Raw genomic sequence first — 121,896 nt, forward strand, 5'->3', positions numbered from 1 at the left:
CAGCTCAGTGTGTGAATTTATGCTACGTTTTGCTGTCATTTATGGTCGTGCTACTCTCCTCTGCTCTTAAGGGATGGGGAGCTGACGCTGTGGTGTTAGCAACTGTGGTCAAGCGAGATAGTGAGTGAATGAAGAGAGGGAGTTCTGGCAGCGAGAAAGCCGGTAAATCAGATCAATAAAACGTCATTTTCTGATTGTTTCACAGCGGTTACATTCAACAGCACAAATAAAAACATCCACACACCCCCACACACTTCCGCTCAGCTCTGCAGCACTTCTCTACGATTTGGTTTGAACACAGCCTCACACATCAAGCCTCTGAATCTGAAATGTCGCCGCACACCAATTATTTTTTCAATGAATTAAAATGTGCTATATAGGGTTAAGGTCAGGGTTAGGGTTAGGGCTACCCATAATCCATTGGTATTCAATTGCAAAGTAATGCTATTTCCTCTCACACCTTGATACTGCTTATTGTATCACTAGCCACTGCAACCAACTCCTCACTTTGAAAGCAGTGTGCGCTGGAAGCTCTGCAATCTCCTCCTATTTTGTTCCATTAAACAATCATTCCAGTGAGCCAGAAGATATTATTACAAGTTTATGAAGTAATGAACAAATCTAGAGACTTGAAAATCATAAGACCAGACGCACTTATGAAATAAATGTCTCACATCTCAAAACTCAGGCAGGGACAATTCTCAGCTGCTGCATTTGTGGAATTTGGACAATTATCAGTTTGTCATAATTGGAAATTAAATATCCATTGATGCTAATGTTTCATTTGGCATGTATCCTTTACTTCAAAACAACTGTTATTTTTTATATTTTTGTTCCACCAGAGTGAGTAGTTTCTTTTTTTTTTGTGTTACCATTACTACTTTCAATGACACATTCCCATGACTCCCTTTCTCCTTTACTTATCCTTGGTTTTCATATTTGTTTCCCGTCTCTCTGTCATATGCACACTTTCTCTGACTCCCCTTGTCTCACTGCCACTCTCTCTCTCTCTCTCTCTCTCTCTCTCTCACTCTCTCTTTCTATCAAGTCAAGCCAGCAACTGTGGGTTTTCTGGGATTCCTGTGGCTGAGTCATCATGCATGTATCGTCCATAATATCTTCCCAAAAGTCTCCCCAGAGTTGGACGCATAACTGGCTTAGCATGAAAGGAGTTTGTGCATTTCAATGTGTGTGTGTGTGTGTGTGTGTGTGTGTGTGTCAGAGAGAAAGTGTGAGAGAGAGGGAGAGAGAGAGAGGGGGTGGGGGGGGACACCTCCTACACATCTAGCCCTGACTGAATCCGGGAACAGCCAAAATAGCATCAAATGACCCTCATCCCCAACTTTCCCCTAACCCCCCAGACCAGCTTCCCAGCCGGAAAGCCAAGTCCGCTCTCACGTGTTCCAGCCCAAATTTCTTTTGTATTCCAACTTATCTGTAATCCATCTATCTATTCAGTCCAGCCTCAACTAAAGCTGATATTCTCTGCACCAGCCTCCCAATGTGGTCTCAAAAGGGGGAAAAAAAAAACCCTGCTTCCACAAAACCTAAATTCGTAGACCCTAAACCATCGTCAGAGTCAAGCCTCGCTTCAGTCGCCACATCACAGAGATGTGAGTCTTATTCCTTAGCCGACCTCCCCACCTAATTCATAGCCTCCCTTACACCAAAGCCCACACTATAAAAATATTGATTTAGCATTAAAGTAATTCATTGTATTGGTTTTTTAAAGTCCATTTACTGTATTGCCGGAGCCAGAAATAACCACTGCAGTTACAAGACTTTTTCATGTGTTCTTTTCTTTTCTTGTCGTTTTTTAAAGCAGTGCATTCTGTTGTAGTTTTAACAACACTCACTTGTCCCAATCTTAACCCCAGTTTCCCAGCCCCTGACCACACCCTTCCCATACCCATCCCCTCTCACCCTCAAATCCCTAAGTCCTCCACTCACCCAATCCCGAACTCTCGACTCAATTCCTCCTAAATTCCTAGCCTCCTCAGTAAATTTCCAAACCCCCACACCCTCACCCCTGCCTCACCCCATCCCATGTTCCCAAATCACTACCCCACGCCCCAGCCAACTCTCTGCGTCACCCCACCCCAGAACTTACATTCAGGAGCCTTAATCCCAGTCTATCTGTAGTCATTCATTCTCAGCCAAGACCACAGATGTTTCGGCGAGCCGCTCTCACTCTATCACGGTTTGGGTTACGATGGCCAGAATTTTGACAGGGTTGTTTCTTTATAAGACAGACAGACGCTGCCAGACAAAAACAAATGTGAAACCTTACTTTTAATATTTGCTTAAAAATGTCTACATATAATAAACTATGAATAAATATATCAGGCTGATATATAAGATGCTGAAATGATGTGAAATGTGAGTGTTTTATTGTGCTGAGGACTATTATTTTTACCTTGACCTGGCCAAGTTTCTATTCTCCATCCACACATTTAAGCCATACAACCTGCCAAAAAGCCAAGCAGCAACCCTTTACTAGTCAACAAGGAGAACAGGCTAGTGAGAACATCAGCCAGGAAAAAAATGGCAACATGCTATAGCCGGGCTGTCTGTGATCCATTCTGCCACCCACACTGCCAGTAAGCTAAGCAGAAAGCCAGTCGAAAAAAGGCCAGACATTCATTAAAACAACAGGTTTCCCTTTTCGTTTTTTTCCACAGAACCTGTCGCTGCATTCCTTTCTCTGTGAGGTGGCTCTTGACTCATGGAGAGGTCGGGTTATAGGAAGTTAGTCATAATAACGCCAGCAGACAGAGGACTTCAATTTGCTTCCTAATCGTAGCCCAGTCTCAGTACAGCTGCAGGCCTCTTACTTTACTGAAGCTGCTCTTTATAATCCTCCACTGAAGAGACTTAACTACAGGCTCCTTAAAGAGAATGCAGTTCTGTCGGAGAGCTTACTTACTTTCTTGAAAACCCCATCAGAAACTGAGAGAACTATCACCCTCACCTGTGACCTATTATCAGATTAAGAAATGGACATGGCAGATTCAATGGATTTACAAAATATTTGTTTGAACTTTAACATCTTAAGAGGTCTGCCATTACAGAGCCAGGGACTTTAAACCAAAGCTATTGTTGCATTAAAAGAACAGTGATTTTGTTTTTGTAAACTACCGTAAATTCTCGAATAGGTGTGCAATCTTGGGTTAAGTCTTGCTGTAGGATATCGGGATGTCGTGCTAGGTGTAAATATATGATGTTGCATAGATCATCGTCATCATGGAGAGATGCATACTATTTAGGGGTGGATTTGGCCAATGTCAGATAAACGGCAGAAAATGGATGGATGGATTTGGCCAATGTGTGACCAAAATCATCTCTCATTGGACCAATAGTAGTTCTGTTTGGTGTACATGCTTACACATTAGCATACATAAAGTGCATAATCCCACGAGAAAGGAATTGGATGAAAGGCTGCAGATTTATCAAAATATCTTTCCTGCTGGCTTCAGATGATGCAGGGATTTAATGAACTGAAGGAGAGGAATTTGATACAATATAAAACAGCTGTGGAAGCAGATACTCTAAGAATCATCTATATTCATTTATAGATCAATACAGAATGATTAACTGACTTTTCTCTTTTAACCATATCATATATTGTTTTCTAGGCCCATTTGGGTTGGAGAGTATTTAATTGAAATAACTTATTTAAATGTCAACCATTGTTCTGTTATCGCAGCTTGGCGTCTGAGACGTCTGTTTGCAGCTCAACGTCGTAGAACACATCTCAACCAAAATACAACAGCTGTCTTTGCACTGTTCATTTGAATGAACCTCTAACCTGTGTACAACATGCCCTGTGCTGGTCATCAAAATACAGCATAGTGAGTTTCAAGGTCAGAAACTGCTGGTTATTGCCCCTGTAGGTGCATTTTGTTTGGTTTAAATAGGACATGGGTAAAGTTTCTCAGATAATACTTTTGAGTAGTAGAGTAGATTTCACCAATGTTGAAGTTTTTAAAGAAATGATGGACTTACTGGCTATCAATTAATATTAATAACAGTCATTTAAAAAATAAAAGCTTAAGCCTGATACTTTGGATAATCTAACAGTGGAAAATAATTCCAATTGTAGAAATAGTGATATTAACCAAGTGCAAAAACTACTATTTGATTCCTATTTTTATTATAATTGTCTTGGCTAACATTAGCAAATCTCGCCCTTCTCACCTGGGCCTACCTGCAAGTGAAAACAAAATGCTTTTTTTTCACATCTGATGAACAATAAAGTTTTCTGACTTTGACTAAATCATAATCTTACGTTCAAGGTGCAAACATTAACCTCTAACGTTACAATATCAGAAATGGCAGTAATCGATGCATCCATGGAGATCATCAATCTTGTACATTTAAGAAGTCATGTGTGTTATGTTTTTGTATTTCTGTCAACAGAACAAATCTCGGTGATCAGTGCTACAGCCTGCAGTATGGCGTTTGGACACAGAGCTCCTATTCAAGCTATAATTTAGGCCTGCAGTACATCCCAACCCAAATATCAAATAACATATTGATGTCAACAAGCGCATGCTGATGTGTATTCATTTATATTTTAGTTAACGTGATTAAGTTTGTGGCTAAGATAAATTACAACTAGCAAAAAAGCCTTTTTATTGGTAATTTTGGAAAGCCCTCTAGTGGACAGAACGTGTAACAACCACATATTGATAGTGGCAGAAGCCTGCAAAGATAGTATAGCTACATAGTTGATATCAATAATAGGCCTGAGCTTTGAGGATTGACAGTACTTGTAGGCTTCAGTAGGGTGAACAGTGGGCTGAACTTCAAAAATGTAAATGAGTGCCACTTAATACAGTGAAAACTGACTGAGTACAAGTCTGACAAGAGTAGTCTGCATAACACATTTGACTCTATAAAGAATGTGTGATTGTAGTAGAAAAATTCTGTTCTAACATATTAACACAACAGATACTCTGCAAGTGCAAGAACAACATCTAAGCTGAAAGGTTCTTAATCTAATATATGAATCTTTTGCTTTTTTTTGACAGTGGGTTCCTGTTTCAAGACATATGCCAGTAATCTTCCTACTAGCACAACCCTCCTAACAGCACAGAGAGAAAATTGATCTTGTGTTTTACCAAATAATACTCAGCTCAACACTTGAGCTCTGTATCTAACTGGTTGATAAATAAATCATGAATGTTGTCAAGCCCACTTATCAGGATGAGTTAAACAGCTGAACAACATGATTCAGGACTTTACTCCGATCACACCAAAGCAAGCCCTCGCATTATAATGTTGCAGTATTTCTTTGCAACCGCCATGACAAAAAAAATAAATAAAAATAAGCTCCCCCCAAAAAAACACACTGGGGTGAAATTACAAGCCAAGAATAATTCTGTATTATGTTTAAAATAAAACTGAGGAGTTTTATAAATAACAACTTGCTGCTTTTAAATGAGAACTGACAGTGAAGAACAGGGAAAAAAAAGTAAGAGGCACAGAGATAGAGGGAGAGACCTGCTGAGAAGAAAGATATGGAACGAATGCGAATGTGAGAGGGAGGAGAAGTGAGGAGAAATGAAATCAATAATGAACGGCTCCATAACAGGAACTTAATCAGAACAGCAGGTCCCTATATTGCTCCTGACTAGCGCACGCATCACCGCCGTCGATTCAATTTACTCCCCAAACCCTGAAAAAATAAATAAAACATGGAAAATAAATTGAGACGCTCATTCAAATTCATTAGAACTCGTCCCTGTGTGCCTACAGTACATAATATTCCCTTGAAGAAGAAGGAATAAAACGGGGAAAAAAAATGAAAATATGCCAACAATTCTGTGCTGGTTTCTGTGAGAGAATAAAGGCATAGTCATAACAGCCTCCTCAAACCCCACATCTTCTCCCTTTCACATACATATTACATAGTATTCACATTTTAATATATGAGACTATGTACACATTAATTTGCAGAGAAATATCTTAACACCCACATATACATATATATGCACGGGCCTTTTCACATTAAGACACACACACACACACACACTCCACAGCCTTCTCATGCTATGACTAAGCCGCTCAGAATAAATTCATCAGACTCATAAGAAACAGTAACAACAATGAAGGAGAGAAAAATCAAATCAGTGAAAGGCAATGTTGCGTAAAAGTGCAAGCTGGGCTGGCGATGACGTGGGGAGCTAGACCGTGGGTGGTCGACCAGGCATGGTAGTGCTTTTCTGATGGCAGCGCAGGAGTGATGTTTTAATAGTTGGACCTTCTCTTTCCACCATTAAGTTTCTTCCACCCATACAATACTCTCTCCTACTTTCCTTACTCACCTCTTCTCTCACTCCGTCTTTCACAAACATCTTTCTATCTGTCTTTCACACTAATGCCATAACTCAATCTCACCTTTTCTTTTTCTTCTTCTTCTTCTTTTTCTTCTCTCCATCACTCCCTCACTCCCAGTCTTCCAGACAGCTTCATAATGGCTGGCACCTCCTCAACACTGGCTCTAATTGAAAGATGAACGAGTTTATTTGGGCTTAATCCATCACTCTGTCACCTGGGGAGAGGAAGAAAGTCCTAGAGGGAGGAAAGGAAGAGGAGAGTAGAGGAGAGGAGAAGTGAGGAGAGGAAAGGAGAGAAGAGGAGAGGAGAGTGCCCAGTGGAGGGTAGCAATGAGGGCAGAGGATGAGAGGAGACAGGAGCAAGGGAAGAACAAGATCACAGAGAGGCAGAGGGGCAGATAATGATGCAGCCAACATCCCATCTCTCAGGAGAACATCTCCTTTGTCATTCTCTATTTCTCTTGTTTCTCTTCCCTCTTATAATCAACATTATTGAATAACTGGTAGGTACATATAAATGCTACACACACCGACACACGTGAAACCATGGGAAAGACAAACTCATCAGCTGTTAATTATGTAGATTAAAATAATATGAACAACATCGTAAACACAATATAAAAGTGAGGTTAAAAGTAAAGTGCAAACACAATCCACCATTGAGCAAAGATGGCAAGATGATAGCACATACTAGTGGGCCAGTGTAACGAGCCATTTAGTGGATTACTTGAGTCAAACTGTGTTTTTGTGTTTAATGTGAGGGGCACCAACTGGGACATAATGTAACTCTGAATCTTGACAGCACCAGAGGCATTACTTTACTACTTAGTTACACCGGATAACAAATTGCTCCTTCATGCAAAAGCAAACACAGAATCTGCCTACTGTGCATACTTGCTGCACAGCTACTATAAAAGCCATTGTAGCTATTCTTTTATAAATGCTGTAAGTCAGTACTGAACAGGCATATTGCAGCATCTAGCCTGTGCCCCAGATGACTGTAAATATTCCTTGCACACCCTTGGAGATATTCATCCATTCTGGCATTTGAAGAGGAAATACAATTTGAATTACTTAACAGGTTAAACAACACGAATGATAGAATACAACAAATGGTCTGGCCACTCATTTGGTGCCAATACTGCCTATGTTTTTTCAAGTATATTTAAAAAGTGCTATATACTGCTGGTTATCTGAGAAGGTAGTATCTTACTGTATGAGCCACATGGGTGCAGCAACATGTCCATGAGTTGTTGAAGCGTAGTGGCTACCAATGCCAAAATAAACTAATAGAAATCTTGATATCTTGGAAATCATTGGTACAATTCACAGAAAATGGAAAATATTTCTTATTCGTTATGCTTTCTTGCCGAGTCCTAGCACATGAACAAATCTATAAATCACCATTTTCATTACTTTTGTTCTGACAAGCAGTGGGGGGTGGGAGGGAGGGGGGGGGCATCACTATCCCTGAGGGTGTGTCTGTGCAGTAGTGGTATGTACTCTCTGGCCTTTTGAGAAATGGTCATCACAAAGGGCACAGTCAGGCTTGGATGGTTTTGTAACTGTCAGTCATCAGTCTGAAATGATCTTTTTCATTCTCCATTTTCAACAGAGAGACAGGTATTACATTGCTTCATTGTAACTTTAAGGAGACTGATCTTGCCCAGGCGTATCTCATAAACAACATCCTTTATTTGTCACCTGACCATAAATGGCCCCTGACACCTGCTAGGTTATTTGGAGCTGAAAATACAGGGGGAAATACAAGCACTTTATCTCCTGGTGAAAAAACTGTCTTCACGACCATCTCTGTTACACGGACACTGTTGATGTTGCTTTGCCTGGAGCCAATAGTCCTGTGCAATTTGACCTGGTGCATGGAGCTTTGTGCGCATGGTCAGAATGTACTGAATTTCATTTTTATTGGTGTTTGGACAACCCTCCAAGCAAGCTGCGAGTAGATCGAACACACCCCTAGGTTTATGTCCATACAACAGGTCAAAGGAGAAAATTGTGTAGAGGCGTATTTTGTAGAGGAGTATTTCCTGCACACAAAAAAGCAGATGGCCCTGTCATTAGCAAGTATAAGAATATTCAATAATAGGGAACAAAGTGATGGTTTTGCTGCCTCACTTTTTAAAAATAAACATATTGTATAATCATACAGTCACCACAATCAAGTGATTATATTTAAGCAGCCTATATCAATAAACATTTAATATGTTCAGCAAATGACAAAAACAAGAAATAGAAAAAAAAGTCACATTTCTGAACAACCCTTTGTGTTGGTTCAGCTGAACTTGTCATTTGCGATCAACAATCAATCCACACAGAAGTCTGACTGTTTTCAAATGTGAGAAATATGTAATTTACATTAACTGCAATCAGTGATTGAAAATAGAACATAGGGAAAGATAGACTAGTGTATGTTGAATGAACCTGCTTGGCCCACTGATTACAGACACATTTTAAATAAGATAAAAGGGGGATTGTACTGTCACAGGAATGCTATACTGATTTGCGAGTCAATGTTAGTTAACTTTGCCAGGCCACCCCAGGCCCCAGGAAGTGCACTGGGCTTTGAAGCCAATTTGACATAGCTACTAAATGGTGGAATTACAACTTCCAGGTCCACCTTGGACCAAAAAGCATTGTTATCCACACGCAATCTTAGGAAAAGGAGCAGCTGTAAAACAGTGAGTACAATTATTTGGGCATTACAACCCCCGCAAAATGACTTGGGCGTATTACAGTATGCATTCATCTGGGTAGTGGGTAGCGGGAAATGGCTTTTTTGGTTTCATGTGCCACTGAGGAATTTTCATAGGAACAGGGTCCCGTCTCTAATGCTGTTCTCTTTTTGTTCTTTTTATCCAGTTCTCTTTATGCCTCCAGCATGATAGGCACCAAGAAGAGCAGATGAAGATAAAGATTGTGATGAATGCAAACAGCTCCAAAGATCCAAGCATTGGAACCAAATGATTTCAATGATGGTGAAGAGGTTTGAAGATAGATTTGATCATTTGGGCACCACAGTAAATGTGCCAATCTGGAGAATCTAATTGTCAGAACAATTCATAAAGAAAATTGCAATGAGGACCTAGAGGTTGTGCTCAAACACTATGCAGGTAACTGTGACCTACAACAGCTGAAACTTCAACTGAGCATGTTGCCCACTCTGATTAATATTGACCGAAAAAAACAAGCAATACTGAGGTAGTGAAAACAGCAATTGCTAAAATAAAAAATCTTAGGGGATGCTGGCAGGCTTTAGAGCGAGGTCAGGACACTGCTGAAAATACTGTCGGTCTTGCCAAGCTCATCAGCCTCAGCTGAGAGGGGCTTCTCAGTACTTAGGAGGCTGAAGACATATCTGAGAAGCACAACGTGACAAACAAGACTGAGTCTACTTGTCCTGCATACTCAAGAGTACGAAACTGACCATTTGGACCATAATTCTGTTGCTCAACAATTTGCTGCCAAGAATGTGAAGTGCCAAATGTGTTTGGAGAGATCAAGTAATAAATTGGAAGGAAATAATGTTGCATCCCTGCATGCTTCTCACTGAAGTGGTGAATGTGTTTGTGCTGAACAAATATTCAAACAAATATTTATGATACAAACATGTAACCTTGTTTATAGATGGTATATGAATTGAATTGTTCATACTTTCACACATTGTGTGATTGTTGCCATGGTGTGTATATTAATGCAGAAGCTGTTGTGGTGAAAGTTGTCTCATTGATGATGTTTCTGGTCATAAATAATAAATAATTAATAATATTCTTGTTCTTGTTTGTTTTTGTAATTCCTGCATCTTGTTGTATCCACTGATATGAAAATAAATTGAGCATTGCTATGATTATTCTCTCATTCTCTCATACAGGGTAAATGAAGGGCGCTTAGTTTACTCTAACAGGGGGTTTCACAGTAAGGTCTAGTCCTTGACTAAAACCGTGAGCAAAAAGTCACTGTCTGAGTTGTGCATTAAAATAGTCATTGATTTGAGATAATGTAGGTTAAAATGATCTGCTTTTGAAGTTATGGTTATTAATTCCTGTATAACATTACAACTACACCAGCTGGTGGTACTATTCAGAATAAAAATTTAATTCATCCAAATTGTTTGTACTTTGTTGCTATTGTTAGACATTAAGGATGGCCTTTTGAGTATTAAGAATAGCAACCCTCAGGCTTAACAAAGTTTAATTATCCAAATTGAATTGTGTTGAAATGTGTGGTAAGGCTATTACATTGAATTCAATCATTTATACTTGTTGTTTGACCTTGAAGATGACCTAGTTGACTACAATCCACTGCCATTTTATGTCACGTTTTTATAAATATAATTTCAAATATGAAATAGCCATTCTTCTAATAATCATTTCCTGTCCCGATGCCTGCAATTATAAACTGTTCTTGATGCATTCTTGTTTTTCATAGTCCCATTAGTCTAATTTATCTAGACTAGCGCAGGTGGCTGTTTCTAAACTTAATCCAAGAGGTTGGGTGGTGTAGAAATGTAGGACATTTATTTATTTAGTTTGGAGAGAGGACACCTAGACCTCTTCCAATTACTTTACTTTACAATTTGCTCCCTCATTTTAAAAGATAACCAGACACCGACATTAGCAAACGCACCCCAATCATGTGGGTCATTGACCTTATGGTAGATATGGATGAGTTTCCTCTAATTTAACATGTCAGTATGTTTCATCCAAAGTGCTGAAAGAATCTGAAACTCCCTTTACAACGTCAGCATTAGGAGGGCTGTAACTGATAAAAACCACATTTGGAATTTGAATTTCTCTCTGAAGCATATGCACAAGTAGATCCAACAGTGCAATACCTATGAGTGTCAAATACAATTATCCTCATATTTGAACAATTATCCTGTCTCACCCCTCCCTTACTTTTCATCCCGCCTTCAAATGTGGCTGTTTGGAACACCTATAAATACTTTTTCCTTTAGACATGGTCGGACAACACAAGTTAATTTCAAGCAGAAATTTTGTTTCTCAAACATCCTGGACCAATGAGGTATGGGAGTGAAGCATCAGCTGATGCGACAACACCAGTAAAAAGTCAGTGTTAACAGACCTTATCCAGAATAGTGTGTGCCCACCTGCTGATGGGTAAATGAACATATGTTTCTCCTTTTGTGCTATGACTGCAGCAAGAGTGGCGAGCCAGTGGCACTGGTCCCATTCAACTGACTTTAAAGAGGCAGATACAGAGCTTCTCCAGCACAAAAGGCTGAAAATCTGCAACTACAATCACCATCTGCCTGTGTCACAGAGGCAGAGGAGCCAGCATCCTTACAGGGGGTCCCCTGAAACCAACGGCCATCCAGGACTGGCTGCTTCAGTCCACGAGGATGCCAGTTATGCATCTCTGGTGACACAGAAAGGAATCAAAGCACCCATTCTCTCTTTTGCTGTCAAAATGCAGCAGCCAAGACTTCAAGGATTTCAAAGAGTGTCTGAGGAACATCTTCAAAAGTCATCCTCTTCAATGAAGACAAAATCAGAGATTTGTGGAGATGTTTTATTTCGGTAGAAAGGTAGTAAATGGCTGTGTACTCCTCAAAAGCCCAGTTTTCAGCCTTGACTTGACTGCAATTTTTTGTTGATGCTGCTCTTGAGCTTGAGTTCACTATCCCCCAGACAGTCCTCCCAGTGTGCTGGGAAGTTTTTGCTTCAGGTTTCATTATTTAGCCAAAAAAATTTCCATGGTGTTCTATAGATTTTCAACAAATTACTTTAGATTTCCTTACTTATGATTATTTGTCATGTGTTTTGCTGCTTTAGAATCATTATTTGTGTTGATAGATTAGATACAAACAGAATGGGTTTATTCAGAGGCATAGCCCTATAGAAGGCATTGTATCAAAACTTTTAGCTTCTGTTTTTATATATGTGTGTAATAAATGTGTGTAAATTACTGAGTCTGAGCTCATGCCCCATCTTTGTTCATGTCAAGTCAGTAGTTCAAATTCTTTGAGGCGCTCATGCCCCTACCTTGTGCAGGAACATTGTTGCCTATTTGTTTTGGCTGCAAGGTGATTTCTGAATAATTAATTCAAAAACATCAACTAAACTAACACAAATCCATATTCATGTAGCATTGAGTGCGCAGTCAGAAGTGGTTTATGTGAACTTCACTGAACTCCCTCCTATTGTGTATTCAGCAGCTCAACGGAAGAGTAAGTTGGAATCTCCTGTGTCTCAGTTAAATGCTTTATCTCATCCCTTGCCTAGCAACCAGTTATAAAAACACACACACACCCAAACAGCCATGCAAGCATAAACACACAAACTGAATCAGGCATGCATCTGCAGTCACACGCACACACACTCAGACACACACACACACACACACTCAGACACACACACACACGCACACACACACACACACACACACACACACACACACTATCAGGCACGTACTGTAGGCAAGCACATACACTCATGATGTGTAGGCACTGGCACATTAAAACACATACACACAAGCATCCCCCCCTTGTATTTAATTAAGCTCCCAGGCTTGGACCTTTATTTGATCAAACGTTGCTACGTTAATTGGATTAGTCAAGTCAGTCAAATGTAAGGGTGTCTGCTCCACTGGTGGTGTGCATAACTCTTTGAAAAGGATGGATGGACCCTGCTAATGTAGAGAGTAAGGTCAGCCGTATAGTCCAAGCAAAATCTCACTGGTGAAACAGTGCTTTTGTGCTCTAAACAGTATGTCGTATCTCCCAGGCTGATCAGCCAGGACGTGTTGAAATATACCCCACAGCCTCCCCCACTTCCCCCAATAAACAAAAATGATGAAAAATACATTGTTCTTGAGTCCTTTGTGTGACTCATTCCTTGTTTCGACTGAAGCCATAATGGGCACAACTGGCACACTGAAGGAGAGTGGTCTCCCACGCAGTTTCATTCACTAAACGGATCTGCAAATTTCCTGTGCAGGAAGCAACAGGACGGTAGAGGGGGCTGACAAAAGTTGAAATAACTTAATATTGCCCCTGAGAAAATGGAAAAGTGTGGTAGAGTAACCAACTGCAATTGACACACCATATTCTCCTCATATGTCAAATAAGGGTAGTTCCTAAATCTGCATGTTGTTATGCAAAAGAAAGCTACTGACCTGATGAACTACATACCCTTTCACAATTATGTATCGAGTGAGCATAAATGATGATTTCCACCTCTTCAGTTTTGCTGTTTGTTTTGCCAATGTCTTCTCATCTATTGTTTTAATAGTTTATAAACTCTCTGGTTAAACCTGTCTTATCTATTCACTGTAATTGTTGTTCAATTTAGATTAATGAGATTACTTCCCACACATTACGCTGTAACCGATGAAGAACAATGATTACAGTAAGACACACTGTGGAGCTTACACCAAGCTGAAGTACAAAAACAAGTTAAACAGCAAAAGCAAGACTGTGAATTAATTACCTTCCTAACAGAGGACTTAACTAAAATTTACATCAGCAAATAAATTTAAGAAATACAGTGAACAAATTCAATATTATATAAAGAGTAAGAGTTAATTTAATCCTATCATTTTACTGCAGAAATAAAAGTCAGACACAGATGCAGCCAACCATTCAAACCCAAAATAGGTTGAACACAAGAGAAAGCCCCAAGATAAATAGCTGCAGCAATCATGGTAAAAAAAAAAAAAAAAAAAAAAGTAGGAAACTTTGCAGTACTGCTGCAAGTGAACTATTCGAAGGTCTTTGCTTTCAGCAGTTTATTCAAGAGCGGTTTGACCACTCTTGCTAACAAGCTAAATTTAATTTTGTTTGGTGTATACTGTTAGCCTAAAGACAGAAAAACACAGACACAGAGTCTCTGGTGATGTCTATGTTACATTATTTTTATTAAATCAGGCCTGCCTCACAAACTTTTTGAAACAAAGTCATAGATTTTGGTCTCCTTTGTATGCCTACCCATGTGGCAGATTGAACTTACTGAAACCATCAAACGTAGATTAATGTACATTTTATAGTATTTCTCATTTCAGTTATACAGTTCTTATCCCCATTTTCTTGTTTTATAAAACTTTATCCAATTCGTCTGTGTGAAAAAATATAAGTCTACTTCAAAGACATTTCACCTTCTCCTTATGCAGCCGTGGGACTCTTTTACAGCCATGCAGAGCAATGTGTGATCGACCAACGTTCCATTACTTGTGTGTGTGTGAGTATGTGTCTGTGTGTTCGTACAAGTGATGGTCTTTATGTGCACATGAATGGATGTGTATAAACATTCAGTTTATGTGCACACTATGTGCTGGTTGCATCAGTATAGAAAAGGGAATAACAATGATATGAAGAAAATCTTTTGGAAAAAAAATATATATATATTGGAAATATGGACTACAGACAAAAATCAAAACTGTAAAAAGTCAAAAAATAGACAAAAACTATTTTCACCTATTTTTTTGTAGAAACTCTTTTGTTTTGTAGACTTTGTATGTTTGGTCTACTGTCCAGTTTTGCCAGATTCTAGCCAGTGTTACTGGCAAAGAGAGAAATGAGTTCCAGCAAATGGGATAATGTACAGCATAACGATCAATTGGCTCCAAATACTGTTTGTCTAAGCCCCTCATAAAAAAAAGAAAACTGTGTTGTTCACACACCATAAATCCACTGGTCCACAGTCTGTAGCTATGTGTGTGAGTAAACGAGAAGAGACAGTGTGTGTGCGAGTGTAGGCACCAAGGGGGCTTTTATGATGCTCATGGCAGCCACCATGACAGAAACCCCACAGTTGGCTCGGTTGCATCAGCCCTAATTCCTAGAACAAGGATCATAAAAATGACACTGCTGTCATAATTTCATGTTACGTGCCAGGCGACTAGCCATGCAGCGTGTGGAACATATGACTGTGGTTCGCCTGGAAAGTATGGGTCAGTGATGGCCTCGTTCCGGTCCATTTGTGCTTCGTCAACTGAGGACATGTGTTTGTCACCAAAGGGGACCGTTGCCAGATATGTATCACATGAGTCTCTAGGTTAGTGGAGTGTATACGTGCAAGTTAGATCAGTGACATTTCTTCTTTGTCCTGTTTAAGTTATATGTTATTCCAGTGTCTGAGGAAAAAGAAATATTAGGACTGCATAGTTTAAATGTCAGGCCAGTCCCAAGTCCTGCTATCATCATCGTGGAACACAGCATCACTGCAATGTTAATCACTTTTCACTAATGTGGTTCGGAGACAGTACTACAGCCAATTTAGTAGGTTGACTACTCATATTTCTTCATACTTTTGTCATATAATTACAGTCTAATATGAGCAATCCATTGCTTGCTATTTGAATGCACAATGGCAAGAAGCTGTTATATTTTATGCTTTACTGTATTGGATCAGTAGTGTCCTGTGCAGAGGGTAAATATACAGTGTTTATTTGCTAGACAACCCAGTTCATTCTCCTGCTATGATACACAGCTCTGGAGGGGGATGACATATCCCAACAGCTCTAAAAAACAGCACATTTAAAAGTTTTTAATACCCTGATAAATCTCACTGACAAGCTTTAAATGGAGTTTCGCCCACATGTCATCCGACATTTATACAGCTATGTAACTGCAGCACAATCATTTAATAAATGGAGGGGGGGCACCCCGGCTCACTTGAATGCCTCCTCTGGGTTCTAGAGACTGAGTAGTGCTTCAGGATGAGCTAAGTCTGCAATTTATCTAGTCAGGACTTCAACTAATGCAGTCTCCAACTGTAGCAGTACTTTTGTCTCACTTAAAATCTTTTCTTCCATGTTGGTTGTTTTTGCAGTGTTACTTTTCTGTTGATTATAGTTATTTGGGTTGATATGGTTTGGTCTGGTTAGGGGATTCAATAGTTGCAATGGTGGGAGTTAAAACTAGTTAAAAAACTAGTTTAGGGTTGCTGAAAAGAGGCACTGATGAAGGTGACAAAACCTTTTTCATACTTTGTGGCTATTTAGTTTCCCATTCAAACAACTATTGAAATCCATTTAACATCAAATGTTGAAATAATGTTTGGTCTTGACTAAGATTGTGCCAATTGACAATTAGATCATATATTGATGATTAAAGGGAGGATTGACGATATTAAGGCGATTTTAACTAACTTACCATCAGAACTAAAATGTTATAAAAGTACTCTCTAAAATCTGCACTCTACTGATGCATTTAAAGATGTTTCTGGTGGAGCAGCATGTCCGGCCTCTAAGCCCTGTTAATCAGCATGAGTGACGAGCTAATTTAGTTTAAAATGTAGTAAAGTAAATCTTCAAATTACAAAATCAGTCTGCCATCTCTCTTCCATGGATCTGGCACCCCACATCTCCTTTCTCCATATACCCGCCCATGGAAACTTGGCTTTACACTCCATAAGAGTAATTCACATTATGGATATGATTTGGATTGTGATATTAAAGGTAAGATAATAATGTTAAAGAAAACGTGATGCTGTCACATAACTTAGTAACCACAATTGGGCTAAAAAAAAAAAAGTTCACCCAACCCTACTCAAAAGACTCAGAGTCAATTTGCCAATGTTTCTGATCTATGCTGACTTTGTAGAAACTCATGACTGTCATGTGATATAGTAATTGTTTTATGTCATATTTATTGTATAATTAATGAATGCTAATGACCTAATGTTCTTTGGGAGGCTGAAACCTAAAGCATTAATGTACCCAGACTTGATTCCAAAGTGACATTTTGATTAGATTCCAGTGATGATTGATTATCCATCATTAATGTTGATCATGGTTATAATTATCACTCTGTATTTCATAAAATCCTGACTTGAATACAGTCAAATGTATTAAAATATTAGTACAAAATGCTGGCTGAGTAGTATTTCAGTTTGAAGATATTGCCATTTTATATCCATTCAATAACCCAATTTCAAATCCTAGTGACACTCACCCATCTGCCTTATATTCTGCTCAGCTTCTGAAGAGGCTTTCTGTGCTCTTACTCTGTATGTCCCATCTGTATCAAAATCAGCAACATCAAAGCAAAAAATAACACTATATTTAAAGCAGTGCTTAAACTAAGGGGACAACACATTTCTGGCATATGCTGCTACTCTTTGTAATTAAGCTTGTCTAGATCTTGAAGTGTCTTTAGTTGATGTTTAAATGAAGGAAAGTCTGTAATTTCAGTTAATTAGAGACAAAGCAAGCATTAAGAAGATCATTTATCTCTCTCTGTCTAATTCTCTTAAAATGACACGCCACAGTCAACAACCAAGATTAAGTACCGGCTCATCTTTATTATTTTTTTCTGTGCCTAATTCTTTCTCAATCGTGTCTGCTGGCATCACTGAGCATGGAGAAGGCTTTGGTGTTCATTATACTTGTCAGACCTTGGTACAATGTCTGACAGTTCTTTCTTTTCTTAACTTTTGTTTTCCTCGACAGTTTTTTAGGCAGTAGCCAGATCACATCTCTAATCTGGATGTCTATGTTTTCATTAGCTGACTGTTGCCTGCAGAATGTAATAATGACTACAACAAACAAGGCCAAATTATCGTTGTAATTAAGTTCTTGAACAGCAAGCAGAGAGAATGAGAGAAGAGGGCTGTGGATGATTTGGCCACAAATCTTGTCTGCTCTGCTGGAGGTTAGCTAGACGTTCATATTCCAAGAAAGAGTCAAAACTACACAGTCCAACATCCTCATTATTCTTCTGCTTTGATTTTGGCATTTCTTCATCATAATTTCTACCCTACTGTTTCTCTTCTCTCATTTACTGTCTTGTATACCTCCTGTATTTTTTCCACTGGCCTCCCATCCGCTGTCTTTCACTTCCTTCATCCTTAAGCTCACATTTCTCCCTTTTTGCAACTCGCTGTATTACTGTTGAATGCACTCTTTTACCCCTCTCCCATGTGTGTCAGTCCCTTTCCTCTGTTACCATCCAACAACTCTGTCCAGATTTCACTGAAGCACTAGCTTCCAAAATACAGTATTTACCAGGACAAACACAAAATCAATACCCAACCCAACGCAAACAAAGCACACAGGCAGTTCTGCAGATCTGCCAACGACGCTGGCCCATGCCCTGCAACTGAGTTCAGTGATTACAGAACTGAAACAGCGAGAGAGAAAAAAACATCCTTTGGTTGTATCAAAATCCATTAGAAACACTATCCAATGCAGTACTTCACAACAACACATCTCTTTCACTACAAGGTTACATGATATCTCCACACCTTTCATTTGGTTGATGTTTTATAGAACCAAATATAAATATGTGTACAAGCACTGGTTTTAAAAAAATCTATTTTTTAGCCATTAAGTGGCTCCAGAATCCAAAGAAATTTACAAAAAAAGTAATGGAAATTTAATGTAGGTGCATTTTTCAAATGTAGTCAAGGAAAAGACCCACAGGAAGTAAGGCTGACCACCCGCCAACTTTTTAATGCTACTCTTGGTTCTCGAGGCTGATAGATTTTGTAGTGGTGTACTTTAGCATGTCAAAAATAAAACAGGCCGAAAGAAGCATTCTCCATCCTGTCTGTATTTCTCTGTAAAGTAAAAAGAACTGGCACACAAATCTGAAACAGGATGCCGGAGCGAAGCAACAAAAGACGTAGATACTATTTACTGGAACACAAAGTCCAGCTTTCCCCCGTAAGTGCTAAGAGTTATGGTCAGGGCATTTACAGAATACTTTGTACATGAGAAATAAAAGAAAAGAATACAACAATACCATGAAAATGACTCACCTTTGAGTAACTACATTATACTTTATGTGTTGTGTCTGCAGGTGTCCACCCTCATGCAGTCATGTCTATTGTCTAACATTAAATGTGGCCACTATAATCTAAGATGACCACTTTTATGGGTTTTCTGTTTTTGCACTTGTACCAACAGGGAACAACAAACCGCTTCGACAGTCCAAACCAACCAGCCTCTTTGCTCCCTTCAACCAGCCCCTCTTTTCCTTTTTTTTTCTTGTAAAATTTAATTCCAGTCCCCTCGGTACCCTCTCTGTTCCTCTGAATGCAACAGTCAATACTTCGTTGATACTGCAGCTCAAGCATTGTGTATCCAGAACATCCGTGGGGGCCCGTAGCGAATAAAATGTGCCTGTTTAGTGTTTCTCCAGCTGGGCTGATCTGAAGCGACAGAAATTCAACCAACAGCCAGAGTGTCTCTCAGGAGACAAGAGGCTTCAGATGTCGGCAGCACCACCATCGCTGCAGCTGTTAAAATTATCTGGATGAGAATGGCGCTAATCTACAACCTTTCATGGGGACTTCACATCGAATTGGGGAAATAAAAGGAAATAACATGCGTTCCTCCTCTGACGGAAGGAGGAATGATGGAAGAGGACGACACAGAGGGGGAGGTGAAAAGGGTAAAAACTGAGGGAGGCAGACGAGGAAAGAGGACAAGCATAATAACATGATCTCGCCTGCCGTTCCCAAAAAGCCAATCTGATTTCCCCAATCACTATATTGTTAGCGTTCCACCTGATGTGCGCACACTCATGCTGGCAAATACAGCTGTACACACAAACGGGCGCGCGCACACACACACACACACACACACACACACACACACACACACACACACACACACACACACACATTGCATTAAGTAAGTGCAGTTTTTGGAGTTTTCAAACATTCTCTTCTGGGAATCCATATCAACCAAGTACTTTTTCTCATCACCTTAAAGTGATTTTTGCAGGCTTGTGTGCAGGCTGATGTAGAAGAAGCTCCACTGTACTTGAACTGTGTCCTACTGTTGTAAGGGGTGCACAAAGCTGAAGCCTCAACTCTTGGTGATCTGTAACCTTGCCAATTCATTTTGTCACAATTATGCAGGAGGTGCTGTATAAATCTTGTCATATCCGCTGTGACGCTTTACATTCTTTGGGCTAAACAATGTGGTTGTATAGCTGATTATACCTGCTTTTTGTCACGGTTCGTCGCTTTCCTCACAAATAAAACTCCAGCTGAAACAGAGAATGATTTGACAGCGAATCTACCCACAAACATCAATAAATGCCAGGCATCACATATTTATGAATAATGTTTCATCTCACTAAACTCTGGAGCTATATGGTGTATTATTGCAAAATGTCATCTCGCTTTTCAATAGCTCATCAGATTGAATGGGGGAAGTGTGTCATCATGTATGCTTTCAATGGCTTTCTCCCAGCAGACCACAGATCTCCTCTTCTCTTACTCTGTCTATCTCTGAGACTGGCTGACATTTAAACTCGAGTGAAGGCAGAGGGAAAAGAGGAACTTAAAGAAAGGATTCTCCCCTGAAAAGGGATAGAAAGAGCCTCCTCTACCCTCCAAGGGTGTGACCCAGTCAACCCCATCTAAAATCAAAATGGTTGAAGCTGCTCTGTCATCCATATTTAGGTTGTGTTTTTTTTTTTTTTTTTTCATTATGTAGGCAGGAAACATTCAAACTGGACTCCGTGGACTCAACTCTTTGTGTTATGGCTGTGATTTAAGCAAATGGTGACAGCAGTGTGTCCATCAACAGAGCTTAAAATGCTGATCACATTATTTGAAAACAGTCCATTTAAAGAAAATGTGTAATAGACATCCATTTTCCTTTCAATAATGTCAGCAAGAGGCAGGGAGCTTTTCAAGGCTGCATTTCAATTGCCAGGATTTTCTGTCCTCATTACTCTAAATCTTTTCATAGACATGTTGCATCCAACAAAAGTGTTAATAATCTAAGGCAGCTATATAAACAGATAACATTTTAAATTCTTTTCAAATGAGTTTATGGACCAGTTCATGCACTTGAAATACATCATGAATGCCCTTTGTAGGAGACCAAATGTGTGGCTGATTTTTTCTAAATGTAACCTCAATAGAAAAACCCAGCTGTGTACTGACAATCCATATTTACCCATTCATTAACTATATTTCTCTGTAGGAAAAGGTGAAACACAACCTGGAGATTAACAAACCAACAATATGCAGGGACATGTTGAGTAACTGACAAATGAAAAATAAAATCTTGAGATGTGCTTTTTAAATCTTTTAGATGTTTTTTTTTCAGAAAACAAACAATGGAGGGTGAGAATGGGTCAGGGTGAAAACAAGACACTTTCCTCCCACAGACTAAAATGTAGAAAAGACAGGAAAGCATACAGAGCTCTGAACATCCACAAATGTGATCGCTATACAAGCAGATATTTATCAGACAGAGAAAGACAGAGAAGAGGGACAGATTAAAAAAACAGACTCATGGATGCTGACGGGCCTTGAGGGAGAGACAACATAAACACCCAACTCGTACAATCTGAGGATAATTAATGTTAGCACGCCTGAGGACAGTAAAAATGTAATGCTGGCCAGCCGGCTTAAGCCCCAAACGTTTCATAAAAATGCAAATACAGCGAGCAGTGTTCTGGTTACACATCAAACATCCTCCCCTGATGGAGATGTAAAAGTTTAGACTAAGATAATATCTGAATTTCTACCACACTCATAAAGTCATTAAATCTCCTATTTACAGGACACACCACGCTGCATGGGAAGAGTGTGTGTGTGTGTGTGTGTGTGTGTGTGTGCTGTAGTACAAACCGAGCTACAGTATGTACTGCAGTAACAGGGTTTTGGGCTTGAAGGGGTTTCCAAAGGTGTTGGGTCTCTCTTCTCATAGTTCCCCCTCTCAGACTCTCTTTCCCTCCATCCATCTTTCTGCCTCACTGCATACCGCCTCCCTCCTTTCCTCTCATGCCTCTTTCTTCACCCTTCTATGCTTCATTCCCATCTTCCTCATCTCGTTGTGTCCTCCCTCAATCCCTCTCTCCACAGCCAAGAGGCATCCAGCTTCTCATAACTCTTCATTAGAGCCTTCCCAGGGACCCACGGCTGCATCGTGTAACAGAGCAAAGTCCAACTGCAACCCGAGAGAGAGAGAGAGAACTGAGCCCCAGAGACAATTAGCTCAGTCTGGAAAATAACATCATACTCCAGTCCATAGTCTCTGTGTGTGGGTGCCGACAGGACGGCTGAAGCTGGCTTTGATTAGGGCCCCATATAGAAAACATGCTCGAACATTGAAGCGCCTGAGGCAGTTAACGGAATAAAATCAGCACAAGAGTATATATGCCTAAACAGAGTTCTGTGTGTTTCTGAATTTCATGAACACAACAAAGTTATTACTCAACTGTACATGTACAACAAACTAGACAAAGCTGATGTGACAATTAAGGATACAAGCATGGTGAGGTTATTTGGTTGCCTTGTTAAAGTTGACATATTTACACCATTTTACCGATTTACATCAACAAATTCATGTATGTCAAAGGAATACAGGCTGATAAATAAAGCATTTTGAAAGGTCTGTTATCTAGGTGAATAACTATACAAATGAATGATGGTGATTTTTATAGATAAGAGACTGTAAAGGTTCTTACAAAGACACATGTTAACTGACAATGACCTCTCCTTTTTATATTCTCTCATATTAGTGTGATGTATCATTTAAGTCTGACATATGGGAGCATGTCTGTGACCCAACAACCATACTCTGACCAAAGACACAAGCAGACAAATAACGCTCTATCACTTTGATAAAGCTTGGTTTGTGTGTGTGTGTGTGTGAGTGAGTGCGTATGTTTGACGTGCTATGAAGCATCAGGTGTCCTGAGGGGTAATTCCACTGATAGAAATGAAAGGATTGGGGAAATTCCATTGCAATTCTTTACTCATTCATACACAACCCCCCAAACACACACTCACACACACACAAACACAAACACACACACATTAGTTTATCATTTTCCAAATGCAGAAAAAACCTTCAGTGGGTTTTCCCTCCCTGCAGTAATAAGGGCCTCTTTTGTCATCAAAGGTTATATGTGATCAAGTCTGTCATTAATACAACGCCAAGGTCATGGTTTCATTCTCATCCTTATCTGGTTACACACATCCTGTCATTCCACTGGTTTCATATGCCCTGGCATGTGTCTCTGCCAGCTGCTCTGTTGTATAGGTACCACTTGAACAGGTCGACCAAAGCTGTCCAGATGACATTTCAATTGGGAAGGCTATTATGCAAGAGCAGACAATGCAGCACTATGGAAATATATTCAGAGTTTAGCAGTGAAAGTCTGTAATTTCTCTGCAAACATATCTACTTAATATCATTCCTATTACTCTGCTTTCTTACCAAAGCCACGCAACATATTTTATTGTATTATGTTTCCATTAAAGCTGCATGACTGGTAACTTGAATGCCTACCTTCTTTGCCAGTATGATTGAAAATAAATGGATCTAACCTTTGTTTTGCTGTACTGTCTTGCTGTTATTTGTTCTGTTAGGTGTCAAAACAACCAATGCACAAATTCAAATATTTGAAATAGCTGAGCATAAACAAAGCACTGTGTAATATAAGGTGCAGCTGGCTCACTAATGAAAATAATAAACCTTAATAAAAAATGAGAGCAAGAAAGAACAGAGGATGGGACCACTGCTATTAGATTTACTACAGCTGTGTGCTGCCTGCTCTGTTCTGGTTTTATAAAGTTTCTACTGTCACATCCTTCTTATACAAAACAGAAAAGACTGTAGCTGCTTTGTCCCACCCTCTAACTGGTAAGTCAGCTGGCTGTTGTGAAGTCAAAAAATATTGCCCCACTAGATGTGAAGGTCATGAGCCACAAGTAACATTTGAAAAAGTCAAATGTCTTAAACACCTACAATATGTCACAGAATAAACAAATTAACGATATGCACATATACAACAACAGTGTACACTGCTGATGTCGTACCATGCAGTGCCGGTATGAGAGCTAAAAGGACAGCACAACTGGAGCAGCTTTTGTTAGCAGTCAAAAGTGAGACTACCACATCTGCATCAGTAGACAAGTTTATTCAGTCTGCTTACTGAGGTCTAGCCTCCAGGAAATCTACTGTACAACAATCGGCAGCAATGTGATTTTACAAACGAACAAAGTGCAAACAACGCTACCTATTTCCTCCAAATGAATTATTAATGTCTGCATAGGCTAAAAGGAGGGTCCAAGCAGTAAAGGATATAAAGGAGTTAGTACCTAGCGTTAGAAGGCATTTAGGAATAACAAGCTGTGTGGGAATGCTCTTAAGAAGGGCATTTAGCTTAAATCGTTGTTATTCCATCCCCTTTAGTGCTATTTCAGTTCTCCTGTCAGCTAGTTAAATTAATAGACTATACTAATCAAACACTTATTATAAAATGTGATGCTTTTCTTAAACTAAAGCAATGTACACATATCTCTTGCCTAATAGCTTTTAAAATCCATTATAGTCTTTTGAAATAATTGGTATTTTATAACCAGAGAATACAGGAAAACAAAATCCCTCTTCTGATGCTTTGAATACTGTGATATGCAATTAAAGAAATGTAGGGTGACAGTGTGAAGATGCACACAACAAAGTACTATGTACCAAAGCATATTCAATATAAACACACCTCAAGTATTTATTCACACAAGCATGGAAACACACCCACACACAGAGCAATCAGTGGTGCCGAGACAGACATCTCACTCCTGCTGACACCCCCCCACCACCACCACCACTACCACCCCACCCCAACAAAACTGAAGACGTTCTCCACCGCTGTCACACTGTCAAACCATCAAGAATAGACAGAGGAAGACGGACAGGCAGGATGAGAGAAAATCAAGACTGTTACACAGAGTGGGAGAGAAATGCAAAGACTTCTTCGGCAGATAAAAATGACAGGCACAACAACAGCCTGTGATCTTCAGAGAGCAGTTAAGTCCTGCTTGTTGTTTGATGTTTTGATGCTTAACAGGGACGCACTGAAACCGCAGCTGGCCTCACAGTCCCAGCACGAGCGGTGGTGAGTGCCTGTTGAGGTGAAGTGAGGACCACTTATAAACTTAATGACTAAAGAAAATGGAATGATGATGAATTCATGACTGTACTAATCAAGACCAGCACGTTATTTCCCTAGCATGCATGAGGAAAGAAATTTACATATTTGTAGAAACAGATGCAATGAGAGCTGCATTCTAGTAGCTTTGTATCCCCCACACACTTCAACCAGATTTGTCTGTCCCTTTCTTTGCTGTGACTCACCTCCACTTTTTATTAGAACCAGGTGTTTATTAGATCCATCCAATCAGCTAGGTTTTAAGTTATCCTGTTCTTCACCACCAGCAAAGACTGATCACTAAAGTCTCATTTCTCTTCAACATTTCCTATTATACACACCTATATACTGTACATGTCCTTATTTCAGTTAGTCTCTCCTGATTTAATGATATGCCCTCATCCATTCGCTCTATCACTCTAGCACTTCTATCTCATCAGTGAGGAGCTGATGTAAGCAGATGGTATATTCAACATGTAAAGTATCCATTAGATCATCACTAGGTTTAGTTGATACATACCAAGAGAGAAAAACAAACACCTCTATTGCTATTTTCAAGTTACTGACATAAAAAGGAAAATAAAAACAAGAACTATAGGAGATGATACATGAACTCATCAACCATGATAACACACTACCGCTGTCAAAATGTTCAGAAAAAGTAAAAAAAAGAGGCAAATCAATACAAAGGAGACAGCAAGAAATAACTTTGCACTGCTCAAACAGTGCTACTAGTTTCACTCCAGACTCCACAAATACAACCAAAAGAAATTCTAGGCAATTTATGGTTGTATTGGTGAGTTAAATGTTTTTGCTGTTGTCTGGTTCAGATGGCAAATACTGTGGGAGCCTAATCTAACTTCTCTGTCATTAAACAGGCGGTACAGACTAAGATCAGAAAGTCAAACATGATGTGTGCATCGTGTAAATATAGACTGACATGCTGCGTGGAGTGGAGATCAAACTAAATAATTCCCCCGCTCAGGTAATTATTTTGCACTGCCACAGTTAGCTCAGGGAACAAGAATGATATGTTAATCAGAGCACTATTTGTAGTTAGAACAGGAAACCATTCATTAATACAGTGTGTCTAAATTGTACATTTCTTCTCTCTTCTATGTCACAAACATGCTACATATCAAATTACAAAAAAAACTTTTGATGCATTTCTCACATAGGAAACTCTAGAAACTGGCTGTGTTTACATTACAGATCAATGCCTACCATTTCATGGTCTCATAATTATTCAGTCATTTCAGTAAAGACCAAAGTGACTAACAGACCAATCATGCTACCCCTAGAGCCCTGCAGCCAGCATGACAAATAATGACACAACATTTTTCTTAAACTACTGTATTCAATAAGGGCTGTCATGGTGTAGATCAGTTAACACTACTAAGCTGAACAACTCACAGATCACACAACATGAACAGCAGACTGTTCGAAAGTGTCCACATTTGATCTTTGGCTCCGTGCAGAGCTTTAAAACACAGATTATATACTTAGCCACAATGCACAATTATATTTGAATTATTCATAATTGAATTGTAACTGCTAGTTAATCAACCCTTTCCTCCGATGCTGAATGGGGCCTCCTGTAAAGCACATAATCTTTAGTTAATTTTCAGCCACATAAAGAATAATTTTGCAGCATTCACACCAAAATTTACAGTGGACTGCAGTCACTAGTCCGTGGTGTTTCTGAGGTGAGGTTGAGGCCCCCAGCAGTGCTTCTGCAGCCAGCAAGGGCAGTCTTAATGAATAGTGAGATACATGATAAATGTGGCCATATGGTGGAGCCGGCTGGCCAAGCCAGGGGTGCTAGCTAGCTCTGCTAAAACGCATACACGCACACATACACACCTTCATACCTCTCTCTTTTCACTCCTTAGCTGGAAAAGAAGAGTCATCAAACTCTGCACAGCTCTAGACAGCAGCAGGTAGGGGTTAATGACCTCCAGGTCCTTTGGCAAGATGGAGTGTTACGGCCTACTGTGAAATCATCACTGCACTTCCTGTCAGAAAGTTTCACAGAAGTTGGAGTGAGGACACAAACTAACTGTGCGTGTGCCAGACTGTCACTCAGCAGCAGTGACTTTTTAATTACAAGCATTGTATGTGCCTCAGCGCATAAATGCAGGAAGTCTCCCTAATTTATATTTGCCTCTCTGGTGATTTGCTGTGTGTGTGCATGCGTGTGTTTATTTGTATGTGTGAGGCTTAACCGAATCACAGCAGATGAAGCCATATGCTGTCTGTCATACTTTGTCGGCAGTCATTTTCTTGTTTCCTTTCCTCTGCTGTATACAATATCCCTCTCTCTCTTATTACTATTCAACACACATACTCTACATGCTCATATACTGTAGCTACAGAAAAACACACGCATAATTACTAAGTAGCCTACAGACACACACATACACACAGTTAATGCGTATTCACGCGCACAGTGACATACACATCTTATACTCATGGACTCAAACACACAGTGAACAAGCCATTGTTCTCCTTTCACAGCAGATGCTATCTCTCTCTAATTGGCTCAGCAAAAACAAAGGAAGGGCCTTGGATGGCCCTGCTGCAGCTATGCTCATTCAGTCCAGAGGGATGCCCTATGCTGTACCAACACACGTACTAGGGCCTTGAATATGGCTGACCTCTGCGCTGTGTAAAGAAGGCCAGTTGATGATTACATAGCACAGTTTCAGGGTCTGTGATGAATCAGTAAGCAAGTGCACTTTAGTTCAGAGCTCCTTTGAAGCACAATATAAAAAGACCCTGTGGGATGCCCTAACCAACGGAGGTGTAGGTGAACTCTACATGCAAATTTTCTAATCCAGTGAATTTGTTAAAAAATTTGAAGTAAAACAGCAGCCTATTTCAAGCTTTGAGAGTTTATGACAAGTTCCCTCTGAGTGCAGAGCCACACAGAATTGATAGGCGACAGGTCTTCACCACATGCAATCCACAGCTGTCAAATCTCCCCAATGTTTGGTGACAAAGAGAGAGAAGGAAAAAAAGAAAAACTGGGGTTATGTCTACTGAAGGTGTAATTTGTGTTGGTGCAGTTTAGTTCAGCACTGTGAAACAACTCTTAGACAGCAGTGTGATATATGACCATACTGCTGGCATCATTGATCTTAACTTTAACTGCAGTAGTGCAGTGGTAGTTGATGGGGTGTTATATTGCAGAGAGAGGGATCATAGGGGGCATACTGTGACCCCACCATCCATGCATGTCTCACTGGTGTTTAATAATAGGTGATTAATAATAGCTGAATAAATTGTATTTTGCCAAGAGACAAAGGTGAGTATATTCTACATGTCGGTACTCTCCACTAATTTCATATTGTTCAATCTCAATGTTTTATACAGCAGTAAAAGACAACTGGGCAAGAGTCCAATCCTCACTCACACTGCTTCTCTGGAGTGAGTTTCATATGCCTTTGAATGTCTCGTTGTCATCCATTATAATCACTTGAGTGTCTAATGCACAGGCACTAGATGCAAGAACTGAGTGAGACACACAGAAACAGCATCCCCTTCTGGTAAAAAATTAATATAACATATTTTATATACGTATAAAATAAATATCCCAAAATAGATTTATGTGTGTGTGTGTGTGTGTGTGTGTACATAAATAAAACAGTGTAAGAGTGTACAGTGTTCAGCAGTGTCAGTTTGTGTCGAGCTGTTGTGAAGAGGTGTCTGCTGCAGTCTGAAGAGGTTCAAAGTCATAAAATGTCAAAAATGTTTAAGGAAGGAGCGACTGATTAATCATTTCCAAAGAAACAGCAAGCACTCAAGTTTTCCTGGTCCAGTCTTTTCCCATCAACATCTAATTACATGGGCTGTAGAATAAATAATTCATGTAGCACTTTTGGACAAAAACATGACAGTCAATCTGCAACTTTTGTCATTACTAATTCAACATCTGCTGAATGCTTTTCTACCACTTTTTCTACCACGTGGCCTGGTTGCTGAATGCATGTGTTTGTGTGCAAAGTGGGTGTGTGTGCGTCTGCATACTATATGTCTTATATGTCTAAACAATGTATTATTAAACCCTTCCCATACTTTCTTGCTATAGCTTTGAATGGTTGATAAATTTGATTCAGGCTCTCTTTGCGTTCCAGTTATAGCTTACAGCTAAATGTAAAACCAATTATATTTTTCAAGTGACCATTATTTCTGTAATATGTTGTCATAGAGCTCACACTTGCAAACACATCCTGAGTGCTCCAAACAAGCACTTAATTTGGGCACTGAACTAGCACATGCATAATAATGACATTATTTGCATATATTATGTCAGTCTGTTTAGTATGTTAATGCTTAGTAAACTTCTGGGTTTAATCAATCAGCAGACGTTCTAACTGGGAGTTTCTTAATTGGTTACATTGATGCTCTGACACTTGTTAATCTACTGGCAGGTCTCGTTTGTTCACCCCAACAGTCTTCTACTCTACTTTACACAGGGCGTTACATGGCGAGGCATTGCTGATTCATTTGTATGTCTTGGTTTCACCATCTAGGGGATTTATTTTACAATTTCTTTACTAAAGTGGACATTTTTACACTGAATTCAATGTCAGAAAACTGACGCATGGTGCTTCTTCATGTGTGAGGTTAACAAAAAGAAGCTGACTTAGTGATAGTGAAAGCACTATACTGCAAAAAAGGTGACGGCAGCACTGAATTACCGCTCAACATGTAACAATTTACAATAGCAATAAAAGGACAATAAACATACTGTACTGATACTGCAGTCAGCTTCCCTCGATATGACCAGTCAAAGTCTATATGATAACCATGTGCTATACCATTTGCTATAATTTTATCTCTGCTGAAAAGTGCACAAGAATTGAAAATTGAAAGATCATTGAGATAAGGTTAAAAACTGTGTGTAATCAAAAATAATAATACTTTTACCGATTAGCTTTTCCCTTTACAGTGGACTCAACCCTTTATGACAATCACTATTACATACTGTGAAATGATGCGGTAATGTACTGCAAGTTCACTGTGCATTATCACAAATTAATGAATTATCAAATATAAATACAATTACTTGTATGTTTAATATATGAGTTTCCAAAATCAGCTCAGATGTGAAAACTCTAAATGTCCTAGATACACAATGGCCTGAGAAACAGTAACATTTATGAGAGTTTTATGAACTTTAAACGTTTCAACATCAAGTTATCGACGATATGATTATATGAAAAGCCTACTAAACCATTTGTAAACTTTGCTCTGTTGGGGTTGGGCAGGACACACTGAAATGAAATAAACAGACATCACCATTAACCTAGACAACTGGATCCTAACTTTACCTTACAATACTCCCTTCATCAGAAATACACTTAAAGAAATGCTGAACTCAAAATGCTAATTCACAACTGTCAAACTGTGTTCTCAACAATGAAATATTTTAAAAACAAAAAAATCTAAATCTCTGACATATACATTTCTCATCTGCATAACATGGTGTGGAACTGCTTTGTCTCTCTGTTATAAAGAGTTACACACGCCATTTGTACACCTTACTCAACAAGTTATTTGCTGTCTGTCTGTCTGTCTGCCACTGTTACCTCTGCCAGTCGTTTGACTTTGTTGACCCTCTGTGATGACACCACCAAGGTAGCCATCAGTCATGTGTCACCCTGGAGTCCTCCTGCAACAGCCTGTGAACTCAGCCTCCTCAGCCCCTCCCTGCTGGTTGCGCTCTCAAACCTGCAGCAGTCTATGACCAAGGTCTCTCCATCCTCCTGTATGCTGGCCTGACACTCCTGCTCAATCTGTCACAACAACAAAAACATGCACTCTGAACCATGTTGTGCACAGTATGGCTGAAAGAAAGAAAAACTCATCCTTTGTACACAGCCATCACTGCCATGCTAACTTTGTGGAAATTGTAGTAATTTAGCCTGGTTCAAAGCCTCTGTATCAGCAACCACTATTAATATGTTCCTAAAATTTGGTTGAGATTTAAAGGCCTTCCATGAATAGATGTTTTCCCAGTTGAGCAAAACAACTGAGTAAATCACATCTTTTGTAGGTGTGACTGAAATAGGGAACATCATCTAACGCAGCCAGAATCCAAAGAAATACTGTCACATTTACACACATGTTGCTTTCTCATTGTGCCAAGGGTTTTGTAAAGAGTAATGCATTTGTTACCCATTCTGGTACCCTCACAATATCGGTCAGGTGGATTTATTGCTTAAACCTGTTTGTCCTCTATACACCTTTATGGAGGACCATGTAAAAAATGCTGAAATGTTTGGCTTGTAACACACAGCCACAGTAGTAAAATAGTTAAGCAGCTTCTGTCAACTGAAAATTATGTTGACAGCACATAATTTTAAAGACTAATGTTTTGCAGTAAGAGGGCAAATTGACTGTGTTGCTATGCAACCATAGGAAACTGGGTTTGACCCCTTCTGACCTCAGTACTGAGGAAATGTAATAGTCCTATTTGCTGCTTTAAAAACAGGATGGAATAAATTAAGCAGATACATCTCTCAGGTCAGAAGTTTCAGTATGGGGAACAGGCAGATATCATGGAACCATGTGAGTAACTAAGCTTCCCCAAGGCAGTAAAAAAAAAAACACTATTCAGTGAAGGTTAGGGAAATATTGTGGTCGGAGTCACAGTTACGTGGTTGAATGAGTTTTGTGCTCCCCTGCATGTGCTGTATGCATACCATTCTGCACCGCCGCTGGGTGGATGGGCCAGCTGATGAACACCAGTCCAGCAGTTCCTCTATTTCTCTCATCAGCAACTGAGCTTCAGACAACACTGCAATGACATTGACCCAAAAGACCCTTTAGTCGTCCCCCCCTGATGATTTGCAGTGCTCCTGCAGGTGTGGCAACTTGTTTGTTCCAGGGCAGAGGGAGAAATGGGAAACTTTCTTGGGCCTTAAAAAGGAGAGTGAAAACTCAGGCTTTTAATATTACAAATACAAATATGAAACAGTTCAAGCTGTAATTAAATGCCAGAGTATAGAACTCCAGAATGTAGAGTATGTTGACTAAGACTGAAAGTCGTAATACAGGACAGGCTGAAATTGGTATCTATTGGGGAACAAACAGCTTAATAGGAGAGGCACAGGAGAGTAAAACACAAACTACTGACTGGAATTGTTATGTATGTATCACAACAAATATCTTACATCTATTTGATAGATGTAAGGGATTACAAGGAGAAGCTTTTAACAGTAAATGAATATCATGTTTATAGTATAAGCTGTGGTTCTGATATAGTATGCAACAGTGTTGGCCTCACCTGTCTTCAAGCAGTAGATCTCAGGATCCTCTTGAATTATCATGTCACTGATCTTTGCAGCCTCTTCCATAGCCAAAAATGCAGGGTTTGTGTTTCACACTTCTGACTATAATTGAGACAATTGAGGAAATATTGATAGATACAGTGAACATAGCGAAACATACATTAAATAGCATTGAATATGTTTCTCAAGCTCCCACAAAAAATGTGTTGTATGACACTGCAAGCTAAGTAAAGTTCCAAAACACTCAAATTAAAACCTTGGGGATTTTTTCATTCTTTCTCTTCAAAAGCCCTATACTAATTATACATGTTGGGTAAGAGTGAGATTTATGAACAAATTTAAAAACTCCCAATCAGTGCAACCACAATCAGCTGGTAAATGCCTTAACTCAAGAACTACAAGCAGCATTTCTGTCACTGACTAGACATTTCAATTAGTGAAACATTATAGCTCTGTCTTCATTATTTATTCATTATTAATTTCCAAGTGCTGGGTGTGCCATTTCGAACACACTTTGGAGTATCCTCTTTAGGAATGTCTTGTGACACAGAAGTTTTGGTTATCAACTTTGATTGATTCAAGAGGCTTATAGACATACAATTCCCATGATCATTCATCACCATTTAAATATTTAAAATGTAATAAACAATGTGGATATAGCAGGACCAACCAGGTATTTCACTAGACACGAGGGGCACCGGAAGTAGAATCGTTTTACTTAAAAACATGAACACAAACATTTAAGAAGCAACTTATAGGCTATAAAAGACCATAACTGTAAAGGTTTTCTTCGTGGTGTATTAAATTCTCAATTATTTAAACCTCGTGTTACATTTAGTTTAATTTTACAATGGACGCTTTTTTTTGATGACATAACGTTAGCTAACATTAAGCTAGCAGCAACATATCAATCAGCTGGATAACTGGGGAAGAAAATATGATTATTTGTATTCGTCGTAATAAGACTGAGATGAATAATATAATTTTCATTTAATTTCCTGTCCACGGGGAAAAAAACTAGTTTCGGCAGTGCAGTACCTTAAGCCAGCTAGTTTAATGTAAGCTAGTTAGCCAGATAGTTTACTGGTTTACCTTAAACTAGCTAGACTATGACAGCGTATTAGGGTCATATATGTTAAACCTGGAGGAGGGGGAGTAATATTTCGAGAAAAAAATTGCTAATTTGCGTGAAAAAAACTCGGGAAAAAAATATGTTCTATTTTGCCAAGATATCGCTTCACTTTGCAACACTGGAGAGAAGTCGTTTGTGCATTATGCTGCCGTGGAAGAGCTGTTCTAATTGTGCTTTTCAGTTGGGTTTAGCAATAAGGAGATACTTATGTAACTGGGTACGGTGTATTAGGGTCATATATGTAAAAATAATAATAATAATAATAATACTGACCTGGAGGAGGAGGGGGGGAGGGGTTATATTTTGAGAAAAATACTTTCTGAGATTCAATTTCTGCCCATACACATACACTCGCCTCTGTTCTATCCTTCAAAATAAAACCACATCTTCGATATGTGAATGCTCAACCGGAATAAACATACATTGACTCTAACCATGTGTTTGTTATCTTAGCCCAGAATCACCATACCATCCTAAGCATCCGGACTTTAAAAAGACATTACAAGAAAACCCATACAATGTCAAAGAATATACGAGTATATTTCTCATAAATTTGAAGGAGTAAAACGGAAGTGAGTGCATGTGGATGTGCAGCGATTGACATGTGATCAGAAAAGTGAAGTAATAAACGTGTGGCCGTCCTGTTCAAGCAGCGGAGCTTCTGTGTTTTTATTGTATAACCTACTACTGTATTTATTTATCATGATAAACCCCTTGAGAACCATCTATCTTTGGGTCCTAGCATACAATACAAACAGAAAACAAAAATAAAACAACAATAAACAATCCTACAGACATACTACAACTAACACACAAACATTAGAACAATGGGTACATACATAAATGAACAGACACAAGCGTAGGTGGCCGCCAACAGGCCATGGGCAAATGAACAGACATTGGCCTAGCAAGCTTGAGGAAAAAAATAACATAAGTACAGTATCATATATTATGTGTTTATTATCATCTGATCACCTATTTAAGTTTAGCGCTCGGTTACACAAGTAATTATCCTTATTGCTAAACCCATAATGCACGACTTCTCACCAGTGATGTGATTGCTTGGCAGAATGAAACACCTTTTTTCCGAGTTTTGTTTGTTCCACTGAAGTAACTCGCCAACTTTTCTTAAAGACTGCAGAATTAGCCTACATGTCCTATACTTTGGTCCAGGATAAGATCTCACCAACTGGTGTCAGACGTTTTTGTGTGTCAATTTACGATGCTTCATGAGAAAAAGTTTGAGAAGCACTTATGCTCCATGATCATTCAGCTGTTGAAGTGGTTGCTTGCTGGCTTCGCCTTATTAGTAAAAGCATATTGTCCTCATGTAGGCCATTTATGTTGGAGCTGACGTGTTGAGTTAGGATGTGAGTTGTATTCAGATTGGAGCATCAGGGTAAGAGCTAATATGGCATTAGTAGGGCTATGTCTACATATAGTGTCAAGTTTACTATCTTCCATTTTTCTGTAGTATGTGTGTTGAGCATGTACTTCAGCAGTGAGCTCATGTAAATCAATGGTCTAACTTATACTCACTTTTTTTCAAATGGGAGGATGGGGGGAATTCCTGTGTGGTCACCCCAGGGAACATATAATGTTAATCCAGGCCTGGGTACACCCAATATAATATATGCTCTAATGCCTCAGGTCTACCTCAGGGAAAAAGGCAACTCTAAGCAGGCAGACTGTCAGTGAAGACCTCTGTCAGCTAGAGTCACTGTATCATTTTATTCAGAATTGTTTTTCTTCCTTTTACATGCTGTCTAACGAAACTGCACACACTGTATATCCTTCGGCTATAGTGTGCACTATTGTTTTCACCAGTGACCCACTAACTGCACACCCCATTCATCTTGCGCTTTTATTCTGAAATGACTTCAGCTGTGAAGTGACTCCCGGAAGTTTTTGTTTCCTCACCTGTCACTTCTGACACGGTGCGAGTGTCCAGCCTCGTCTCTTTGTTTTTCTCCGAGAAACGACTCTTCTTCTCTTAAGAATAAATGATAATCCCGTGTGGTCACCAGAGACTTAACTGAGGACAGCATCTAAACACGGTTAGTAAAAGTCGATGGTAAAAAAATGAATAAGGACTGCTTTTGCTTCACCTAGCCTCAAATAGCCAGAAGACGTTAGCAAAGCGCTAGCTAACAGTTATCATCATAACAGATCGATTTCGACCACTGTAGCAGCTGATATATATGTTTTGTTTCTCTACGCCATTGTCTACTGGTAGTGTTATTCATCCTGCTATCTATTGTACTGCCTGCCAGTGTGTTTTATCGGTTGTCAACAAAGCTCACGGAAGCTAACATAATGTTAGCATCGTATATACGAGATTTATTGATTGTTTACATCTCGATTATGGCAGCTTTTCGTTGCCTCGTTGTACTAGTTTAGGTGTATACTGATGTCATAGCTCTGTTATCTGTTAGGTCGTCTATTTTTATCGACGGGGGTCTATTATAATGACGCTGTTCTCCTGTCTTGTTTTGGACTCACGCTGACTTTCGTTTTTAAGTCCTGTCTGGGGTCACTTTCGATTTCATTCCGTCTTTTTAAGTCCTTTAAAGTTTGCGGCTGTGGGTTACAGTTGTTTCGGTTTATCTCCACATTATGTATCTGTCAACGAGTCCAGGTGAAAGTATTTTTTTTAATAAAAGATTCAGTCCCCCGCTGTTAAAAAACTTGGCTCATTGGTGTTTGCTGCATCATTGCATGCTGACATCATCAACCAGCGTTAGCTGTACTGTCTCTGCTGCCCAGCGAAACAGAAAGAGTCCAGGACACTGTGGGGTTTAGGAAATGTCTGTTTCACCTTGGTCTGTTAGACTGCTTAAAACTGTTAATTGAGTGAATTTGGACTGTGTCATATCTCTACTACAACATAGCAGGTCACTCAGGTCAGTGTGAGTCATTTCCTCTCAGCACCTTGCACCATCAAAGTTCACAACAGTAAAACTGTTCATATTTTCCTCATATTGTGTGTTTTTATATCTTTTCTTATTCACTACTCCATGTATATTATATGATTGTAGGGCATGCAGCCATAGGACTAAAATCATTGTGCACAGAACCTTTTCCATAGTATACTATACTGTATTAACTATCAGCTGAATTGTTACATTTTTGTTTATTCCATGGAATATATTGTTCAGATAAGCCATAGAGCTAAAGTTTGGTAGAGATTGAATCAACTTTACATAAGTAAAACAGTGTGTTATTGCAGGCTGGGCCTGATGGTGGCGGTACTGAGTCCATCCATGTGTGGCCTGATGTGTCAGGCCCGTCTCAATCAGTATAGTCAAATCCAGAATTAACTAGACTTTTAATGTTGAAGTTATGATGAAATAAAACAAACCTGTCCAACAGATAGTAAAGCTCAAGACACAATTACGCTTCATCCTTTAAAATTAGGGGACATAAAAAAAGTCCACAATTTGTAAACCCCCTCAAAACCCCCCTGAAACTCTCCCTCGTAGTCACAGTTTCCTCTCAAATCCAGACTAACAAAAAACAAATTGTCATCATCCTACTATTCATGGACTATTTTTGTTTTTACACATCTTTACAAAACTTAATTTGTCACAGCCAAACGGATTTGGTTTTCAAAGTGTCACTGCAACACCCCTCCCCCCTAAAGATCATTAAACTTAAGTCTGATCAAACTCAACCTAAAGCCATTTTATGAATTTTTTTGCATGTGTTGTTCAAAATACCTCAACTCTGTAGTTATTTCCTGGTGAAAACATCTCTTGCACACAGGAAGTGATACATTGTACATTTCCTGCAACTGTGATTTGTACGTTAGAAATAGAGGACTGTCCCTTAGTGAGCATGAGCAGAGTGAGAGGAGGATCTCTACAGAAATGTAAAATATCATCAATAAGACAAAGTTACAGCACTGTGTTTGAATATAGAGTAATCTGTTATATGCAGTACGGTACAAAGCACCGGACACCTGTCACCCAGGGTGTCCTTAAAATGCGTTGATCAAGTGTAATAATAAGACTTTTCAGAAAATATCTTTGTAAATTCCAGTCAGCAACCATTATCTATCTAATCTTTATGTAATCCCCAGGTCTTCTATCTGCTACAGAGTAGGCCTGTGCAGGCATGGAGCCCCTGGCAGTGGATGATGACATTTGCATCCTTAAACATGAGACGGCCTACACCGCTACTGGGGAGAGCCCCGTATCGGTGTGTGCCGGCGATGAATCTGTTGCTTCCCACTTCGCCCTGGTCACAGCCTATGAGGACATCAAGAAGAGGCTGCGAGACACAGAACGAGAGAATACCTTACTGAGGAAGAGGGTGAAGCAGCTGGAGGATAAGGTATAGATGTAAACAGTGGTGATGATGAGAGAGAGGTAAGGAGAGGATACAAGAGAGAGACAAGAGTTTGAGAGGAATGAATCAAAAGTAATATATTGCTTACTCAGATTATCCAAATGGCTAAACAGCCAGAGAGCAATATTTAAAAAGGGAGAGCTATAAACAAAGATGAATAAAAACATATTTTTCTCTTTTTCTAGGACATGAGAATTATGGACAAACACAAAATTGAGCAGATTCAACATTACACTGCAAAATATTTGCCTCCAGTCTGGGGAGAGTCTGTATGCCAGCCTCATTAATATCATTGGCCTATAGTTAAAGCTATAAAACAATGAGAAATAAATCTGCACTGTCTGAAAACAGAGAGGAGGTCTGGAAAAGTATGGCAGTACCAAACAATGTGTTGGAGCACCACACACATGGGGAGAAGACTCCCCAAATTGGATTTAAAAAACAAAGGATCCAGTAAAATTCAGAGGGACTTATTAAAACAACAAGTGTCTTAAGTGACGGAAGGCCAAAGTGAAAATGCTGCACAACATGTGGGCAGAGTCGCCTCTCTAGAAGTGACTAATCTCTTTATCAGCTCGGGTTTTATCTGCTGCAGCATTAGCCCTGTGAAGATAGGATGTGGTGGGAGGAGAGTAACTTCCGGCCACAAATATTTAAATTAAATGAAATTGATCTCCTTACTTATATCACTTGAGTTTATTTTCAACTACTTTCTATGCATGTGCTATTCTGTCACTGCTATAGCTCTTCAGGCCTGACGCACCTCCATCAGAGGGTCCCCAATATGTGAACAAGGCCTTCAGTGCTTACCGAGGTATCTACATAGAAAAGGAGGACCTGCAGATGGAGCTTAACAAACTGGTGCGTTTACTGATTGATTGAAACTTAATGGAACTAACACTGAAGTTCAAGTGTGTTGCAAACCTTATAATAATGCAAATGAAAGTCTAACCTGACTGTTTTTAATTCTTGTATTTTCATTTCAAATAAAAACTCAAGTAGCCTACTACACAAACACAGCACAGGTGCACCTATCTTTCATGGGACATAGTTGTTGTTTGCTGCATTGGTATGAATCCTTCATTCTCCTCCTCCTGTACCTCACCGTCTGCCCTCTTTTTTTTCTGTCAGAAAAAGGAGAAGAGTGAGAGTGAGAGGTTGCTGACAGAGCAGCTTCAGCACAAAGAGTTGGAGCTGCTTCAGCTGAAGACAGAGATGGAGACCAGCCAAGGTCAGTGAGGCAAAGCCAATAATACTCTACTTTGAAAAGTCTGAAGTATGACATGTAAAGCCAGTGGTGGAAAGTAACTAATCACATTTACTTAAGCTCAGTATGTCAGGGTGCTTGGATTTTACTTGAGTACTTCCATTTTATGCTACTTTATACTTAAGGAAATGTGAGTTTACCTACATCACATTTATTTGTCAGTTCTAATTACTAGTTACTCTTTAAATAGAGGTTTTTCATATGAAACCTGTGATCACTTACAAAATATGATGATTGGTATAGATTAACCTTCTCAAAAGTGTAGAAATTAGTTTAATTTTGCTCCACCTCGACCTGGCACAGCTTTAAATTCTGCTAACACATAAATGCTAATAATAATCCGATATAATACATGTTCTATATTTGGATTATGTAGTTCTACGAAAAGTATTTGAACTTTACATTTATTCTTTCACTGACAATAGTAATCAAACATTTCTTTTTATTGTGTGTCCAGTGATGAAGAGCCTGAACAGCCCTCAGGACTACTGGCAGGTGGACAGGGTCAGCACTGAGCTAAAGATCCACAAACTTCAGGAGGAGCTGGAGAGGGTGACACTGGAGAACAGCAGACAGCTGGAGAGAAGTGGGGTAAGAGAGGGTGGAGAGAAAGAGTTAGAGAGAGGCAGGGGAAGATAATGACAAAAAGAGGGCAGAGGAAAGAAGGGGGAGATAAGAGGAGCTAGAGAGAGCAGCACTGACAAACAGCACATTCTTGGAAAGATGTGGCGTAACAAGAAGAGGAGAGAACAGTGGAGGAGGTGTTAGGGCAGAGCGAGACAGGGTGACACTGGGAAACAATCATTTCTTAAGGAGAGCACAGAGAGATATGGGTTTAAGGAGAGTAGAAGAATCCTGAGCTATGTTATAATTAATAACCATGAAAATACAATTTCAGACAACACGTCCACTCTGTATCTGTCATAACTTGACTCTGTTTTAGGAGGAACTCCACGGCCTTAACGGACCAGACATGGACCAGACCTGTGACGTAAAGTATAAAGCAAGGTATAGTGTTTATGAATATCATGGTACAGTGGCTGCCAATTCCATGCTCAGCCCACATTTCAGTGACCTTAAAGGTAGAGTCAGTCATTTTGGAGAAAGATTGTTGATATTTGAACCAAGCTCTCAAACAACTACACCCCTCCCTTCATGCCCCACCCATTGCCAAGGACGTGCATTGCCAAGGGAACAACTAAAAGAGAAATATGGCAGAGTCCTGAGCGACGTGTCAGCTGTAGAATCACTTGTGTTCCTTTCATGCTTTATCACCAGTAGAGCAAAAAAATGTGTCTTATGTGAAGCAAGACAGTGCATCCACACTCTCCGCCTCTCTGCAGCTTCCCCCACTTCTCACTCGACCTGCGTTCAGCGTGTCTGTCCACAGAAGCAGCCGTCTCTCAGCTGCAGGTCCTGACAAACTGTCCTCACCAGGCAGACTGACATCACTAACTTACTGAACCAAAATAGTTTGCATATTCTCTCCAAGGGAAGAAATCTACATTGTTTGTATTTATTTATTTATTGATACAGTTAATAAGTTCGGACAGAAACAGAGCGTAAAAAAATGCGGGGGTATCTCCGTGAGACTGTCTTGGATTCAGTGTGGATTGAGACATTTAATAAAATGGAAGCGCATCTGTTACAACACATAACATAAGATATGGCCATCCCCCCCCCCCCCCCCCTCTCCTCGGAGACAGGAGACAGTCATGTCTTCACACAGACAGACGCTCTGATGACTTCCTCCTGTCCTGTGCATGAGTAATAACACCCGATGTTGCCGATTTGCTGGAATAGTATTGTGTGACTCAGTCTGATCCACTTTGTTTCCCATTTACAGAGCCAAAGCTGTGTATGGATGTGTGTTGAACAAACTTTTTCCAGAATCACTGACTCTGCATTTCATTCACAAAGCTAGTAAGCACTGTTGCAGTGGTAAATAAAGTAGTGACCCTTCAGTTGGTGATATACATGTAGTATATCAGTTAGAATTTATTCAGCTAAATGTAGACTCCAGAGACCAGAGGTTTTGAGACAAATGGGACAGATGTTATTTCAGCGACTACACAGGTCTAATAGGTGTTTGGTTACATGAGATGTGATGATTATATGGTCTCTCCCTGTGTGTGCAACATGGATTGTAGTTGACTGCTTTGACCACTAGAGGAGGGTGCAGCTTTATACATGTTAACAGTCTGTGCAAAGCAGCCAGTGATATGCATGGATATACATGTTAACCTCAGAGGCAACTAAACTTAATACATGGTCAACACTAGCTAAACCTCCTTAGAACCTGTGTGTCATAAATGGTTTAAATCTGCACTTCAGTGTTTTGGTATACAGTACAAAAAGGTAAGTGGCATATAGAATCACCCTCTACCTACTTTTTATATGAAGATTATCCCCAATAAATTAGTATCACTGTACATTTCATGAATAAAAATCTATTTGCGTTGTTTCACGTGTCAGCAGTTTTCACATGGTGTTTATTTTCACAGCACAAAAAGCTTTAGTTTTTTCTTCACAGTTTTTCCTCTTTAGCTTTTCTGCAGTTTCTGGCAGGTTTTTTAAGTTAAAGGCAAAGTGTTGATGAGATTTTGCATCTTAAGGTGAGGTGTAGATAGGACAGTTTGTAGGTGTTGCAGGTATCAAATACCACCATTTTTACTGAATGGTTGGCTTAGAATACAGATGAGGACTTTGAGGTTTATCACTTTACACATCAATACAGTGTGTCCTTTCTGTTCACAATCATAGTTTATGTAAAGCTCTGAATATAGGCTAAATGGGCTTTTATTATTTTGTATTATTATTATTGTTATTTATTATATTTTATGTAATTTAAATTTGTATTCATTTCAACTCAATACAAAGCACGCTTAATACAAAAGTACAATAATGAATTCAGTCATTGTGAAAGTTGCAGAAAAAAACAAAACAGATGCAAAGTAAACCACAAAACAATCAACAAGTAGATAAAGGACAAAAAAGGGGGGGGGGGGTGCTGTTGTTACGTTATTATGCTCAACATCTGTTTATGTGTCAGCTAAGAAACAAACCATATGTAGCAATATTAGAAATCAACATCAAGTAATTCAGTGAAAGTATGAGCCAGAGAATATGACACAGTTTGTGATTTGTGACGTATCCTGTCTGAAATGCTTTTAATATAATATTTCAATCATCTGTAGGGAGAGGAGCATGCAGCAGACGTACGACGCTCTGTGCTCTGAGGTCACCCGTCTCCATTCAGAGCTGAAGCACCAAACAGGCCTGATCAGGAAACTCAGGCCGTTGACCAGCGAGACAAGACAAGGTATTGTATTATCTCCTCATCACAGGTCATTTCAACCTCAACTTCCATGTCTGTCTCTGTATAAATGATAACCCACCAGCACTGCTCCCCCGCTGTCTTTTCACACCTCCCCCACTCGCTATAATACCTGCGTCTTGTGGAGCATCCTGTCCCCCCGATAACAGTTTCCTACAGATTACTCCTGAGATACACTAAGTGCTACCATGAAAGCTCTGCTTAGGTTTCCTTATGGTATCCAGACTAGTATTAAAACTATTTTTTTATATCTATGTCTTTTTTATGATCATTTTTTGTATTCCAAAACATAATAATGGGTAAATGTTTCACCTACCATTCAATAAGCAAAGTCTATACCCAGCTTAAAAATGTTCAGGTTAGTTATAATTTATATATAATATCATTTATATAGTTTTTTCTTCATAGCCAACCCAAATGAGTGAAATAGAAGTACAGACAACATATTTAACTAAAACCAAGCTGACATGTTAAATGATGTCTCTTCAACATGGGTGTCAGGTAGCGTCAGATTTATGATTTACTTGAAGTTTAGCGTTCTTTACACAGGAACTAATGTGGCTAACATCAAACAAAAGGAGGGGGTTACTACTGCATCTCTTCAGTTAAGGGAAGGCATTTCTAAAGAAGTACTACTTAAAAGATTTCTCCTGCTGCTCCTCGTTGCAATTTGTATAAGGGTGTAATAAGACTCTGCAGATATTATCGAATTACTCAAACACTTTGATAAAGGACATCATGAAATGGTCTGCCCCCCCCCCACCCACCCCCACCCCCACCCGTACCTCTGTGATGATGTATTCTACCCTAGGGGAGATTACTTTTGTTGTCTATTCCCTCGGTGTGTCAGAAGAGGAGACCAAGAGGTGAAAATTAGAACGAAATATGGCAAGAAAATAAATCTTGGCCTATTTATTCCACTGAATAAGAGGGTAATCCTGTAACTTAGATGAGACAGTTGGCGAGAAATGGGGAAAGCATCAGTGGCAAAAGAAAGGGAGAGTTAAAGAGGGAGGGTGGAGGAGAGTGGGCTATGTATTTATTCAGTCATATTCTGCATCTGTATTCTTGTAATGTTCCTCCTTTGGAATCACTTTTATTCAAATCCTAGACTCAGGAGACCCTCTCATGGAAGAGTAGCAGGGAGGGATGGATGGAGAGAGGTAGGGGAAAAAGCGAGAGGAGATACTCTCATTTAAACTTTATTATTCGCTCAAGATGATGATTTAATAGCAAAGAAGCAAGCAAAATCTGTGTGTATGTGTTTGTGAGTGTGTGTGTGAGAGAGAGAGAGAGATAGAGAGAGACTGGGATACTTGATTTGCATTTGGCTATGCTTGGCATGGAATAAGCAGGGCTCAGTTTATGTTTGTTTAATTAGATTTTGTTCTGGGGAGTTTTGTGTCATTATTTTGGATATTTCCTGATTCAGAGGCAGTGATTTTTACATAGTGGAGAGGTTTTGATGTACATAAAACCTCCTATGGTGTGACATTTTTTACCTCACTCCTTTTTATACTGTCCAGCACTTTGCAGCCTTTTAGCTTATTAGGTGATCAAAAGGCTTTGCTGAAGGCACGTACTAATCTCTATAGAAAATATAAGTATAATGTGCAAATAAGGACAAAAAATAAATGCAGAGGTGCAGTAGTGGTGCCAACTACAAAAGTAGACCTCTTTCAGCTGTTGGAGGGGAGAGTAGATGGCTTCATTTTACAGACGGACCTGATGAATTAAACAAACAAATCATATTTTTCATACACCACCTCCTACCACTTTATACATGGAAAAATGAAAATAATCTCATTCTCAGTCATACCAAGATCACAATTAAACCTTCCACTTACCTGAAAGTCTGACACTTCATTTTACTGTTAAGTGATAGACAGTGGATGGTGGAAAATGATATTTATTCTTGACATGTAGCTGTTGAAATACAGCTACACACAGGTCAAGTTAATAACCATTTATCAATACATAAAAATAACAAATTTAATTATATTCCACCCACTATATATCCCACTTTTGTGCCTCCATTATTATTATTGTCCACATTTGCAGATAAAGTATTGCAATGATTATGCTTTGTGCTAAATATGAAAAATCATACTTTACTAGTGATATTTTGAAGTTGTTGTTTTTTTTAATTGACCAAATAAGCTGCTCAGCCACCTAAGAACATCTAAATACAATTACAATGTATGATAGTAAACAAAACAAGGAATTTGATCAAGTTTGTTTGTTAAATTGTGGCTGTGGCTGTTGAAACCATGTTTTATAAGACTACGTGCAATTTTTATCATTCACACTGTCCTTCCTCTTCTATACGCCCCCCCCCCCCCTCCCTCTGTTAGCTGCCTCAACAGTTCCAATCCAGTGTCTGGACGACGTGGAAAAAAACAACAACCACCCAGTTCCTCGGGCATCAGTGCCTCGCCCCCCTAGTGCCCCCCCACTCCCCTCGTGCTCTGGCCGCCCCTGTCCCCCATCAGGCACCCTCCTGCCGGACAGTCTGAGGGAGGACTGCTGGTACAATGGGCCCTGGCCCTCCCAGCATTGTTCTGGAGAGGCTCTGGTTAGGAATGACGCCTGTTCTGTCGTCCTGCCCCCGCCTCCCCTGAACCAGGCCTCCCTGGATGATAGTTCGAGGTCTTTCCCCAGTCCCCCCAAGCCCAGTGATGCCATGTTCTGGGAGGGACACTCCGCTGCATCCAACTCGTCATCCTCAATGGGAAACTGCAGTCCCAGGAGCCCTCCCAATACCGAGTGGGCCAAGCCCTATTGAGAGGAGGGATGGGGGGATAGATGATTAACAAGAGAGTGTGTAATTGGATGGAAAATAAATGAATGGACAATTGAATGGACCTTCCAACCCTGCCACATAGCTACCACCTAACTTGCCTTAAGTTGATAAGACCACTCCTCTGGGCTGGACTAGACTGGACCTACTGGTTGTGGGAACTAAATGAGGTCAAAAGAGGCCTTTCCGAGGTAAAGACTCTGTGAACTCATTAATTTGGCATCTCTGCACACTGCATTGGTGAACATATTGGACTTTGCAGAGGAAGAGAAGAGTTAATGGGAGACCTTAAGAGAATCAATAGTTTGTCCATGTGTATGTGTCCTTGTATGCACATGCATAAGTGTGCGCAAGCATGCATACAAGCAATTTAATTTCTGCGTGTGCATACAGTATATGCACATCAGAGTGTGCCTGTGTGTGCAGATCAGTGTGTGGGCATCTTTCACCCGCCTGTATCTGTATCTCGTCATAATAAACCTAATAGGGCTCAAAGGGCCTCTTTCTCCATTCACTGTGGCCAGTGATCACTGGGGCCACAGCTGGACACATAGTACTAGAATTTGTAAAACTGTACTCCCTCCAATGCAAGTCTTTTTACATTCGATCGCTGTAAAGTATACAAGGTATGTAGTCCCATGTTTGTCTCATGATCGTGTGAAGGAGATGTTTAGGTATGAGGAATTGATGTGTTTGTTTTTGTACTGTGATGGAGACAGACATACAGTAACTGTAGGATAATTGCAGATTTTTGTTCCAAACTTAAACTCTCACCAAATGAAGTATCCAACATAATTTTTCTAAAAATTCTTTTTCATTAAGGTTTTACGGAATATTGTCAAAGTAGGCTGTCAATCTATATCTATGTGCTTACCAAATCATTTTTGAGAATGCAGTATCAGTGTTTGAGGAGATTGCATAATGAGTAGTGGGTGATCAGTTTAGTATTTAAAAAAAAAAAAGGTAATGCATTCTGAAATAAATCACTGCACCCTCACTGGCACCAAAAAAAGGTTCAACTGTTTACAATTTCACACAAAATTCCACAACTCAAGCAAGCCTCCTTAAACCTGCCTGTTATCACATATTCAATACTATCAGTGCTACTGTCATGTTGTGTTTTCTTTTATCAGTTGGAAAGGGACATATAGATGTAAGGCTGTGCATTGCTGGATGCTTTTTATGTGGATTTTGTTTTATTTGATGGACTCATGGAAAAGGCTTCGTACACTCCCCTGTAACATGATTAAACTGGAAACGTGATATGGTTTGGGGACATTTTAAACAATGGGAAATGTATCTAAACCCTGTACTGTGCCAATGTTAATCTGATACATTTGTTTTGCAGTATGAGGGAAGTTTCACTTTTTTAAGAATCAGATGAGAATACACTGAAGGATGTACAAAATATAACACATTGTGAGTAGAAGGAAGAATGTGCTGATGTGTATAAATGTTTATGGTGGGCTTCAGTACTCTGCCAAACGCGGTTTTGCACTCCAAATCAGAGGTTTTGGTTAGATCTCTCCCACCCCCAACATTTCCGATGTGTTTAAGAGCAGTCTGCAATGGTGACAATAAGTGTGTTAACCTGAAGAAATGTGAGATGTGACTTGACAAAAAAGGTGCAAAAAGCACAAAGGCCCATGGTTGTTGAAGAGACTTTTTTTTTCCATTTTTCTCCAGTTTGTTTCATAACTGTGGTCTTTTTTTTTTTTTTTGTCTTGATTTTTAAGAAATATTATTTTACAGCAGTAGTTTCATACTTCTGTAAACGATTTGCAAACCAAAATGCAATGTACAGTAGATATGGATTATATTTTAGATTTACTGCACTTCAGACTGTTTGTAAATATGATCAATTAAACGAATGAAAGTGACTGTGTGAGGTTGCTCTGTGAATCTATTGATATTATTTAAGCAATGAGCTTCTGTGGTACACTTTAATAAACTGTGAACTTTGGCATATGAAGCTAGTTTACAGTTGAAACCAGATATAACACAAATTCCTATCAATTACACGCTGTCTGTGATGGAGACAAGCAGTCAATCACAAAGCAGCTCTGCAAAGACTACTAATTAATTACTATTTCAATGTTTGAAGTCATTTATCCATGAAAATGCCAAACTTTTCCAGGTTACAACTGAAAGTATAACAATCTACTGCTTCTCTTTCTGTGACATTACATTATGAGATCCTAGCAGTCCATGTGAAAATAATCTGTTGAACAGATGAAAGGATAATGCAAATACTAGTTATTGTCAAATCCAATACCATCCTGTTTCACATATAATTATAGTTGTACAGTGTGCAGATTGGCATAATTGAAGCATAAACATTTAAGCTTAAAACTATAAGCGTGCAACACTGACATGTCATATGAAAGCATAACAACATGAAACAGGTAAAGGGGTCCCCATAACCCAAATTTTTTTTTTTTTTTTTTTTTTTATTGCTTTTCATTAAAAACTGAATAAGTAAAGTGATGTGCCGTTCAAATTCCTTACTATTATTTACTATATTGGAAAAAAGTACTTCTTGTGTTCTTAGTGTGGTCTGACTTTAAGGCCAACAACTCAAAATTTGACAGTAATTAAAGATGATCTGCTGTCAGTGTTCTTACAACTGAAATATAGAACATTTTCAAATGGAAAATCTGTCACATATAACTATTTAAAACCCAAATATAGCACCCATTTTAATCAGAAAAGTATTGCAGTGACTATCCACTTTCAAATTCACTGCAGGTGAAACAAAGTGCACAATGCACTGCAGGCTCATTCAAATCAAAGATGCCTGGATGTGAAAGCTATTGTGACACATTCACAGCAAAAAGAACACAACAGAAATACATCATTCATGTCACATATTTACTGGAAAAAAGAAACCAAAGTTTATCTAAAGAATAGTGCATTCATAAGCATTTCATGTTTCATAGAATTTTACACATTTATTTGGATGTGTCACACATGTTTCTGCTTGGTTAGAGGATTCTTACATACAGTGTACACATTTTTATAACATTATTTTCAGGTTCTTTATATGTTAATGTACTCTTTCTTCTGCAGACAATGGTCCAAGCTGTGGAGCCAGGCATTAGCAACAAAGTACACTCATCATTACTGCACTCATCATTGCATGAACAATTTAATGACACCATTTATAACTGCACACCTCCTAAGTGAAAGCACTACACTCTCATGAAGATCTCTCAGGTACAGCTACAGGAGGTCACTGTTCCATGATCAGTAAATGTCATGTTAGGAAGATTGTATATTCCTGCTTTGATTACACTGCTGATAAGATGAAGTGAAGATCATTTGAATGTGACATTTGCAGTCTTCTGATGGACAATGCTTTGAAAAGTTGCAGAATATTTAAAAATATGCATTGTTTTTGATTAAATAACCACTCTTGAAAACACAAGTAGGTTTCCGTCAGACACCCCACAGACTTAAACCCATAAGTGCAACAGGCGTGTTTATTCATTAGTAATAAACTCTGCCAGATCGCCTGCATTTATCCTGCATGACTTGAAACTTGCTCTGGACTAAGCCTCCTGCTCCACACCGTGTGAGCCAAGTTATTGAAGTATCATCTGTCTGTTACATGCTGGTTGGGAGTTTTTGTTTCCTGTCCTTGCTTGGGATCCCCGTCCTCTGAAACTCCAGTTTCTCTTTGATGTATTCCTGCTTACACTCCTCGTAGAAGGCAGGATCCCTATAGCTGGTGGAAGACAGCAGGCACAATATTTATTTTCAGAATGACTGCAGCCTGGTATGACTATCATTTTGATGGTGATCATATGACTATTGAAACTTGAAAGATTAACAGTTATGAGTGTCAGTAAAGGTGGAAGAGTGTGGGTTTGCCCACCCAAAAAGTGTTGGTGGGATGACACGTGCAGTAACACATGGCGAGCCACCTTGCTAAGTGTTGCAGAAGAGACTGCAAAATACTCACTATTGTGTCAGACAATCCTTCATCTGTGAATTCTCTTCTCGACACTTGAACACCATGAGGAAACTGGATTCTTTGCAACAGTGGTTGAAGGCTGGAGGAGGGTGGCAGAGACAGGGAGAAATGATCAGAAAAAGTGGACATGTACAACAGCTTCAAATATACATTTTATTAATGGAACCTGCTTCCAATCTATTAACAGCCTACCTTTAGCCTTAAATTATATGATCCTGAAGTACGAGCACAGACGAGGGAAGAAGCACCCACAAACTAAACCAAGATGGGCCTCATCTTGGTAGTGTACCACAAGAAGGAACCTGGTTAGAGGTCACCTTGCCATGCTCTTATCAAACTGAAACCTATGTTTCCAAGGACAGAACCTAACTGTACTGGCCACAGAGTGGTTGTACCTGTGGTTACCCTTTTTCCACATCTGTGGCTCTGTAACAGTCAACCCATCACCCGCAAATATAGACGTGGGTGCCCCCTGTGAATTAAATATAGGTTATGCTTCACTGATCACAGTGCCCACAGTTAATAACAATAACTATGTCTGAAAAAGAAGTGTTTCCTGGAGATCACAGCCCCCTTCGAGAACATTGCTATACTTTTTATGTTATTATTGTCTTTAACGGATAAAATTAAGCTGAAAGTTAAAAGATCACACCTTCTGACAATCCTTACACTGGATACATTCTGCAGTCTATTATAACAGAGTTGTAAAGATATTTATTATATAGTGCTATTTAAATAAAGGCACAAAGAGGCTTAGTTAAAAAATAATGTTCACACCATCTGAAATAATGGTGAAAAAAATGGAGAAAGTTCAATTTAACAGCCTGCAATTTTAACCCGATTGAAAAATGTTCAACTTTTGAGAAAGACTTTCTCAGTTCACTTTGACCCATTCAAGTCACTCTGTTCTATACCAACTGCAACGATTGGTCAATTAATCGATTAGTTGTCAAATACTAATTTTTGATAGTTGACTAATCTAGTATTTTCAGGTTTCTTTAGTATTCTATGACAGTAAACTGAATATCTGGGTTATGGACTGCTGGTTGGAACAAAACAAGACATTTGAGCACATCATGTTGTGCAAAAGGAAACGGTGACAGATTCATCTATAATAAAAATAATTTGTTGCAAATTGTTAGTTACCGAGGAAACAACTTGAAAGAAGGTGCGCACTTAATCGATTGAATGTCATTTGCTATAAAAATGAAAAGACGGGCGACCGGTCTTCTATAAGGAGGCCTCAGTGACACTGTGCCCTGGCTAGTGGTGTATCCCTGATTAAACGTGCAAGGTCCTCATTGTAAACAAGCTGCTGAAGAGACTGAGTCTTCACCTTATTAGCAAGCTCTTTCTCAAGGCTTTCATTAAAAAGCACTGCCCTTCTATCTCCTCTCAAAACATCTGACATCATAATTACCTTTATCAGTAACATCAGTATGGTTATCACACAGACACTTTCATCAGGATGCAGAAGTGAAAAAAAGCAACTGCAAAACCAATTTAGAGAAGCAGAACAGTGCGACTAATCTAATCAACAAACGCCTCATCCCTGTCCCGTGGTGCTAATAGAGGCTACAGAGGGTTGCCTTTCTGATCACACATCAGTAGCGACACTAAAGACGAATATATGATGCTGGCTTTCTGTCAGAAGAGGCCTTTTTAAAGAAAAGTGTGATGCCACCTTCACTTTGGATGGATATGTTGACCATTTTAAAGATGCAGAAGTGTATTTTGGCAGTTAGAAGAAAGCAGAAGCAAGAGGTTAAAACGTTCAGGGGAGATTTGGACCTCAAGAGAAAGGTATGTTTGAAATCTCTAACACATAATTCATCACGACAGCAAATAAATATCATGTATGCATTTCTAAGCAATTAAATGAATGAAACAATAACTTAAACATAGATGACGGGAACATTATTTTTTCTTCTTCTTCTTCAGTACCAGACAAATCCAATCCACAACCATTTAGTTTTCGTATGGCATCTTCTGATGCAAATCAAAGCCCTGTCAAAACGTGAGCGGAGTCAATGTGAAAGTGATTGCTAATTGACTACGTAGGCTGTTCAAAGTGGTTTGGCATCGAAAGACGTGAAAGTACTCACATCAATCATCAGCGCGATAGGAAAAGTCACGTCAAGCAAAATACAAAGAAAAAAAACTACAAAGGAGTTGCGAGCAGGTCAGTAACACTTGGCTGCAACCTACAACAAAGCCTGTGATACAGTACACAAAACGTGGGGTGTTTGGAGCCACATATGCAGAGACAGATAACACAGGAAAACATGCTTGTAGATTGTGCTTTTTTACTCTTCTTTGTAAAACACTGTTGTAGACACACATGTGGGAGCCCAGCATAGACACAAACATACAGCGTGATAGATGATAGAGGGTGGAGGATGGAGGTGTGAAAATGAGTGGGACGAGAAGCTAGTGATGTGAGAGGGGGGTTTCCACTACCCACACACAGCCACTGTCTGTCCCATCACCTCGGGAGGGGAGGCATGTGTGAGCAGTGCACTACTGGCTCATCAGATTTCTACAAACCACATAACCTAGTCACTATCTGGTTCATGTGTTGCCGCAGTAGACGGGGCATACGTGAGCAAAAAGCTGCAGCCACGATTTCCATGCAGATGAAGCACCTGCTGCCATGTTGGCTGGCATGCTCCCTCAATTCAGAGAACGTAAGTGGACCCAAACAGCAGGTGTTCGCGGTGGCAGGAAACAGTTGAGCCAACGAGAGTCAAAAGTTCAGGCACAGGAACAAAAAGATTAAGAAGAAAGTCCTTGGAAGAGACAGATCACAAACTTTGATATAAACAAACAAAGTGTTGCAGATGTGACACCATCGACTGGAAGGTACCATCTGAATAATAATTATAACGTCAAATGCCTTCACAGTCCGTGTTTAGTGTTCCCATACCGAAAGTGAGGCTTTTATAGCTGATATACTGTTTAACTTTTATTACTCAGTTATACAACCTTTCAAAGAGTTAGTTGATGTCTTCTTCATCAAGCAGTTTTGATGCAGACTGTAAAACTAAACAAAGGGGTGAGTGGTAGTAACCTAAAGTGAAGTTTCACTATAATGAGAAGTGAATATTACAGATCTAGAAAAATCTGAATGGAAGATTAATCATACTCTCATACTTCAATAACATGCAAACTGCTAGGGGTGCAACGGTAACCCACGGTACGGTCCGTACCTCGGTTTTTTGGGCCACGGTTTCGGGTTAGGTTTCGGTACATGTTTTGTGCAAAGAGAACAACTTATCTCTTTATTTTGCTTGTCAGCTAAAACTGTTTACTGTACTGTTTCACAGTAAACAATTACAGTATCACTGGTGTACTGAATAATTTAACACTTTCCTTTCACACTTTCAATGGTAAACTGCCTCTTATTCCTTGACTACTTGTATAAGCTGTACAGTATAAAATATGTATAAAAAATTACACTGGGTTGGGGGAGGGGGGGGGGTGCAATCGGTGTCAGTCCGGTGGGGGGGGGGGCTCGGTCTAATAAGCTGCAACACACAGCTATAAGGATGTTGTACTCTCATACGCGCTGCATTGATAGTCTCACTCACACACACACACACGTACAGTCACTCACTAGCGCACACTCTTGCTTGCTCGATCCAGATTCTGGGAGATTGTAGCTCATTTGCGGGCATCAGGGAGCCGCTATCAATGTACGGGAGACTCCCGCAGGTATTCAACAGTGAAACCGAAATTAACCCACACCAGAGATTTGAATGAAGCCGGTGCTTCTTCAAACTTTTCTCTGTCAACTCCTCCGCTAATGCTGTCCATGCCTCTTTGTTTTCTTTTTTCCACTTCTGTTTGTGAGCTGCACCTTGAACCTGCTCCAGTTACTGTGTGAGAGGGGTTGAGTGGGTGGAGGCACAACAGTGATTGGACATTAACTCGTGGGGAGGGCTTTTCACCTGCCTGGACGGACGGACGGATAGACACACACACACACACACAGTGGTCTGTAAAGCATCAATGCAAAATGAATTGCGAAACCGAAAACCCGCGGTCCATAAGGTCGTATTGTACCGTGCAGAGCGGACCGAACGGTTCAATATTTTACCGAGTACCGTTGCATCCCTACAAACAGCCCACTCTGCACAGCTCACAGTATGATACGACTTATAATATATGATACTTTGGTAGTGAAAGCTCTGAACCTTACAATGGACACATAGCATTGAGTTCAATTTCATTTTTGACTTTTTCTTAAACTTTGTTCTCCTTGAATATGCAAGGACTGAATTTGGGTTGGTGCAAAGTTGAATTTCCTCTATAAATACCACCCAATACAATGCATACAACTGTTTAGTCCACAGGGGTCTCACAAGCTTGCATTTAATTAAAGGGGGAGGGGTGAATTGAGCTAAATGATGGATATCAAGACGTGGAAAAAGAGAAATAGTGCTTTATGGCCTTTGCTGTTATAATGTGTGTCAGAAGTTTGGTTCCATTACAGCTTTCATAACAAACCCAGAAATCTGTCAGAGTAGGACTAGCACAGGTGGAATTAACATTAATGATGGCTGCATTGCATTTAGATAAGTCAGTTCCAGGACTCTGCTATTGTGCATGCTAACTCACTGACATGTTTTATTGAGACAACTGGTGAATTCATGAAATGGTGCAACCATTAATGTTACCTGTGCTTTTCCTGCTTTAAGAAGTCAAAATGTGTGCAGTGAAAAGCGTCTATAAAGACACATTACTGTTCATTATGTACACCGTGCCAAGACTAATGCAGTTTAATACAGCCGCCCTGTGATAAATGCTACCTTCATTAAGGTTTGTTCAAACTGTTTCAGAGAGGTGTTCATTCAACTTAAAAGTAATTTTGGAGCCTGTAGGTTGTGATCAGTGTTGAAAGTGGCTGTTGGATTCTAAACTCTACCAACCATTCATATTTTTTACAACAAACTTGTAACAAACTTTAGTATAATTTTTGTTTTGCACACATCTTCCCCCCAAAACCATACTAATTTTAATATTGGGTTGAGCAAATCACCAGCATGTCACAGCAGATATAGACTTTCTGACCTATTCGTTGGATTTACACGCCTTTGCTTTCCTAAAATGTCAACATTGATTGCAGGCATTTTGTTTTGCCTTTTTTTAAATGTCTCACTCTTTGATAGACTTTGGACTTGTCATAGCAGGAAAAGCACAAGGGCAATTAATTTAATTAACAATCGCTCAGTTCTATGAAGTACTTCAGTGCATCACTCCAGTAAGGCAGCATGCACAGTACCAACACTCAGCAAGTGGCTCAGCTAAATTCAATGCAGTCACAGATGGATTACCACACAGGCAAATTGTGTCAATAGTTTTTGGTAATAAAATCAAATACAATTTGTTAAGGAATTTGAAACACTGACATACATATCTGATACATTTGTTCTATAATTAATTTCTATTCAAATAAATTATTTGACTAATATAATAATTATTCCAGCTCAGGAGGACTGTCTTTCGCTGCCATGTGTAGTTTGCTGGAGCACTATGAAACAGGAGGTAGGGTAAGGTAAGGGTGTCATTTAAGAGGTTGAATTCAGTCAATATTGATGTTATTAACAAGACCTATGCTTTTTTTCTGCATGACATGCTATAAAACAGGTCTGTTTCCTCATATGCATACAATGATTTTTTTAAACACTGACTAAGAGTGTGCATCCCTATAAACCTCCATACAATCAATAAAATTGTGTTGGATTTAACTGACAAATATGACAATCACAATGATTGATCACATTGTATCAGAACTTGTGAGCTTACTAAACCCAATTACAATCAGTGTAGAGGAATTGCATTATAATGTCTGGTGTTTTAAAGTTGACAAGAAACTCTTATGAAGACACAAGGATGGTTATGGTTCTACTTTCCTGAATGAAACAACAACTCTCTCTCATACAAAACACCAAGGCCATTTCTTGCTATACGCAGACTGCTAATGTGCTCCCTGACCACTAGGGGACTGTCTCACAAATCTATTTTTTTCCTCAAAAGTAAATTGAAACTTTTGGTAATCAAGCATCCTTGTATTGACCTAATACACATACATTATTTAAGCTCACAATGGCTAAAATTAAATATATGTATAGATCAAAAGGCTGTTTTTGTTCAGAGAGCTCTTTACTGTACAAGCAAACCAAGTTAAAAGTCTTCATCGGACTCTCATGTATTGGCGTACTGACATTGACAGCTGAGTTGGTCAAGTCCGTCAGGTCTGACAGTGAGATTGCTAGATAAAGGACAACAGTTATTCTATGCACTGTCACTATGGAAGGATAAAGGAATTAAGAATACATTAATTTAACTGGTGATGGTAACAGTGCAGCTAAGTTCCTTATGTGTAAAAAGCAGCATTTGGTCTCATTGTATTGTCTGTGGTGTAGGTTTGGCATGTATTCATGACTTCTTGAAATGAGGGGGGTGCAAACATGATTTTTCATAAGGCCCCAAAAAGCTATAAACGCCCCTGCAAAGACAGTGACACAAGGACACACACACACACACACCTTCTACTTTCTCAGAACAGAGCACCTTGGCTTTCTCCCTCATCATTTTGGGGACGAGGACATCTTTCTCCACATGCCTCAGATGGACCTCCTCTGAAATGGCAGGGCAGAAAGAATTAAAGAAAGAAAGTAAGAAAGATATGCAGATGAACCATCACAACATGCTCACAGTCACCTATGAGCTTATCTGCAGTTTGTGCTTCATATCAGTTACCCTTTCTTTATTCACATTAAAGACATATATGCAGCATTTCAAGGCATATACAATCCTAACTTAAACCCATTATAAGGAAGGTGGTGAACAGAGCAGCATGCGGAGGACCATTTCTTGACTTTTCGTTGCGATAGCAATTTGACTTAGCGTTAGCTAGCTACACATAACATTTACATTTCCTGAATGGAGTGAACAAAATAAATACAACCCAATACATCTACGTTGCGAGATAAATACACATCATGCAAGGAGTATCAAGCATTTAAGACGAAAGAGACGTTTAATACCAGTTCGGGCTGCTTCCATTGCGATGGCGTTTCTCAAAACATTAAACAACTCAACCAATGTGACCTAGCTTACGCAAACGCTCCAAACACTTCCGCTGACGTAATCAGTCGACGTTAGGAACAACAAATCCCAGTGCCACGCGCGCATTTGTAGTCCCGTTAATAAACAGTACAGCACTGTTTCTGTCAGTCTTTCAAATTCACGTCAGAGATAGTAAGTAATGTAACTCTGTGGTCCATTTAGTAGTTAACTGTAAAACGGAGTTTTCTGATGCGCTGTACTTGCAAAACAAAGACACAAAGAATACAAAGTTACTTAATAATTATAATACATATTTTCTTAAATAATGTTATTTCATCCCATAGACATTCAACAATTTAGCCAAGGTAACCTGATAATGCTGTTTGACACACTTCAGACTACACCAAATATATTAAAAACAAATAAATAAATAAAAGGTCTGAATGTCTGAAGGCATTTATTTGTCTCTGGCTCTGGGAAAGAGGGGAAAAAACAGTAACATACCCCAAAATTACTATTTCTGAATCACCTTAATCAAATCATAGCCTACACAGATAACTAATGTAATAACTAATGTAATATTTATTCACTTGCATTCACTGAGCCTCCCCTGAAAGTGTTTGGAGACCCCTGAGGAGCCCTACCTACCACTTTGAAAACCTCTGCATTGGAGCATTACATTGATAATGCACCAGACATGTGGAGGTAGGTGTGAAGATTGTTCTTGTAAATTAAATAACTCAACTCACAATTAAACAAAACACATCATCTGTTCTGCTATTAGCTCAAAGTTAGACTTAACGGTATACTTGGACAGCACATAGGCTACAGTAGTCAAAACAATACAATTGTGGAAGTATTACTGCCTTTGTTTTATTTGTTTATTTGGATCTCTTTCGGCTCAAAGCTAATCTCCCAAAAGGCCATCCTAAAATCACAATAAAATATTTTCTGAATTTTACAGGCCTGCAGACCTTCATACTGAATATTGTATACACATGATTGTAATATACTCATACTCACACATCCAGTTAAGCTTAATCATATACAAATACACAATATCTGCACATACACACTTCATTTACATAGACACATCTGCATGCATAAATAAAATAATATATAAAAATTTATTATTATTATTGTAATCAATTTAAATCAATGCACACATTTTGAAAATGTACTAATACAAGTACTGCATTCTGACAACCACTCATTTGAGTCTACAGCCCATGATACAGCAGTCATTAGTCATATTGTTACACATTATTGTATTGAGTTCCACTGTTTGATACTGTAGTCCTGAAAATGAAGGTCCACCTACCTATTTGGCAATACACAGTTATTTTTTAATCTATGTTCTTTACAATAATTTTGTGTTCATCTTGCATCAATAATAGTGTGGTGGACGCAGAATCATATTACACTCATTAAAAAGTATTTGTTTTCTAATTTGGGTGCACACAATTTAGTTAACATTGTCTTTTGGTCTTTAGTTGTGAATAATTACTTTTTCTTTGTTCTCCTGAGCTCCTCTGGCAAAAGGCCGGAAGCATTGGGAAAGGGAGCCTCTTCTGGACCGCCCACAGGAAGTAGGAAGCAGCCATCATGAAGATGGGAAAAGGGGAAGGCTGAAAACCACCACCTGTTAATGGACTATTTATTTTGAAATATTATTATTACTATTTATTTTCTTGGTATATAGGTTTCAGTTAAGTTTAGTTATTATAGATGATGATTTGATGTTTTAATTGTTACTCAGTGTCCCCCTTTTGTGTCTGTGTTGGACTAGTCCACGTGTATATACAAGAGGTCAGTTTTGATTGTGTTGCCTTCAGTTGAAGCCTTAGTTCCATTATTGTTTATTTGACCTTAGAATTTTGGGCCCAACTTTTGTTCTTTCGTTCTCACTTTTTTGGATTTTTGGTGTACTTTAATTAAATATTTTCCTTTTTACACCGGTGTCCTTCGTCTATCTGCTTGGTCCCTGATAAATAGTTTATTATGAATTCTTATTGGTCTTTTGAATGTCTGATTGTTTTCCAAATTGTGCAACTGAATATTGTTTCACATGTTTTCCTGCTGTGGGCTATCCCCTCATGTAGTGCAAGTAACTCACTCCTATTTCAATCCCATATCGTAGGATCACTTTTATTGTCTTGTTCAGTGCAGTCTTCAATCTGTCTTTGTTTCTCTAAGCGTTGTTGCCCCACACTGAACAGCAATAACTTGTATATATTAGACTGTGAGATATAACTTCAGGTAAGAAGCTTGTAATTCATACAACAATCCAACCAGTATAAGTCATTTTCATCACCTTTTTAGAAAGGTCAGTGAAACAAGCTGTCCATGTCAAATTGTTTTGTAACAGTTTAACTTAAATGGCCCCCAAATGTTTGAACATTTTGCAAAATTTGAGATCTCCAATTGTGTTGACTATATTCTTTTGATTATGGAAATATTTTTTATCATTATGTTGTTAAAGACAGAATTACATAGTTATGTGTTCTTGTTTATTGTCCCCTCTCCAGGGGTTTTATTTGTTATCTATTAAAGGGTGTCTTAGTTAAGAAAGGATGTAGCAATCAGTGTTCATCTATTGTCATAATTGAATTACTGTTAAGTTCATGTAATTACATAACTTCATTTGTTAAATGATCTACAGGCTTTAAACGTATTGGATAGTTTAGCAGATTTACAAGATGTAATTTATGGATGTAATAATAATAATGATACTAGATTTTTTTTTCTTTCTAGTAGATATTTTCTTTGTTGCTTCTCTCCTGCAAAATGATCAACAATTTGGACCAAATGGCAAGATTGAAATTAAGCCATAAAAATGTGAAAAACAAAAAAAAATAATCCACTGAAACTGCAATGACATCCACCATGGTATATCTGAGCCTGCACCACAGACTGCATGTTGAGCACAGTAAGCCTGACCACAGTCAGCTGTGTGGCGGACTGGCTGTCTAGATCCCATGCAAAGAGGCCCCACCTGTTCAGCCAAAGCGACAGGTACACACCCGCAGACACACACGCACACCTTGAAGCAAAAAGCAAGCTTCACACCTTGCCTAGACTATAGACTTCAGTAAGAAACAGGTGTAAACAACCCACCTCCACATCCAAACCACACACACACACCCAGTGCGCCTTCACAACTTACACTCACCCACACACACCACTGCCAGTGGCGATACAGTGAATATCTTGCCTGTCTGCCTGAAGTTCTCACGGCTCTTTGACCTTACAACGCTGAAGCTGCCAGTTTCCTCTGTGGAGGAGCACATTCTTTTCATCTACAAATCAAAGGCCAGAAAAGATACGAAAAACAATAACTTCTACAAGCAGAAAAAGGCTCCTTTAACAAACAGCGACCACAGGCCCTCACCTGTACACAGCACGTGATTTGTTTGTGTACTGTTGACTTAAACGCATACAGACAGATGGACACACATATCTCCAAGCTCAGCCAAACACCCCTCCCAGACAGCACACTCTCCTGCTTCCATCCCTCTTGGCACCAGGTGGATATCTGCAGATTTTAATATTATCAGACCTCTCCAAACTGCAACACAAGCCAATTTTACACAACAGGGCCAAATGGAGCTCATACGAATGATTGCATTACCACTGAACTAAATCTGGCAAAAACAATATTTTAATATCTCTTGAATACATGACAAAACATGAGCTTTATTCCATATGTTTTATCCTGCAAGTAATATGCACCTGCAAAAAAATGCTGATGCAACTCCACATATATTTGAAACTCTAATGAAAAAAATAGTTTACTACACTCGACAGGTGTCTGGCAAAGATAACTGAACATGTCATATTTTCTTGAAAAATAAATTGAAAAGTAAATGACTGTAAGAGCAGAGGCTAAACAATGCCCCCCAGGGAAGAGGAAATGTCTTATAATGGAAATAAAATTTGGGATAACAAATAAAATCTAACACTTGATGATAAAGAAGATGCTTTCTGTATGGACAAATAATAATAATAAATTTCTGTATGCACTGTTCTCTGAATTTGTACTAATGCAAATAGTCATTTTGACCAAGTGGCATGAACAAAATAAAGCCATTAGATAAAACAAATGTTCCACTGCCCTCCATGCACACTGTGCAAGATTGTATTGTCTGTATTGAGGTTTGTATTATGCATACAAAGAAATAGAAACTAAAACATTGTATGGCTCTCTATTGAAAAAACACAATACAGTGCATCTCTTTTTGATGTCTGTTGTAATTATGTTTTAAGTTTCACCTTCAGTTTTCAGCAGTGTTGTTCTCTCTGACACGTGTGTGTTTTTTAATTTTTTTTAAAATCATGACTCAACTCAAAGAAAACAATCCTCTCTCTTCCTTTAAATTATATTTTTATATGATCACAGATTTTGCAAGAATGTATATAGAAAACAGGTTGAAAAGATAAAAGGAGTGGCAATATTAAAACCATTCAAACAGCTGTGAAATATCCCTTTTTGCGACCAGCAGTATCAGCACATCAAAATGTTTTTACATTGCTCATGGCTCTGCATTGTCAAAACCAATTTGTTTTTGACCATGTTGTATTGTTATGAAACAGGGAAAGTCATCTCCTACAGAAGGAAATTAACGCCTTGAAGAGAATTTGTTTATTTGCTTTTTAGCAACACTATTAGACTCCCATATATGATTATTTTGTTTCTTAGTAAATGTGCCTTTAAAACTGTATATTAATCTCTAAAATACAATATAAGATGGAAAAGAAATCACATACATTCTATGTTTGAGGAAACTCAAGAACATGGGAGATTGTAAGCAAGCCCTGACCAAGCCCAGTTGACTCTGCTGCATTGTGGAGACTGCTCTCTACCCCAGGTAGCATGCCGGCTGATATGGCAGTGGCACGGGCTCCCAACACTGATCCAATATTACCCAAGCAGCAGGGCCCCATGAACCTGGCAGAAGGAGGTTAGCAAAGTTAAACCCTCTTACTACATGCCTCACTGCTCAGGGCCAACCACCAGCTCCTCCAACTGTCCACTGACGGGCACAGAACAAGGCCCCTGTCAGAGAATGTTAAAGGGTCATTGACACTGACACCTCTTGCACTTGTGAGACTCCTGAAAACCAGTTCTTGATGTGTCATGTATGTACCTCTGATTTATGATGTTATTTCTTTTACTTGAATTTCTCCTGAATTATATGAGCTTATATATTTTACTCATTTATTTATGTGCTTGTTGCTTGTGCTTTTATTTCACACGTGTGTGTATAGCCTCAGTGCCGCTTGATATACGTGCTCTTCTGTTCTTAATTTTTGTGTGTCATACATGAGGGGCTTACCTGTACATAGGTTTCTGACATTTTTATTTTTCACTTAAACTTGAAAAGAGCTATTTAAATAAAATGGTTATTATTATTTTATTCAGATAGGAATAGTATTGTAGCACTGATTAAAGTAAAGGAAAATCTGTTGCAACAAGACATATAGTTTATATTACAACAAGTGCTAAAACAGATTTTACCTTACAAAGGAGAAGGTGGAGACATTTAATTAAGACTGATCCTTTAAGTAATTTCAATGAGCAGAATCCCAAGCCAGGCTGTGTGTTTTCCTAAACACTCCTCTCCTCTGTTGCAGCCACCCGCAGCAAAAAAGAAGAGGTGTGTTCTGCTTTTCTCATCCGCACGTCTGCCTCTGTTCTCGCTCCTTCATATCTGTGACTTCCAAGACGTCGCTCAGCCGGCAGATGGGGTGTGGAGATGAGATTTTAGAGAGTGTTTAAGCTCGAGCTGTGGGGAGCCTCTTCAGGGTCGATGGAGAGCAGATTATCCAACGGCTCGGGTGAGGGGATTACAAACCTACAGGCAGACCTCTGCTGTTGAGTCCTGCTGTGGGGCACCTTCCGCAGGTCACCCCTGGGAAATTTGGCAGTGGCAATTATTCTCAATGTCAACTAGGTGTGTCTTGATATTAAAATGAGTCCCAGCTTATTAGCTTCACTCCTTCCTCCTTCTTGCAGGCGTTTGGTGATGATTTGACATAAATTTGAAATATTTCTGCTGAAATAGTGATGATGATTTGTAATGGTGTTTGCTACACTGACTGATGATAGAGGCAAGTATGAACCTTCTACTGCCTTCTAAAACATGTAGATTTTTGTTTTCTCCTCAGTCACTCCACTTTCCTATTTTGCTCATAGGGCCCAGATAACCTGATATGTGCCAGAAATTAAGGATAATGAGATATATCTTTAATAATGATAATAACCCTTAACTCCAGCTCAACTGATACAAGATTGCAGCAATAATGGCACTGATTTGGACCAAATGATAGTATTTAGAATGTATTTAATATTCAGAAAATCACCAGACACTGAAAGTAAGCTGATCTCCCACCTGCCCAGAATAAAGTTATACTGTGATATTTAAATGGGACAGAAAGCCTTTTTGCTTAACCTGGCTCCGGTTGTGTTGGCACCACCTGAGCAATGTCAGGATGCATTTCCTCTCAAGCAAGTGAAGGGGTCTGCCACTGTGCCGCAATCTGCACCCGCTTCTCAGGCAGGCTAAACCCTTTGACACCACAGTTTTTAATTAAAATTACATTAGGAGTAATCAGCCGGAAGAGTTGGGAATGGAGGTCAGAGGGATTGAAGGAGGGGTGGGTGAACGGAGGAAGGGCTTGGTTAGATGGTAAAGGGGCAGGGTTTGACCCTATAACCAATGATATCTGCTGCCAGGTCGCTGAATATGTTACTATTGCCATGCCTGGTCACCTTACAGTTGGTTTGTACAGTCAGTGATTTTATTGGGCTGTCTTAAGCTAATGTGGCTATAATACAACACATTTCTGTCTCTAGTTTTACTGCACATGGTTACAGCATTTCACATAAAAATATGACATAAGAACAATTCATTAAATATTAGATAAAAGCTTAATAACTCCCTTCAAAGACTGCAGTGCAATATTCATCTTACTTATTCTGACTTACCTGCTCTACAATTAAGTTGTAGAAAGTCCCCCTCCCCCTCTCTCTCTCTCTCTCTCTCTCTCTCTCGCTCTTTTTTTTTTTTTTTTGGAGACACATCTGGCTTTCACACTGCATCCGTAAAAGGGGAAGACCAAATGTTAATATGACTTCTATCCTCCCAGAAACAGGAGAGCGCTGAAGAGAGAAAGGTACAAAGACCCTATTCGTTCTCACTTGAGGGCTCTCGCCAAGATAATTATAAGCTTTATGAAAGTACACAGGTAAAAGTGGAAGAAACCCACCGAAAGAATGGATAGACGGGAAGAAAATTACTTTTCCCCTCTGCTTTCGCTTTATGCCCCCTTTAACAAGAAATGAAATGGCAAAGGATGGAGGAGGCCTTCTTCAGGAGGCATCCTGGGGCTTTTGCAGCAAGACAAACAGGGACAAGGAAGAGTATTCAGCCCTTCTTGTGTTTCTTCCATTCATTAAGGCAGCAAACCTTTGACCATTCTACAATGACCAGAGTTGTGCCTCATTACACGGTCCAACCTGATGAAAAGATGAAAAGGACAGAGACAAGGACGTTGAGGAGAGCAGAAATGAAGACCATGCCATTTGAATAGGAGTTTGGTATAGAATCCACTAGCACTAAACAGTAGCAAAGAGAACATCTTGTCTTTTGATAAAGTTTTTTTTTTCTTTTTCTATCTGTCTCCCTCTTCTTTCTCTGTGCTTTTCTGTAGAATATGATCCTCTCTAGGCTTCTGTACCCACATTGCCTACTCTGTGCTGAGTGTCTGAATGCGGTTAATTATCTAAAAGGAAAAGTTTGTACCTGTTGAAAAGCTACCCTTGGTTGCTTGGCTTGTTAATGCCAACAAAAAGCAGCCATAGTGGATGGTCAGAGGATACCACATGCTGCGGAGAGCCTTTCAGACATGTCCCTAATAAGAATGCAGTGGTGAGAGCTCCTCTGAATGCACGCAGGGGAGAGGTAGATAGGTAGAAAGGAGGAAAGAAAAGAAAGGGGGAAAAAAACATCTTTTACCTCTCCATCTATAATTACTCCAAATGAAGAATAGGCTGAAGAAATGGCCAGGGAGACTTTCCATTATGACAGAAAAAAAACCCATCAAGTAGAGAAGGCAAAGCACAAGATCGATAGTTTTTTAAAGGATGAAAGAGAAGTTTTTATAACATCTCAGAAGTAACGACGTAGGTGTGTGTATGTATCTGTGTGTGTGTGTATGTGCAAAACTAAAATCACATTTGTGACTTATAAATGTACAAAAGCACTGTCCAGACTCCATAAAGTGCACCATTATGTTTTCTCTCTCAGTCCAACAGTCAGTATGTTTCAGTATAGTCAGCTGTAGAAACAACTATCTTCATCTTTGCAAGATAAGTTTTGTCTATTCCTTTCACAATATGCACACATATTCCTTTTAATCATCTATTTTTTCCCCCCACTTTATCTAATGAACTGCAACCCTGAGGCAAGACGAGTGCCACTTCTTTTCCTCTCTGTTAGTATCAGACCGAGATGTAGCTTGTGTGTTGGGCTGACAGCGAACTGCGTTTGTGTGTGTGTGTGTGTGTGTGTGTGTGTGTGAGTGTGTGTGTATGTGTGTGTGTGTGTGTGTTTGTGTATGTACGAGACCCGCTGACCTGAGAGGAAGTGTTATTTCATGTTGTAAATGGCCTGTAAATGTTTTCACAGGTTCACAGGGAGAGTTGTTTGTGGTGACGCTTGGGGAGGGGTCAAGCTTGGCTCGCGGTATTCTTGTCATCGGGCCTTTCACACCTTAAAATAATTGACACATTGCACGTTCTCACATACACATACACACACACACACACACACAGATGCAGACACGTGCAAAGTGCAAGTTTTGCACACACCAGAAATATGCTAAAGATCAATGTCTGCATGTACGCAGATATATGCAAGTTGATATTCATTAAGTTTGTAAAAAGGATCTAAGTCGTTCTGATTACCACCATTCAGCTAAACAACTGTTGTCACTTAAAATTGTTAAAAGCTAAACCTATCAATGAATTCATTATGGAATTTGAAATGACTAGGTTTCACTAAGCAAATTCAATACTGTATTCACATCAGATAAAATCCCAACCTTGGTGGACACACATTTAAAAGTGCCTCTTCTTCACTTATCTAATTTGCAAAGCTTCTCTGCCATTTGCAGAGCATGAATGTGCTTTTTTCAGTGTTTCATTTATCGATGATCCTCTCTGAGAAGGTGACTAGCACTGTAGGTTTTGCAAGCAATTGACAGTGCCTTTATAGGATCAGTAGGTGTGTGTATGTCTATAATAAATTGCACTACAAATGGTGAAAAATGCACCTAAAAAATAGGAATTATCAAAAAGCAGCATGTTTATTCAATATAATCTCGTTGATTCGGCACGCTGTGTATGTGTGTGTGTATATGAGAGAGAGAGAACGAGAGAGAGAGAGAGCGAAAGAGGGACGAGTGGTTTACTGAAGAACACAGGCCTCACACATTGATAGGTGCAAAAATATACACTGCGAAAAAAAGTGACAATGTGACAGCTGAGCAATAGGAATGGGGTGAGTATGGATGACATTTGTTTTGTAGACAATAACAATCTATTTTTACTATCAGTAGTGGTATATATTTTCATCAGGAAACAAATGTATCAAGTAAAATAAAGGGGTGATATGGAAGTACTATTTTTAATCTTCCAATTCTTCACATTCTTGTTTTACCCAAAGGAAAGCATAAGGGCCAGTAAAATAGTAAAGGCTTATTCTATCCTTACTTATACAATATAATATTTTACTGACACTGACAATTTTTGGAAGGTTTTCCTACTTGTGCTCCAAATTGTCTTGTCAGTTTCCCTCAATAACCGCAGTCCTGAAGTAAGCATACATACATACATATACTATATACACACACATACACGCATATACAAACACACAGCACAGGGAGCAAGGAAGCCGCCTCTCAATTATCAACCTCTCTTCACTGCTCTCGACACCTCATGTTTCTCTGTTAATGACTGGATTAAAGCTCTGATTAACATGCACTTAACCCATAAACAGCAGTTCTCCTTCACATACTGCTGGAAAGCCAATTAAAGCAATTCGGGACCTCAATTAAGACTGATAAAGGCCAGACAACATCAGGGGTTTTGTAGGTGAGGAGGAGTGCGGGGACAAGTGTCACGTTAGCTTCTGCCAAGAGCAAGGATATGGGTCAAAACATAAAAGTAATACAAAATTCAACTCTAGTGGAGAAGAGCATAAGGCATGCTATTTGAAAAAGATGAGAATAAAATATCAAAAAGGGTCAAGGAGTGTGTAAAAATGCTTTTGGATGCAATTACTGGTATAAATAGACACATTTTAGCCATATGTCAGTTTCATTAACAAGTTTCACTGATTTGGTTTTAAAGTGGTGCTGTGCATAATGTTAGATTTGTTAGGATTTGGTGAGAACTGGCCAGATTTCTGATAGAACAATAACTTTTAATGACTGTTTTTAAAGTTGTGTACTGAAGCATGGCAAACTCCTTATTCTGGATTTGATGAGAGGAATATTAACAGGCTACAGATGAATCTAGGTAAATTCAAAAGATCTTAAAATGACCCAGACATAATTCTGTTTGTCTACCTGCTTTGTTTTGGTGTTTTTTTCAAAACAAATAAGGACTCTAAGTCACTGAGACTGTTGTCTTCCAAGCAGTTACCAATTCAGAGGGGCATTTCTACTTTCAAACTTCTAAACAAAGCCGATTAATTAACTCTCAGGCTTATACCTCTGAACCATAAAGAGCTTACAAATTACCTTGGGGGAAGTGATTACAACCATGGAAAACAATAAATCAGTCAATGAATCTAATGAAGCCTGCGTGCCGTCGCTGCCATTTCACTCTTACTCTCAGTCATCTGTGGAATAACAATGGGAAAGAAGGGGATCATAGTTAAATTGTTAATCATAATGTGATACCGCAGTCAGCAGATTCCCCATATGAGAAAAAAAACATGCTCAGGGTCCTGCCTGCTTGCTCGGTGAGGGGACATAATGCAGAAAATATTCCTTCCACCCCACTGGAGAAAGGCACATTCTTCTAAACAATACAAGTAATCTATCCATCTATTTGTATCTATGTTTTTGCCTTTACTGGGTTATTATATTGATGCCTTGTCACTGTTAAGTCAATATATAGATCTATTAAATGTCAGTGTATGTAAAATCAGTATTAAAATCAGACATATCTCATTGAATACTGTCTTTATTGACACAGTAATTAGATACTGTTGATGTACTACATCCTGTTCTAATTGAAATAATGTGTAATGTTACTTACTTGCACCCAGCAGGAATTTGTCTAAGTGATTTCTCTTTATAAGAGGGAGGTCAGAGGTCAGCTACAGAAAACCAGCCGTTGACATGATAAGTGTGTAAGAGTTTTTCCACTCTGAGTTGTCTGGATGGATGCCCCATGCAAAAGAAGCAGAGGTGGTATAAAGAATCATTTCCTCATCCCCCATTGTGTTTTTCAAGCTTCAGTGATGCACATGTTATAAGGGTGTGCTCAATTCACCGAAATGTATAGCTCTCTCTGAGGATCAGCTGGATGTCATAGAGGCAATAACTCATTACTGTGACCTGAGATCAAATTGTGACTGTCTTTGGGGGCTGCTGACACTGGCAGATGGGTGGGCAGGAATTTTTAACAGTGCAGATTGGGTGATAACGAGGAAGTACTTGAACCAGGCCTTAATTGGCATTGGCCGGAATCTTCTCGAACTTGCCGTCAGATAAGTTATTTTGGGAGTCGTGGGTCTTGGCTGAGAAACGATTCTGAAGATGAATCTCTCGTGTGAAGTTGTGATCGGGGCAACTTCAGACATTTGAGTGAGATGATGAACACTTCAGACATTTGAGTGAGATGATGAACACTTCAGACATTTGAGTGAGATGATGAACACTTCAGACATTTGAGTGAGATGATGAACTCTTTTCTACATTTAGCAGGAAACAAATAGAAGGAATCATAGTTTCACTTGTCTAACAAAAGAAACCCCAAAAAAACCCCTGAAAGACTGCACTACATTAAGACAAGCATGTGATTAACCAATGACCTATTCTCTGCTTTAATTCTAGCTGACTTTTCACAGTATCACTGCGAAGTTGTTACAACTGCTGTTCCACTGGTGATGCACAGTGAAGGGTGTGATACCTCAGAATAGCAAAGTGGTTCCTGTGTTATAACAAAAACAAATGTGAAGCCCGATAATAAATACCTACAATTCTACTGTAACAGGAAGAGATTTTTTGTTAACATAACTTTGATTCTTTTGACTCTTTCTATGTTGTCCGCAGCGTTGCTACTGCTTTATTGGACAGATCTCTTGAAATAGGCATCCTTAATCTGAATAGAACTAGTTAGTTAACAAAGGTTAAATAAATAAGAGTTCATCCGTCTCCTGTATTTGTAAAAAGATATTTAGAGAGATAGCCTTCCAGTATAAAGTCATGCAAACAGGATCTCATTAGCAAATGCAAATGAGAAAACACCAAATCTTCACGGAGAGGCAGAAGTGTATCTCCATGGGATAGCTGGAACATGTCAGCTCACCAACCGCCCCCACGCTGAGCACCAAATGTGATGATCCACTCCTGCTGCTACTCTTAACAGGATGTAGGACCAAACCATAAATGTTATCGTAGGGGGAAGACGAGGAAGTGGGTCAGTTTAGAGGCCTTCACCTTCTGCTGTATGAAGCTCTGCTGTATGAACTCTCATTGGGGACTTACATGAGTAGTTTGTGGATCTCTCTGTTAATAGCAATATGACTTTAAATATGTATCAATGTGTTGTAATTTTTATCAAAAATGAATGTCATAATATATTATTACACTATTTCAACTATTTAGATTTTTAGTCAAGGGTAAGACTGACAGATCATGTCTTCAAGTAAATCTGAGCATGAAACTTTTAATCTGGCAATAGCAATTTTGCACAAGTTCCTTCCCTAACCTTAACCCACTTCCATAATCTTCATTACATGCAAATAACCCCACATGACAGGAGAACACACTGGTTTCCTGCATAATCTGTAAAGGCAGCTGATCAGCTAAGAGGGCAGAAAGCTTAGATCACATTCAATTGAGGTGATAATTAATTAGGTTTGTATGACTGTAAATTTTTGAGAGGGCATTTCCCGGGAAGTGAGAGAGTCAACCCATCAAAGCCAATCAGATGTGTCCTCTGAGAGCATGTCTCTTGTGACATCACAAGCTGCGGCGGGCGGAGTTCCTGGCATGGCTTCAGACCAACAGACCTTCTGCTGCCAGCAGGGTGGAAGTGGCCTAGGGCAGCATGGCGATGGCCAGGTCACCATCTCTTTCCTCCTGCCTGGCATGAGCGCTGTGGGAGGGGTGGCCGGCAGGATGGCAAGATGTCAGAAACAGCCCTTTAGACGTGTCAAAAAGCAGGCACAGCTAGGGGAAGCTGCTCATCGAGCGTGACAGAGAGAGGAGTTAGTCCACTTTGCAGACAGGCTGCCTATTAAACACACAATAACCACACAGCTTTGTGTGATGTATACAAGCATTTTAAACCATGAAATATGCTGATTTAATCCAGAAATTGTGTGTTTTCCTCACCACAAAGAGCTATAGTGAACAAGCAATGGGTCCATGCATTTGCATATTTGAAATGAAGAATGAATGAACAATTACATTTAATCCCTCTCTCTCATTGAAATATTCAAACTCTATTTTTAAAATGTAACCATTGGACACAAGATGTCATCTACCTCACTGTAAAGTCCATTCTCAGTGTACAGTACAAACACTTACATCACACTTGTGAAAATTGCAAATCGGATCATGACTGGCAGACAATTCAGTTATGATGTCACACAATCATGCTCATATTTACACGTCTTAAACTCAGATTGAAGATGAGCAGATAAAAAAATGTCCCCCTTCCACAGATGAACAACCATCCAAGTGACAATAAGGAAAACACATTTCTGAGTGGAGGAGAATTTGCAGACAATTCTTTACACCATACTCAATGTGACAGTGAGTGTGCAATCCCCTGTGCTTCTGGGACAAACAGAATCTTTATGTAGCAACTTCAACAGAAACTCTGCAAGATTTCACATTCTCACATCTGACTCACTCGTTTTACCATCAAAGCACGTGACTATGTGTTTGTGTTCGTCAAATATGCGGTCTGATAAATATAGAAAGAGAAAGCTAGTGAGAGTTTAATGTACTTGGCTTTAAATCCAATACAAATTGATAAGTGAGAGTAGACTTCTTACTACATTCACCATTGATATATAATATGAGATATAGGAAATAGACTTCATATCGGACAAAAACTTCTGGCTCAAAGTAAATTTGGCATCGCTGAAACGGCATGTGCACACCAAGGTTTGTGAATTCTTACTCTATATTCATGACTTCCTAAAATAATCAAACAGCTGTATCAGTTTATCAGTGCAATCAGCAGAAGTGTATTAGCTTTAGACTGTTTGCTGTTCAAACACTTTACCCAAATAGTTGATTTGCCTTGTTTGATGTGCGGTGTGTTTATTTCAGAGGTGGCAACCTGCTTCACTAATCCTCCCACTGTCTTTCTCATGTAAACTTTTCCCCAACAAGCAAGCAAGCAGCAGCAGCAGCAGCAAAGCATCGTCTGGCCCTTAAGTGGAGAGTGGGTCTTTAAGCTGCTAAAAGGTGTCCCATTAACACACTAATGCAGCACTATTTCAAGTCTGAATTTGGTTTCCTTTGAACCAAGGAAGTGGGGTTGAAGAGGTAACAGTCAAAGATTTGAAACACTTTAAGAACCAAAATGAACAGATACTGTTCTTTCTCTATAACAGCATCACCGAAGATATACTTCTTACCATAGAGTGTATTCTCCTTTAAGCCCAGTTACAGCAAAATCACAGAGCAGCAATGTGTCCCTCAGACATCTTGCTCGACTTTACTGACTTAACGCTCAATGACCAATTCATTTTGGTGCTTTGACTGCTGTTCTAAGCAGGGCTTCTTTTCTCTGCTGCCTGATGTGAGGGATCATGTTGACTGTATGTTGACCTGAGTTAATCTTTAATCACCACGAGTTTGTTACAGAAAACACATCAAGGTTAGTGATACAGGAGAGTTTTCATTGTGATAACTTTTGCAGCGAGGCTTACATGAAAATGACAAAATTCATTTCTTGTCTGTGTCATTATGAGCCACATTTGCTTTACAAGTCCTTACTTGCTTACAATAGACAACATTTTGTGTTATTTTAGGGTAACATTTTAGAAATGTTAAGCATGGACTGCCTATCTGCATGTAAGTTACCAGGAATCCATTGGGGATTGAAAATCACAGCAATATTTTTAATTGTATGTATTTGTGCATTTTTAGCTCTGGTGTTGTCTGCCTGATGTGGAAAAAGTTTGGAAAAGTAAACATTATGTTGAAATATGGGGGATTGACTTGTAGGCAACCTTGTGTGTTTTTTACAGTCTTTATGCAGGAATGAAAAAAAACCCTTTGGATATAAAAAAGTAGGCTACAGTGAGGTCATCAAAAACCCACTAGTGACCCCACACAGACACTCCCTGATGGGAATGTTATTCTGGTAGTGTTCTTTGTGCGGATAATACGATGGAAACGATTCACGGATGGATTGGGAAGCAGCCTCGTTCTTACACCTTGGCTATGATGCTGAGGATCCCCTACCCCTCCCCATGGAGATCGGGGAAGAGGGTGTGGGGGTCTGATAATAGGCTGCTATCTGTGCGTCTTGGCCACAAGGAGGGCGCAGCAGTGGAAGGAGTGGGAGTGCGCACAGTGATCAGTCCGCCTCTACATGGCTCAGGCTTTATACACCCCCCTAGACCCCAACATTACTTGATGTCATGTAGCTTACTGGTTTGGGCTCAGTCTCGCAGGTTATTTCGCGCACTGACATTGCCTGAGACAGTTTTTTATTTAGTCTGAACTTTGCGCCTTTAATTTCATTTGCAAACGGGACCAGGAGGAAGGATCGCTTGGTATGTTTTTATATATATTTTTTCATGTATCATTTTATAGTTGCCACTGTGTCATTATACTATCTAATGAAATATTTCTTTAATTGAATGGCATCATAAATTACTTTTTTTTCATGTTTAAAACTTCAATTAGCTACTGGGATTGTTTTTAGGGAATAAACAGCACACACACACACACACACACATGTATTTGTTGTTGTATTTTTGATCACTTTTTTCATAGAGGGTGGATTAGATTGATATGTGATGTTTCTCGCATCGGGCTGTCTGATGCAAGAAACATCACAGGTTTCTTCAATCGGAAAAATAATTGGTTATTTCCCGTTTTCACGTCGGGCATTCCGTTGGGACACAGAAGCGCATCAAGACTGAATAAATACAAAATCATTAGAATAATGACAGAGCCGAGGATTAACAGCACCTTTTACTTTGTAATTGATAATCCAGGAAATTCTGCACATGCTAAAAGAAAAAAAAGCATGAATTCATTGTAAAACAAATTAACTAGAACTTAATAACATGTTTTTCTGTAAAGTTTAGTCGTCCAATGGAATGATAAAAAGCGAAAATAACCACTTTTTCCACCGATAAATCTGCGGTTGAACATGAGATTGGTTCAAGATGCTACGAATTTCAAGAACCGTGGGTGAACTTTCATTTTAGTTTTATGCCACAAAAAACTACCCCCGAAAATCAGTGCTTTGTTTAGAGTTTGTCATACGATTTACAAGAAACTGGCTATAGGCTGACTCAGTGCGATTCCAATTTAATATAGGCTACACCTATCCTGCCTCAATATATGAGTCTAAATAGTAAACCAAATTTATTTTTCTGGTTGTTTAAGATGGATATTTTATTTATTTATTTTTGTATTCCTGGTCTGTCAGCTGAACTACTTACAAATTCATCACAGCCTATTGACGTAAATCTCATCATGGATTCATGGAGTCATTATCTTCTTGTGAGCTTAAAAATAACAATAGCCTACACACACACACACACACACACACACACACAAACACACACACACACACACACACACACACACACACACACACACACACACACACACACACACACAGTCTATGTACACATATTGAATTAAATTGAATATTTATACTATAATATATAATATAATATAAAACAAATTGAAAGAGAAAGAGAAAGGAACATCCAAAGATTTTTTTTTCTTTAAGTTACAGTAATTGTTTTCGAAAATACGGCTGAAATAGAATTGTTCAACTTTTGTGTCATTGACTTCACAGCCACACCCTAATACGCCCACGCAAATCTTTAGCTTCACTTTCCACTGTCATTTCACTTGTGCGCAAGTTACTATTCGCTCTGGTATTGGGCCTTTAAAGTGTTGGTGACTCAGGTAGCCTGATGGTTATAGTTGCAGACATGTAGCTCATCATAAACTGCTTCTGTCTTAAGGATTCACACTTCGGGGAATGCTGATAGGACAAGTTTTTGTCAGAAGACACCTGGCATCAAAACAGTTCTGAGAGGGGAGAAAGACCCCTCATCTGGGATCAAAGGAGGTCGTCAAAACTTGTGACAAGGCTGTATAAAGAAGCAGACATGCTCGGCGGTGAAGGAGAGAGCAGCTCCTTCTCCACTACGAAAGACGCAGCGGAGGAGAGGCGCAAGTCTCCGGCTGTGGATGGGGACAATCCGGTTGCTGGCAGCAGGTACGCAGAGCACGGGCTGGGTGCTGATCGCTACTACATCCCTCCCCCTGTTTCTAAACACAGCCCAGAAACAGCCAGTCCCTGCTCTTTTATCCCTTACACCCCTGGTGGGACGGTTTACACCCCGTCCAGCGCTGGCAGGTACACTTCTTCTCTTCACTTGAGCTCCGTGCTGCCTCCAGAGGGATTTTCCCCCTCCGCTGCCGGCCGCGGTCACTTCAGCTCGGCGTATCAGCTCGGGCAGGGCACCGGCTGCATCTACCCGCCATACACCGGCTCAGCGTCCGCTCTCAGTAACATGGCCCTACCCAGTGGCGGGCCGGGGATGAGGGCCCAGGTCTATCTCTGCAACCGGCCGCTGTGGCTCAAGTTCCACCGGCACCAGACCGAGATGATCATCACCAAGCAGGGCAGGTTAGATAATAGGAAAATAAAATAAAAAAACATTTTTTTTTTTTTTTTCTGCCATGACATAATTTTTATTTTATTTTCAAGAGTAAATTTAAACCAGTTCACTTACATGCCTTTCATTTCCTGTCTATGTTCATTGTTGAGGCTATAAATAATAAAAAATATGCCACAATAATTTAGGCAAAATATTATTGAAGTGCGTACAGGCCACTTTAATAATAATCACATCATCTATTAATCTATTTTTTTATATTTGTTTTGTGTTTACAGACGGATGTTCCCATTTCTCAGTTTCAACATAGCCGGTCTTAACCTGGCAGCTCACTACAACGTGTTTGTGGAAGTGGTTCTGGCAGATCCAAACCACTGGAGATTTCAAGGTGGAAAGTGGGTCACCTGTGGGAAGGCGGACAACACCAGCCAAGGTACTGATACTAATCTATATTTGACATTATTAAGTCCATTTTGTTCAGTGTTGGGTCTTAAACATAATCTTAATATTATTATTAAATAAATAAATACATCTCAGATTTAAAAAAACAGTGTGGTGACCTGATGGGTCAATTTTGTATGAATAAATATATATATATAGGTGTCATGGGTGTCATAACCAGAGTACATGTATAACCTATTTTAAAACCAATTTAACAGTGCAGCAGAAATGAACATGTGACGCTAGTGCAATTTAATATTGGAAAATCTTTCTTTTTTTTATTTCAAAGGGAACAAAATCTACATCCATCCAGAGTCTCCAAACACAGGGGCCCACTGGATGAGACAAGAGATCTCCTTCAGCAAACTGAAACTCACCAATAACAAAGGAACCAACCACAGCAGGCCTACTTCACAGGTAAGCTAAATAGGCCTATACACCGAATCAATAGTTAGCCTACACTTAAACTAACGACTTTAAATATAATCAAAGATTTCAATTAATTTTAATCAATTGTATTGAAGTGTTAAAATTATTTCCTTTGTATTATGTCCTGATCAATTATTTGTATGCTACTGATTAGTGTTTTTTTAAATACATATCCTAATAGTAATACATAATAGTCACGATATTAAATATTGCACGAAAGTAAACATTAAAGGAAATCTTTACGTGTTTTGGGAATTTAATTTTATTGTTTTTTATAAACTGGTTTGAAATAAAATTTATTTTGAAAAATTGCGCGTTGAGGCGGAGGAGATATTTTTTACAGCCTCTCGACAGAAGTCTTGCAAACGAAAGATTTAATAAAATAGACAACAATAGTCATCTATCCTAATATGAAGACTTTAAGGAATGTTTTGCCAAAGCACTTGCTGAGAAATAACTTCTTTGCACAAATGCATCATAATAAAAATGAGACAAGCACTTATAGCGCATGCCATTATTGTTTTTCTAAATGCGATGTTCTGGTGCAGATGATTGTCCTGCAGTCGCTGCATAAGTACCAGCCCAGGCTGCACATCGTGGAGGTGACGGAGGATGGAGTAGACGATATTAACAGTGACGTAAAGACTCAGAGCTTCACGTTTCCAGAGACCCAGTTCATAGCCGTCACTGCCTACCAAAACACTGATGTAAGTATGAAAAAAAAAAAAAAATTCTCCCACTCCTCTTCTGCAACATCACAGCCTCATTTTTTTTTGAGCTGTAACAAGTTGAGAATGCTCTTCTGGGACACCCATGCATCTTGCATTTAGCCTTAATGCATTTCTATTTTCTTACAATGTATTAAAACCAATTCAGCTGACTCATCTAAAATGTTGATCAGCTATAATTTCCTGTTTTCTTGTGGGCTTTACTCATGCTTTATAGCCATTTAGTGCATTGTGCTCCTTTAAACTTGTTTTCTCTTTATTGTCAAGTATTGTTATGTAACTTCCATTATTCTTTGCTTTAGATTACTCAGCTGAAAATTGACCACAACCCTTTTGCCAAAGGATTCAGAGACAATTATGATTCGTGAGTATATATTCTTCAACACATACCCACATCAAATTCAATGTGTCAGTCAGTGCTTGTGTATCAGATTTACTTGACTCTTCATCCAGACAATGCTCATCCTCTACATCAAATTTATGAGCATGTACTATATGTATTTTTCAGGATGTACACAGCTCAAGACAATGACCGCCTCACTCCTTCTCCAAACGGCTCCCCCAGGGCCCACCAGATTGTCCCTGGTGCCCGCTACACCATGCAGCCCCTCTTCCAGGATCAGTTTGTCAGCAACTTTCCTCAGAATCGTTTCTATAACAGCGAGAGAGCAGTGCCTCAGACCAACAGCCTCCTCTCACCTCAGACAGAGGATGGAGCGTCACAGAGGTGGTTTGTCACCTCTATGCAGCAAGCCGGAAACAGCAGCAGCACCAGCAGCAAGCTCGATCTGACACCTTATGAGGCGGAATACTCAAGTTCCCTTCTTCCTTACGGTATCAAATCCCTTTCCATGCAAACATCGCACGCACTCAGCTACTACCCAGACTCTCCTTTCACCACCATGTCTGCAGGATGGGGGTCCAGAGCAGCGTACCAGAGAAAGGTCACTCCAAGCCTGCCGTGGTCTCCGAGGCCCAGCCCATCGACCGGTTTCTCGGAAGACTCAGACAAAGTCAAACCGCAGATTGAAGAGGAAGTAAATGGCAGTGGGGGGGCGATCTCGTCATGGACAGACACACAACCTTTAGCTCTGTCTTTAGACAAGGTTGAGTCATATACTGCAGCCTGCAAGCGAAGGCGTCTGTCTCTTAATGGTGCAGAGGACTCACCTGCTGACATTAAATGTGAGGACTTGGCCTCTGCTGTCACCAATGGTAGCCCCTACAGCAAGGAGGCCCCCTCATCCAAAGGCATGGCGGCTTACTATTCCTTTTACACAAACCCTTAAATGTTTTGCGTCTGAAATATATTGCCTCATTTTGTCCTTTTGGTTGTTCTTAATCTGCCACATTAAATAACAAAATAATATTTTGCTTTTTTTGTTATTTGCACACCCAGAATTTGTCTTGGGTTTCTTCCATTTGTGGTGAAACAGGAAAAATAAAAGTCAGGAGACATAGGTGGCACAATGAGCATTACCATCCTGAGATGTAAGATTATTCCTTTTTTTAAAACTCCATTTGCTCTCCTGCACTACTTTCTTTCAAACACCTCACTGATGTACGTCTGGAATTTGGAATTTTTTAAAAAGTGTCAAAGCATTTGTTTCAGTTGCCCCAGTGTGTTTAACAGTGTTACGTATGTTTCATTGTGCATAAATGACTGTATCTGCCTTTACACTGAGGAAATGTGTTTACAGATTTATTTATTGAAGGCCTGTAAGAAACTTGTGCACTGTTAAATGTGAGGCTAATATGCTGTATATACCTTAATTGCAATGTTCAAATATTTGATAATAAAAGATGTGTGTTCTATGGACTATCTGAGTGGTTATTCAAATACAGCATGTTTTTATGTGGTAATAAAGACAAAGAAAGATAAAGATAAATCAGTTGTTGTCAGTAATGGATTATGTTTGGTAGACATTTGATAAAGAAAATACTCATTGCACATTATGACAAGCATAAACAGGAATGTGATTGAAGGTAATCTAAATTGAGATGACCCTCCTTATTAGACTTAGTTAAAAAAAAACAAAAAAAAACAAGTCTAAACCTAATCAAGCAATTTTAACATTGTACTGTTTAAAGGATAAAAAACACAACTTCATGTTCTTCCAGAAGATTTTTTGCTTCATGGACTCTGTCGCTCTCTAGTGTTGGTTTGTTGTACTTACAGTCACAACTATGATCAGATAACCAAGCCTGAGACTGGGTACATCTGACAACGTTGATTTAAATACTCATTTATTTTGGAGTTTATGACGTTGGGTTGGAACTATTTTAAATGCATGACAGATATTGAGCTGGAGAGCCATGTATGTCTCTCATATTGCCATTGCAACACAAGTAGTATGTACAGTTATAGGCGAGGCTAATGCTGTGTCTTTGTGATAGCTGTACAGTATATATTTGTATAGGATTAAAATAAAAAGATGCAATTTTCTCACCAGTGCATGTCATCTGACCTGTAAAGGACAGTCCACCCAGACCCATCAGATCATCCGGTCTAATTATACCCAGAATAAGATCCAGCTCTTCGGAAGGGAGCTTTTAGTTACACTACGTTGGTCCTTCTCTCTGGAAGAAAGTTGATGACCTGATATCAGTCACGTCCGTTTCCACGTTTAACAGGAAACTTAGAACCTGCCCGTTTTCTCATTCTTATGAGCCGCGTGTGCGGCTGGACAACTGTTTTTCAACTTTCAAAAATAAAAATCGTTTCCCTCCCTATTTTTATTAGACCATTACGATTTGTGTGCATGTGTGTGATTGACTTTGATTTTGTCTTCGTTTTCGGTTGTATTTCTGCCTTTTTAACCTTTTTCTTTAAAACAATATAATCATGTTGCTTTCATGCTGATATTGAGCGCGTGTCATTGTAGCCTATACGAAAGAAGATAGACCTACAGATGAAATGACTTAACTACTGTGTGTTTGTTTTAGATGTAAAAGTAGCGACACACATATATAAAATGCTTTCATTTATGTCTGGGGAATATATGCCATGTTTTCCCACCTGTTTTGGGGGGTTGTGGTGAAACCTGGCAGCCCAGTAGCAGTCAGCAGAGAGCCAGCGGAGAGTTGACAGGAACAACATCACCGCTCTGAGCATACACAGTGTTTATGGAGAAACGTCACCTCACGTAGCGAGCAAAGCCTCTGTTTACTGCGACAGCGACTGACACTTCATTCACAAGCTCGCCTCTACAACAACGACATGAATCATATGAGTAAGTCCTAATACTTGTTACTCATTGTTTCCTGCGAGTTTATCAACTGGGGTTAGCTTTGCTAGCTGAGCCGCTAGCGTATGCACTGACGTTAACCAACGCAGATGCTAGCGTCATGATGTGCTTTTTCTTTTTTTGTTGTTTTTGAATAACAGTGCTAGCAAGCAATATAATGTAAGTAGTGATTAACACCAGCCCTGGCAACAAACAGAAGGGTTTGCAGCTAACACTATCTAAGGTCAGTTGGCTGATGAATGTTGTTTTTAAGCCAGATATGTAAAAATGCTTTTATATCGCGGACTGTTAACATTAACACAACACACTAGCGTCGTTTTTGAGCTAGCGAAAATGGTAAACACCACACAGCGTGGGGAAAGGCCTCCATGAAGGAGTTTAGTGACAAGTGGCGAGCTACGCAGACACACGTTTATATTCCTTTATTCATAACTGCGACTCTTCGTAGCCATAGTTAGTAATGTTGTTGTTTGGCGCTGTCATGGAGGAGCGTCGTTAACTATTGCCAGCTAGGTTAATTAGTTATACATGTGGAGAGTCGCCTTATAGAGTAGTTTGTATTGCCGCTTATGAGGTTAGATAAGTATGGTTAGATATTACTGTGTGTATTATCAGATGTTTACACTGTCTGTTTGTGATTTTGAGGCTTGTCATAGTACGCTGCACACAGATACAAGTTCACTTCTGCCACCTGGTTTTACTGTGTAAAGATTGAAGATTGTTTTTGACGTGATATTAGTATGTCATTAGAATATAGGGTCACATAATGAGGAAGGCTGCAGATGATTTACCCTCCAGACATTACCAAGCATTAACATAGTTGGGATAAATGATCAGAACTGAGCTGTTTAGCTAGACACAATTATGAATAAATGATGAACTAGGTACCTATGTGAACTTATTGTGGACTTGTTTTATACTGAGGGGAGCTGAAGTCCACTTGTATACTGGATTATTTCTTATTATTGTTTCTTAACAACTTAAACGTGATATTGGGGAATTATGTAAGTTTCATATTGCAAAGCCAAGTGGGTATCTGCTGTTCAACTTGATTTTAAATTTGAGCTGCTGTTAATTAATTTAATTAAAGATTTAAAGATATATACATATTGTTTTGTTAATCAGTGAACCTCTTGATTCTTGGCCACAGGTGCAATGGAAAAACCTCATCATTCTACAGCCGCACTAATGAACTCCATATGGTCCACTGTGTACATGTGTATGTGAAAGCATGATTATTTTGTATTCAACTTCTTCCTATGTTCATGTTGTTTAAGCATGAATCTCAAAATTATCTAAAGTCATACTAAGTAATACATCTCCATGGGAAAAGATCAAAGGTCACCAAGATGACCTGGGAAAGTCCCTCCTTTTACTACTTATCTCTCTCTACACACACAGTGTCTCTTGTGGTTAACATTGCTGAAATTGTGTAAATATTATATAATTAGGCCAATGAACCAAATGCTTTCAATCTTCACTCTGTTATTATAAACAGTGGAAAATCATTGTCAGGCAAATGGCATGTCAACATTAATGTACCATTTTATTAATCATACTTGCCAACCTATGGGTAGTTGGACATTTTGTCCATATACCTAAAAGGTTTTCCAAGAGCTGTATTTCTCTCTCTTGTACACAGAACTGTTTACACCAATGCAAAATAATTAGATTGAAAAAATGAATATGAATTGATAAAAATAGCACAAAACTGAACTCTTATGTTTGTTTAAGTTTTCTTTAGAGAACAGCAAACTTTAACATAAACATGTCAGCGTTCTAACTTGGTAGAATGAAGTAGAATATACGGTAATTGGCTGATGGAGATGGTGTTATGTCCTCATGATCTGTGCTGTACCTCACCAGAAATTCATAAGAGCATCCCTTTGCCCAAACAGTCATGACCATATGGTGCTCTGGTGGAAGGGAAATGCTGACTCGCTGCATGTTGTTCTTGAGTTGAGGATATCTTGCTTCACAATGACTCCTGGCCTCAGTGGGATGGGCAGCTTTGGCACACGGAGGCGGAAGCTCCTAGTGATGCCAGAGGAAGTCTTGTCCCTCTCTCTGTGTGAGCTTTGTTGGCACTATGTTGAGTTACTCAAAACAAAAAAATAAAAAGAGAAACACAAGGAGGTGGTTTAGAGTGCAGTGGTGATGCTGACACACAGGCTTGTGGCAGAGCAGCCTGACCAACCTTGGACGTGAAGCTCTTGTCCTTGTGATTCAGAGGGAGTGGAACTGATTAATTCTGTAAGACAAAGAGGCTGGTTTTCTTGAAAGAGTGGTAAAAATATGTTTGACTGCAAGTTTTTCAATGATAGCTTTCTTTGCCTCAACTGATGTTAATTCTTTTTTTTTTTTTTTTAGCTAATAAGGCCTTGCTGGACTCGGACATAGCCGTGAGGGATTTTAACCCCTGTTCTTCTTCTGCTTTTTCTTTAGGGCATTCAGTATGTTAGTCTATTGGACTTGAACAAGTTGAAGACGACATAAGAGGCTGCTGTGTCAGTCAGAGCTCTGAACCCACAGTAGGGTAAGACATGGGGAACACAGCGACCAAGTTCCGCAAGGCTCTCATCAATGGGGATGAGATACTGGCCTGCCAATTGTACGAGAGCAACCTGCAGTTCAAGGAGGCTCTGGATCCCAACGCTACATATGGAGAGTCCTACCAGCACAACACTCCACTACACTATGCTGCCCGGCACGCCATGACACGCCTACTCAGGTCAGGATAAGTCCCATAAAAGATCAAAACAAACAAACAAATAAGAAACAAAGTGTAAATGTGCACATTCAGAGCCATTTCTTTGGATAGGCTTGAAAATGGGGAATGAATATCTAAGGGTTGATAGATGAGGGACTCATTTGTTAAGTGCTGTTTTTTTTGTGTGGGTCTATCGAATAATTGAATTATTATTCGCATTCCTTATATGGCACCCTTTTAGACATGAAACCCTTCTCTCACTTTGTTGCACTCTGTTGTCCCATCTACTTATGCATTGCTGCATCGTAAGAAAAAAAAATGTTCATGTTTTCTCTCTATATGTCTCAGTCCCATCTGTCTCTCCACATAGCCATCTGTTAGCAGCTCTTAGGAATGCAACACGCTGGGATAGAATAGGATGGGGCTCCAAGAACATCCCATCCCACAAGCTAACAACCTTGCATGTTTTTATATTAACCGCTCGTTTCTCCCCAAAAAAGGGATGCATGCGCTCATTTTGAAAAATGCTTTAGGGGTTGTAAAATGGAAGCAGGTAATTCAAATAAAGTGAAAGCAAGTATATGAATTGATACTGTGATGAGTAGATGGACAGATATATATAACTTATGATTCTAGTTTATGCTTATTGCACTGAAATTCGGAGGCCGATGTACTGTAAGAAAAAAATCATGGAATTCATTTGGAAATTATTCATTTGAGGTGCAACAAGGTCCAGCTGATGTAGGAGTTGTCTTACTTGATTGATTTTCAATTAGACATAATAGAATACTATTTTATAGTTAAATAAATGAATATATATATATATATATTTTCACCAGCCACTCCATTAAGTACACAGGTCTGTGCAATCTAATATAGTCCAATGCAACAGCCTTTATAAAGTTTATACATTTTCACATTTTCAGTTTTTTTGACATTGTCAGAAAGGTGATCATTCTACTTTATGTTTATTATTGAGGTCATAGTTGGTTGTGGTGGTGTACTGGATTGCATTATTTTGAAAAGCGTATCATGTATTTTGCCCCCCTGTTAATGGAGTGGACAACATAATAGGAACACTGATATATATATAATATTCATATTTTAATATTTATTTTTTATATTATTATATAGAATATAATGCACCCCAGCAACACCACCACCATTGCATTAGACTGCACAGGTGTACCTAATGAAGTGGCTGGTGAGTGTGTGTATATACATACACACCTGTGGGCTCACAGTGTGCCCACAGGTGGCCTGATTCACATCCTGTTAAAATGAGCAAAACCTTGAAATGAAGTGGTATTCCTGTCTGTCTTATTCTTTTAGGTCTTTTCTCCGAAACAAAGATGGGAATCCTAACAAGCGTAATGTGCACAATGAGACATCACTGCACCTTCTCTGCATGGGGCCCCAGATCCTGACTTCAGAGGGGGCGCTGCAGCCTAGGATTTCACGGCCATACGAAGACGAACAGCGTCGGGCTGAGTGTCTACAAATCATTCTGGCATGGACTGGAGCAAAGCTGGATCATGGAGAGTATGAGACTGCTGATATCAACGCCACTGACAACAAGAAGAATACCTGCCTGCACTATGCTGCTGCCTCAGGCATGAAGATCTGTGTTGGGGTAATATTACGCAATCCTTTGGAAATTTTTCAGCCTGGGCTAATGTAAAATATTTCCAAGTATGACATTTTTAGGTGCAGATCAAAGGCAACATAGATGGAATTGAAGGGGCCCTGAGAGGCAGAGAGCAATTTGAAGGGAAGGAAGATAAAAGGAGCCAGAGTAACCCTGATGTTAATACAAATTATTCAATATCTGTCATTTTATTTTAACGATATATGTTTGGAGAATAGCGGCTGGTGTGCTGCCTTATGTTGAGTCCAGTTCCTGGTTAAGAGACAATAATATGTATGCTCACCACACCCATACGTAAAGTTTTGGTAAAAGCACTCCCGGGTGAGTTTTGGGAAGATGCTGTGCAATACAGTACATCTTTATTCATCTCAGGGGCAGGATGTATCAAATGTTGAAAGACACACACTGTTATGAAGACCCTGAATTAGTAGAGCGAGTATAGTTTTGAAATGGATGGTGTGTAATCCTCATGATGAAGGATTTAAAGTTCAATGCGAACAAAAGCAATCATCAAATGGATTTAACTGTGACTGCACAGCTAATCGTAGATAATCAAATTGCAGTGCTCATGCAGTGTATGATGCACTTGTATGGCTCTTCATTATGTAATTAAATATAGTAAAAAAAATAAAGATAATTTATCCTAGAAGCCTTACAGTGGCATACCTTGCAAAATCTTATGTGCACCATTGCCAAGACCAAACGTCAGCGTTGAAATGGCATATTCTTAGTTAAAGCGATGGTTTGGCGACATATGCACCTGACGTCTAACCTTTTTGTCATTTGGTTGCAAATTGGGGAAGTTAGGGCTATCAGCCGAATGGCTTATTACAGGTGCTAATGGGACCACCAGTGTATCTCGTAAATTACCCCACTAATAATGCCTGGATGTTATCAAACTTCTACAGTAGTACAAATAGGGTCTTTACTCATAAATTGATGCAGTGGAAAGTTTGTAAGTACGCCAGGACTTTACTAAAATAACACTTACCTGATGGCTTTTATTCTGCTGCTACTGCTAAAGCTGTAAACATTGTCGAAATCTCGACACACGGTATTTCGGTGATCGCGCGAGAGCACCTTCTTCACGTTCGATGTGCTCAAAAAGGCACTGAGAGAACGGTTAGATAGATGTCATGGTGCATATGACGCTAAGTCGAAATTACGCCGAACCATCGCTTTAAGACAACAATTTATTTAATTTTTTTCATTTTGATGAAACATTTTTTTTAAATTTGAATCAGAAGCACAACAATAACAACCACAAGAAGATGTTCTCTCTCCTGCTACTTTGATAATATTTATCAGAATAAATTCAATTAAATTCAATTAAATTCAAAACACTTTATTTGTCCCCGAGGGGCAATTTAAAAGGCATTTCTGCCATGATTTCTATGCCATGAGTATCACAGAGTAAGTGGTCCTCAACTGTTTTTGTAGTTTGAAGTGTATCAAACTACATAGAGGCCAGTGAGCTTTAGCATGTGTCTCTGCCTATAGTATGTGCCCCTTGATCCAAAAGATTAATTTTCCTCCTCACAGTTCCTGGTGCAGAGAGAAGCGGACCTTTTCGCAGAGAACGAAAACCGCGAGACTCCATGTGACTGCGCAGAGAAGCAGCACCACAAGGATCTGGCCCTGTGCCTGGAGTCGCAGATGGTCTTCTCTCTTGCCCCCGAGGCAGAGGGTATAGAGGCAGAGTACGCAGCCCTCGACCGAAGAGAGGTACATAATAAAATACCCAGAGGCAGTGGGTATACAGCTTTCATTTTGTCACACTCAACTGGTGTCATTTACAACACACCATTAACTAACTTGTACTTTCACTTTATACCATCATTTCATGAAATTCTTCTTTATGGTAAGATGACACTTAGGTGCACTTTTCACAGATTTGTCAGTTGTGTAATATCGGTACTGATAAAAACCTACAATACATTTAAAAAAACAATCTCTTCTTCAGGCATTATTTAACCATATTCCAGTGTTTAAAATGTAGTTAGAAAAGTGCTGACCTGCCCACCACTTCATATTGCAGATGCTTTGGTTAAAAACAAACACACACACAGATTAGTCACAGAAAAATAGTTTGCTACAAGGCATGTGACTCCTATCATCATCAGTCTGTTAGCTCATTGGGGCTGGCTGAGTAATGCGTCATGCGTATTTGATTCGCTTTTAATACCTCTGTTCTCTTCCTTCACTTTGCCCCATCTTTCTTTCTACTCCCACCTTAATTCCTTTTTGGCTGTCAGAGCTCCGACCCTGTGGAATTGCTTAGAGGAATTTAGACTAGAAAGTTCACTGCCTTCTTTTAAATCATCTCTCAAAATGTACTTTTACTATATGGCTTTTCCTTAATTTATTTTATCTGTTACTTTAATGTGTTACTCTTATTTTTATCATTACTTCTAACTGGTTTAATTGTTATTTGCTGACTGTGATTTTATATATGATTGTTTCCCTGCTTTCTTTTATTAGTTCTTGTTTGTGAAGCACTTTGTAATTATTGTGTTTTAAAAGTGTTATATAAAAAAGGTTCATTATTATTATTATAATTCTGTTCCTCTCTTGTCTTTATCTTCCCGTCCTCTTCTCTTGTCTCTGTCCTCTCCTCTCTCCTGGCCTCCTCTCTAGCTGTATGAGGGCCTGCGACCTCAGGATCTACGCAGACTGAAGGACATGCTGATAGTGGAGACAGCTGACATGTTGCAGGCCCCACTTTTCACTGCAGAGGCACTTCTTCGTGCCAATGGTACATTAAACACACACAAACACACGCAAACACATGCTACTCCCTATTGGTACTGAATATTAAAATTCAAGGCTACATTCATATAGATATTTAATGTTTAACTTGTGAAGAAAACATTAATTGTCTTAGTTGTCTTCAGACTGGCATTCTCACACATAAACTTCACACTACACTCCAGTGACTTCTTTACAGTCAAAGAGGCAAGATGTCACCAGCTGGCAACAGCTATTGTTATCTAAAAGAATTTCATTTGAATTGCTCTCAGTGAAGTGTCACTGTCACATGCTTCAGATGCTAATTTCAAGGCTTGTCTTTTCTATCAAATATGTGAGCAAGAACACTTGTGTACTGTAAATAAGATTGCTGCAACACACACTGGCTTTTCATACAAATGAAAGTGTGTTCACAACCAAGAAGAACCAATCTTCAGTACGTGTAATTACATAAAAGGTTTTTTTAGCAAAGAAAGTTACTTGTTACTTGTTTGTATTGCTTCTTATCTTTTTGTCTTATTCATGACAAATGGATAATGACATTGAGTTGTAATGTTGTCATGTAAAATGTTAGCAAAGCAAAGCAATGTGTCTGACAATTGAATTATTTGCTGTTTTATTGATAACAGAGTTGCTATTAAGCAGACAGTGTGTATGCAGTGTAAATGCCATAAAGAATATAAAGTTTGAGTTTATTTTTACAACATGGGTTGTAAAAATAAATGTATTACATCTATTATGTAAAGTAATGGTTGCTGTGAATTAAAAGCGGAGATACACAGCTTGTTAAGGGTATGAATGCATCCACACAACACACATAATATACATATTTACACAGTTCAGCTCATGTAAAATGACTCAGTATATATGATTCTTTCCAGACAAATTCATGTAATCAACTCAATTACTACCTGACAGCACACCAAGAAATGTGTTGCTGACACGCTAAATCAGTGAAGGCCTTTTAACATTTTTGATTTGATTTGCAGCTTTAAGCTAACGATTTCTCAACCAAGCTTCATTTAACCTAGCTAAAATAATGTGTGTTAGGGCATTTAGATGTTCAAAAACATTGTTATTGGACTTAAAGCCTTTGAAAATCACAACCCCAGTTAATTTAACTTGGCTCAGATTATGTCAGTAGAGAAGTTCAAAGAATATGCCTTTAAATACCACCTTCTCTAATTCAGTGGGCTGAGAAGCTGTTTTTTAAGCTGTGTGTGCTACATATGAGACATACTTTTGGGAGCATAGAGAGTGACCCCAGAATGGTGCTATATTTATTCAGCTCTATCTTGGCAATGTTTCCTGTCTGTCTAATAGGGATGGAACATTTCAGGATTTCTGTTAATCTCCAGGAGAAGGGGGATTGGGCCATTTCATGAATTTCTTCACACATGTTCATACTTACTAGCACATATTTCTGTATAAGTCTTTTTTTTTTTTAACAGTGTTCTTACCAAATTTCTTGCTCGCCTGCCTAGTTGCCTGTCAGTCAGTCTTTGCTTCTGCCAATTTGTATTTCTCAAGCAAAGTTTTTATATCTAAGACTAAATGTGAAGACTTTTAATTTCAAATTTCTTTAATGGCCTAATGCATGAAGATAGGGTCATTATTGATGAGTTTTAATTGAATGGAGTTGGAGGAAATTGTTGCAATATTCATTATCTAAACGAGGCCATTTAGGGTGTGAGGCTTTTTTTCTTTCAGTGGTGAAACGTGTCTCAAGGCTGATAATGGCCTAATTGCACAGTTGACCGGGTCATGTTCCTTATTTTAGGAGGGGACCTTTTCATCAGAAAATTTAGACTCAGGCACAATCCAGAGCTCATTCAATATTTATACGGAAAAGCTCTTTTAATGTCAGATTGAACAGCTATTCTAAAACAGAAAACCAGATGGCAGCAGGTCTACACTGTTCACTGTTTGAAAGGCTTTGCTGGTGTTGTTGTGACTGAAGTGGGATTTGTGTGTGCTTTGGTGTATCAAATAGATATTTAATCATATATATTTATAAAATTAAATGAGAAAACCTTTTTTTGTGGATTTTAATAGAGATAATTGTGTTGTTTTATCAGTCATGATGGAATTGTGCAATAGATTGTCTTTGATGATTGTCCATGTCTGTCTAAGGCCCACATACATGCAGTATTGTAAAATATTATCACAAAAATACACTGTTTTTGTTTTTAATGCTCTTTTGATCCAGTAAGTTTACATCAGTGCTGCTATGGCCTGTGAACATGTTTGCTTATCAAATAGCTTAAAAGTCTGGGTTATGGTAAAAAGATATGATGTGAGGAGGTTACCTTGCTTCAACAACATTGTACACTTATTCAATAATAATCAGCTAATAATCCCCTCTCCCTTTTTTAAAAATTCTTGATTATCTTCCAGACACTAATTTTCATGCGCTCATAACAAAACTGTAACATTTCTCATTTACCTCAATTAGGCTCCTCTGTTTTGTTTCGTGTTAACTCCTCTGTCTCTTTATTTATGCCCTCTTTGCCTCAGACTGGGACAGGGAGAAGCTCTTAGAGGTTTGGATGACCAATGCGGAGGAATGCTGTCAACGCTCAGGGGTACAGATGCCTAACCCACCTCCAAGTGGCTACAATGCCTGGGACACCTTGCCCTCACCACGGACGCCACGCACTACCCGCTCCTCTATCACTTCCCCAGACCAAATCAGCCTCATCCCTGCCGATGACGAGTCTTCTCTGGTGAGACATGTCTTCAGATCCCTCTACACCAATGTTTCCTAAATGAATAGAATAAGATTATGAAAAAAAAGAGTCACTTTTTTTCTACCAGCCAAATTGGTGCTAAGTCATCACAGATTCCTCCAAACTCTTTTCAGTTTTCAGAAATTTTGGGTTAATAAATTTAGGAAAAGTTTTTGAATTGCAGTGACAGATATGATAGATGAGAACATCATTTGAGTGAAGTCTGTCATTTAAACTGTACTGTCAGTGAGGAGACATCACATGAATTTAAACTACAGGACATGTAGCCCCAGGGAGCAGCATGATTTACTGTGCAATAAGCTACTACAGTGGCAAGGGTAAAAGCTAGCATGGAATGGCACATACTAATAGTAACTGGCAGTGTAGCCATGAAAACTATACACCAATGGCTATTTAAATTAAGTCCATGAATTCATTCAAGTGTTTCTGCTGAATTCTTTATTTTTTCTACCACCATGCCTGTCTTCCTGCATTAAATTGCCTTATTTTCCAGCTAGCAGTCATTAGTATTCATGCCAGGGGTCTCCCCTACAAACATAAGCAGGAGTTCCTCTACTCCTAGGAGGATTTTGTTAATTATAGTGTTTGCAAGTTATGAATACGAGAGAATATGAAAATACTCACTTCTTTAAAAATGTTATTATTACGTGTATAAGATTAATCTCTCCTTAGGCCGGTGAGTAAGACAAAATGTCAGTTTCAGACAAGAATTAAGGGTCAAACTATATAGCCGTCCAGATGTGTTTGTTTGGTGTTGAATTGTCATGCTCATCATGCAGGTTCCCAAATAGGGATAATTTTTTTTGGATGGTGTTTGCCTTTTATTATAGGGACAGTGTAGATATGACAGGAAATGAAGGGAGAGATGGTGGGGGATAAAATCAATATGGTCGTTAATGAAAAGTATGTCAAAGTTAATAGACTATCTTATTTTTCACCTTTCAGCCATGTGAGATGCAATTTCTTCCCTCCTCTTACTGAAGTGCTAGTTGCTTTATTCTGCACTAACTGGAGCTCATCACTTGACCTAATTACTGAGCAGTAATCAAGATGAGACAGCACCATAAACCTTAGAGATGCATGGACTAAGACATGGGGAACATCGTCTTATAATAGATTGTCTTCTTCCCATTTTTGCTGCTATATTGTTTATGTGCCTTCTAGGACAGTTGATTATCAAGAGTGACCCCCAAAAGCTTAACCTCACTGAATTGTACTACTAGAGGTATTAAATTTGTTATTCCTCCATAATTCCTAGCTTGAGCTAAAAAACATGCATTCAGTCGTGAACACATTTAGAGCTAAAAACTTTTTGTCTCTTATATTACAAATGGAAATGAAACTCTAACAACTCTTGTAGTATAAAAAACAATCTTTTTTGTTGGATGAATATGTTTTGTCTTGTGACCTATTCTAAAATGAAATGCATTCAGTCTTCAGTGTATTACTTAATTAATTGACAATAGTTGATGAAGTGTACACATTGGTGTTACCAGAAAATATTGTCAAATTTGCTAAATCTATAGTCTAAATCAAATGGCATGTAATAGTTGATATAGGGAATGAAGTAGGTGAGGTTAGTTAATGCAGGGCTGCTTATTGTTTTCACTCTGCGGCTAACCCAAACATGTATCAAGTACTATCTGCAAATGCAAATGAGCACCAAAGAAAGAAACATTATTTTGTTAGCTTTCAGCAACTACAGCACCCATGAGTCACAGATATGACATTGTGCTGCAAATCATATGCTGTTGACAGTGTATCTCATTCACTCACTATAAAAGTGTTTGATAAAAAATCAGGGTGTTCAAGCTGAATTCAGGTAGAAAAAGTCAGCTGTCATGTCATCTTATTTGTTCTTTGGCTAAGTATGTGTTCTCTTTTATTAGTGTCTTTATTTAAAGCTTTCTGTGACTTCCAGTGTTAACAATTAGCAACATTTCCCAGCTTTATGATAAATGTGAGCCAAGAAAAAAAAATCCATGTATGTTGTGATTCTTCTTGTTTTGTGCATTATGTTAGAGTTAGTCACTGTTTTTTGCATTGTTTTGTAAACAAGACTAAGTCAAAACCTAGTATAAGGCTGGACCGTGTTTGAAATGCTAGAGGGCTTTTAATTTGGAACAGATACGGGAAGTGGTGGCATTCAGCCGACCAATGGTGTAACTTCATCACCCAGTCAGTGACTCACTCAGTCAGCCTGGAACAGACATTCACTGCCCCTATATGGTGGTGGTCCAGCCAAAGATAAGTTGGGACTGTGCTGTAAGCAGAAATTGTATACAAAATGATGAGAAGCTGATCTTTATAATCAGCCAGTGTTCTACAAAATTTTAAAGTAGCAGTGTTTTATACTGTTTTTGATACCTGACATTAACCTGGGGAAAGTCAGCCTGTCTGTCTCTAAAAAGTTTAGTTTTAGAGGACAAAATCTTTTTGTTGAGCTGTCCTGTAATCCTGTGGTGGATGTTTCAGTCCAGAGTGTTCTGGCCTGTGAGCTAACCTTTTGATGGATGGTAGCTCAAGCTGACAGACTTGATTTATCAATTACTGTATGAGAAATTATAGGTTATGCTTGTCAGACAATATCTTTTCATGTGGCTCTTAAAAGGCTTGCCTTGAACTGTGCCAATCAACAGAGGTCTAGTCAGGGGCCCATTTAAAGGTTACAGTTGATTATATAATATTCTGCTCTTTCACAAATCAATACTCCCATTGTCAAAGTACACTACTAGGGTCAGTCTTTCACTGTAACAAGGCCAGTCTATGTTTGTATGTGTGTGTGTCTCAAGTTTCTGTGTGTATGCGTGTGTGAGAAAATCATTTAGCCACATTCTAAAGAGAGGTCACCATTTTAACCTGCCCTGGCCTTGGCACAGTGGTTTTTCATAAACCATGGATATTATTGTGTGTAGTTACACACACTCAAATATCTATTTATTAAGGGCATAACTTTCCCTGCCATTTCATTCCTTTGAATATTTAAATTGAATCATAACAACATTTTGAAAAGATGGCCCTGTCAGCTCGTTGTTTAGCTTGTTAAATTTCAGGCAATGCTTACTCGGAAAAGGGTCTTGCATGGTAGGATTTATTTACATAGACTGACAGACTGCATCTAATATTACCTCTTCTTTTGTCTGACAGTGTGGTATCTGCATGTCTTCCATCTCCGTCTTTGAGGAACCTGTTGACATGTCCTGTGGCCATGAGTTCTGCAGAGCATGCTGGGAAGGGTATGTTATATTTAGGTTTGGTCTTTGAATTGGCTTGAGGAACTCTTAGTTTGCTGTCTCCAATATATATATATGCTTCTTCAGGTTTCTCAATCTAAAGATCCAAGAGGGTGAAGCCCACAACATCTTCTGCCCAGCCTTCGACTGCTATCAGCAGGTGCCTGTGGAAGTCATAGAGAGTGTGGTCTCTCGAGAGATGGACAGGCGCTTCCTTCAGTTTGACATCAAGGTAGAGAGATCAAAGAAATGGACACTTGCAGATTTCTATAAAAATTAGCATTCAATACAGAATAGTGAAATTGTCTTATCACCGACAAAGACAACCGCATGATTCCTGCAGTTTACTTTTAAGGCAGAGGCATCATTTGTGAAATAGGAATTTTGAAATTTTTGAAATGTATTATTTATTCTTCCCTGTCCTGACCTACCAATGTACAATGGATGAAAACTAGCTATTTTAGCTGGTGCATTTACATTTTAATTTGAAATGTTCATGAATGTACACTGTCCCTTTTTTTAAATAAATAAACTAAACTAAACTAAACTTTTTAATTAAGTTACAGCTAAACCAAAACACCTCACAAAAATACACAATAACTTCTTTTTATTGAACTATGTATTCATTTTATTCTCCTGTTGACAGGCATTTGTGGAGAACAATCCAGCAATCCGCTGGTGCCCTCAGGTGGGGTGTGAAAGGGCAGTGCGACTGAACACCCAGGGCCCTGGAGCATCCACTGCTGACATTCTAAGCTTTCCCCTACTTAGGGCTCCTGCTGTAGATTGTGGCAAGGGCCACCTCTTCTGCTGGTCAGTAATCAATGCCATCCCCTAGATATATGAAAATGTTAAGTGTAGGTCTTTGCTTTATAATAGTAATGATATAGGTTACTGAAAACAAACAAACAACCTTCTGGATCATCTGCAGAGGTTTGAATGCATATGTGGGGACGCCTGCCAATAAGGAGTTGCAGTAGTCAATGCGTGAGCCTGTACCAGGAGTTGTGCTTCATGCTCAGACAGGTAGAGTTTGGTCTTAGTCATATTGTATAGGGCATGAGCAGGCAATTGAGGCCATGTGAACCTTAATGGTTAGATGATCATCAGTCATGGCACCCAAGTTTTGGGCAGACTTAGTGGGTAGGAGTTGGGTTGATTCAAGCTGGATACTGATTTGTTGTGGTATAGAGGGACTGGCTGGGATGACAAGGAGCTTGGTCTTAGAAATGTTAAGTTTAAGGTGGCTGTCTTTCATCCATGGCGAGATCAAAGTCGAAACTGTGTGGTCTTCTGGAAGGAATAATAGGATGAGCTGGGCATTGTCAGCATAGCAATGGTATGAGAAACCGCTGGAGCAGGTAATTGCACTGAGTGAGGTGGTGTAAATTGAGAAGAGAAGGGGACTGAGCACTGACCCTTGAGGAACCCCTGTGGATAAGCATTACAGTTTCTCCCCTCCAAGATACTCTGAAAGATCTCCTTGAGAAGTAGGACATGAACCAGAGGAGGGCAGATCCTGAGATACCAAGTTCAGTGAGCATGGAGAGGAGGATTTAGTGGTTAACTGTGTCAAAGGCAGCTGACAGATCTAGCAGCAATAGAACTGAGGACTGACCAGCAGCTCTAGCTGAGCTCAGTGAATCTATTACCAAAGGGATTGCAGTCTTGTTAGAGTGACCCCGCTTAGAGCCAGTTTGTTTCAAATTGTACACGTTGTTCTCAGAAAGGAATTCAGAGACTTTGTTAAAGACTGTGCGCTCAATTATTCTAGATAGGAAGGGCAGGTGTGACAAAAAGCAAAACTTTTTTTTCTTTTTTCTTTAAAGAAATTGATCATGCTCTGTTGAGGTATAAAAATCTACTTTCAGAAATATTTGATGTAGCTTATGACCTTCAGTGAAGACACATTTTACATAACTACATTTGTTGCTATTTTTTTCAAAGATTTATTTTTCAGCATAGACACCTTTTTATTCAGAAGTTGACAGACAGGAAACATGGGAGCGAATGGGGGGTGTGACATACAGCAAAGGACTTCGAGCCAGGACTCGAACCGGGGTCGGCTGCATACGTGGCATGCACTCTAACCACTCGACTACCTGTGTGCCAATTTGTTGCTATTTTGATAAAAATTGATTTGCTTGTATAATCAAAACTGACTAAATTAATTTCTTAAACAACTTGGGATGACTGGCCCAGTGATGAAGGATTTTGAGAAAATTGAGAAGAAGTCACAAAATTTGACAATTTTAGAGAAGACTAGTGGAGAAAAGATGCAGATGACTTGGGGGGGTTAAAATTATAAAATAATTTTAACACTAGGCCAAGCAATTTTTGAGATAATTGTGAAAATGTGAACTTGATTATTACAGTACCACCATGAGTTCTATGAATGTAATTTTATGTGCCAACTTTGGTGGTGTTTCTAGGTCTTACTGTTTTTGCTACATGAACACTTTGAGTGAAGAAATATATGAATAATGAGAACAAAAACAATCCTATTGATCTTATCTTCACTTGGATGCATGAAGAATAAAACATTTTTTTATTGGTTTGAGTGGAAGTCCGCCACGCTTTAATTCAGGAGACATTTGACAGAAAAGCACTAAAAACATCAGGTGTCTTTGTCGAGAACTGTGTGTGTTTATGTTTGAACAGATGCATCCATGTTTTGGTTTTTTTGCCATTCCTTACATACACTACCAAAGTTAAAAATTAAAACCTCTCTGGGGATATTATAATTTGGGTTGGGTGTCAAGTCAAACCCTACAACTAGATAAAAAAGTGCCATTTTCAGGGAGCTAAACAAGAATTCAATGGTCACTTCAACAGAGAGCTCTGAAGCTCTATTGGGAACAATTTATCCAAAAAGCAGCACTCCATCGATCACTTGTTATTGATAGAGTGGCTGGATGGAAGCCACTGTTGAGTAAAAGGTGATGCATGACAGCCCACTGAGAGCTTGACAAACAACCCTTCAAGAAATCTGAGAGTATTTCCTTATCTGAGAAGACATCAAGCTCTTGGGTAAACTCCTCATAACTCGTACACTGCACAAACATGACATTGAGATTGATACCAAACTATCAAATTATTCTTTTGACTTGAAAGGTTAAATTCTATAACTATGTTGTCATGGAATATCTACATAGACTGACTGGTGGATGAACACGTGTGTTTTCTCTCTGCATGTGCTAGCTTGGTAGCATGGTAAACAGAGTAGAGCCCAGATACTATGTAGTCCTCCACCATGTGCTCTGTATTCATCCTCCCAGGACCCTGTAAAATGCCCTTGCAATTCCCTCACCCCAACTAGTATTAATTACCTCACTGCACTATATGATTTCTGAGAGTGGCTGTTATTTTCAGAGGAGAGAGAGGTCAGTTGACATGACATTTAGTAATGTAGCTGGATGCAATCTCGGTTCAACTTTTATTGTTCCTTTGACATAAGGAAAGCATTTGGTTGAAAAGGCAGATTGGACCAATGAATGGTGGTTGACAGTTGTGACAGCATCTCTGGCAGCACTATGTGATTGATGTGTTTATCTTTTGTGTTAATTCCATGTATTATCAAGAGACAGAATGCTTGCTTTGCAGAGTTCATTTTAACAGTCTTCATGACATTTATCTGTACCTGTCTGTGTGTATTCCAGGGAGTGTCAAGGTGAGGCCCATGAACCCTGTGACTGTGAGATCTGGAAGTTGTGGCTGCAGAAAGTCTCTGAGATGAGACCTGAGGAATGTGAGTATTGACAGTAATTTTCTATCTGTAACTTTATTTCAGTTTTTCAGTTCGTTTCATACATGATTTAAAGAGTCAGTCTTTTTACCAACTTCTTTGTAAACTTGTTGACACTTCTCTATGTGACAAAAATAAAATCACACTTGGAGTGTTTGTTGATTTATCGAAAGCATTTCATACAGTCAACTGTGTCATATTACAGAAGCTTTACAGAAGTTTTAAGTGGAACTGAACTGTTATGGTTCAAAAGCAACTTATTGCACAGAAAGCAAATTGTATCATGGAATAATTCATAATCTTTATACTGGTTGATTTCTTGTGGCATCCCTTAATGATCGATTCTTGTCCCTTTTATTATTTCTTATTTATGTAAATATATACACGACCTCATCAAAAGCACCCAAAAGCATCTAAAGTAAGTTTAAGGCCAACAAACTATCACTCAACATAAAGAAAACATGATGTTTATGCCTAGAAACCAACAAACCAAAAATACTTACCCTACTGTACATATAGTCAATAATATTTTAGAGTGGGTTTCAGTCACTACACTTTTAGGAATTCTTACAGATGAAAACCTCACTTGGAAAAATCATGTAACATTTTTTTCCAATAAGATTGCAAACATATTGTCTTTAGAAGAATACAATATGTTATTTAGAAAAATCCTTAACTCATATTACACAATGATTTATCCTTACATTTCATATTGTAACACTCTGTGGACAAACATCTCTGAAAGCAACCTTAACAGTATTTGCACTCTTTAAAATGATATCAAAAGGATAACATTTCCCAAGGGTTATACCACTTCCACCTTTGTTCAAATGTCTATGCATCCTCCCTATCTTCGGTATAAACCATTTCTTAATCTGTTGTTTTTCAGTCTATTCAGAATTTACTCAAGTATGTTTTCAAATTTTGTTGTCATTGGTAGTTCATGGTCAGCCAATAATTACATTCCGAGGTCCTCTATTGGAACCATTTACCAGATTACATTAGAAATTCCACTCGTCTAAATTAATATAATAAACTAACCATACTCTTCTTTTTCTGTTATGTTTTATGCTTTTTTTTACTTAAGTGCAAAAAAAAAAATCAAATTAAAAATTGAGAATTAGATGGAGCTACCTAGTGGTAAATTGTTATAAATAAGTGCATTAATCAATCCCCTTACATACCCAAATTTTTTGGGATGCAGTCAAGTGATTGATTTGAAGCTAAATTGCTTGGAACTCAACCACGGTAATTACAAACAGTTTAGTGCTAAGCCAATTAAAACCCACCATGTTGATGATAAATTATTAATTAAAGTGAACAACCCACACTGAAAGTAAACAATGTTTAGAAGCAGTAATTGCACTGTTGGCAATCTAATAGACGGTTAAAGATGGTCCAAGTCCTTCCAAATTGCTAGTTCGTTGATGTGACAGTCAAAAGATAAAAGCAATTATTTTGTTTTGGAACTGTCTTCCACTTCGATTTCCGCATATTCTGTTTCATCGTAGCATTTATCTTTATCTTGGCAGAGCTCTGGGTCCATGTAACAGCTGGTGGGTTGTTATGCTCGCTCTTAGGAAAAATTAGTGGATTAATCAGGTTTCAACATTTGCATGATCAACATCAGCCTGATCTACTCACAGATATGTGATTTTATTTCATTAAAATGATCGTTCAAGACTAAGGACAAACTTGCTAATCTCCTGCACCCAACAACCAGAAGTGACAAGGGAAACTACTGGATGTCAAGATGCTAGTAACTACCAACCACCGCCTGTTTTCTGTTGCTGGTTCATTTGTTCGGTCCATGTCCGTAAATTTGATGCTTTATGTCCTTTTTGTGGGTCACCTCAGCCAACATCATATCAATGCTGTGGACTCAGATTCGGAGGCCCTGCATTTAAAGTGCTGGTAAGAGCCTGAACAGACATGCCTCCATTTACCTATTCATCTGACTGTCATAGCTGCATCTGCGTCAATTGCAAGGATTGCTGAGCTGGAGCACTGTATCAGATATGGGAACACAAGAAGCTTCTTTATATCTTGGTGTCCTTTGGTATTGAACTGGCAGCTGCAGCAGAGGACTTGGATTCAACCATCCTGTGCATAAATACCATTCCAACCCAGTCCAATTATCCATGGGTCCTACTGGGAGTAAAACGCAAGGCTCCCTTCAACTCTACCCCACAGGTGCCAGAACCATGGACTGTGGTTGGCAGCAGGAAATGTGGTGGAAGGTGTGCAACTTCACAGTTTAGTCATCGTGCCTGCCATTTCTGCAGGACCCACAGGAAACTGCCTGTACACTTGGCCTGGTGTGTACGAAGCAAAGTACCACTAAAGTACGTCCAGGTTACAGATGCCTCCTAAGGTCTGATACTTCATTCTGGAATTGAGCCGCTTCATTGCCTGCCTATCTCATCAGACCGATCCCTACGCACTGTAATAGCCAATCAAAGCATCACACAGATCCACGTTACCAATTCTATTCTGTAGTCCTTGTATTTAATTGTACTCTAAAACAAGAATGGTCACATTCTTGGTTTGCCACACACTAGCGTCTTTCATTCTCCTCTTTCAGACTGTCAGTAGAATGCTTAATGCACAGTAGATCAAATGGTCACTTCAAGTGTGTCCATCCATTTTACAAACAGAAGTTTGTTTTAGTGTATCCACCACATATCTCTGCATTTGTTGGTTGGTCATTCTGTTGGGCCTTTGGAAATCCAATCCGGTTCTGTCTGATTGTCCCTCATGCACCAGTGTTTTATCTGGACAATTCCTCAAAGAGGGTAATGCCGGAATAGACATTGTTAACAAATAGTGTGTAGTCAAACCAAGGAGAGGCAAAGCCAAAAGTTCCATTACTGAAGTGTAAGTCAAATCCTGGCAAACATGCACACTCGTCCCTGTAGACAAAAAAATCCTTGTGTAGTCCGTTGAGGAGTTTGCATGCACAAATAATTTGTACCGTCCCTTTGTGGGCTTTGCCTTAATTAATATATTGACTCATACTCATGCAAGCCTTAAACACCAGCATCCTTTCAACCTTGTTCTGATAAAGCTGGAAGTCTACTTTGCAGGAATGCACTCTTGGTGTACAGGGGCTTGATCTTGAACAGTCATACTCTGCAGTGTTCCTCTCATGGTTGTTGGCCATGTCTTCTGCTTGGTTGCACAAGTGCAGGGACCATACGATAGATTCAAAGAGATCCCATGTCATTGTATTGCCAGGGAATTGGAAGCTGTAGGGCCATTGCTTTTTCCAGTAGTCCCCATCATGCCATTTTATAAGCTTTAGGAAGAGGATAATGGCTAAGAAAATGTAGAAACTGCTCATTGTTGTATGTTTCCAAACTAATTCCAAGCTACTTGGCAGCAGTTGCATTCATGTTTTGCAACGATGGTGCAGACAACAGAGGTGCTAAAAAACAACTTGAAAAGTGAGAGGGGAGACCATAAGGCGGTGATGTCAAGGGAGGGCCTGGCTCCCCAGTGGGCAAGAACCTGAGTGGGTCTGGTCTTTTACCTCTCTCCTCACCTTCATGCTACCCATCTTCTTTTCCCTCTTCCTCCTTTCTCACTCTCGAAGACACACCTCAACAGCACTTCATTGGATGTGCTGACTTTGTTGTTGGCCCTTTTGTATTATCTTCATCATCTTCATCTTCACTTTGGAAACAAGACATAAGAGAAAAACAAATACAAATGTATTCATTCACTTCCCTATAGTTTTCAAATTGTGACTCAAAACAAAAGTAACAATATATAGTGAGAGGTGGTAATAACAGTGACCAGAAATATCATTATACAAAATATTATCGTAGCATGTTATTGTAGTGACTTGCCCTATGAATGGCCTGAATTTAGTCTATAAACTTTTTTGTCATGCAATTAACTTACAGTATATATAAAGTATAATGTAAAGATAACACTAGGGCTGGGACGATCCGCAATCAAATCGTATATTTGTGATTGGAGGGGTGCCAGGTGATTTGCTGTTTACCAGCAAATCACCTGGCACCTGGATTTGCTGTTTTTGTTTTGTTTTTGAAAAAACAAAATAAAAATGGCGCTCTACTGTGCATTAAGAGATGTTTCTGGAGGAAATACATGACTGTTAGAGAAGCCCCATTTACAAACAGATCTACAATCCACTTTCTCTCTTCTCTTCTCTTCTCTTCTCAGCGCAGGGTACACTGTCAGCCAGCCCTGTGCTGACAGTGACGGGGCTCATCTCTTTGATCCGAACTGACCCAGCCCATTTGCTCATGCTTTGGGGTCGTTCAATAGATTAATTGCAAATAAATATTGTTTTAATGTGTAACTATTGAAATGTTCACAAAAGGGCTTTCATACACTCCTACAGTGTTGCGGCACTGCCGCCTTTGCAGGTTAAAAGTTAATGACAGCGACTTGAAGTGAGGAGGAGCAACACGTCTCCGGCTTGTCAGCGCAGCGGTGTTGCTTTCTTTTGCATGCATGTGATGCAAAACATTAAAAATAACGTCACTGTAACAAAAAAACGTGCCAAGGACACGTGCCGCCCTCCCCCTTGCCGATTTAATTCTACAATTTGAAATTTAGTGGCAATCGCACAGCCCTAGATAACACACTCTGACACAGGAAGGGGAGGCTGTGGCTGAGAAAGGGGTTCAGACATGCGTTGAGTAGAGCAGCCTCATCGTGATTGAGAGGGGCGAGAAGTGATGGATGTTGGTGGCCCTGGCATGTAATCTTCACCATCCTCATCGTCAGCCCTTTTCTCATCTGCACTTAGGAAACAAGGCAGAGGAGAAAAAGAGGAGAGAAGAAGAAAAAAAAAAGTCAGGACTGAAACACATATTGTATGTGTTCATTCACTAAAGTTTTGAAACTGAACAACTATCAAAACATAAAAGTAACAATATATGGGATGGTGGTTCATAGTGAGCAGTAATTATAGTGACCAGAAATTGTAAAATATAATTGTTATTGTCAGTGGCTTGCCTTGTGAATGGCCTAAAGTTAGCCTTTAACCTTTTGTTGTCATACAATAAACTTTTCATACCAGTAGCACATTCTGAATAGAAATTCTAGTCAAAGGCCACAGTTACACATAATGATACAGCATTACACAGTGATGGCCATTGACACATACATTCTCTCTCTCGCTCTCTCTCTCTCTCTCTCTCTCCCTCTCTCTCTCTCTCTGTAGGCGACATCTTGGCATTGCTAATGGTCTAGGTAACACAAGCAGATCATTCAGAAAAATATGGGTGCTGTTTGTGAGGATAGCATGAATTCAAAGATATTATGAACACTGTGATTGTGAACATGTACTGGGCTCAGATAGAGAGGGCTTTTTGCTGTAGTCTGGTGTCTGACTTGTGTTCCATTTAGGTAAAACTGGTTATGCTGGGCTACTAACTGGCTTCTTCTGGTCAAAACAATATGTCATGTGACTTTATTTCCAAGTGTCCAACTAGCAGGGGCACCTCAGCTTTGGATTAGTCCTCCAGTTAGTATTTGATCTGCTGACACTGTTTTGGCTTTTAAAACCTTTCTAAAGACAAATTTCTACAGACTTGCCGTTTTGCTTCACAGCTTGTCTTATTTATTTACATAATACATCTCTGTTGTGCAGCCACCTGATTGTAAGTTTAGTTTAATTGTTTCACTTGGTCTACCTTTTGGATGATTTATGTATTTATTTATTTATTTTCTTGTGTTTTTATTTTTTATTGTTATTTGTTTATGCTGTGTATGGAAAGCACTTTGTGCTCTTAGCTTTGAAAGTTCTATACAAATAAAGTTATAATTATTAATAATATTATTTCAAACAGCACATCAGAGATGATTTAAAAATAGCCAATTATTCTGTTTGTGTCCGTGAACATCTTAGGAGATGTGTATGTGCCTGACTAATGCGTATAAGCAATACACATTAGCCAGGCAGAACACTTTCCCACTCAGTGCAGCGGTCTGTTTAGACACTGTGGTAACAGCCATTCTCATTCTGTCTCATTATGCTTTTATTTGTTCTATTCATCTTCCCCTTCTCCTATTTAAGTGGCTGGTGTGAGCGAAGCTTACGAGGATGCAGCCAACTGTTTATGGTTGCTCACCAACTCCAAACCTTGCGCCAACTGCAAGTCTCCAATACAGAAAAATGAGGGCTGCAACCACATGCAGTGTGCTAAGGTAAGTTTCCCTTACCTGTAATTGGTAGACTGTTTTCTGATGAACTATCTGTCCACCACTTTTTACATTTAAATTCACAAAATAGCCTTAAAAAATCAAGATTTTGACACATTTTGGCCTTGGTGACTGGTTTATGGTTTGTTCAGAGCGTATCACTCAGCAATTGCTGCTTTATTGAAAACAGCAATATGCAGTGCTTTGGCATCACTTAAAATACATTATGCCTGTTCTGCTGTGATGCTGTGCATACATGTGTGATTTCCCTATTTCCCAGACACTGTATTTTCAATAATGGTAGTGTTTTGAAACCTTTACAATTTTCTGTGGATGCAGCGAGGGCCAGGCTCCGGATGGAGACCATTTAGTTGCATTTTGCTACTATTTTTGTTGATTGTATAACTAAATTAAATATACTGGGGCACCACAGCCATTTGTAGATATGCCTCCATTTTTATATACTGCAGTCATTTTTCAAATATTTAATACCATGATGGTAGGAATTGGTGTGGGTGTGTGCACGCCTGTCTTTCTACCTTTTTAGAGAACCAATTTCAGAAAACCAAAGTTGTGAGGACAAATTGGCCGGTCCTCACAACTTGGGTTAAGGTTCATTCTGTGGTAAGGGTTGAATTTAGGCATTTAGTTGTGATAATTAAGCAGGGTTAGGGTTAGGGTACGTTTAGGGTAAGGGGCTTGAGAATGCATTACATCAACAAGTGTCCTCAAGGAAAGAAAGAAAAGTGTGTGTGAGTGTGAGTGTGAATGTGAGTGTGAGTGTGTGTGTGTGTGTGTGTGTGTGTGTGTGTGAGGCCACAGTACTATTGTTACCATCAGCATGTAAGGTGGGTGATATGTACAAAATGAATATCCCAATAATTACTACAGAATTATCTTGCCATCAATGTGTATTTTCTGCATTTATTAAATGATGTACTCAAGTATCAAAACAATATAATAAAAATGTATCCCATTAAATCAAACTGCTAACACATTTGTGATTTGTTGTCTAGCGCGAACACCTATACTGTGCAGGTAGCCTTCGACTTCTGTCCATCTGGTCAAAGGTCTCTAACACTCTTTACCATGGCTTCTCACCATCTGGCCATAATTCACTATCAGGCCATAATTTCCATTTTTATAGAAAAATTGTCAGAATCTAATGTGCAGATTGATATGAAAATTGCACAGCCGTGCTTTGAACCTTTTTCACTCTGGGTATTCCATGAGCTTTCACCTTCCACCAAGCAAAAGAAAATGTCAAGTTGACACACAAGATGCTTCATAATCTATTTGGCAGGCGGCCATCAAATTTGCAGAGCACATTCATGCCAGCTGTGAAAGTAGCATTAATCTTTAGTTTATTGTTGTTGCTCCATCCTGCAGTTTTATATTATAAGGCATATAAAGGGGTCATTAGTGGAGTCTTATTTATGTTATTGTATATATGTATAGTATGCATTCATTCATTCATTCATTCATGTTTGATCTGTTTCCTGTAATAGGCTTATTGTTTGTGCTCTGCATGTGGGCTACATACCTCCTGTGTTAGGATAAAAAGCTGCATTTTGTAACTTGATTTGAGCATGCTGGTTTGAAGTCAGTACCTTGCCTATGGTGCTAAACCTAATTAAGGTTTAACTAACTAGGGTTGGAGTGGGAGCATCACTAGGGAAATGGGTTTACACACGGAGGGAAGAAGAGCGGTCAATACCAGCATACAGTTCACTTTAGCAGCATGCAAATGATTGTTGTGACTTATTCAGAAACTAAGTACTACCTTGAAACTTCAGAAGTCTTGTGGAAATAAAAGATGTAAAAGTTAGGCTAATTAAGTATTTTACTATAGGGCAGGTTTTGTTGTGTTGTAATATTTTTGAGTTCTTGTGATGGTATGGCTTATTTAACTTTAAAATATCACATAGCACATCAGACAAATTTGCTATTGGTTGTTCACTTTGGGGCAACACTCGCTCATTACACAAGATTTTCTGTTGTCTGTGTTATTGTTATAACAGTTTGTTGGGTTGTCATTTAGATTGGACTTCTTTGACATTCACAATAAAGTGATTGTAATAGTACTATTTAATAATATAATTTAACACAGTTCTTGTGTTAAATAACTGATATTGCTTGCTCTGGACTTCAGCATATAATAAGCTTGTCCAATGTCTAATTGCATTCAAGCCTATTGTCAAGCCTATTTTTTCTGTCATTATAAAAACTTTTTGTTTTGTTTTAAAAGAATAACCGATCAAACAGCTGGGTAGCCACTTAGTTATTCACATAGTCTTCTATCTTACTGAAGTGGACAAGAAAAAGAACAATACAGAGGTGATGAAGATAGAAGAAAAAAGACACTCTAGTCAGTAGTGGAGGGACAGAGTGTGAGACTGATAATGACACAAAGTCATGTTGCCTGACTGCGACTCTGTTACAAACGCTGTCGCTGAAGGGCAGGCCATGAAAGGAGCATGGTGCAGTAGTACAGCCAGGCTGTTTTTGTCTCTGTGACAGCCCTGTCCATCCTGGTTAAAGAGGCTGACTAGAGATGGAGATTAGTTTGGGGGGGGGTATAGAGCAGTTTTCACAAGCTGAGAGGCCACGCAGGGCTCAGCCTCTCGACCTATTATTACCTGGTAAGAAATGGCTCTGTTGCTTGGAAACACAAGTCTCAGTGTTGCCAAGGAACACCTCTTTGTCTTTCCATTGCCATTTCCTTCCCTCCGGTGTTGCTTCTCACTTTTTGTTATCTTAAGTCTCTCCATTTCACATGTGTGTCTCTGTCCTTCTATTCATCCACCCTCCCACATTTTTTACTTTGTATTGATTTTTTTTCTGAAGTGTCATGTAAGCATAGTGTTTCCAGGACAACAGAGGTCTCAGCCTTTGGGGTTTTGTGTTGCTTTGGCTATTTTGTCACCCACAGAAGTGCTTGTGGCATAAGGAGAGAAATCACTTACTCCTTAATAGGCTGCGAATTGGATTGGCTGTAGTGTTTTGTTGTTCAACAATACCCAATGGGAGTTGCTGATCTCAAATGTCTGAGTGCTTTCTAGTGGCAGCAGGCTACAAGGAATTCACCGCAAGCTTCAAACAATGTCCGTGTCCTCTTTCACTTGCTGTCATTTATTTAAAAAAACAAAACAAAAAGAGCAAAGCGAGAGAGAATAGATGGATAGAAAATTGAGATAGAAATGAGGCAGGACAGGTAAGTAGATCTTGAGACCTGGGTTACAGTTTTAGCGACTCTTGAGGACATCCTTCACCTTTCATTTTAATTTGTTTCTTTTCAAGAGAGCAGTCAAAAGGGATATAAGAAGATTTTTTTCATTTAAACTTGATGTAAAATAAACTTTCATATCCTTACACGTGACTGTGGAGAAGAATGATTTTAATTACAGTTGCAATCAAAATTATTCAACCCCCACTGCAAATTAGGTTTATTGGCAACATGTACAAACTAGCAGCTGTTTGCAATGAACAAATCAAATAGCCCAACACAACTAATATTGTAAGTGGTTTTTCCAAATTCAACTCAAAATGCCATTTGTAATGACTACTGCAGTCATCTTTAGTACTTGGTAGAGCACCCTTTTGCTGTTATGACCTGCTGCAAACGTGACGCATAGCCACACACCAGCCTTTGGCAGCATTCCTGAGGGATCTTGGCCCCTTCCTCATGGGCAAAGGCCTTCAGTTCACTAATATTCTTGGGTTTGTGTACTGCAACTGCCTTTTTCAAATCCCACCAGAGATTTTGAATGGGGTTCAAGTCAGATGACTGTGATGGCCACTCTAGTCAGGACTTCTTCTGAAACCAAGCCTTGGTGGACTTTGAGGTATGCTTGGGATCATTGTCCTGTTGGAAGGTCCAATGACGTCCAAGCTTCAGCTTCCTCACAGACTGATGCAACTAATGAAGCCCTTGATATGTTGCATCATAGACCACACCTGATTTGAAAATGTGTGCTCATATGAGGAATTACTATTCAGGGGTTTGAATATATTTGAGACTGCAGTAGTCATTGAAAGTAGGATTTAATGTTGAATTTGGAGAAAATCCTTGTAATATTAGTTTTATAGTACTATTTAAACTGTTCTTGTATAATTTGTTTATTGCAAACACCTGAAAATTCTAACATTTTGCCAGCTAATAAACCTAAAATGCAATGGGGGTTGAATAATTTTGATTGCAACTGTATCTTTTCACATATCATGACATGTTATTTATGTACTGAATGCTTTTTAAGATGTCATAAAATGTAAATGACATCAGTGTTGATTTAATTTTGATGCCACAGCTGACCAGAATAGATTTAACAAAATGTAATATTTCCATTTTCTTCTGTAGTGTAAGTATGACTTCTGCTGGATCTGTCTGGAGGAGTGGAAAAAGCATAGCTCATCTACAGGAGGCTACTATCGCTGCACCCGCTATGAAGTCATCCAACAGGTGGAGGAACAGTCCAAAGAGATGACTGAAGAGGTACACACCCTTACATATACACTGGATTGGGCATTTGTCTATATTGTCAGATCATCCTGTGGTTGTATTTAATCATAAAAATCCTACCCAGTGTGATCAGGTGACTCACTCGTAGTTGCAGCACACTACTACAGCTCAGATTTTCCTCTAATTAAACTGAACACAATTAAGAAGCAGAGTGGTAGCAGTTAAATGTCCCGTTTCCAAAGTTTGATGTCACAGTAACAATAGGTAATAGTAATAGATAATAGATAAAGTTGAGTGGTTGCAGTTGTTTCTTCCATAATACACACAAAAAACACACACACACACACCCCCACAGATTAAGTCTAGACTTTTGATCACGGAAACATTCACAATCAATTCCTCCCACCTTCAACAAAGGTGAAAAGAAGTTCATTCTCAGTCTTCTCGGGCTCTATTCTTCAGTACTGATTTCATCTGTTGCATTTCTCACTTATTTTGACTGCTCTCAACCAGAGTACCCACACTTTATTCTGTAAGGGGGAACAACATACTCAGTAGTTCATTGACTGTGACTGGTGTCTCATCACGTTTTTGCAGGCAGAGAAGAAGCACAAGAGCTTTCAGGAACTCGACCGCTTCATGCACTACTACACACGCTTCAAGAACCATGAGCACAGCTATCAGGTAAACAGGACCGGCTTTGCCTTCCAATGGTGTCTGCTTTGCATAGTGTACAAAAAGTCAAGCAGTGGATATAGCCAGTGGGAACTTGACATTCATTGTAAAATTGGCTCATGGCCTCATACTGTAGGTTGGCATGCTTTTATATTGCAATATACTGTAGAATGATGAATGCAAGTATTTATTTCTAATGTCCATCTACAATATTACTGAAAACCATCCTACTTTTGATGGTTGGTGTTAGTCCCTTGATTAAAAAATGTATGCTGCTCTGAAATGTGTTCATTTATGTAGCCTCACATTTTGGCATTCCTCTTTTTTTTGGTCAGGCAGTCTTTTCAATAAATTTTTTCCTCCACATTAATACAGCTTCTGTCTCCCTCACAATAGTTGGAGCAGCGCCTGTTGAAAACAGCCAAAGAGAAGATGGAGCAGCTCAGTCGAGCCCTTAGTGGAAGTGAGTGTGCAGTCTGCCATAACAGTGTCAATCTTTATTACACATTTAGACATACGTATCTTAATCTAGTCCTGTGATATTGAGCTTTGGGAAGTAGGCAGGAGGGAGCCAAAACACATTTTAATAATGTATTAACAACAGTGAGTATAGTTATTATTCAGCAGGCATGTCTAAATCACAGGAAAGCTGTACTTTGTGAATAAGCTTTGTCTAGAGCCCTTTAAACCCCCATCTGTATAGGCAATTACAAGCTGTTTAGCATAACCATGTTCCACAACACTCAGTCTAAATGTCAGTAGGCTCTGATTGCAGTCTCATTGCTTTTGTAAGTCTGGCTGCTGGCTGACAGAGAAATAGCCATAACTCAGTGGTCATGATTCTGGCTCAGTTGAAAGTAGGGCTGGGCAATATAGATCAAATCATATATCACAATATTTTTTACCAAATATCTCGATATCAATAACACAACAGTATTGTAGAGATGACTGTCTGTGCTTTCACAAAATATTTACACAATGAGATTTTTGATAAATAATAATCAGTAATGTGGATATAATGATAAAGTGGGTAAAAGGTAAATAATAGAATAATAAAATAATCTGGTAAATTCAGAAAATTACATAATTTTACTGTAATGCAGCTTTTAAAACCTGCCATATTCTGATATTATGATATCCAAATTCTGAGACGATATCTAGTCTCATATCACGATATCAATATAATATCGATATATTGCCCAGCCCTAGTTGAAAGTATTTCCTCCATTAATTAAAATTTTTAAAATAGGGGATTTTGTTGGCTCAGTTTGAGCATTCTGATAATTGTTTTCTTTTGGTCATTTAAAAGTATAGCTTACTCATTACCAAGGTGTACACTTTTTGAATTTTTATAAGGAGCATGACAGTCACCAAGGATCCAAAAGAATTTATACCATCAGGAACCATTTAGGGCCCTATTTTAACCTTTGGGGATTGTTAGTTTGATGGTGGATTTACCAGGATTGGTCACATGACTACATTGACAGTTTCATTGATCATTACTGCAATTGAATGATTCTGATACATAGTGGTACGTCATTGTGACTTTTTTTGAGTAGCGCAATCGCTTTCCTCTGCCTCAAAATAGCAACTGGTGCAAGTGCATTTGCTATTTAGACAACGTGGGCAAATGACAACTGGGCCCGGGGAAACTAACAAAGACACATGCGCCACTTTCTCATCATTTTGTACTGATCTGCTTAGATGTGAGTAATTTAGGCTGGAATAGGGATGCATTCCATAAAAGTGAAGCAGATATTCAATTTTGTTATCTGACTCTCTCTCACTCTGTCTCACAGGGGAAGGAGGTCCACCTGACACTACATTTATTGAAGATGCAGTCCTGGAGCTACTAAAGACTCGCCGCATCCTGAAGTGCTCTTATCCTTATGGGTTCTTTCTGGAGCCCAAAAGCACAAAGAAAGAGATCTACGAGCTTATGCAGGTTTCAGTCCCTCTTATTCAAAAAAACAGCGTTCACAGCAACCAGTCTTATATGGGCCATCAGAGATATGGGAGTAAAGCTTGCTACCTCATGATATTCACAATCTGCCCCAGTTATGCCTGCACATCTCAGCTTTTAGTTAACGATATCTTGTTATATAATTAATGAAAACCAGTATAGACACAGAATATATGTACTGTACTGTACCTGCTGTCTTTTAGGTTGTGACTGTTAAATTTTACTTTGAAATAAATGGGCAATAATCCCAGAGGTCTTACAATTTCATAAAGGCTTGTAAAATTAATACAGTATTTAAAGTGGACACATACACTTCTACTTTGTCTCTCTGTCCTTGAATATCCCAGTTTAGGGTTATTTTCAAGTATGACCTAAAGAAAGAAAAAAATCTCACTCTTTGTCCTCAGACGGACTTGGAGATGGTGACTGAGGACTTAGCACAAAAGGTTAACCGGCCTTACCTGCGGACCCCACGCCACAAGATCATCCGTGCGGCATGTCTGGTTCAACAGAAGAGACAGGAGTTCCTAGCCTCAGTAGCGAGGGGAGTGGCCCCCAATGACTCTCCTGATGCCCCCAGGCGCAGGTAACATACAGATGTGCAGCACACTAAATTTATCAACCTAACCCTCACAGTGAAACTCAGTGCCATGATATCAAACTACTATAGTTTGAAATCATCAAAAGTGACTAATTAGATGTAAAATTTCAGCAATTTCTATGTTCTGCTCACTTGCAGTTTTGCTGGTGGAACATGGGACTGGGAATACTTAGGCTTCGCATCACCTGAGGTAACCAAAACAAGTTTTCATTTTTCTCAAATATCAACTGTGCTTTGTTAGGACACTTAAACCAATGTATGTTTTGACACCATGTAATATGGACTGACCGAGATCAGACGGATCTTAATTTTCTGATAACATATCCAGTGATTACCACAGAATTTTGAGAGACTATGGTGTTGGGGTCTCAGTCCGACCTTCGAGGGGGGTCCGGTAGCATGCTCCCTGGAAGAAAATCTTGTACATTTTAAGTCAAATGCATCATTCTGGTGCACTCTGAGAGCAAAATTAAGAGGTTATGTCTAGAATTTGTATTTGTCCTTTGGTAATTTAACTACTAGGTCACACCCACAAAGCACAGGAAATACATTTTGCCAGTTGTTTGTTTGTTTGAAACAAACTATCAAAAAAGACTAATCCCCATATTTCAGCTCTGAAACAAAGAAAGAAGGAGTAATCTAAGTTCAACTAGTTAATTACTTATACATGCATACATATATAATACTGTTTCAGTAAATATGTTTTTCTGCATTCTGTTTCTTCAAATAACTAAACTAACTGCCTTTGCTGATCAATGAAAGACTCGACTTCCAGATGACTTAGAAGTGGATCAGGATCAGAGTTGATTTGTTGTACAGATGGAAATAAAGATCTCTCATTAAGACTTTTTTACACTGAACCAACTAAAGCAGCATTATGCTGCTGCGGTGTTTTAAACAACAGGTGTTTCAGAGGATTGAGGCTGATCTGTAGGGTTAAGTAGAGGTGTGTGGGGAACTTTATTTGTGCTGTTGAACGTAACTGCTGTAAAACAACCAGAAAATAACGTGTTATTGACCAGATTCACCAGCTTTCTTACTGTCATCGATCCCTCACTTTATTCGCTTTCTAGCTCACTCCACCACAGCTGCTAATAACAGCGTCCTGCAGCCACTTACTGACGGAGCAACTCTGTACCCCATTCAGTGTCCGGATCTTTTAGACCAGAGGTCTTCAACAGGGGGTCCGCGACCCCTAGGAGGTCAGCGGAGGTACTGCAGGGGAGTCGCGAAAGTTTTGGTTGATTAGACATTTTTTTTATATTCCCCTTTGCAATTTTTTCCACAAATTGAAATGTCTTTAAATACACATTAACATGAATCCATCAAACTGTAGTGAACAGATAAATGTAGGTGTAAGACGTCTTTCAGTCAGCAATGCACACATTCAGCGACACACAGGGGCTCTTTCAAGCTGGGCACCGGTTCATTCACAACACCTGTCCCACCAATGAGGAGGACCGACAGCCCCTATTGCTGCTGTGCCAATCACGAAGCCGTACCTCGCGCATGTTTAAAATAAAAACATGAATAGCCTATATGAACCAGTGTATTACAGACATCCCAACTCTCCCGGAAGTTCCAAGAGTCTCCCGCATATTGATAGCGGCTCCCTGACGCCCATAAATGAGATCCAATCTCCCGGAATCTGGAGTGAGCAAGAGTGAGGCGGAATAAAGTAGTAGTATTCTCGCATTGAACAGACTCTCTGAGAGCAGAGGAGAGCGATGTGACAAGAAGTGACAGAAAACGTTAGCTGCTCCTCTCCTCTGTCTCAGCAGGGACGGAGCTGAGCATCCGTGTGCATCAGAGACAAAGCCGGTGGAAAGTTGTCACAACTTCACTCAGTAATCTATCAGTATAATCTGCACAAAAGAAAATAACGTCTCTTCCTATATCTCGCTTAAAAATACGTTGATATATCTTAACAACTCAACATACCGTTCAGCTCATTGTGAAATTGTGGCGGCACAAATTAGATTGTAGCGGGCCGCCACACACTGTATAATTAATGGTAAACACTGATATCTAAACAAGTTAAAGGTTACTGGCTAAGTCTAAAACAATAGCTATTGTTTTATATGTATATTTATAATGATTCTTACATCATCATAGTAGTACGTAAACTGAACTCAATAATGATAATAATAATAATGATACCATCACAATACACAGCTAAATGAACAGATAAAGCCCAACCATGACAGTGTAAGTATCTTGACAATGTCATTATCTTAATGAAAAAACTCAATTCAGCAATTGAGAATGCTTGAGCAAACAAATAAGCCACACTACAGATGCCCCCCCCCCCTTTTCCAACTAAGAGCACAATATGAAATAAAATGAACACACACTCTTTTAACACTCCACATACCTCATATAGCACAAGTTTGTCCTGCTCTCTATATTTATTTCACCCTGAATTCATCTCAATTGATCATATAGCCAAGAACATTACCAATATGACGCCCACATCCTGTTCTTTTGATATCCTTCCCATCGGCTTCTTTAAAGAAGGCCTGCAGTTAGTCTGTCCTTTTATTTCAATCATAATCAGTTCCTCTCTCACAGCTGACACTGTCCCCAATCATTTTAAGTCTGCAATAGTCCACTCTAAAAAAACCCTCACTAGGCCCTACTATCCTTTCGTCCCATCTCCAAACTTGAATTCATGTCCAAGGTACTGGAACAAATAGTTGTAGAACAGGTAATATCATTTATGACCAGAAATGAGCTGTTTGATTTCAGTACAGCTTTAGAGTGGGCCATAGCACAGAGACTGCACTCCTCAAAGTACTCAGTGATCTTCTTTTTGCAGCTCACTCTAGCCACTCTCTATTTTAATCTTTTTAGATCTCACTGCAGTCTTTGATACCACAGATCATCCAATTTTAATCGAGTATCTTAAAAAGTGGGTTGGCATCTATGGCACTGTGTTAGACTACTTTAACTCATATCTCCCAAATAAAACTTTTAGTGTTGCCGTTGGCGATTGCATATCTTCCTCAGAATCTCTACTTCAGGGGTCAATGCCTGGCTCCCTGCTTTTCTCCATCTACATGTTACCACTAGGACCCATAATCCACAGGAACAGTATTAGTTTCCATTGGTTCGCAGACGACGCACAGCTTTTTCTCTTTCGACCCCACCAGTAACAACCAATTGATTTTCTCTGTTCAAACTCAAATCTGGCGGTGGAATAAATATTCAACTGAATGCAGACAAATCCATGGTCATTATCAACCAGACACCACACATAATTACATCTCACCAGTACCACCTCTAGCTGGTTTCAATTTTGATAATACTCTTTAATACTTTTTCATTTCAACATGTTAAAACAATTGTCTAATTTTGTTTCGCCCACTTATGCAGAATCTCTAAGTTTCGGCCCTTTCTGTCTTCCAAGAGCCTGAAAGTGTCATTCATGCATTCAGCACATCCCATTTTGACTACTATAACTCCCTCTACCCCTGCTTAAGCAAACATAATCTTTCCAGACCTCAGTTAATTCAAATGCAGCACAGGCTCCTCACGAATTCTAACAAAAGAGTTCATAAAACCCCAATTTTAGCTTCATTACACTACCAGTGTGTTTTAGAATTGATTTTAAAGTTTTTATTTTTAATGCCTGGATGGGACTGGCACATGAGAAGATCAATGAATGATGAATGCTTAATCCTACGTGGGATCATCCAGTAACTAGATTTTGAATGGTGCTATACAAATAAAGTATAATAATAATACTAATAATAACAACAACCACAATACTACTACTGCTGCTACTGCTACTACTACTACTACTACTACTACTACTACTACTACTACTACTACTACTACTACTAATAATAATAATAATAATAATAATAATAATAATAATAATAATAATAATAATAATAATAATAATAATAATAATGATGATGATGATGATGATGATGATGATGATAATAATAATGATATCAGGAGATGCAGTAATCTTATACTTGCATCTCACCTTAATAATCACACTGTCAAACAGTTTATCTGTGAATAGGGAACGCTAATGCATGCATGCTGAGGCTAAAATCATGATAATTATACAATTATGCAGCCTTACAGTATACCTTTTCTTTAACTCATTATGTATATCTAAATCATTTTAATATCACAGGTTTGGCTTTGGCTGTGTAACAGCACTGACAAACCATTATGACCCAAAGATCACCATGTTATTCAACACATTGGGGCATGCCAGATGGTTCAGTGTTCCCCTGTGCACCCAGTTGGAATGATTAAAAGCACAGTACTCTGGCAAACACCTAAGCAGGTTGCTCCTGATCATTGTGCATTAGTAACAGGCGTTTGTAGTTAACAGTTATAGTCATAAAACTGTCAACCACATAATGGTGTGATTATTGAACTAGTTTTTTTCTGCAAATCTCAATGTATGCATTCAATAGTGGTGTATTAATTCAATACATTTATCAAGTCAATGCATTTAAATATGTATAAAGTCAATGCATTTAATACTCCAAAGTTTCTATTACTGTTTACTTTTGGATTGTGTCAGGTTTTAAACCTAAAGGCTTTTCATCTGGAACATATTCACGTATTGTGGCTCAATAGCTCTCCATCCTGTTGTCTCCTCTATCACTCCGTAGGCTCTTAGGTGTTGCTTCCCTCTGAAGTGTTGTAATTTGCAAATATGCTAATGACATTGAACCTAAACCTCTCAGGTTATTGTGCATATCTTTTTTTAACAGCACAAAGCAGGCATTTCACTATTGACAGGAAAAGAAACGACAAGGTCAGTCTTTTCTGCTAGTGTAATGAATTCATTTTAACACTCCTTCTCCCCCGCCTGCTCAGGACCTCACACAGAGGATTAAGTAGAGCTTGTGTTTTCTTAGGGTTTACTGAATCAACTGTCACTGCTGTACTAATGATGATAATAATAATAATAATAATGGTAATAATAATAATCATAATCATAATAATAATATTGTTGGTTGCAGACTTCTCTGCAGGACACACAGATGCTACTGATGTCTGAAATCAGCTCTTGTGTTTGTAATCTGTTACATAATCCCATCAGATCCCTTGTTGTCTGCACAGCATAAAATATTAAGATGCATTGCATCATGTTACAGGTTGTCTGTTCTTTTTCTTTATCTTTTGCTACTCTTAACACTTTATTGAAAAGTTGAGTGGCAGTCAGCTTTTTAAACCAAAGAACATTCCTCTCTTTTGTTCTCCACAAGAATAAATTGAAGTTTGCATTTTGTTGCTCTGGATTGGAAGTAAACTAGGATTTTCTTTTTGTTCTTTTTTTTTTTGACTATCATCAGACCTTTGTCAGACCTTAATGTGTATCTGTTTGATCACTGTAATGTGCTAAATCATCACTGATTGTTGAGAGTAATGTTTAATACAAGACAAGCAGACACAACCACTTCAGTGTACAAGCCACAAGAACCAGTTTAGTTAAGCTAGGGACACACTACAAAGATGTGCATTATCTTCAAAGAGCAAATCATCCTCCAAGTTCAGGTGATATTTTTATTTCCCTGCAACCTCGTTTCTCCTTTAGGTTTTAAATAACAAACAAGCCTGTCAATATCCCATTGCTGTCAGCAAATTATTTTGTGAACCTCAGTCTGTGAGGAAGTTAAAAGTAAATGTTACCACCAGATGCTGAGCACCGAGCCGCTCTAAAATGAAGATGAAGTTTTTATTTTTGTTCCCTAATTAAGAGGCTCTGTCTCTCAGCTGCAGTAGTTAATGGGAACACCATAGTAATAATCAAAGCCTGATGACACAGCCTCACAGGCTCAGCTACAGATGGTCTGCTCCATGGTTCTTACAATGCCTGCAGATCACTTCATAGTGGGCTTATTTTTAGAGCGGTGGAAACATGAAAGACAGAGTTTGGGTGACAGGCTTTTGATTATATGAATGTGACTTAATGACTTGTGCAGATGTATGAGATGAATGAATAGAAAATGCAGTTGATTATTTCCTGAGGTACTGAAATATATGTAACCCTTTTTAATGTTTGTCTAAGACCAGTACATAGAGTAGTCATGACAAATGACCACAACAAATACCATCTTACTTCTGTCATCACATCATAATACTGAAATAATGAGTCCTACTATCTAGAAATATTAATTCTGAAATAACTCTAGCTTGGGTTGAAGTTTAGTTTGAAATAGTTTGAAAGACATGTACTGTGTTGTTTTCAGTTTGAAAAGTATATACCTAAAATAGGTATGTACTTCCACTGAAACTTTGTATTACAGAAAATATAAATAATTAGGCTAATATCATTTTTTTTCCGGTACCATCATATCATGGGATCATAATTATTGCATCTCAGTCTCTTGGTATATATTAGCCATTGGTAAAGTAATTGAAAAAACCATTACACAGTAATACATATTCATATATGTCCTATATTTTGAAACGTGTGTACACATAAACACCTATTACACTGTAGAGCTTATTTATCATTTCAGGTGGGTATGCTTTTGACACAGCCTGTAATTGGATCTACATCATTTAAATTTCTCAAAGTGACAAGGTGCCAGAAATATCAAATTACTTGGTTGTTTGTCATAATAATTAAAGATATGCTACATGGATTCTAATGCAGAGAACATACAGGACTGCCTCTGGGCCAGTTGAAAAGTGGGACGTGCTATTATTTCACACAAATTATAACTACACCCAGGCAAAATATGCACTTTTCATTCATTTTGAATAGTGTTATAATAGTGTTAAAACTTGCTAGCAACATGACTTTCACTTCTGATAATATATTCTGGTTGCTTGTGAGATATGTCTGACATATACACAGTACTTTCAAACATCTGAATCTTAATTCCCATGTTGCTTAATTTCTAATTCCCCTCCAGCGAGAGGAGAGTGTTCTCTGGTTAGATTCAGTCTAGACTGGAGCCCAATGATTGAAGGTTTGGTCTGTAGATGAAAGCGTTTGAAGGCGTCTCTAGGTGCTGATCTTTCCTGGAACAGAAGACTCAAACAACACTTGAAGCAATTTGTGTTACAACTTGAGTCAGAGCTACTAGTTTACAAATTCACATAGCATACTGAGATATGAATCAAGAGAACTGCGCAACTGTGGCCCCATATCAGCAATATGTAACAAGTTTCTGCTGGTCAGAAAGCATTGAGTTGATGTTTAGAGTTTGGGAGGTAATGATTGGATAAGTTGTGTGATTACAGCCTCTGTTGAAATGAAGCTATCAAAATGAATGTGAACTATCAGTGTTTCTTGGTGATGTGTGCTTTTTTAAAGCGGTAATGTTTTGTTGTTTTTTCAAGGAGTATGCAGAGTTCCAGTACAGACGGAGACATAGACAGCGGAGGCGAGGTGACATGTCCAGTCTCCGTAGTAATACACCTGACCCAGATGACCCCAGCGACAGCACTTCAGGTACAACAGTGGACAGACAGAACTCTCCATCGGGAGTTTCTATCTTCATAGGTCATATTTGAACCTTCATTCATTGGGTTACTGTTTTTACATTTCTTATTAAAGGGGACATAGTTAGCTTTTTTTCTGTTTTTCTCTTGAACTGTAAATCTTTTGTTGTGATTTGGCACTATATAAATAAACTTGAACTAAATTGCTCTATTTAACGCTGGCAGTAAAGCAGTAACAGAAAAAGAGGGGAGAGAATAATTAAGAGAGAGAATTAAGTGAGTATACTTATACATTGAATTAAAACTCTTTGATCCAGTCATCCTCCCTTAGATTTTTGACACACTAATTTTTCAAACCCCATTTTTGAATGATCTGAACCCAACAAAGGGTTTGGATTGAGATCACTTCGGAAAAGCATGACTGTTCAGGTTCAATAAGCCAATATTTCTAATCCATCATTCTTGTCCATCACAATGCTGCTTTGTTTTTTTTCTGTGAAAGATGGACTACGATTGCAGTTTTAAAGCCAGCTAATAGGTTCTGTTGTGCCAAGAAGGATTAATTGATTTTGAAGATACTGAATTAGTGAATTTCCTAGGAAATTGCTGAAGGCACATACTCTGTCAGGATGCTATTACTCCGTCAGGATGCTATTACTCCATCATTGTGCAGTGTTCACTAAAATGATGATTTTCCTCTACATGTGGTAATCAGCAGTGGGTTAAATTGCTATCAGTGTATTGGTATAAAGATTTAGTTTAATGACGGTAATTTGACTGTGGGCGTTTTGTCCTTTTCTTTTTCTGCAAAGACACACAGGATGTTGGAGGTGGACGTAGACAAGGTCCTCTGATGGTGAGCTCACAATCTCAACCCAAGGATTTCAGCCTTTGAATTTTTTCATGCATTGTCAAAAAGTACAGCTTTAATCTAGCTGAATTGATTTCTAAAGAACTAAATTTTACAGTCAGATGCTTGATAATGGAAAATAAATTGGTTGACCAGTTTTGATTTATTATTTTAATGACAGCAATTTTAAGAAAAAAACTCTTTTAAAAGCCTAAGGCACTTCTTCCTATTGTAATGTTGTACCATTTTTAGTAATATAAAAAAGTGAGAAGATTCAGTTTAGAGTCAAACGTCAGGGGTAACGGTGCCATAGAAACAAGCTGTCTGATTGTTTGAAAAGTTTGGAACAGGTTAAACAACCTGTTCTTACAAGTGCTGTTTTTACAAGTTAAACTTGTAGCATATCCAAATTGCACCAGATTTGACATTGCATGGCCTTGCAATAAACCTACCAAGTGTGAAGTCAATCAGATGAATGGTTCTCAAAATAGACAGAAGACAGACAGAGATTCTTAGAATAAAGCATATATGGATAATATTCTTTATCAGTTTTAAAATGTATAATATACTCACTAAACAACATATATATATTTAAAAAAAACACACGGTGCACGTGTGTATTTCTGTCTCACTTCTGGTTTTACTTTCTATACCAATAGGTAGTGCAGGTGTAACTGGATGATTTTGACTTTCAGGTGCTTTGCATCACTGACACTATGTATTCTTGTTTGTGTGTATCCTTTCAGGGTCTTGGCTCTTTGGATGATGATGACCCTAACATCCTACTGGCCATTCAGCTGTCACTCCAGGACTCTGGGATGGCAGGGGGAGGATCCACTCATGAGGTCCTTGCCAATGAAGCGTCACTTGGTGCTATTGGCACATCCCTGCCTTCTAGGCTTGAACAGAGTGCTCCAGGTGTAGAGGTCCTCTCCAGAGTTTCCCTAAGCAGCTCAGAACTGCTGGAGCTGGGAGATAACTTGGCAAGACTTGGCAACATCAACATCAGCAGCCAGTACTCTACTGCTGGTGTTTCAACCTCTGTACAGCACTGTGACAGTCATCACAGGGCTTACGGGGCCTCTGTGCCAATACCAGTGGCTCCAGGAGGCAGCAACTCATCAACTGGCCTCTTCTCCTCCTCCAGTGACACAATAGACTCAACCACATGCGGCAGCCATGACCCATCCTCTTCCTCTGCATTAGCGGCAAATGCTAACCTGCTGGGCAACATCATGGCTTGGTTCCACGACATGAACCCTCAAGGTATCACCCTGGTCCCCTCAACCTCTTCCGACACCGACACAAATCTGGATGCACTCCATGGAAGCGGAGAAGGGTGCCTGCATGATGAAGAGAAAGCTGGGGTCGTTGTCCTCCCTGAAAACAGGAAACCTCATGAAGTGATGGCAGATGTGGGGTTTTGCTCTCAGAGACTGACCGACATGGAGGAAAAGGAGTCTGCTGTCGCAGAGAGACCGAACCAGCTCGATCTAGTGGGGCTGGACACCATGCCACTACCTTACATGTCCACCCTTGACACAACTGGAGACCACGCTGAGCGGGGAGGCTCAAAGGTCTGCCATGTCGACACTCCGCGGTGTGACTCTGTATCTGACCAGTTGCCCAGCACTAGCTCCTCTGAGTGGGAGGATCAAGTGCACTTGGTATGATCTGACTGGCAGGAATTGGTAGGAGATTTCTTGGAAGGCCAAAAACCACTATAGAGTACAAATGCAATAGAGTTGATAGGTGTAGCAGCTATACAGGAAGAATGTATAAAGAATGAAGAATGTGTCACGTTGTACCTGGTTGGAAAGTGGAGGGAGAAGTATTTAGCCTAATATTGCAGTCAGACCTGTTTCCTGTCTTTACTGTACTATTAGCCCTCCCCTCCCCCCAAACAACCTGAAAAGAAAGCACTAACTGATGGAAAGAGATTTCATTTTATAACAATTTTCAAGGATATAGTTCCTAAAATTGATTCTGTGCTGATAGAAATATGAATAAGTTTCTTTTTCTGAAATCAATTACACAGAAATTGATAGTTAGAGACATAGAGACATAGGGTAGGTATTATTATTTTTTTCCACTCGAGTAAAAGCCTACTGTATGTGTCGGGATCAGGTGTGAGGGAGGTTTTTCACTGTGTGCAGATTAATGTTTTGTTTCAATATTCAATTAGTAGAGTACAGTCTGAGGAATAGTTCTCTTACTCCTGTCCATATCTGCCACTTTATGGGTGCCAAATACTGACTAGCAAAAGCACAGTTTGCAGTCACTAAGTGGATTCTTAAAAAGCAAATTGTGCCTGCTTGTTACAATCTCAACAACTCAGCTAAACTTCAATGTGAACGTCTCGAGCCATATTTTTATTTCAGATTTCAGCTGAGTGATATTTTCAAATCTAAAGGCTGTAGTGTGCTGTGTAAATCTGTAGTATAAAACCATTATGGTTGTGTATTTTACTGTGTGAAGTATTCACACTCAACAAAAAGTTTGATTAATTATTCAAATGAAAAGTAGATGACGTGCTTGAAAACATTTCAAAACAGGCTTGACAATGGTTATTCATCTTAAAGCCTCAATCCTAACATTACTTTCAATGGCAAATGTCTGCTGAGCTTCAAAAACAACAAACGCTGTCAGGCCCAGAGGGGCTGCTGAATATCATTGGATTCACACCTTTGTAACAGCATAGTCTGAATTCCATTGTAGCTTGTCTTAAATTAATGCTTTGAGTACTGCAGCTGAATGTGGAACGTCTCAAAAGGCACGGCAGACTACGGAGAGAGCGAGTAGTTGTCACACTGCAAGAAAAGCTGGTGAAGGATAAATCAGGCAATCACATTGAGACTTTGGTGAATTAATTAATCAAGCCCAAGTCACTGTAATTTATCTCGGGTCCTATTTAAGTGTAATATAAGAAAAGCCTTCATAGCGCTGTGCAGATGTCCCGGACTGCAGGGTAATGCATGGAGAAATCATGAATGTGTATTGCATCTCAAACACATGGGGATCCATGTCTTTGAAACAGTCCTCTACACAGTTAGAGATACAGTGCCTTTATGTCAATCACCGTTATTTAATTCTTCTTTTTCACAATTTTTATTTCCTGATTTTTACACAGCATTTACAGTGTAAACAAAACAAACACCTGTTACCTTAAAGTTATTTCTCACATAAAGTTTATAGTGTGCAAACATGAACTCTTGATTATTCTTTTTTCCATCAAATTCTAATAGTATTATGTTAATGGATAACACTGAATTAATATGACTTTGAATAATGGCTAACGTAATTGCATATTTTCGAATCTCGTTTTAAAAGGTTTAATTTTTCTCATCTGTGTGCTGTGGGGCTTGTTGACCCTGCTCCTTTTGAAACCATTGGTTCTTCTGTGGTTCAGAAATTAAAATCACTGTATTGACTTTAGAATGACCTACTGTATGTGTACCGTGTATC

General features: G+C 39.1%; 4 protein-coding genes across 5 annotated transcripts; 3 read left to right on the forward strand and 1 right to left on the reverse strand.

The window, feature by feature from the left end:
* Window positions 1-35,595: 35,595 nt before the first annotated feature.
* azi2 (5-azacytidine induced 2) lies at window positions 35,596-47,366 on the forward strand. Of its 2 annotated transcripts, none has more exons than XM_053326821.1 (8): window positions 35,596-35,711; window positions 37,736-37,989; window positions 38,749-38,865; window positions 39,136-39,235; window positions 39,729-39,862; window positions 40,215-40,279; window positions 42,469-42,593; window positions 44,963-47,366. In XM_053326821.1, exons 2-8 carry the CDS (start codon window positions 37,771-37,773, stop codon window positions 45,391-45,393), a joined length of 1,191 nt encoding a protein of 396 aa, XP_053182796.1. In that variant the 5' UTR covers window positions 35,596-35,711; window positions 37,736-37,770; the 3' UTR covers window positions 45,394-47,366. The 2 variants fall into 2 exon arrangements, with proteins under 2 accessions (XP_053182796.1, XP_053182797.1); XM_053326822.1 differs by lacking the exon at window positions 35,596-35,711 and adding an exon at window positions 36,110-36,557.
* Window positions 47,367-48,111: 745 nt separating this feature from the next.
* Window positions 48,112-56,531, reverse strand: cmc1 (C-x(9)-C motif containing 1). The gene is made up of 4 exons (XM_053326823.1): window positions 56,437-56,531; window positions 55,936-56,028; window positions 49,373-49,463; window positions 48,112-49,135 (listed from the first exon to the last, which is right to left on the reverse strand). The coding sequence occupies exons 1-4, from the start codon at window positions 56,453-56,455 to the stop codon at window positions 49,015-49,017; spliced, it is 324 nt and encodes a 107-aa protein (XP_053182798.1). The 5' UTR covers window positions 56,456-56,531; the 3' UTR covers window positions 48,112-49,014.
* A 15,915-nt stretch (window positions 56,532-72,446) lies between these two features.
* On the forward strand, window positions 72,447-77,490 carry eomesb (eomesodermin homolog b). Its single transcript, XM_053327003.1, has 7 exons — window positions 72,447-72,498; window positions 73,936-74,606; window positions 74,874-75,028; window positions 75,326-75,453; window positions 76,014-76,172; window positions 76,496-76,557; window positions 76,702-77,490. The coding sequence occupies exons 2-7, from the start codon at window positions 74,083-74,085 to the stop codon at window positions 77,480-77,482; spliced, it is 1,809 nt and encodes a 602-aa protein (XP_053182978.1). The 5' UTR covers window positions 72,447-72,498; window positions 73,936-74,082; the 3' UTR covers window positions 77,483-77,490.
* Window positions 77,491-79,291: 1,801 nt separating this feature from the next.
* Window positions 79,292-120,473, forward strand: LOC128366535 (ankyrin repeat and IBR domain-containing protein 1-like). Its single transcript, XM_053327270.1, has 20 exons — window positions 79,292-79,426; window positions 81,887-82,172; window positions 83,484-83,784; window positions 85,342-85,524; window positions 86,437-86,554; window positions 89,065-89,273; window positions 92,445-92,533; window positions 92,618-92,762; window positions 93,177-93,343; window positions 96,190-96,278; window positions 102,331-102,461; window positions 106,813-106,947; window positions 107,512-107,598; window positions 107,986-108,052; window positions 109,389-109,534; window positions 109,960-110,138; window positions 110,292-110,343; window positions 117,480-117,591; window positions 118,394-118,437; window positions 119,178-120,473. Exons 2-20 carry the CDS (start codon window positions 81,985-81,987, stop codon window positions 120,102-120,104), a joined length of 3,369 nt encoding a protein of 1,122 aa, XP_053183245.1. The 5' UTR covers window positions 79,292-79,426; window positions 81,887-81,984; the 3' UTR covers window positions 120,105-120,473.
* The last annotated feature ends 1,423 nt before the right edge of the window (window positions 120,474-121,896 follow it).

This window comes from Scomber japonicus, chromosome 10 (assembly GCF_027409825.1).
Source record: "Scomber japonicus isolate fScoJap1 chromosome 10, fScoJap1.pri, whole genome shotgun sequence".
In the NCBI taxonomy this organism is placed as follows: domain Eukaryota; kingdom Metazoa; phylum Chordata; class Actinopteri; order Scombriformes; family Scombridae; genus Scomber; species Scomber japonicus.

Bases quoted from the DNA above. Each gene is read 5' to 3' on its own strand.
- azi2 (XM_053326821.1), top strand. From the start codon at position 37,771: ATGGAGCCCCTGGCAGTGGATGATGACATTTGCATCCTTAAACATGAG. The intron at 37,990-38,748 runs GTATAGATGTAA...TCACTGCTATAG, and splicing joins TGAAGCAGCTGGAGGATAAG to CTCTTCAGGCCTGACGCACC. The intron at 39,863-40,214 runs GTAAGAGAGGGT...ACTCTGTTTTAG, and splicing joins GACAGCTGGAGAGAAGTGGG to GAGGAACTCCACGGCCTTAA.
- cmc1 (XM_053326823.1), bottom strand. The intron at 49,464-55,935 runs GTGTGTGTGTGT...ACCCTCCTCCAG, and splicing joins CTGTTCTGAGAAAGTAGAAG to CCTTCAACCACTGTTGCAAA. The intron at 49,136-49,372 runs GTGAGTATTTTG...GTCTTCCACCAG, and splicing joins AAGGATTGTCTGACACAATA to CTATAGGGATCCTGCCTTCT.
- eomesb (XM_053327003.1), top strand. From the start codon at position 74,083: ATGCTCGGCGGTGAAGGAGAGAGCAGCTCCTTCTCCACTACGAAAGAC. The intron at 75,029-75,325 runs GTACTGATACTA...TTTATTTCAAAG, and splicing joins GGCGGACAACACCAGCCAAG to GGAACAAAATCTACATCCAT. The intron at 76,173-76,495 runs GTAAGTATGAAA...TCTTTGCTTTAG, and splicing joins CTGCCTACCAAAACACTGAT to ATTACTCAGCTGAAAATTGA.
- LOC128366535 (XM_053327270.1), top strand. From the start codon at position 81,985: ATGGGGAACACAGCGACCAAGTTCCGCAAGGCTCTCATCAATGGGGAT. The intron at 86,555-89,064 runs GTACATTAAACA...TCTTTGCCTCAG, and splicing joins GGCACTTCTTCGTGCCAATG to ACTGGGACAGGGAGAAGCTC. The intron at 106,948-107,511 runs GTACACACCCTT...ACGTTTTTGCAG, and splicing joins CCAAAGAGATGACTGAAGAG to GCAGAGAAGAAGCACAAGAG.